Source organism: Hirundo rustica, chromosome Z (assembly GCF_015227805.2).
Source record: "Hirundo rustica isolate bHirRus1 chromosome Z, bHirRus1.pri.v3, whole genome shotgun sequence".
Lineage (NCBI taxonomy): Eukaryota > Metazoa > Chordata > Aves > Passeriformes > Hirundinidae > Hirundo > Hirundo rustica.
The window spans coordinates 14735109-14879287 of NC_053488.1; the positions used below are offsets into that span (position 1 = coordinate 14735109).

The following is a 144179-nucleotide window of genomic DNA, read 5'->3' on the forward strand; positions in this document are numbered from 1 at the left end:
CAGTCCTTATGTAGACAGACAAGTTTCAGGAAATCTCTTTGTTTCAAGAAGCTGACCTGTGTCCCAGTATGAAAGACAACAATTAGAGTAGTGCTTCTCTAATTTTCTAGAGGTCGACCAAATGAGGGTGCAAGTCAATAGAACTAATAGCAAAATGGGGATATGCAAGCAGAATTTGCTTTACAAGACTGGATATGAACGCAGAAAAACTAAAACTACAGCAAGTAAGTGTGAAATGCTAAAATACATCCCCAGGCATATGCTCCTAGGCCAAATACGACTATTTTATCTGTAGGGCACTTCAACTGCAGCAAGTAATACAGGAGTGTAGCATGAAAGAGAAAGAAGGAATCACCCACTACAGCATATCTAATTCAGTTCTGTTTAAAAGAAACAAACACACCTGTGCTCTGTTGTGCTGTTAATTGGTGCTTTAGTATCTTTATTATGAAAGTAACATAAGAGAAGTTTCAGTCTGTTTTTGCTTTCTGAGGTGGCTTGTAGTAGTTGCTCAGATGGGTAAGTTGAACTGCTCTCCACATTCAAGGGTGTGATTGATGCTTCAGGATAGCCACCATGAGGGCTGCCAAGGGCATTCACCAGGGCACAGGGTATGCTTTTTGTCTTGGAGACTGGACCCTTCTCTATCTGTGTTGCCATCCTACTCACTTGGAAAAAACAGTTGTTAATTTAAAAGAGAGATATTTAAATTGATTTCTTATGGCGTAGAAATTAATTAATGAAACTATTTTACCAAGACAAAATCAGTAGAGTTTTGCATTTGTATATATTTTCTGATGCACCAACAATTAACTCAACCATGTAAAAGCCTTAACTCAGCACAAACTTTAAAATATGTGGATAAATTTCATCACAGAGCAGTTTCACTGAAGATTACTGCAGTTAAGATGCAAACATTAAAAAACTTTGTTGATCTAATGAAATTGTAAAATCTAGTATATAAAAACGAAAATTCTAAAAAGGAAATTAACAGCTTTAGGTTTTCCAGGTGTTCCTAGGCTTGTTTAATAAAAAAAAATGCAATTGAGCTGCTTAATGGGTAGGACAGTGTTCCAGAGAAGATAAAGAAAGCTGAACATATAACATCACATTCATTTTGCTTTGTTTCACTCAGTAAATAAAAAAATGCATTGTTGTTTTCACCTTCGAGTCTAAATGCTAACTGCATTTGTGTAAAATAAAGAGAATCAAAGATAGCTGCAGGTAACCAATCTCTTCAATTTTACATGTTCCATACAACCTTTTATTGTGTTTTAATACGAGAATATTTTACTTATTGCAAAGTATCCTGCATAATACAGGTGCTCCGCTATAAAATCTTCTCTTACTTGTAATTCAGTCATTCTAAATTTAAAATACCAGTATACAGTACTAAAACTTCCAATTGAAGTTTAGTATAAAAATATCAGCACAAAAGTCCTTTTTAATGTCTGTTTATTGTGAGCAACTCAAATGCCTGTTTAATTATTAATTGTTTTAGTATAATAATAGACTTTGCACCCCTACAGTTGCTAATTGATACCATCTCAGGTATTTTGATGAGATACGAAATACTAAGTAAGAAAACAGTAAGTATTCAAATGGTTAATTTGCTTAGTGTAGTAATAATAAATTAGTTTTTTGCATCTTCTTCAGTTCAAAATCCAGCTTTGAGACTGAGGAAGGCTTCACATCAATTAAATAAGAGTGGTCCTTTTAACCAGTAGCAGTTTGATTGCCAATGACTCGAAGAATCTCTTTATGAATGTTTGGTTCCTGTGTATTTATACTTGTATCACCCACTTGACCATCTTCATAACTAAAAAAAAAAAAAAAAAAAAAAAAGGTACAGTAAATAATAACATATTAGTGTTTTATTAATCTATGTAAAAACATCAAAACCTCTTGTTCTTTAAGTGCTTATTCCATAAGTTAACATGTTTCTACTGAAGTGCTCTGCTGTGCTTCATCTTTATGTACAGATCCTGAACTCTGGAGCGGGAGGTGGTAAGGTTGCTGTTGTCACTGAAACCCTGAGGCTGAATAAGGCACTAGGACCCAAAGGGGACAAGTGTTTGGTGAAAGGGGGAAATGCTCACAGCACAGACAGGGAGCCTTTAATGAATTCCTCAGCCTAAATACACACAGTCAAATAGAAATTATGTTTCACAATACAGGGACAGACTTACTATAACACGAAGTAATGCCATTGAATAGGAAAAATCATGAACTCTCTGTTAATTTGTAATAAAACAAGACATCTACTAAACCTTTGACACTAGCTTATCCATACATTTCTAGCACAATTTAGTACAGCGAAAGATAAAAAATGAAGGAATACTGAAGAGAATTAGGAAGAAATGTCTTTTATCTACTTACGCAACTATTGGAGGGAACATAAGAAAAAGGTCTAGTACGAAGTTGAATGTGAAGAGAAGCTTTGTACTCACACAAAGAAAAATCTTGTACACACGTGATCCGTGTTGGGAACTACCCATATCTCCCCATGTTTGTGCAGATCAGGTGAGGTTATCACTATCAGAGAAAGAATAAATTTCATAGTGATGAAAACATGCCTGGAAAACACTGCTCTGAAAGATTTTGGGTTTTACACATTTTAAATACTCTTTTGGAAATGTGCAGCTTTACTCTACATGTCTGTGCTGCAGTGCAGATTTTGAGTTGGCTGCTAGCACAAAAAGGGAGATGAACTTGATTCTTGTTTCCAAAATACACTTTTCTAAAAACACAGATGCTTGATGTATGGGAGCAAGTTGTTAAATGGAATGAAAGCTTAAAAAATGCATTTATTAAAAACGGAATTTAAAAAGCCATAGGGCTGTTAAGGAGGGTCTGAGACATCAAATCAGCATTTGGAACAGATATTTGTGTTTGGTGATGGCTGATCCAAAACCAAGATGATTATGACAAAGCCTGAAACTGCTATATGGTGAATTTGGGATGTGTAATACAACCAAGTATCTAAAACAAGTAGCAATTATGACTCAATACATTCAAAAAGCTTGCCAAAACTTGCTCTGTGTATTTGATGACAGGCTGTTTACCAGCAGAATGAGAACAATACAGGAAAGAAAGCTTTTTATTGCTAACTAGAAGCTATACCATCAATCTGCATTTGAAGATGTCTAAATGCATTTGAAGAACATCCTTCTGGACAAGCTTCTGAGCTGTGGGATGAGCAGGGTCATGGTGTGGCGGGTGAAGAACTGCCTGAGGGACTGAACCCAAAGGATTGTGGTGAATGGAGCAACACCTGGTTGGTGACTGGTCACACCAGTGGTGTTCCTCGGGGCTCCATTCCAGGGCCAGTTCTGTTCTGGGGATTTATCCACCATCGGGATGCAGCAGGTGAATGCACCAGTAGAAAGTCTGCTGGTCCAGACTGGGAGGTGCTATGGATTCTTTTGAAGGACAGGAGGCCTTTGCAGAGGGATCTTATATGGGGGGGATTTTACAAGTCCAAATGCTAAGTCCTCACCTTGGGATGGAGTAACACCGGGCACAGGGATAAAATGGGAGAGGAGCGGCTGGACAGGTGCAGAGGGAGATGGGGCTGGCCGGTGCTGGGCTCAGTGTGGGTCAGCAGGGCCCGGGCAGCCCCGAGGACAAAGCCCATCCCAGAGCTCCGAGCACGGCACCGCCGGCCCGCACAGGGCACGGCACCGCCGGGCTCAGCCTGCAGCGGCCTCGACCTGGGCCCTGCCGGGCCCGCGGGTGAGGGGCGGGAAGGTCCTTCAGTGCATCCTGAGGAGGGAAACGGAGCTGGTGGGAGGGCTGGAAAACGTGTCCTGGAGACTAATGGAGGGATTTGGCTTGTCTAGTTTTGCGAGAAGGAGGCTGACCTCACCCCGCTCTGCAGCTTCCTGAGGAGAGGAAGGACACAGGGAGGTGCCGAGCACCTCTCCCCGGCATGCAGTGACAGGATGTGAGGGAATGATTCAAAGCTGTGCGGGAAGAGGACATTTAGACTGGACATTTTGAAGCATTTTTTTTACTGAGAGGGTGGTATGCTGGGTTAGACTGGGGTAGAGTTAATTTTCTCCTCAGTGGTTGGCATGGGGCAGTTTTTGGACTGTGCTGAGCACAAGGTTGATAGCATAGAGATGTTTTTGTTATTGCTGAGCAGGACTCACAGAGCCAGCCAAGGCCTTTTCTGGTTCTTGTACTGCCACACTCCAAGAAAGCTGGGGATTCACGGGAGGCTGGGAGGAGACACAAGCAGGACAGGTGACCCCAACTGACCAAAGGGATATTCCAGACCATGTGACATCATGGGCAGTATATAAAGAGGGGGAAAGAAGGAGGGAAGGGAGGTACATTTGGAGTCATGGTGTTGGACTTCCCAAGTGACTCTGCATGTGATGGGGCTGGGCTCTCCTGGAGATGGCTGAAGAGCTGCCTGCCCGTTGGAAGCAGTGAATTAATTTCTTGTTTTGCTTTGCTTGCGCACAGGGCTCTTGCTTTTGCTATTAAGCTGTCTTTATCTCAACTCATGAACTTTCTGGCTTCTACCTTTTGGACTCTCTCCCCAGCCCTGCTGGGGGAAAGTGAGTGAGTGGCTGTGTGTGTCTTGGCTGCTGGCTGGGGTTGAACCATAACAGCTGGTTAAACCCTGGAACAAGCTTCCTACAGAGGGGTTGCTGTGCCCAACCTCTCAGTGTTTAAGATACGTTTAAACGATGCTCTTACTGACATACCTTAATGTTTGGGCAGCCCTGAATCGGTCAGGATTAGACTTGGGTGACAGTTGTAGGTCCCTTACAACTGAAACAGCCTGGTTTATTTTATTCTAACACTAATGTAACTGCATGCATATTCAATCTTGATACTATTTCTTTCATGAATTGCAATTTTTAACAAAAGTTTCTTGTAATTAATTTTACATAAAATCTTTATTAAACATCTCCCCTAAACCACCTTCTCTAGACAGAGAAATGAAGTGAATATGAAAGCTGCAAAATGTATTTTACCAAATATTTAAAATTCACTCTTACAAAATTGGTAATCCGTTAATAAATGCAAGGAAAGAACAATGGATGAAAAAGTCCTTGTGAAAGATGTAATTTACATTTAAAAATTCAGGCATTAAAGGCCAAGTAATTAATTTTGTTCCTTATGGAAGTTTTAGAACTAAATTTCTGTATTTTTCTGTACAGTTCAAATTGCATTTTTCATGTTGACTGACAGATCCTTATGTACAGCTGAAAGCGTCTATTTTGAAATAGCACATTTTCCACCTTCTGTCTTAATTTTCACTTTTTAAAACAAAGAAATGCTCCAAATTGTAGGCAAATTGGGAGCTAATGACTAGTGCCTAACTACAGGTGCACTTTTTATTCAAATGTCACAATCTGTTCTCAAAACCCACAGAAGTTTCACTAGATGTTAAAAGAATAAATAGCCAATTCTTTCGAGAATGATTGTACTCAAGCATTAGATTTTAATTTCCCCAAATTTCTGAAGCAAACAAAGAGAACATACTAGTTGCCAGATGACCAGTATGCTTGTTTGAACAGTGGAAAATTATTTGAGAATTATATATGAAATGTGTTTTTTTCCTGACTTTTGTGTGTTTAAAGCATTAGTCAAGAGCTTGCCAGAAGTCAGTGCTTCAAATGAAGGACATGACTTTGTTTTCTTGATGGCTTAGGAAGAGAATCACGTTTGAAAAACAGACCAGACGATCAGTCACTTATGTGTATATGATACTCCATGACAATTCAGCATTTGCTACAGGTTCTGTTCAAAGAGGGGAAATGTTCTTACTGAAGCATAAAGGTTAGCTGTGGAGCAGGTACTCCTACACCTATCAGTAGTTTCTTACCTAAACAACCAACTAAAGCTGCCACTGATCTGCACCCTGTGCACTGTGCATCCCGTGGCCACGACTGAAACAGCTTCACAAGGGCTTTCAGCTTACCTTCACATAAGGCTATGCATTTTAAGTTACGGCTTTGCAAAAATTGTGACTGCTGTCCTTTCTTCTGTGACTGAGACGTAAAAAGGTGAGAAAATAGAATTAGTGCAGTAAAACAAACAGAGTCAAAAAGCAACAAAGGAGACAGCTGCTATTTTCAGTGGTCTATTAATGAACAAAGGTAGAGGCAGTATTTCTATAAGGTATCTATTTTATTTCTAAACGTAATAAAATTTACAAAAAGACCCCTACTATTTATTTGCGTTATTGTAGGAGAGATTTGAACTCCTTTATCTGGAAAAATAATATCCAAAAGTCCCTAATTATTTGCAAAACTAAAAATATTATCAGAAATATCAGTGTTACTGACAAACAAACTGATATCAGAAAAAAAAATGGAAAAGAAAGGTGAACTTAGTCCCTAATTTTTTAGTCACTCCCCTGATATTTTATTTGCCTTCCTACTTCTGAGAGCTTCTACTGGGACATGCCAGTAGAATCTTCAAAAAGATTATCGTCAAAGCCAGATTATTCTGTAATTTCTACGTACAAATCATGGAAACAGATACAAGGTTTCTTTCTTGAAATTTAGCCCTGTGCAGAGATGTTGTGAGTTTGCTTTAGATACAGCAGAATTGTAATGGTTCAACATGTAAAATTTGTGAAAAGGAAAAAAATTATTTGCTATAAATTAAATGCTGCTCATTTCCCAGTAATAACCATTCTCAATTTCTTTTGCATCATTGTTCTGGAAGTCTAAAACTCAGAAGGTAAGGGGTTGCTAGGGGTCATAATGCAACCTGTATTTCATCTTCATTCTCTCCCTAATTCTTCTGCTTGGAAAAGAATGACACAAGATCTGCAATAGGCTCCGTAAATTTTTACTAGAGCAGTTGGGCTGTATTTGATATTTGTAGTCTCTGAAGCTGTTGATTTCATTCAATGCAGTAACACTGGTAACTTGCACAAAGGAAATATTACCTCTCTTTCAGCTACTGAGTTCCCAATAATAAACCTCACAAATCTTCCAGAGACCATTGATGTGCCATACCTGTGATGTATTACTGCCCTTACTGCTTGAAGCTGGTTCATCTTTAGCTGACACCTTCTGCTGCTTCTTGTTCATCCCTAGGAATATTAAAATCATGTAAGATACCCTGGCCTATAAATACCATAAAAAGCAGCGTTAAGTATGAGAATGGAAGAGGTAGCACAGTGGGAATCACTGTCTTTTGCATGGCACTCAAAAAGCTAGTTTAACTCCATCACAGAATATCGCAATGCAAATCCTGTAAATTACAGGTACCTCTGCATGTATTGCAAAGACTTTAGTGAAATCAAGTTAGCATAAAGTAGTTGCAAAAGCAGATAAACCTGAGCTTAAATACCACCGAATTTAGATCAGGAATATTCTTATGTGGCAGCTTAACAGGGTTGTAGGCCAGGATGTCTTCAGGCTACTTGACCCTATTCACACTGAAATAAAAGTCTGATTTACTATGGATGGGAAAGCAAAAATCACGAGAGAGAGAAGTTTAGATATTCATCTTTAGCACTTTATGGAATTTATTAAAAGTCTAATTAATTTGAATGAGTAGTCAACTTAAGTTTTGAAATCTACCTCGGCTTGATCCCTTTATCTACGCATAAAATATTGAATTGTCAGTCACATTTCATCCAATACCATCTCAGAAACTGAAACATTTGTGCCTTAGATCTCATCCATATACCTCGTGTTGGTTTATACAAAATTCCTGTTTTGCATGATGCTATAGGCTTCCTTGAGTTTCCAGCATCCTGCATTTCACAGAATCACGGAATGGTTTGGGTTGGAAGGGACTTTAAAGATCATCTTGTCCCAACCCTACTGCCATGGGTGGTGACATGACACCTTCCACTAGACCTGGTTGCTCTGAGCCCCATCTAACCTGAACTTGAACACTTCCATCATTTTCACTTTGCAAATCCAACAGAATTATGGGGAAGTCTAACTCCTTGAAGGAACAGAATGTGTAAGACTCCTTCATGTTTTTTATTGGCATCAAGGATTACGCACTTCAGTGGAACACTGGAGAAGACAGGATGGAAAGGACCAAGACAGGCAGGGAAGCAGTAACACATTGAAGTTGACAAAGCAGTATTCTCCAAAAAGACAGACATTTTGTTATATAATGATACTTCTATGAGCACATTTAGTGAGACTTAAAAAGCCCTCATACTCATGTAATCTCTGAAAAGTTAAAAGTGCATCTAGAGATAACTGATGTTGAAGTTCCTCAGATAACAGGTCAAAAAGTTAAGCTCCTAAAAATGACCTAGAAATGCTGAGGATCAGAAAGCAAACTAAAACTCTCAGAATCATCTACATGCACACAAACACACATTAAACTATACACCCCCACTTTCATATCTTAGGAAACGGTAAATACCACATACCTAAAGAAGAAAGTCACCCTATTTTAAAATCCCTTTGATTTCTCAATGTACACATCCATGTGTCTTGTTTTTAATGTGCTTTTGTCTATTATTTAATTCTTACATGGAAAACTCTGCACAACCCACTTTAGGATTCACTAGTGGGACAGATTACGTTCCTTCTTCTCAGGCTAAAATAAACACGCTAAACTGTGCTTTCTATGTAATCCTGACATGGTGATACTTGGGAATACTCTTAAATATATAGGGTTGAACAACAATCTATTGATCAATACTTGTTCTGTCAGATCAAGTCATAAAAGACCATGAATTCATAGGTGAAGTTAGATGGACTTAGGCAGGTATTGACAAAAATCACAAAGCTGGATTTCAGCTGAGTCATCAAGATGTGCTCTACTACACAGAGCATTCAGTATTAGCTAATATTTACTTCAAGCACAGTTTAAGGATTCTAAGCACCTTGAAAATAAGGACAGTGTTTAACATGGGAATTTTCTAATCTCTTATTATTTACATAAAAGAAGAATCCTATTTTTTTGATAAATTAAATCACAGTTAAAAAATTAAATTGAATACAATGTTTTAAACAGTGAAGCTATAAGAAAAGCAGTAGAATAAGATACACCCCTATACTTCTCCAACTTTAGAGTGATTTATAAATATCACCTGAGTAACCAAATGATATGCTTGACAATGGACTAAGGTAGATTCCACTTCCAAACATTGCACCATGGAGCTGAAAAAGAACAGAGTGATTACTCAGCATTAATTTGGTTACCTGGACAAAATAATAATAATTACAGGAACAGGTCATAACACATTTGCCCACCCTACTAATTTGTTGCTCCGTAAATAACAGTGTTGAAAGAAATCTTTAAAAAAATCATGCCCTGAGTAAAAAACTAATATGTATATCTCTAGATATGTCTAGACTTATATAGATATATCCTGGAAACCATGGCCAAATGAAATTTGACATAAGATTTACGTAAAAAATTGTGGTTTCTGTTTTTAAATCTAATATTAGTAGGGAGTATGCCTACAAAGAGTATTTCTATATATGACCAAATATGCCCTGGATCATGGACACAGCTCTGGGGAGAGCTGCCAAAACCACAACGCTAAAATATTCTGCATTAGAGATCCTCAGTCCCTCCGTAGTGCCTGCTTTGCTCTGGAAAAGTGATCTCCTGATGATTTAGTCTGAGAACTTTGCACTAGATCCCTTCTGGCCAGCACACTCCATGCTTCCATTCCCAAAGAAATCAGAGAGGCAGAGAAAGTGCTGCAAGCCCAGTGTCCGTAACTCTATCACGTTTCAGGATCCTATAGCACGGAGACAGTTTAGGCAGCTCTTTCACTTGCGGATGCTTTTAAGCAGTACTGAGCGAAGCCTCCTGGAGGTGCTGCTCTGCAACAGAAAACTGAAACACTCACTCCCACAAAGGGATTTTCTAGGCGTTTTAGCAGAGACATTACTTCATCTTGATTGCATCAGAAAAGCACTTTCCCCAGGAAAGAAGAATTTGAGATCATCCCTTTTTCCAGCTATATGGCTACCAAAATAAAACTCCCTGAAAACTCAACAAAGCTAGTATGTAACCAAACATGCACAAGTTGGCTAAAATCTCTTTTGTCTATTTACCTGCAGCCTCGTATTGGAAGCAACAACTAAGCCGTTCCTCAGGATGGAATGCCAATTTTCAATGTGTGAACCACTGAATAAAATGAAAAAGAAAGCGGTAAAATTCACAGTGTGAAACGCAAAATGACATCAGAAATCCTTTAAAACAGTAGATTCACAGCTGCAAACCTCAAATGCCAGAAGCAAAAAATAGCATGGCATTTCAATAACCCTTGGTTATTACGAATATATGTACTCACTGAAATGCAAAGGTACTTCCGTAGAGATTTTTAGCAGCTCGGAAATTGGATTCTTTGGCTGGTGGACTGCTGAGAAGAAGGAACTGGTGGGGAGTGTGCATAAACTTTAGTTGCTGTAAAATGTAAGAGTGAACATGTGAAGATAAGTTGATTAATATAAAAGTACTGTAATTCTCTGGTAGCAATCCTTAAGATATCATGCTTTTCCACACAATACATGACTGCATCTAAATAACTACATGAACTAAGTTGAAAGTGTTCTCACTTCCAGTTTCAAGCCAAAATCAAATAATAAAAATTACTTTCAGTTTATGAAACATATGGAAACATTTGAAACTTGATATAAATTTAGAATAGCTCTAGAAATTAAACTGAACAATTTCATCATAGTATCCTGATCAGAGCTGACTTTGAATTAAGGTTATTTGGAAGGCTGCATATTATTGCACCCTTAATAAGAGGCTGCTTATATGTACATCTCCTGGTACATCACGATTGTGTGCACTGCTTTCTGAACAATTCTGCATCTATTTGATATGGTAACAAAACAAAAACTGATGTTTTTCTTACCAAATCTCAGATGATTACAAGGCAGACACCTGAATTCGAGCTACTGACCTCAAACAGGTTTTTTTATTATCAATATTCCCTTGACCTATTTCACATACTCAAGTTTCTAAAAATCATGACCTCAAGCCACCTTGTCTACTGAAGGAGTCCATGCAATTAGTTTGAATGCAGACACCTATGTTTTGCTGGTAAACTCCTACCTAAAATGCTAATACAAGCCATAAAAAATCAGAAAATAATAAGAAAACCCTCAGACACTTACCCTATTCACCGGTAGCTTCACAATATGTGATCTATTACTAGAAATAACCCTAAAAAAAAGAAACAGATGTATTAGATGCGGTAACCAAACCTAACTTCTTAAAAATGTATTATGGATGTCCATCACAAAGCACCCAGCTGCAGGCCTCTAAACCTATCAGATGGAAGTAGGCCAAACCTTAGCCAGAAAATGAGATCAGAGGACCCAGAGGAGGTTCAGAAACAGTTGCTGCAGTTGAAAATATCAGTGTTAATTATTAGGCTGACCTTATATCACATTGCACTGGTCAAGTGATTATTCATTACAATGATACTTCAATAATTATTATTATTATCTCATTTGAATCAACTTCATACCATTGTAGAAGAGGATGTGCAAGCGGGTCTTGTTTGTCCATCTGCTTCTTTATTTCCAAGTAAGGTGCCTAGAAAAGAGTTAATTATGTTATTTCTAGGTTGAATTTTATATGTCACATTGCCCATGATTTCATCTATTGAAATGAATACATGGGACTCATTATTAGGTATAAATCACAGCTTCACTGATATACAGCACAGTCGAGCTTTAAATGTGTTTTGACAACAAGAATTAATATAGCAATTATTTTCCCCGGAGTAAGACAATATGCATATAATTAGCATCAAAATGACTATATTATGGCAAACATTAGTGATCTCGGGGAGAACAGCAGAAAACATCTATTTTTGTGCAGCTCTTGATTAAGAAATTGGACTGGAATTTCACAAAAGTCTCTCAAAGAAACCCGTAATAATCTGCTTCAATATTTTTCACTGTATCAAGGTACAAAAACCATGTCATATTATATTTTCTTTGAAAACCATTCTTGATTTCTTTGAAAATCACAATGCAAAAAATCCCTTTAAATTCTGTTCATTAGAACAGAATTGTTTAAACATTTAAAAAACCCAGAATGGTAATTATTTTTTATTTTTAAAAGACATCATAAGAAATCACAGAAACACCTGATTTTTAAAATTTTTACACAATGTTACACGAATTAACAAATAAATGTGAATTTTAATTTTCAATTTATTTTATTCCTCTATATACATTCTTCACTCAAGAATCCCAAAGTATTTTGTGAATGAATAGCCAGAGCAAGATTGAAAACCGTTGTGAGGATACATTTATACAGCAGTTAGAAAAGCAAGATATATGGAAGAGATTTAAACAACAAATTATAATCAGCTGGGTTGTTTCGGAAAGGAGCATAAAAATAAATAGAAATATGACCATCATATATGCCATGTGAAATAATATTAAAGCAAACCCAAGAGACACAACCTTCCAAGTCCCCAGATATACTTAGTTGATCGAGAATTTTGCTATAATGGAAATAAATATCCTGTCATTCGGAATACCCTTCAGAACACTGACACAAGATCAATTTCTTGTGCTTTGGAAGTAAAGGTCTCTGGCTTTGATATTTCCAGAAATGCAGCAGTTGGTGATCACCTCATTACAATGTCTCATTCTGCTGTTATTATCTCATATTTAAACTTCAAAAGACCTGAGTTCTACTTCATTACTTTTATTTAACTGGCCTCAGGGACAGGTTTTTTATTTTGAATAAACATTTCAGTATCATTACAGTTGTATAGGAGAGAGTTGATACTATTGACTTCCCCACCCATCATAGGCAGGCAATAAAAACATCTTTTGAGTTCTAGAAACAGTGATAAAGTTAAGTAGATATTTTTAAATTTACCTGTGTCATCTCTCTGATGGAAGTGATACTATCCAATGCTTTCATGACTCGGTCATAGTTCTTCTTCTGATGTGGCATAAAATACACAAATAAATTCAAAGAACATTAGACTTTGGCTCTAAAAAACCTGAATTCCTTGAGTGTTATAAAACCAAAGCTAGGAGAAAGGTTGGGCAAATCAGTTCTTTCAAACATTTCTAACCATTAGCTTTCTTCTACCTCGTACACAGACTCTCATTCATCATCCAGAAAGATTCCTTAAAAAAATATTAAGCTCTTTCCTCTTTGAACTTCACTGGGATCTCCAAAACACTCCAAAAATCAGCACATTTAAAACCAAATGTTTGTAACTAAACACAGCTATTTGGATGACATGCTCATGAATGACCCAAACAGATTTTAAATAAAATGCCTATAGACAGATGTGCTTCCTTTGCTAGCAGGTCTATAAAACTTCATATATTCTTCAGTGGTCCCTCTGCCTCACCCTGATCTTTGCCGACCTACTGCTTGTGAGCCACTACCAGACAGCTCCACCTGTACTGAATGAATAGGCTTAACAGTCCATGCTTCACCTCCACATAACATGTCACCCTCAGCAGCAGCACTGTACCCTATCTTTGGGTCTTGCCAACATAGTACAGAACAATTCAGCCTCTCCTGAGAAAAAAACCCTGCTAGGTAGCCTTTGTTCAGAAAGAGAGAAATGCATCCCAGTGCAGGACATGCCAAGCTCTCGTCTATGCCTTTGGGGAGATGGCTTTAGGAAGATGCAATACTCACAGCTTGAGGGCTTTCCTGAAAGGCAGCGTTTGGAGCCCAAGGAGCAGGTAATGCAAGCACAATTCTTTACTTCAAAATTGATGCTTGTACAAAACTCAGCTATCAACATCTCATAAAATTACATACAAGGAAATAACTACTTGCAGTGAAAAAATGATATGACAGCAATGACGCTTCTAAGAATGAAAAGATGGACTGGAAATCCCCTGGCTTACATGACCTATATCTCTCAAAGGCCATCTTTCTTTTTGTGTCCAATGTGCACACTGAGTGAGAGACACTTAGAATATAAAATTTTCCATCTAGAATTTGTCCCTTAGAAGAGTTTCCTGGCTTTAACATAACCTACAGTTTTGTCATGGTTTAGGGATGGTATTCTCCAATTTAGTGTTCCTACTGAAACCAAGCATTGCTCACTGTTCCCTTCCCCCTCCTCCTTCCACTTTCCCCCTGCTGTGGGATAGAGAAGAGAATTGGGAGGCATAAAGATAAAGATCATGGGGGCAAGGTAAGAACAATCAGCTGGAAACAGCAATGAGATAAGAAAACCAGCAACAAACAATATCCAGCTGCTCCCTCTTTTTCATGGAAGAGACTCCCTTCCCCCTGTTTCCACCAATAAAGTGAGGTAGTATAGAATAACCTCTGGGAATTAGCCATGCCCCATTCTGGCTACAACAAAAATTAACCTTGTCCTGGCCAGAATCAGTCTGACCAAGTCTATATTCAAGTACTTTTTCAGAGACAATAAATAAAAGTTGCAAAGCTTTGAAAACACACTTGTGCTATATTCTGGAGCTGTATCACATAATAACAGAGACTCCTCCATGAGGAGTCTTTGCTTTGAAATCTCATGTGTGATTAAAACCAAACAATGACATAATTAAAGGTAACTACTCACCCTGGGGTTAAAGGCCAGCATCTGAGGATCATTAGGATCAACCACAGAAGGATATGGCTCAAAAATGACAACTTTCCTAGGTGATTCTAATGCAGACCGACACATAGATACTAACAGATCAACCACCTGGGAATAAAGAAAGACATATTTATTCTATGTTTATTCAAAATATGTAATTTTATATTTAATCTTAGAATCTTCCCCTTTTTACGCATTATAGATATATTTCATTGTTACTTATATTGACCAAATCGTGTTATCCACAGGAGATAATTTAGGACTCAGTTTTTTCCACCGACCTCAACAGAGTTTGGGTTCAACCATGGAAAATTATTCCATGTGCATATATGTGGGACCATTATCTGGTCCTAAAAGTATTATAATATCAAATATATTACTTGAAGTATTGCTTTATCTTGTGCACACATGTAACTTCCTGTATCAAAGTTATTCACGAAGGAAATTAAATCCTTGATGCTTGATCTGTGTATCTCTATATAGACATTCCAGTAAAAATGTTGCTGAAGGACAAGGAGTAGTCTGTCAAATTTGTACCATTTTCTGCTCTCTTCTGAAGATTGTAATCACAGAAACACTTGAAAACATTGCTTCTGCTAAAGCCAGAATACTGCAATGATTTAACAGTCATCTGCACAGCTCACACTGGGGCAACCTCTTCTTTCCATCCTGTTGCACAAAATTACAACACTTCTTTGAATATCTATGATTTTCACCATTGCTCCACAGGATTGTGCATGTAATGTGCACACAGACATGTGTGCACATAAGCACATACACCGGTTAGACACAGCTATTCCCATGTAATTATTGCACAATACGTAATTCAGAGGTTAAAAATAGAATACAGCAATAACAAACATGAGAGAATGCAGCTTTCTGGCAGCTGTGAAATATAAATCCAGCTCATAATGAAATACAAAATGGCTACATTAAAAAGAAGCTGCAGATTTACTCATTTCCCTGTGTTTTTCTGTGCCTTCTGAAAACACTCCTGTGTCAAAACAGACTTTTCCACAAAAGAAAGGAAAAGCTCAGACAAGCTGGAGTTTGTAGATAACCCTGGTTCTCCCCACAACTCCACATGGATCAGATCTCATCTCACAGCTCAAGCTCATCTAGAAGATTTTCTACATCTGTAATTGTATCTGATAATTTGGATAGAAAAAATTACGGTCCTTTAGAGAACCAGAATGAAAATAAGAATAATGATGAAAAGGAAAAAGAACTGTGCTGTGGTGAGTCATATAGCTGCCATTCTCCTCTTCTGTTCCTTCAGCATGAATGGACAATTTTCTCTGTCGGTTTTAATATATTCTGTTAGTTCCAGTTACTAAGTAACTCATATATATTGAAAAATGAAATTACTTAAATAATGATCCCTTCCCCAATGGTTCTGATTACTTTCCAGTTTATACTATCTGTATGTGTGATGAATGTTTCAAAATAGGGCTTATGCACTAGCATTTACAAAGGAAATCAGCTGCCAGATCAGGCAGGAGACCTGCCCCTGTGTAAATGTATTGCTGTGAAATTGAGCATGAGTTCACCCTGCTTCTGAAAAGCACTTCTCAGTCTGCTGCTGCAAAACACTACTAGGAAAGAGCTGTTAAGAGTCCCCAGATCTTTTAATGCAGAGACTCAAAGCTGTCTTGCTTTATAATTTGCATGACGGGGCACTGTCTTAAAACTGGCACAGTTATACTCAGACACCATCCCTTAGCCCTACTTTAAACAAACTGTTCACTCCTAGATTGTTTCCAGCTCTGTGGGTTTTTTACACCTGATCTCCCCTGAGGTCACTGTTTTGAGCTGATGCAATGCAAAACAAATTAAACCAGGAGGTGAATCTAATAGAAGCCTTATAATATACATCCTTGCATATACATTCCTTGGGAATAGAAAGTGCTGTGGATCTAGCAGATGTCCTTAAAACTGGGCGTGAACTCCTCCTCAGTTGGAGGTACTGAAGTAAGAAAGTAAGGATTAAAATAGCTGCATGAAGGACAAGACTTGCTGATGACAATTCCTCTTATGACATCAATCCCTCAGACAGCACCTCTCACTCTCAAAAGACACTTTACAGGGAGTAGGAATTATCAAGAAATCAGTCATCTAATTTTCAAGCATTTTGCCTACATGACTAATACAAGGTGAACTGAGTTCAGGCTGGAAAGTTTTAGAAAGTACCATCACTTATTTTTAAGGAGAAGCCATCAGATTATTTGGAGTGACAAAGTAGGGCTGTGCACCTTAGGAAACTAGCTGAAAGCACAAAACAGGATGTGATTCCTAATGACGGGAACCTGTATTTAGGCTTCTTCACTAGACAAAATGATTTGGAGGAAAATTAATCAGACAAAATGTGAACACCTACCTTCTACTAGTCAGCCTAAGCTTACTAGGCTATTGGAGAAATAGCCACTGTGGTGACAGTCTGTGATTCACACTGTCCTAAACTAATGACAAAAAGAGCTCAGATGGATCAAACTCTAGAACTGATAAATTCTTTCTGCAAACAGGAATGGGGGCTTAGTCAGATCCAATATAGTGAGCTGGCTGCAATGCTAGCACTGAAGTGAAACTTAGTAGAATTTAGCCACCTAGGTCCAATGGGACAACAGACAAAAACCCTTAACTCTTTTAAGCACTCTTAAGGTTGTAATCACTTCAGAACTTTACAGTAAAGCTCTGTAAATGTAGTGGTACTCCAGAGATCTAGAGCAAGCTCTGCATATGTCTTCAACACTGATACTTACATAAAACACTGAGTGAGAGCTAACCAGGGCCACCTCTACTCTACTTAGTTAGCTCGACTTTAAAAAGCTTATACCTAATTCTTTACTAATTTTAGGAAAGCAACCTTCCAGCTGTTCAAAGAGTTATTCAATATGACCCCTGGAAAACTGCTTTCAGGGATGAGGGAGCAAATCAGAGTTGGCAGATTTTTAAGAATGCCTTCCATAGAGTGCAAGAGCTCTCAATGGCTATGTATAGGAAATCAGGAAAGGAAGACAAGATGTTGGCATGGATGACTCCAGACCTGCTGGTAAGACTAAAGGAAAGAAGGAAATGCACAGGCAGTAGATGCAGGGATAGATATTCTAGGAAGAATACAGGGACAGAGCCCGCTTGTGTCAGGATGGGGTGAGGGAGGCCAAGGTGCAACTGTAGATGAACTTGACAAGAGTAGCAAAGAATAATGAAGAGACTTCTGAAGGCACACGAGCCAGAAAAGGACGGTAGAAGAAAGTGCACCCCTCTCTGGACACAACTGGCGAAATGGTAATGGCAGACAATGAGAAGGCCTAGGAACCTGAGAGCTCTTTGCCTGTCTTCACTGGCAGTCTCCCCTTCACACACCTTCACAGAGTGGATGAAGCTCAAGACAGAAAGTAGGGAAGCAAAGTGCTTCCCACTGTCAGTGAAGATTAGATTTGAGAGCCCCTGAGGAATGTGAACATAGAGAGGTCTATGGGAACCCAATAAGATGCACCCCAGAATCCTGAGGGAACTGGCTGATGGAGTTGCCAAGCTACCTCTCCATGCTAACTCAAAAGGCATGGCAGTCAGGTGAAGTAACAGATGACAGGAAAAAGGGAAATATTGCACTCATTTCTAAAAAGGGTAGAAAGGAGGGCCCTGAAAACTGCCAATCTGTCAGCTTCCCACACCTCTGTGTGTGGGAAGATCATAGAACAGCTCCTCCTGGAAGCTGTGCTAAGGGCCATGGAGGACAGGAAGGAGATTCAGGACAGCCAGCACAGCTTCACTGAGGGCAAGTCTTGCCTGACCAACCCAGTGGCCTTCTGTGATGGAGTGACCACATCAGTGGGCAAGGGAAGGGTTACAGATGTAATTTTTATTCTGTAAAGTCTTTAAAACAGTTCCCCCAACATCCTTCTCTCTAAATTGGAGAGAGACCAATTAGATGGATGGACAGTTCTGTGGATAAGGAATTGGTTGGATGTCTGCATCTAGATGGTATAGGTCAATGTCTCAGTGTCCTGAGGGCCAGTGGCGTTCCTTAGGGGGCAATACTGCAACCAGTTCTATTTAATGACATAGAGAGTTCCAGTGCTTTCTCAGCAAATTTGCAATTACACAAACTGAGTGGTGCAGCTGATGTGCCTTAAGGATGGGAAACCATCCAGAGGGCCCTGTACAAGCTGGAGAACTGAGCCGATGGGAATCTCGTGAAGTTCAACAAAGCCAGGGGCAAGGTGCTTCACATGAGTCATGGTAACCCCTGGTGTCAGCCCAGGCTGGGCATGAACAGACCCAGAGCAGCCCTGCCCAGAAGGACCTGGGGTGCTGCTGGGTGAGAGGCTGGACATGACCCAGCCATGGCACTCACAGCCCAGAGAGCCAAACGTGTCCTGGGCTGAACCCAGAGCCCCATGGGCACCAGGGGAGGGAGGGGATTCTGCCCCTCTGCCCTCATGAGAGTCCACCTGAGCACTGTGTCTAGCTCTGGGGTCCCTAACATCAGAAAGATGTGTTGAGGCAAGTTCAGAGAAGGGCCACAAAAATGATCAGAAGGCTGGAATGTCCTCCTGATGAAGACAGGCTGGGGTTGTTCGGCCTGTAGACGAGAAGGCTTTTGGGAGACCTTACTGCAGCCTTTTAGTACTTAAAGAGGGATGGTAAGATGAGGAAAATCTTTTTAGAAGAACCTACTGTGACAGGACCAGGGGGAAAGACTTTATATTAAAGGAGGCAGATACAGACTAGATATAAAGAAGATTTTTACAGTGAGGTCGTTGAAACACTAACACATGGTAGATGCCCCATCCTTGGAAACATTCAAGGTCAGGTTGGACTTGGCTCTGAGCAACCTGGTTTAGTTGAAGTAGTCTTGGCTCATGGCAGGGCATAGGACTACAGGACCTTCACAGGTCCCTTCCAGCTCCATCTATTCTATGATTCTATGATTCTAAATGTACATGCAACACGTACCTGAATTAAAAAAATTAAATTCTCACAGCACTTCAGACTGAGGAAGAGGTGTGGCTTCATCTGCACATGTCCTTCCATTTCTTACAAGCCTAAACTGTTATCCCAATAATTGGTATCTAGATGCTACAAATATAGCCGTCCAATGGTCTTTGGACATCAGATGAAGAGCTGCTGTTCTGATTCCACAGTAATATTCTCAAGTGAGGAAGCTGATCTACACTTTGAAAGCTGCAACTTTCTTCCTTTGAGGATATGCTTATGGCTGTATTCAGGCCATAATGAATAGTTTATTTCCACTGTTTTATACTCACTAGTGCTAGTTAAATAAACTGAAGGTTTGCCCTTCCAAAAAACCCATGTTGCTTACTATGTAGAAACACAGTAACCAGAAAATTGGACACAAGTGCACTTTTCCTCAAGATGTGCAAACTTTTACCATAATATCTTAAAGGGACCTTAAATGTAAGAACTTTTAACTTTCATTTTTAATGAAATATTAGGTTAGTGATTTGGAAGTGTAATTTAAAATACTTTAAGAAAACAATGATAGGGTTATAACTACATCAATAACTGAATTTAGAGTCAGGATGTAGGCTTATATTAAATTCATGATCCTTGAAAAGAAAGAACCCTATGTAGCAATATCAGTAAGAACTTTTCCACTGCTATGTAATGATCAAACAACTGATGCTCAGTGGATCCCTGCATCCTAAGACCAAGAACAGGAAGTAACTTATTGAGAGTAGTAATGGCTCATTAGGTGAAAAGAAATGTGAATTTTCACCAGATTACAATGGCTGCCTTTATTAACAACCCAGGTGACCTAATTGAATACAACAGGGCATGAAAACACAGTTACTCTAATTACATGGAAGCAAAACAATGGGAACGCCTCATTAGTACTGTTTGAATACCACACACATAAACCAGTGCACTCACAGCTATAACAGTGGACAAATAAATAATACTTTAAATAATACCAAACAGTACTCCTATGGTGCATACAAGTCAAAACGCATAGTGGAAGAAGAGACTGAGAGGACGGAGTAAACTACAGAAAACGTTAGCTAATCCTACCTGTGCCCCAGTTGCAATTTCATCAGCAGCTTCGTTCATCACTCCTAATGTTTGGAAAGCAAATACACAGAGCTCCCGTTCACAAACAGTGGGCTATACAAAGAAAGAAAGTTAATTTTATTTTAGTTCTAATTTGAGTTCTTGCTTTTAGCATGTCAGACCTAGGAAAAAACTCAAATACAATTAATGCTAATTCTTCATATTTTAACTGAAATATTAATTTTAAATAATTAATATGCATCAATTATTGAGGAAGATACATTAGAGAAACATTTTAATAACCTGAAGACAAGAGTGAAGAACTCTAAAACTCTTAAGTACTCAGAGAGGTTAATTTAAAAAAAATCCCAGCACAGTTACAAAACCAAAATTACAATAGTACTCAAATGTTCTTAAGACTATCTATCTGAAAACTTCCTACATAATTAAACTTAATGGAGAAGAAATCCTGAAGCTAATGGAAGCAGGTTTATTCTTCATAGCTTCTTACACTGCTGTTCAGAACACACATAAAAATCTGGAAGACAAATCTCTTGAAGAGGCTATTTTTAATTTTTGACAATTTAACAACTTATTGATAGACTATAAGAAAATACATTACATTTTTACAGGATAAACACTGTATTTTGAAGCCTACTTACTTTAAGGAAAAAAAGGTACTTCAAGTCTTTTTTCAGGTATTAAACAAAAATAAAAACCCCTTGTTGAAACAGCTTTTGCCTATTGAAAAATAATTCATGATGTCATCACAAATAAAAAAACATTATTTAAACTGCATATTGAGTGAGAACTGAACATTTTGCCTTCATAAAGCAAACAAAGCAGAAACAAAAAGGAACACAGCTTTAGGTAATGAAAATAGGCATGTCTTCATAGGCTTCTTAACTGTTTACAACCCTTACCGCAACTCCATCTTATTTACTGAAAGATAATTAGCAGACCAACTTTTTAAAGGCTCAAGTAATATCACACAGTAAATTGTTACAAGTATTCAAAAATGAACAAATAGTTGAAAGAAATATGAATTAAAACCTTCCTTAAAACTACCCAATAAACACAACCTTTTATGATAATGTGGAAAACAATCAAAAATACTTCCTGGATACTATTTATTTGAATGCCTAGTATTAAATCCTAGCTCACTGAAACTTAAATTTATCTTTGTAACTAAGAGTATTGAGTCTAGTGATCGTAATTCTAGTGAGTACGAAAGCATTTGTAGTAGTATGCTTTGAAGTTCAAGCCACTGCCTCTACAGAGCATTAGCAGAAATGAAAAAAATAATTAAATGCATAAAGAAAACCTCAAATTTTGCTGAATTCTGTTTTAGGCAACAGCTTTGGCAGTAATGAGCATACTGCTGTACTTGCAGTTACTTGCTTTGCAGCGCTTAAAACATTAATTTGCTGAGTTTCAAAGATTCAAGACCTCAATAACATCTGAAATCTTATGGATTGATACAGTCTCACTTAATTTGCTTTACAAGAGCTATCATCTTTCAAGCATGATAGTGTCACCTACTTGATCTAGTTTGTCTGCTATATTACATTGCATTAAGCAGCAGATGAAGCCAAACATGATCAAATTCATTGTGCCATGGCAAGCTTGACAAGAAGTATCTATTATTGTCATTATCCTTGGGTTTTCCACATTTAGAAAATGGCTAAATGTTTTGTTTAGTTGGGGTAACTATCATAATCAACAGTATACACAGACTTCCTTTATTTCAGAGCAAGGAATAGCTCTGAAAAAACAGAGCAATCTAAGTTTGGCCATGCTCGTCATGAAGAAAATTTGTAAGAAAATACTTATTTTTTATATTTTATTTGCAGTCTCAGCAAAGTAAGTTATCCTGAGACTTAATGATGACAAAGAGAACACACAATTTGTCACCATTTCTCTTTTTCCTGTCCCCTGTTATCATGCCAGAAGTGTCTGAGCACCTGGAGAGGGGAGTCAGGAAAAGAGTCACTGCACCTATGCTTGACTTTTCAAAGTTTTTTGTGGTGTGGGGTTTTTTGTGTGTTTTGTTTGTTTGTTTGTTTTTGCGGGGGGGGGGTTGTTTTTTTTTTTGGCCTCAGGCTTGCACTGGAGAGCTCTAGGTATAAGGACAAGCAAGACAGCAGAATTTCAGCCCTTAAGTGGAAGAAATTAGGGTCTGTTAGGGTCTATACAATTCTTGTCATTTTGTGTAGTTGATGAACCTTTTTGTCCACTACATATTTTGTCAATACAATACAATGGGGAAAATAATCCCAACCCTGCAGCTGAAAAGACATTTCAACAGTCTGTCTTCATGTATCTAGCTTGGATGTCTTTTAGCCCACACTACAGTCATTTTAATAATACTTTTGAATTCTGTTTCTGGAATTTATCTCAATTTAACAAAGTAAGATGTTTTTAACTTAAATTTCCCACATGTGTTAGCAATTTATCCCAAGAGATATTGGTATGGGCATTTCTGTATCCTCTACTCCAGCCATTAGTTAAGCTTAACCATTTATATAGTTTAAATTCCTACCAAATGAAAATACTAGTAATTCTAGTATTACTAGCAATACTAGTAATACTAGTAATACTTGTAATTAGGAAGCAAATGTTTGAGGGAGTCTTCGTTTGTCACACTCTGTGACTTACCTTTTTCCTTACTCATGTTTTTCTTGCAATTTTGCACACTAGGACCAATCAAAACATACGAAAACTAAGTTAAGAAATCAATTACAGTTGGCAGAGTTTAAAGAAAACCACAAGCTTTACAGGGAAACTGGGATTCAAGACTGCTCCTACTTTGCTGCTAATGTTTTGCATGTTGATAGTGTGTTTCCCTTTATGGTGTCCAATCTTCTCTTGTCATAGGATGTGAGCCCTTGGGACAGAACAGTATTGTTCTAACTTCAGATCATAATACGAGAAGTGTTCCTAGCCACACTAAACAAACAAGAACATCACCGACAGTTATAAAAAATGTCATTTTTGGATGCTTTTACTTTGGCTCATTTATATGTAATTTTCAACAAGCTAAATTTTCTAAGAATTTTTGCATCTGTACATAAAATATAGATACGTTCTTACTGATGTGGAACTCACAGGCACAAATTCACAGATTAATCACCTTTTCTTGGATTACGATCTTTCATTGTTTTCAAGGGGAAAATACATGAAAAAAATAGGGCTAGACCCTTAAATATTTATTTGTAAAGATAAAATTCATCCTAGGTGCACACAGCTCCTCAGATTACAGTCACCACCTTGAGGATATGAGCTGACTAGACAGGGAACTTTGTTGCTCACTGCCTGAAGAAGGCAACTCTAATTCCTCTCAGTAATAGCAGTTACCACGGTCTCACAGGGACTTTATTTTTTTCCCTTGAAAATAGAAACTTAACATAAACCCATTGGTCTTCACAGACATACTAGCTAAGTGAAGATCACTGGTGCTGAAACACTGTTAGGAGGATCATTATTCCAGTGGGGTAAAACCAGGGAAAAAAGGCATGGGCAATTAACCTGAGACTGCAAATGCCTGGAGGCAGAAGGCAATGACAAAACCAGAGAGCATCTTCTGAATGTTTGAAGTTTCCAGACTTTTCCTTTAGCCACCCCCATTCTTTGCATGATCAGTAGCTCCCACCCAACTGATGCTGTGGTGAAAAAAGCACAGAGTCCCCGTGTGTTACAAAGCAAATGTCATTTCTTTCTGCAGTGACTGAGACTGGCAGACACACAAACCACCCACACACTATGACATATCCTGATTCCTGGACTAATACACTATCTAAACTATTTTCTAGACATTCTTTCAATTTGAGAAAGCTGAACCTTTCATAGTCTATATCGATCTAGCAACCTTCTAATGTGGGCTGCTGCTGTGCTCAGAGCAACACGTCACGCTTTCAGGTACTCTGTGGGGTATCACAGACACTAGTGAGGCTGTAAGGTGACTGACACACCTAAAAACTATTGATCTAACAGGGCATGCTTCAGAGAAGGCTCACTGCCTGACATACAGCAAATTGTAATAAAGGTGAAACCGTTAGTGACCATCCCACTTTTCATCTTGGTGACAGCAAAAGACAAGGAGACGAAATGGAACTTCAACTCTCTGTTTCCTACTTTCCACCATGCCAACTCTTAGTTTTACTGTAAGGTAAACTTTCTGAACTCCCAATATTCATGTGTTACATGGAACATGCTGCTCAAAGGCATGAGAGATATCACAGTGGTGATCAGACAGAACCTGAAGAAAGATGACAGTAGACTGTGGGTGAGTAAGAAATGTCACATGCTCTGTTTGGCTTTGTTTTGCCTGATTCGAGTTTTATTTTCTGTGGTTTTGGGGATTTTTTTCTGCATCTTACACACTTTAAAAAACCATATTTTTACTTCACAGATATAGAAAAAAAAAAAAAGGTGAACAAACAACCTTTACAGGATGCTAGATGGGCACGGTACACTTGGTAACTTGTTGGCAACAGGAAAAAACTATACTGCAGCCATTTTACTCTATCAGTAAAATATAAATTATTTGAAATCTATTATTTTAAAATACAGGTTGTAGCTGGAAAGGCTTTTTTCATAAGAAGAGATAAAACCAGCCTATATTGTTCCATAAGGATTAGAGAGACCACAGTGTTATTCCACAAAAATCTTGTAATTCCATCAACTTGGCTTAACTCCAGTCTGACTAAATGTATTTTTACATCTACACTTTTCTCCACAGTTGAGTGATGTTTATTCTGTTCAAGAAATTTCCCAGGACTGAGCAACATACTCAATGCTTCTGTGTTTTCAGTGGTTTCTTAAGATTCTTGTATTCAAAGCACAGAGAAATCCAAGACCTCTTCAAGTCAACAAGAACCCACTGAGGGCAAGATTTCACCCACAGTATGTATATGAAACACAACTGAGAGCATTTTGGGATGAAAAACATTTTAAAAAATGCAAGCTTACTAATGTAAGAAATATATCAGAATTATAAGACTGTGCTTATTTTTACAGCTAAATAATAAGAACAGGTATTTCAAATATTACTTTATGGTATTTTACTGTTCATATTTTATGGGAAAAACATTAAACAGCAGAAATGTATGGACCAGAGTACAAATTTCAAAGAAACCAGCTGTAATATTTAATTTTGCTGATTTTTTTACTAATTCCTTTTTTGTTCTAAAGAAGTCTCAGTCTGAGGTTTCAACACAAGATGGCACTCTACGGAGACTTCTTTACTAAAAAAACAAAAACAAACTGATACACAGATGGTCTTTTAATTACCTTATTGAACATATTCTGAGATTATTTTGTCCTGTATAATTGCCTCATAGGTCTTTAAAACCCATTCAGTCATGCTGTTCTGTCAGTGGCCTTAGTATTTGCAAATGAGGAATTTGGGAAGGCACAGAACAGCAAGATAGGCATTAGCTTTACAAATTACACTATGTAAAAGCTGAATAAGATCAAAGAATTGCAGAAAGATTGAGGGTGGCAGGGATCTCCACAGGTCATCTAGTCCAACATCCCTGCTCAAGCATGGTCACCTGGTGCCAGCTGCCTGAACAGACAGTTTTTGAATTTCTCCATGGATATGAACCATGTGAACAACCTCTCTTGACAACTTATTCCCATGCTCAGTCACCTTCAGAAAACATAAAAAAGGTAAAAAGTGTTTCCTGTTCTTCCACTGAAATCTCCTGTGTTTCAGATTGTACCCTCTGCCTCTTGTCATGTCACTGAACATCACTGTAAGGGGCCCAGCCCCGTTCTTTTTACACCTTTTCTTCAAATCTTTATAGACACTAGTAGGATCCCACCTGTGCCTTCTTTTTTCCAGGCTCTCAACCCTTCCTTCTGTGTGATGAGCTCTAGCCCCTTTAATCATCTTAGTGACCCTTCACTGGACTTTCTCCAGTAGTGCCATGCCTTTCTTCTGTTGAGGAGCTCAGAACAGCCACAGTGGGGCCTCAGCAGGGCTGTGTGCAGGGGCAGGATCACATTTCTCCACACACAGAGACAATTCTACTGTTCAGAGTAGCCCAGAACACCATTAGCCTTTCACACAAGTGCACATTGCTTTCTTGTGTCCAAGCTGGCCTCCTTTTCTGCCCAAGTCAAGCCGCTTTCCAGCTGGGTGGCCCCCAGCGCACACTGGTGCCTGGGTTTGTTCCTCCCCAGCTGCAGGACTTTGCACTTCTCCTTGCTGAAACGCAGGATGTTCCTGGCACTGTTCCACTGTTCCAGCCTGTTGAGGTGCCTCTGAACAGTGCCCATCACTCCGGAGTACCGCACACTTCTCCCATTTTTTCATCATCTGCAAACTCTCTGAGGATACACTCTGCACCACCATCTAGGTGATTAACGAAGGTACTAAGGAGGAGTGGACCCACTCCTGACCCCTGGGGTAACACCCTGAGTTGCGGACCTCCGAGTAGACTTTACCCAACTGAACATCACACTCTAGGCCAGACATCCAGCCAGTGTTCAGACTACCTGCCCATCTCCCCAAGTCAGCCCAGGCACCAACAGCTGGTCTAGAAGGATCCTATGGCAGACACTGTCAAAAGCTTTACTCACGTCCAAGCAGACAATATCCACTACTCTTCCCTCATCTACCAGACCAGTCACTTCCCCAAATACGTTTTAGCAAGTCAGTCAAGTATGAATTCCCACTGGTGAAACCATGCTGACTTGTCATGACAGTTTTCTTGTCCTTAATGTGTCTGGAGATGGTTTTGAGGTTTAGCTGCTTCATCACCTTCCTGCAGAACAAGGTGAGTGTGATCAGGATGGAGTTCTCTGGATTCTCTCCTTCTTGCCTTTCTTTAAGAGAGGACTGACATTTTCTTTACTCCAGTCTTCATATATGATATCACATTTTTATTACACTTCTTTTAATCAGATCCCTAAATATAATAACCTCTTTTGAAAATGACTCATGATCTCATTACATTAAATGTTTGTAATGAAAGTACATGCTGAATTCCTAAAACAACTTATTTCTCTACTGTTACAGCGGCAAAACTGTTGCATGATTAAAATCCAACTTAGTCCTTCCCTAGAATATTCTAGTAATAAGAAAAGGAAGACTTTCAAACAGCATTTAAAAAAGTTAAAAGCCTTCTAACACTGAACCAAATAACGCTTTGTCTTCTTTGTTATATTCTTAGATCTGCTTTGGAAAATATTTTTTTTAGCTAGATGAATCAAAATAGATGGTTGAAAAGGACCTTTAGAGGTCAGTCAGTACTTTTATTCTCTCATACAGGACTAACTTTATCTAAACTTTATCCAAAATTTTAGATAAAGCTAAAATAAGTTTTTCCTAAAGCTTTCTCAAGCATTGTAACAGGTTGCTCAGACAGGCTGTGCAGTCTCCATCCTTGGAGATCTCCACAAGCCAGTGTAAGGCCGTGGATGAAACAAATCCATCCACTTTCAGGAATTTTTCAGTAGAGACACATGCCCCATGCAAGAATATGTCAGTACTTCAGAATGGGTTTTGTGGAAGTCATTCAACTCCCCTAAGTTAATTTCTAGTATTTAATCTAATATTGTAGTTTGACAGAAATCAGCATAATCTATGTATGTAACCATTTCAACAACACAGATGTGAATGAAATGCCAGCTGCTTGAACATGTTACAGGGGAAAAAAAAACCATTTCACAGTATGTTATTGAAACAATCCAAATCTAGCCAATTAATTACAAACAAATACTAGTACATTCTCGCTCATCTAAACAACTTCTCTGTTGAAAATGAATTCAAAGACAGGAACATGAGGCTAATAATTCAAATGACCAGATCCTTATTTTTTTCAGTAGATTTACCATGTCTGCCTTCTGTGTGTCTCCTTCATAAAACCTGTGTTTGCCCTTTCACTTCCCCCTTTTTCAGAACAGAGCGAGGAGCTACTTCAGAAGGTGGCAGAGCTCCTGAGAGCTGTGTAGCATAGGTTGCCTTGCAGGAGGATGCACTGTGATTCTTTTTATGGGTTAAGGGAGCTGTTTGGATGTACAGGCTGCAGTCCCAACACTTGCTCATGATTTCAAAGCTGTTTCTAAATCTTTCTGTGAAAAGCGAAATATGCAGGATTACCAGCATCATTAGAAATGATTCGTCCCTGTTACGTAAGATCTTGAACAATATTTTTTATTCTTAGGACCCATGTACTCATAGCACTTTTCCTCTGCTTTGCAGAACAACTGCAAATCATTCCACGCAATGATTTCAAGTAATTTTCTGATTTTGGTAGTACTCTATATAAAGTGTGTATATCTCTAAACATCCAATTTGGCTTTTATAACTGCTGGTGCACTGTAAACAATCCCTAGATCTCACAGTGCTTTTGAAATAAATACAAAAAGAAACTTGCTATGATAAGAAATTTCATTAATCCCCATCTTATCTCGGAAAGGTGTGAATACTTACAGGAAAACATTGCCTACTTTACTACTGTGGGGGTTTTTTTAAAGGGGATGGAATGAAGCAGTGGACCACGGGCCTTTATAAAGAAGAGTGTTACAACTTCATGATGTGCTATAGTACTTTTCCAAGACTCCTTCCTCCATTCCAGAGAACCTTTGTTCTTCCCCTTCACAGTAATACAGGTGCAGTTTCTCGTGAGGGCATTAGGTTTGGGCATGTTCTAAAGTCACCCCATCTACCAAATCTGTTTTGTTTTCTACACACAAACTTGTGGAGTACACAAAGGAACTGAGTATTTGACTCTGGTCTTCTGTATTTCAGGGAATTTTGGAGCACAAAAGAAAACCAGTTATTCTCAAAGATACTCACTTTGCTTGGTAAAGAAATTCCTAAGAGAAATATAAGAATTTCTTATTCATCTTCAGTAAGCCAATAAAGCAGCCCTTTTATTTATGCTCAATAAAGGACCAAGAAGGCCTAGCAATACCCAAAGATTTCAACGTACTGAGGGATCCCTGAACCAGCAGGGAACACTTGCATGATTAGATAATTATTGAGGGCCCTGGAGCAAAACAGATGTCCACTGTAAAATCATCAAGTCAAACACAGGCAATCATGTCATGCAGCTGTTCTGCAACAGAATCTTCCATGCAGTGACACGTCTGCCATGAGGATCTAATGCCTAAATAAAGCCACACAAAATGAGACATCTTGTTGTCATCAAGTGGTTGTTATCTAACAGGAAAAAAGATGTCAGAATTTTTAAGAAGTAACTTAAATGAAAATAGATATTAAAGCCAGACTACTCCCCCAGAAAAAAATTATTCAGGAAAATGAAACATAATACTGAGAACAAACCTTGCTGAGATTGATTTAAAGATACTTTGTAACTAAGATAAAATGATAGCCTGTGGAAAGAAAAAGCTTTATCTCTCAGTTTCAGATGGTTTCTTCAGCTGTTGTGAGGGGTATCTGAATTTCATAAGTCAATAATAACTAGCATGAAAAACCATGTACGGCATAAGAGTTTGTAAGTAGGTACTGCACTTCACAGTATTAAAAGACTGCAATTGTTGTGTGATGGCAATTGTTGAATTTTTAAACTGCATTTAAGACAATTAATATACTATGCTATAGTTCAGGAAGGAAGGATTAGAGAATCACATTTCTCTGTGGCCTTTTTATAACTGCATAAAATTCCATAAAAGATCAGAAAAATCAAGCCTATACAGATATTAAAGTAACTTTTCAAGCAATAACTTTATTATGCTTTTATAAATTCATACGTCTTCTTTGCTGTTGAAAAAAAGGGTCCAAAATGTAGAAAGGAAACTCACCATTAAGAGTACCCACACGTAGACATGAACCTGTGTGCATCTGTGTGAAGGAAGTAAAGTTTTAAAGGGAGAAACTGGTGAATGACCAGTGTGTGGCACCTCCTGTGACACAACCTGCTACAGAGAGAGCCTATGCACGTAACGCCTTTGGGATGCAGGCATCTCTAGAAAACGAGATCTGGACACTCCTGCTAAGCACACCATGGCAAGGCACTCATCATCATGAAACCTGGTGAGGTTACCGTGGTATTCAAAGAGAGAACTCTTTACAAAGGCCAGGGATCCTCAATAAGGCTACACGGCATGTAGCCCTGCCTTAAATGAAAGCTTGCTGCATTCTTGTAACAAAATTACTCAGTTTCTGAGATCGGCTCCTGCAGCAGTGCTGAAGAGAAAAATGCTCCTTCTCTTCACATACATTATGTATACACACATATATATGTATGCATGAATGTGTATGTGTGTGTGTGCAGTTGAAGCATGAAAATGAACCCCACAAACTGACTACTTTAGGCTGCCCCCGGCCAGAGCTCTCAGTAGAGTGAAGCATAAATTTCCTAAATACACTCTAGGGCAAGCTAATGCTCAATTCAAACTGAGATCCTTTCTCACCTTCTACAGAACTGCAAACCCATTAATGTCTCTATATTGCTTATTGAGTCATTCAAGCATACACAGGGCATGCTGGATTTCTTCCTGGTATCTAATTCTTCCTAGGTTATATAATGACACTCTTTCACTTTTGCCAAGCTTGTCAGGTTATGCTTCTTCAAAGGCACTGATGAATACACGTTCAGGGGCAAATACGGTTGCAGCATCTTATGTTGTGAAATGCTGACAAACTCTTAATCAAACAGCTATAAAATGACCCTTCTTTGAGCTGAAGATACAAAGGAGTTAATTCTGAGAGATTTTAGTCTTTATGGTGGGAAAGAAGGAATTAGGTTTGGTTTTTTTTTTTTTTTTTTCATTTAGAGCACATAACTTTCCATTCTGGTGGGGTTTTTTGTTTGTTTTGTTTGTTTGTTTGTTTGTTTGTTTTTAATATAATAAATCCCACTGTTTGCTTTGACCTATGGGCAACAGATAAACTCCAATAACTTAAATAATTATGCTTTTCAAACTTTAACCACTCTTCAAACATTACTGATTCAGTCTTATCTCTGTCACAGGTAGTATACATAGCAGCGCATTCAAAGACAAACAGCAAGGAACTGATGCCTTTTTTACAGGCTTCTAATCAGTTTTGGCTACTGATTAATCTGTCAGAACACATTGTTTTTAAAAGACAGATACGAACTTGAATAGGCAAAAATAACACTGATTGGATATCCAAAGCTACAGGGGTTTAACCATGACTTAAACCTGTGTTCATTTAACTGCATAGTGTTATATGCTTTTTCAAATCCTACCAGCAGCCCATTTGCACACCCTGCAGGCAGATGGAACGCCTGACCCTGGTGCCAGTCGGTGTCATGGGGAATGACACTGAGGTGACTGCTGCTACCAGGTAGAGGCAATAATCTTCCTGAATTTAGTTCCGTGGAACTGTCATCGACAAATCTGTTACAGCTTATGTGTAGCTGCTGGCCACACTGTGGAAAAATTGCCTGGTATCAGACCATTCACTCACTGGAGTTAGTTTTCCATGGCTTTAATATTTCAAGGTTACTCATGTTTTGTTATTGGATGAAGGGCAGGTGAAACAAGAGGATTCTAAACTGCAAGACCAGTCCTAAAGCAAAGAATTGTATTCTGTTAATATACTCTTTCACAAGGCTGCACTGATCCATCCAGCAGCTCCAGGCACTGTGTCTCTCATGACCAATCTTACTCTTTTCCACTGTACGCATTCACCTACAGCATGAGAGAGGCTACAGTGATCAGCAGGCAAAATTCTGTCCCCAGTCATACAGGAACGAAAGGAAGAGCTGCCTAACTGGACAGACTTTGGGAATACTGAGCCACAGCAGTGCCCCTAGACTGGGTCACTGCTAGATCAGGCACTTTACAGAACATCTCCTTCTACCGCCTTTTCTATCACATTTGAGGATGGCTCATTCCAGCAGCCTGTGAGCAAAACAAGGTCAGAAGAATTTTGCAAAGTGCTGGCATTAAGACCAGTGTATGTAAATACCGTGGTCATGGCTCGATAAAAGCTCAGGGATGAAGTGCCCTGAGCTTTCAGAAGACTGGGAAAGCACTCTAATGCACTTCTTTCTCTGTGTTATCTGGTGGTGACTACTGCAGCACAATCGTGTTCAGTGAAACACATGCCCCTTTACATTTCTGTGCTAGGATACAACCTTAATTTCTCACTCCCTTCCTTGTAAGACTTTTTTTCCCCCCAAATTTACTGCAAAATCTAGTTAATATGCTTCATATTTTTGCATCTCAATAGAGTATAAGGATGAAACCCATCTGAAATAATTCAACAGTTTTCCAACAGGTTTGTATGGTCCACAGCTATTCAAGGCACTATAAAATGCACTGTTTACCAGCACACCACTTACCCTCAGCATAGGGCCATTCTGGAACACATGAGGCTCATCACAAACTACACAGTATTCATTCAATACTGGTATCCGCTGCTCAGCAAATTCAATAGTCTGAGAACAATGAAAATGAGAATGACAACATCTGCTTAAAAATAATTAACAGTCAGCTCATGCTCCACAGTGTTTCATAAATGAATAGGATATGACATCCTACCTGCACAAGAAAGCCACGATCTCGCACCGGAATGCATTTTGCACCATAATTTTGCTGCAAGGGAAAAGTTGAGTCAGCTTCAGTGTTGGCAAGACGAATTACAAGGAAATGGTAAAGCATTTGTAAGTTTTTGCATGTAAATATATAAACAATTTGCATCTTAAGAGATCTCTCATTTGCATCATGCAGGTATTACTAATAACCAATCCTTTTACTGTTTACTGAGTATGGAGTAGGTTTTTAGTATTTCTTTCTAGTCCTTAAATCTGATGAAAGCTTGTATCTCACCATCCAAGAAATTTTAATCTCAAATGAAAACACCACTGCTTTCAGTTCATCCTAATAAACTGAAGTTTGGTAACTTCCATTATGTTTTCACTGCATATTGCCTGTCCAAATATGGGCTGTACGTTGAGGCCTGAAAGACTACTGTAACTCTCAGTAAGGCTGAAAACCCTTTTTATTTTATATGAACTAAGGTCTCACTTCTGCAAATACCACACTAACAGATCTTTATGCTCAGATGCCACATAAATTCTTTTTCTTTCCGCACACAACAACATAAATTAGAAGTAATTTCTGTTACAAGAGTCAGTAAGGTTCAGACTTCCCTCCAGATTGACATCTATTTCAATTGAACCTTGTTTTGAATGGAGTTAGATTAGCTCCATTTACAGTGTTTTGGCAGGTTTTTTTAATAGGGTTATTTCCTTTCATTTCTCTACTGTTTAATTGCTTAACTGCTTCTCCATTTCTCATCTGGGCAACAATCCTACTTCTATTCATATATGAGACTCTAATATTTTAGCTGAGAATTGAAGAGAACTCAGTATTTTGATTCATCACTTCTTCATTCCACTGACTTCAAATTGCAGTTAGGCACCCACATATATCTGGTGCCTGCATCTAAAATGTGAAATAGACTCTTGGTGCCCTTCCACTAACATCAGTCAAACTACATCTGACCATGTATGTGATGATCTTCCCTCAAAGTAAGTGCATTGAAGCAATAAATTATGGGTAGTTTTTACAGGCTGCCAAACAGGGCTTGCATCTTCTCCCTATCAGCTGATAACATCAGTAATGAAACCTAGTCAGCCCTTCATTATATTATAAAAACCAGAGGGACTTTTCCTATTAATGTCAGGAGAGAAAAGTCTTGCTATGTTAATACATCCTCTGCTGAATCAGAAAAAAATGCATCTCTAAACTCCAACAAGTTAGAAAGTCTGATGGTTCATCTTAAATTAATTTTGCTGTGCACATCACATAAATCAACCACACAGCATACATATAAATGATCTTACGATAGTGGATCCCTGCCTTTAGATCTGAAGAGTATCGCTTAAAGCTTATTAAACCAAATTACCATGAAACATAGAGCACTCAATGTAATTTCATTATTTAGAATGCACTACTTTAAACATATATATGGCATCTGAAGGAAGAATCAGCTTCCAAGATACCACCAGGCAAAGGGAGTGAACTATTTTCTAAGCATTTCTGCCCAGATCAAACACAAAAAACCAGGCTGTTGCCTTGAAAGACTGCAAACAAACCCACGCTTCTGTCTAAAGCAAAAAACCCATTTTTTAAGAGGCATAGGCAGAAGAATTGATTTTGAGAGGTCTTTCTTAAATGCAAGAGTACATGCTACCCTTTGTTTTCCCAATTGATCAGGTCTCTGAGGAAAGAAGAGGGCCAGTGTGGGCCCAGTTCCCTGTGTGGCCTCTGATGTCCCCCAGCACATTTGAAGGTTTAACCCTTCACGGACACAAATGCGCAAGAGGTGAGAGGAACGTGACTGAGTTCATTCCAGTATGATGACGATGATGATGATGGCAGATGCAAAGACCCGAAGGAGAGGTGACGTGGCACTCAAACCATCTAATGGACAGTTGTTTCCCCCATGAAGCAAGCAGGGAAATGAGAAAAGTCCTCTGCAACCAGCCTAATTTTGCAGCATAGAAGTGCACACTCTCCTTTTTTCCTGCAGGAAGTATGCAGGGAAGAAGTGGGTGACTGAATTTTTCCCATGGCCAGCAGCTGTGCATGGAGACTGCATTTCAACGTGACATATAAAATCTCTGTCCTGACCCCAGCAAATTATGATTTTATGACTTAAGTATATGTGTATGCACAGCTGTTTGAATCCTCCTTAAAAGCAGATTTCATTGCTCGTCTAACAGTATATCCAATATAGTCACTAACATATAACCTAAGTATTCACGCCTTCACGCAAAAAGCATAATAGCACATTTGGAAAATAACAGGAGGAAAATGAGCAGAATTAAAAAAAAAAAAAAATATTACGCACAGCAGCTTGTGAAGGTGATGATGAGGATGGTGTTAAGATACCAATAAGCCCTGAGGTAAGAGAGAGCCTCCTGCTCTCTGCCATGGTGGACTCCTTGAAAGGCTCCATTTTGGATGATTTAGGGGCATTGGAGTAAGTCTTGCTGAGCAACTTGTGATTCTTCAATCCATCCAATTCTTCCATTCTAAGGTTACTGGAGTAGGATCTGCTTAAAAGTTTGTGGGGCTTCAAGGTGCTGTTGTGCTCACATCGAGGATCCCCAGAGCACGACCTATTTAACACCTTATGGGGCTTTAAAGTGATGCACTCCTCCTGCTTGACAGCTGCAGAGCAAGCACGACTCAGCAGTTTGTGCGATCTAAGAGCCACTGTCTGTTCAGCCCTCGGGTCACTCGATAACGAGCGGCCAAAGGTTCTGTGAGATTTTGTGGCACACGCATCCTCTGCCTTCACTGTGCTAGAGCAAGTCCTCCTCAGTAGTTTGTGAGTCTTGGAGATGCCATCCTGTTCTGACTTCAGTTTCGATTTATTTTTACCACAGCCAGGTGGAGGATAACTTGGCGACCTTAGAATAAAGAAGATGGCAAAGTTGGAGAATAATAAAACTCCTGGGCAAATAGAGCAAGATCACACAGATGTAAACACTTTTAAGTGTCCCCTGTCTTTCTTGCTTTTCACTAGTGATAAATGTAACCCAAACTTTTAGAACAACTGTATATAATTCCAATACCAAAGCAAACAACTTACTCCTATTTACACTCAAGCTTATCAATCAAAAAGACAGTTAACTACTTAAGTAGAAGTTAGAGCTGTGACCTTTAGAGCTTTTTTAAAGGCCTCTATGTCTCAAAACAAACCAATTACTCAGGAAATCATCTTTGAAATTAAATCCACCCTTTATAACACATTTTCCTTATCAAAATTTATCTTTTCAATGCAATGATCATGGCATGATCCCATTACAGTTATTGTATTCTGGACACAGGATAACAAATTCTATGTTCTGATCCAACGGAAGATACCATGAGCAGTGAAACTTTGAGACATTAAATCAAACCTAATTCAGATGAAAAGGACATTATTTTAAAAATATCGTAATAACTTAAAGCACTTTGTGAAAGACAAATTTATACCCTTCTTTCTGGTTACAGACAAATTCTGACTCTGTAACACCAGAAAAGAGAATGTGAGAAACCTATATTCTGACTGCAGAAAGCAAAGAATAAAAGGTTTTTATGAAGCAACATTCACACAAACTGCACATTTCTGTAAGGTTCACATTCACCTGTCCGTGCAATGAACATGTTAACAGGTATGCTGAATCATTTTCCTATGTTTTATAAGCAACACCAATCTTTGGAGTTGTTTTTTGTTGTTTTGGGGTTTTTTGCATCAAATATAGAAGTAAAAACCCAAGGGCAGTGGCTGGCAGGTTTCCTCACCCTGTTAGCAAGTGTTGACAGTGGAGGATTCACGTAGGGGCTGCTGATTCACGGTAAGCAGCTGACCCACTACCACCCTCCTGCAGATGGGAGGTAGGAATGGTGGTGCCCTGGGGACAGAGAGGGGCCCTGTATTTGGGTGGAGCCGTCTCTGGACTTGAGCTCCCAAACCAAGAGGAAAAAGAATGGGCTGGTTTTGTATGCCCTTTCTGAATAAAAGCAAACCCCAAGCTACAGCCTGTGCTTGGCAGCGGCACGTTGTGTGGTAGGGAATGCATAAGACTTCTACTTAAAACACCGTCTTTTCTCCTCTGCCTTTGAATAGACGATTTTTTGTCATCTTTGACATTCCCTCCTTTTTCAATCTGCATGATTTTTGTATTCTACCTCTTTTCCATACCCTGAATGTCAAATTTTGTCAAAAATTCGTCAAAAAGAAGGAATATTCAAAGAAGCATTCAATTCAAATTCAGTAGGTGAATCGAAGGGGTGATCTGTCAACCCTCAGTAATCAGGAAACACACTAGAATAAATAGTTACATCCCTGAAAGAGGTAAAATCAGAGCCTGATTCTACATATACTTACGAGTATGAGCAACTGGCAGAAATCGTATTAAATTCAAATTCATTCAAACTATTCATAAACTCTTTCTTACGCTTTCTAATGTCTTTTCTCTTTGAAATTCTGTGCCTGCATTTCAGAAGTGGAAAACATTAATGTAGTCAAATACTGGAGAGGGGAGGGTGCTCAGCATCTTCAAAAATCAGTCTTTCATTAATGACCATTCCAGTTTTAGAAAACTATATATACAAACTGCTGTATAAAGAAGAGCTGGACAAACACAGGTTTTTAAAATATACATAACATACTATACATATGTATTACTTGTATATGTATTACTTGTATTTTCATTCTTGCTATTCAAGTAAAGATAAAATAAAACCACAAACATAAGTTAAAATAAAATTAATTATTTCCAGTTCTAGATGGAACGTGGCTGTTTCAGAGAGCAGGGCACTGAAATGCTCTGGCTTCTGATAATCTTAGAAGCTGCAGCAGTACCTAGTTCACTCCTGATGTCATGCAATGCAAGGACTGAAAGCCCATGAGGTAAGATATAAATAGAGAACTTCTCTTTGGAGAAAAGTCCAGATTTCACCTTGTGAAGTGAAATTTTGAACAGTTTATGGTCATAACTGCTTATTTCCCTTGCTCTTACCTGCGCAATGTAGAAAAGATGTGCAGAGGGGATTTCACCTTTTTGTCAGACACCTTTTTATTGTGCGTACAGTTAGATTTTTCTTTACTGTTCTTCCACTGTTGTGTAACAAATGTCTGCATGATTCTGCAAATTAAGATAGAAAAGAAAGGTTTTCTTATCCCAGTCAGGACATACTCATTTTAATACTACGGTCTCAGTGGTCACCATGCAGGTGACAATGCAAAGTTCTCACTCTACAGCTGGTTTTCTGTCACTTTGTGTGGATTAATGATTGGGTGCTCCAGGCCCTCAAAAACACTTTTTTCCCCCCACACAGAACTAATTTACCTTGGGACTTTTAATGAGAATACAGTCTGTGTAAAGAACCACTGCAACTGCAAAACTTATGCAGACTATACATTTCATGGAGCTCTAGAGACAAACTGAGTCAAGGGTATCAAATCCAGCTACAGGGGTCTGCCTCCCACATGACCACACCACCTGCATGGCTAAGCAGAACCTTGTTCTCTGACTCTAATCTGGCAGTGGGGGTCTTAATAGTGACAAAAGTGAGAGCTGAAGCTGGTGTGAAGAAGAAATATCCCATTGCCACAGCCATGAGGGACCACTGGGCTCCAGGGGTATTTTTATTCCGGCTCAGTTGTGAACTGTGCAGCTAAGTTCTTGAAAATGTCACCTTTAGTAATGGCCTGGTGCAAAAATCACAGACAAGATAAATGGCAAAACATTTTAAGAGACTATTCATTTTGGGGGAGCTTTTTTTTTTTTTTTTTTTTTTTTTTTTTTTTTTTTTTTTTCTTCTAGGTCATATACCATAGAGATTTTAATAACTTGCTTCAGTTGTAAGATTATGAAAATGTTGCACTGAATTTCTTAAAAACACTAAACAGGATGGGTTTTTTTCCCTCAGGGGTTTCCTAATGTTGTAATGGTGAGACACTAAAGCCTGTACACTTAAAAATTTACTATATATACAAAAACACATGCAAATAGATGACTGAGCAAAATTGTATTAAAATGAGTTGTAATATGACCACATGAAACCGTCAATTTTTTTGACTATTCTTCCATCTTGTCCTCAAAACATGGATGGCCTAATTCCTGTGGTATATCCTAGAGGCAACCATGAAAGCATTGCACCCTCAGGGTATGTATGAAGTTCAAAAAGACTCCTAGTTCAGAGGCTCCACCATCTAAGCAGCAACATGAAATTGAACATTCCTAGATATGGTCTTTAACACTTTTACAGCTTACCTCCTAAAAGGCAACAAAGTGACAGAAAACCCTGGCGAGCAACACAAACCAAGTTTCCATCAACAGCTGTCAAACCCAAACTTAAAATGGCAAACACTGACTTTTATTTAAAGAAAAACTTTGATCCAACAACCAACCTGCCAACATGAATTTTATTCCACTTGACATGGTTGGGAAACTAAAGAGAGTACTGTTTGCCTAAGAACATGAGTTTGTACTTTTCCAGACTTACTTTTTCAGCTGATGTCCCAGACCAAATCTTTCCTTAGTAGAGATCTGAAATACATCCACAGTTGGCACTAGGGAAAAAAGATATTTTGTTGACATAAGAACTTACAGCAGTAATGACAAACTCATGACCACATAAGTTTTATTTAAGGACCCTCTTCTATGTGGAGCTTGACTACAGACAATTACATTGAAGCAATGGCAAGAGTGGACACGTCATCTAAGCATATTAAGAAAGGGATGGTCTCTTTTGGAATATCAGCCAATAAAACTTACAATTTTACAAATGGAATTCTCCCAAATGTATCTCTTCCCACCCATTTTATTTACAAAAACGTATCTTTTTTTTACATATACACTATGCAAGTAGCAAGCAACATCAGATGGACTGGCAGTTCATCTCACCTAATACTTTGAAGTTTTTTCCCAAGTAAATAGTCTATACACGTGTGGCTACAAAGAAAGCCCAGACTGAAACTGAATTCATCAGTATCTTGATTTTGTTTCTGAGGGTGTTTTGATACGAGATCCAAACCCACCATCTAAGTGCCTGATATATGAATTCCAGTGGCCATGGCTCACCCTGAAATTTCCTCAAGGCCCATCCTAACACTGGTATACCCATATTCATGTCAGAAATTGCAAATGTACAGGGTGAAGAATGGAAATTAGCTAGTGGCTTTACTAAAATCCTTCAGTAACATTTGCTAGATAGAAGTGGCAGGTGGAACCCAGTGCTTGTTGAAAGAGCCGCAGGTCCTCAAGGCAGGACTAGAGCCAAAGCATACTACAAGCACGAACAGACTGCATACTTTGTATTGCATATGGTGATAATGACTAAAGTAAAATCAAAAAGAAATGAAAACAAAAAATTGTTCAACTTTTATTACATATGGTAAATCAGCATCTTGATGTTATTCTGATCACTAAGACAGATTTTATTCAGAATATCAAAGTTTGTACTTTAATTTTGCTTTAATAGATTAAATTTGATAACAAAATAAAGTATATCTAACCTGGCCATGCAATCTAATTTAGTTCAAAGGTCAATAGTTGTCTTTTCTCTAATGTTATTATCGAAGTAACATCAAACATAAACTCATCTTTTAAACACAAACTGATGATTTTTTTTCAAAAGGGATGAATTATTTCACGCTTGTCCAAATATCAGGCACCCTGCAGGGGGCTGGTGGGATGGGCAATATTTTGAATACCATCATACCTACAACCAGCAATCTTAAAACCTGACATTTAGACCTAAATTTTTGTCTAGATTCTACATTCAGAGGAGACATGCCAATACTGCCACTGGCTGATTCATCCTCTCTGTGACAGGTTTTTAATGCACAAGGGACAGACTACCCACACAGACACTGCTGAGACAAGCTCTTAACTGGAAGAACTATCTAAAATCAGTATATTACACAGTTACAGGGTGGTACTCATATCCCCCACTGTGCTTTGGAATGTACAGTATTCCTGTTTCTCAATCAACGGAATGTAGTATAGAAGAAAAAGATACAGCATAAAATTCTGGCCAGGTGTTCTCAAGAAAACAGAAGAGGAATTCACAGAATTAACACAAAAGATGGTGGATCTCACTGTGCTTTGCTAGTAAGTAAAGAGACACAGCTGCAATAGCAGCTGAGCTCATAAAACCAACGTCAGCAAAGCTCTTGCCCGTGGCCCTGCTCCTGCCTTTCTCAGAACTCGGCACTCCCACCAGCAGTCAGCTGCAGCACTGGGAACTGTTTCCCGCCTTAACCTTGTCAGCCATGCAGAATATGTATTCTTGCTACTTCTCATTTTTCACTGCACGCTGCTCTACACACTTCACTGTATGTGCTGCACTTCCTTATTTTTTAAAATACATTTCAATAGAAATGTTCTGAATACCAACACTGCTTCCTGCTATTGCAAATGCGTATTTTAAGATTTGTACATTAACAAAAATGATTGAAGTAATAAACCACAGACAAAAAGACCAAAGTCAAGGGGAAAAAAGGATTGGTATAATGAAATGCTTATTTGAATGAACAGAACATAGCTTAGAGTTAGAATTGTCAGACAACATATCCAATAGAAATAGCTCGTTGGGACAGATTTTGCTAAACAGGGCTGGAAATATCTATTCATCTTCCAGAGGCAGAATTCTCCCACAGATAAAAGCCTGAAATGACAGCCTGTACTGCAAGTCTCCAAGGCTGGGAAAATTATTATCCAAACCGAGTCTGACTTGCACTGTAAAAATATATCTGAAGTTGACTCTCACATATGAACGCTTCCAAACCTTCAAAACCGGTTGATTCATGAGCTTGACCATTTTTCTCTCATGAGGAAAGTTTACTCACTTAAAAATTCTTTCAGATCTAAAGATTTCCAAATTCACATACTCCTACAGAAACCAGAAGCTGAAAGAGCAATTATCATGGCTTTGACTCTTTAAGGTTGAATAAAGAAGGGCATGTTAATGTGCTGCACAGGTCTGCGTACGTCTTCACTATCCGTCATATCCCATCTATGCAGACGGTGCTTGATTTCAAAAATGAAATCACGTATTAGAAACTCCTGATCTTTACACCTTACCCTGGTTCCTAGGGGAAGCACTTGCATCTCAAAGGATATCAGGAAAACAAGTTCCCAAAATCAACCCGTGAAAGTTTAAATTCGAGGCCTGTGTCACTAGGAAGGGCCTGGCCATGCAAATACACGTAAGCCTAATTTCAAATCAGGACTCCTCTCAGCAGCAGAACTGAGCACATGCAGGGTCAAAGATTTGGTAGTGAAGTGTCTACCCCACGGCTCAGTCTGGACACCACACAAGGCACAAGAAGAATACACGACTGACCAACCTGGACCATTTAGGTACTGTGTAAGTGAACAGTGCAGTCGCACTATTATAGGCTCTGTGCGAATTACATCCCAAGCCACAGCAATCTCCTCCTAGTTTAAGACAAAAAGAAAACAACAGACATCATAAGCCATCGTAAGCAACTACTACTTTTTTTTCAGTCTACCTTAGGGCTGCTAAAAACACCATCCATCCATTTACCCAGTTGTTTAGTATCACCTCCAACATTACACTTTAGACTCAGGACAAATTATGGCATGTCAACGCCTCCTGAAGAGCAGTGTCAGACTGCCTCCAGTTCTTGAGTGAGCTCATTTAAACCAAGCAAAGGTTTATACGCAACACTGCATGTACAGTACAGGCAGACTCATTCCCATCTACCAACAGGTACTGCTTCAAAGCTGAGAAGCAAAGGAACAAAAAAGACAGAATGGAAATTATCCCCATAACTAAGGGCTAAGGAAACTTCTGCTCCTTAAAACCGGTCTAAATAATTCACGCTATGATCAGATTTTCTTAAAATTTTAGTAAGGCTCAATAACTGCCTTATGTGCTGTGTGGACCTGAAAATACAACATATCTCTGCAGAAGCTAATCGTGCCCTTGAGAGTTCTCATTTTTTTCTTTATATATTGAGGCCAGGAAGTTGCTGCACAGATGAGGTTGGGAAGACTGAAGCTGAATGACAGCACAACAGCTAGAGAAGCCATGGTGCCAAGTCAACCAACAGCACCCCCGTCCCTTTGCCATCAAGCCTTTCTCTATTCAGTGTACAGGAGCACTCCTGACAAAGTCCTCTTCCCTTCAGGACTACAAGAAGTGCTCTCACCTGACTCATATCTAGGTTAACATAAAAATAATGGTGTTTCATTTATATGTATTAAAACATTTACCACTCATAAAAAATGTTTGGAAGGAAAGACACCTGCAGCAAATAAAAGCCTAACATAGCATTTTAACAATGCGGTCACAGAAGCAAAGAAAACCTTTCCACCGTGTATCAATCAATAATGTGACACCCACTTGTGAAGATCAAGTCTCCAAAAAGGGAAAGTATCAATGGTTGTCCAGAGAGTCTGATGTGTAGCAAAATTAAATGGGTATTAATGTTCATTATGTAATTCTGTGATTAGATTACTTACATCAAGAAAGCTAACATCAATATGTAGATCAATATCTACATCATCAATGGCTCCATATTCCCTGAAAGGAAATAATTACATTACATTAGAGCTCTTTAAGATACTCCTCAATCCAGGAGTATATACAACATGGAAGATTTTATAAAGGGTTATCTTATCTGCAAAATCAGAATAGTTATAAAATACACATTTACATAGATTGGATCAATATTCCCAGTGGGTGACCATCTCCTGCACTTAAAAGCTTTTTTTCAGAGGATCTTGCTGAAACAGCCTAAATATTTTCCACTAATTCCCCCAAAATCTCTCCATTGCTGCTGTGTATTTCTCTCTCACGTACTGCACAAATGAACAAAGAAAAATTAATAGTCACATGCTGCTCCCGTTTATGACTCAAGAAAACCCTTGTTAATTTTCAAAAGTATTTCTGGTTAACAGCCAGAAATAGACTTTAGATAAACCACTGAAGACAAATACAACATAGCCTAGAGGACAGCATGTTATACCTGGAGGATTGCTTCATACATTCAAGCATTTGTTTGTCAAAAATAAAGACTGCCCTGTAATGTGCTCAAGGCAATACTTATCTTTTTTATCTGTTATGTGTAGTACTGCAAGATTCAGATTTAACATTGCCATCTGAAATCTTACATTTAAACTATGACTTTTCTGCCTCTTATTTTCTGACTCACTCTGATTGCCCTCCCCCAACGTACTTGAAAGCTTTGGAAAAAGAGAGCTAAAAAATACTTACTCACACACCTAAACAGAAAACATTTACATTACTTAAGTGGACAACACTGTAAAGGTACTGTCTCTCAAATTTTCACAGATTAGCTTTCCAGTCACAAGGGTGTTTTTAACTTTAAAAATGCATTTCTATGCTTGTTCTCACAGCGACTTCCATGCTGTTCAATTAAAATTGACTAAGTGCAGAGCAGCAGTGGTGCACAAATCAGTCAATAAGGCAGTTTTGAAATACTAAAATGTAACTCTTTCCTACCAAAGGGGCCTCTCAGGTGTGATAGGGCTGAGTTTGCACTGGAGATTGCTTGAGCTCTTGCGAAGTGTGGTGAAGGGAGCCCCTTCCATCAAAACTCAGCAACCCAGTGGTTCTCTCTGGTCAGGGAAAACCCAAGTTCTCTCTCTAGATCAGGTGTGTCTGCACATGACACACACAGGGCAAGGGAATGGCAGGACAGGGCCGAATTACAGGAGACTTCCCAGCCACCCTTAGAGCTGCTCTACTGTCACCTCACCCAGAGCTGTACAGGCACTCGCTGACCTCCTACAGCTCACTGAAAACCTGGCTTTGAAGCTCTCCACCTACTGAATGGCTTAGCCACTACCCTACACAACAGTGGCATCAGGTGTTTTTGTTCTCCTTCCAGAAGATACAAACATTGTTATGCTATCTTAAGTCATTTTTATCAATGCAGGCTGGTGTTACAGCTGAGATTCAAAACTGAGATTCAAAAGGCTGTAAACAAGAATAATTTTATAAATTAAACAGAGGAATAGTTAAACTAATGGAATAGAAATATTAGTGAAGAATGAATAAGATAAAAATTAATGACTTCCATAATCACTGAAATCCCTTTGCCCCCGCCCCACTACTGTCCTAGAAGATGATGCTAACTCTAGTTTTAATTTCCCACGCTGACATGAGTAGGAAATCATGCTTTATTTCAACACCTGTATCTTATGATCTGCTGTCTACAATGGTTTCATCAGCACATCTTGATTTTGAAGCTTCCAGAGGTCCTCTGCCCATAAATGAATAAGCAATGTAAAGAGATAGGGAAGAGTTTGGATCAGCTGGATGGATCACTTTCTCAGGGCTTTTGTGGCCAGGTTTCTAAGGGCAGTGGTGAAAAGCATGCAGGTACAGAAACTTCACAGCCTCTCCATGGATACCCCTGTCAGACAAACTTCTCTCTTCTTAGAGAAGTGGAGCTGCCCAAGAAGGATGAAAATTAATGTTTAAAGCTGTGGGGTGTATTTCCAAGAATTTGCAACTATTTTCAGCTGCAATAGTGTGGCTAAAGCATTGAAGTTTCACACATGCCAAAAACAGCCACAGGTGCCAGTTTCTACTATAGTGAGCTCAAGGGGATCACAGTGTTTCCAGTGAAACAGTTGATTCAATAAACTACATGCACTTAAGTTTTTGAAAGATTACATATAATGTCTCCCTTTTAGGAGCTTGAAGGAATTTCATAGTTATCAGTTTACCAAAAAAAATATTTATTCATTTCCTAAACCTATATAAAACTATTTAGATTTCAATTCCCCGGATTCTTGAAGTATAATAAATTTCCATTTAATTTGAAAAGGAATATTACACCAGAGCTGTAGGTAGGCTCTCTTCTTCTTACTTGGTTTGTATGACAACTTTGATATTTTCCTTGCAATATATCTGACAGGTCTGTTACATCTTACCTACCTGTTATTTTTACGGAATTATTAAGATTGATGGAAAATTGATGTTATAAAATTGATGGAAAATAAAGTTATAAAGTACCTGAGGCATATTAAAATATATAGACTACACCGATACACACTATGGCAGAATCACGGATATCCATATACGCCCAACAAAATTTGTGTGTAATTACTCTCAGTAACTCATGTCTGACCATGGTTCCACTACTTCCCTGTATAGGGTACTTTAGATTCCCACAATTCGAAAACTTCTCTAATCTCTGATCAAAGCCTAGCTTCTTATTCTGGTTGTCATGACAGTAGAGAGTATTTGATCACTCGTTTTACCTACAAACAGCTTTATTGAAGAAGAAAAGCTATTGTGTCTTCTTCCTCTTTTTCTCCTAGACTAGACAAATCCAATTCCTTCAGTTGCTCCCTAGGGAAAGTATTTATTAAATCTCTTATCATTCCACTCGTTCACCTCCAGGGCAAAATACAGAATATGACAGAAGAAGAGTTTAACAGGGGTTTAAAGAAATGTTGCATAGTAATTTACAAGAAAACACAACTGCCTGACTAGAACTGCAAAAGACAATCATGTTTCAGAACAGGGCCGTTCTTGGCACAGCTACCTGTAAGCATGCTGAACCACAGAAGAACCCCTGAAACCCCATCATTGACGCTGGTTTGCAGCGCTCCCTCCTTTTGTCACACATCATGCAGAAATCACCAGAAAAGACTTGTGATTTGGCAGCCAGGGAAGGTCCATACAGAATTCAAAGTCCATAACATTAAAGGTTCCACAATACAGGAAGGCGAATGCCATACCTGAGAGATACTGCATTAGGTCCATAGATCTCTCTCACTGCTGTTAAATCGGCCTCCAGCTGTGGGTGCTTGTGAAGTTCTCCATCATAGCTAACCTGTTAGGGAAAGAAAAATATCTTGAGAGCTCTGTATTTCATTTCTGGCGCCTGATTTAGACTCTTGAAAGTCCTCTCAGTAAAATACATTGCATTAAGATTCCTTAATGCCACACTCAGAAGGGACAAGTTGAAGCCCTGAGGCTACTACATCTGCTAAAGTAGTAGGATTTTCAAAGCAGGCACCTCTGCCTTGAAGGGTTTTGAGGGCTCCCTTCCTGTTTGTGGGAAGAGAAGTTGCAAAGTACTCATCCATCTGTCCTATTTTGTCCCAGGGTCTTTTCTGGGACACTTGCGTACTTTAAAAATCTTAAGTAGGAGAAGAACCAGATGTTCCCAGTCCTGTTGTCCTAGTCCAACCACTACAGCACAAAGGTTTGCTCGCTCTTGTTTGTTGTCACACTCTCATATATACTAGACACAGAATGGCTCAGGCACAAGAGAAGCATGAAACTATTCTCTATACTCAATATCTAAATTACATTTTCAGCTTACTCACTGGCTGCATTCTGCCCACCAGTGCAATAATATGAGATGACATGAAAAAAAAAAAAAAAATTAAAGTAACACTTCCCCATGTTAAGTGTTACACCGGGGAAGGTATAGAGAAGTACACATCTAGACACCAATCCTCTTGTTCTTTTCAAACTCCACAAGAAAAATGGAAAAAAAATTATGTCTGTGCTTCCACTAAAAAGCAAAACTTGTGAGCTGGTTTGGTTGGACTGTATAAAGTCAAAATAATTAATATCCTCTTATCTTCTACAAGGTCCAAAATACCTCTTTGGGTGTTCATCTTCTGTCTATTACTACCTTTTTCTCAAGCAAAATGATCCTGATTGTGTGAACCTCAACCTATATTTTTACAACAATTAGAATGACAGTAATTCCACAGAAGTCAATGAACTCCCTAGATCTGAACAGATTCAGAAAGGAGTGTAGCATCTGGTCTGTAGCTTTGACAAGAGATCAAAGCAGCAGCACAATATAATTTACCCCTTTAGACCCACACATCTTATGCAGGAATCCTGAAGAGAATTATTGTTATTGCACAGCCACATCCAGCGCAATACTGTTTATTCCATTTGTACACCCAAACCTGTAGGAAACCAGGGCTAATACATTTTCAGCTCTGATACTTAGGAGGCGTGCTTTTCAATTTAATTAAATTTCAGTAGTATTAAAATAATAATCAGATGATCACCTTTTTATATTTGAAAATCAGCAGAATAATTTGATTAGACTTAGATCTAGAATTCTTTAAGTATAAGGCACAGAATTCATCAGCATGGCATGGACATGTATTTTTCAGAGATATCAATATTATTCATGGCCAAAAGGTTATTAAAAAGTATCCCTCCTTTGTTCGGGCAGGCATATCAGAACAATTTTCCAAGTAGAAGAGCACGGGAAGAAAATTGTTATTGTAATTTTTTTTCACTTTAGGAAGGGGGAAACCAATCCTTTTTACATGCTCATTACTCAAAGAAGAATTCTTTAAAGATGCATGAATAATTGCTGTCCTGCTTCCAAAGAAGGCACAGCGATCATTTCACAAATTGTAGCTGTGGTGCACTTGCCACATTTGTTGGTCCTAAACCAGATTTTTAGATTAGTCTTATGTTTCAATAATAGCAAAATACAAAAGGAACATTATGCAGAACACTACACTGCTCAACATAATGTTGATTCCAATATATTTTCTCATGGTAAGAGGCTATGAACTCAAAATGGAAATAAAGCAGTGCTCTGGCAAATTATAAGACCACAGTATGGTACTTTCCACCCCTGAATTAGTGCCACAGACATATTGATGTACGCAGAGGAGGCTGTCAGTTTTGTATTTCTGCATTTCCAAGTATGTCTTGTAGCTGAAGCACAAGAGATGCAGAGAGAGAGCAAAAGGCAGCAGCTTTTCTGTTTTCATCTCCTGTCCTTATTTGCAAATGTAGAAGATAGAGATTCAAAGCAAGAATTAACAGAGTTGCAGAAAAAGCGAATATAAAAGCTAAGAAATCTGGTAACTTTGCTGTGATGAAAGGTCTGTGTTTGGAAAGTCTCTGTTTTTAATCTGAGACCTTATTCAGATTGACAAAAGGTTGCTTTTTAAAAGGAGATTAAGCGATTTACAAACCTAAATCCCATTGAAAATCAATAGGTCTTAAACTATTGAACTACTTAGCTACTTTAAAGTATTTATCCATTAAATCCTTTGGGAGGATTACAAGCAGGTGCCTAGGGAGTGAATAAAAACATTTAATTTACAAAAGGTTGCATCTTCTTTACACTGCCCATCAAATCCCCCATCTTCCATGGGCCTTGTTTCATCAGCAGCAGCTCTCTTGTCTTTCCAGCTGTAGCCACTTAGAAATACCAAGAATTACCCTTGACCTCCATCTTTCCTAACCGTATTGCACTCAATTACACTGGCATCTCTTCCCTCTGTTTTAAAGTCAGTATTTCTGCCCCCTCTCTCTGTGGGCACGGCAGACACTTGTCTCAAATGAAGGAGCCCGCCTTGCTTGTTCCACACATACATGGTCAAATCTTTTGTCCCCACAACACACCTGGTGCTCTCTTGACAACTCCTACAAACACTTTGCTTGAAAAAGGATTGTTCTTTTTTGTCTTTCAAGGCACTTTGCTCATTACCTGATTTCCAATTTATTTGCTGATTTCTCAGTATTATTTTTTAACTCTAAATGTCTTTGTTAGACTTTTGTCTTTTTTAAAATTTTAAATTGGACATGTTCTGGTTTCCTCTTTTTAAATACACTTTCTGTGATGACTTTTTTTTTTTTTTTTTTTTGAGGGCTACTATTCCTTCAGATAAAAGTATTACCTCACAGAGAAGACAATGCAATATAATATAGTTTCCATTTTGATATAAGGCACTTAACCAGTCTTGTCTATTACACAGCCCTTTTACGCCTTACAACCTTGTGTTGGTTTCTCACGGGCAGTGTTAATATTTATTAATTCATTTGGGTACTGCCAGGCATCCTTTACCAAATGTATCTGCCGTGGTTCAAGAAATAAACACTCCCAGCTGTTTTCTGCCTTTTCAGTCACCTTGAGGTTACTGTCCTTTCTTCAGAGTTGAAAAATGAAGCAAGTACACGCGACTCATCACTACAGGACAAGATCAGAAGCTTTCTCCTCTCAGGCAGATTAAAATAAAACACTGCTCTGTGCAGTGAATTATGAGTATGGTCCTCCCCAGCACTCCCCAGCATGGGGCTGTAGGAGTGGGCAGCTGAAAGGAGGTAATGCCTGCAGATATTTCTACAGCAAACATGAGTCAATCCCCCATGTCAGCTATTTCAGACAATAAAAAGACATTATTTTAGTTCCAGTTTCAATATAACTTCTAATACCTTTTCAGGGGCATGGGGTTGTTTGTTTGTTTGTGGGGTTTTGTTGGTTTTGTGGTTTTCTTACTGTAGAGCACCTCAAGATGAATTTTGTGTGTTAACCCCACCGCACTGATGGCTCTGCAAGAGAGGAGGCTCAGCGTTGTCCTGCTCATCAGCATCCCACGCTCTCTGCACCGACCCACCCTGCTGGCAGCGCTGGCGTGCTCCTGCAGCCTTGGCTCTGCACCCAGGGCACGGATGGCTTCAGCCTCAAGGCTGAGGCAAGGGACAACCTTCTTAAACAGCAACCACAATTTGCTAAAATGTTCATCGAAATAAACAGCTCTAATAACATAAGTGAGGAATGATTCCTTGGGGCAACACTGAGGCTAAAAAATAAGAGAAATCTGAATAAACAGACTAGCAGTGTGAAGAACACTGCAAAAGAGAAAGGCATGAAAAGATTTTATTTCCCAATACACAAGAGAATGTAAGAATTAATTCTGCTGAGGGAACAAGAAGTAAAGACACAGAGCAGTACAATCATCTAAAATATGCAGCAATTTTCAAGGTGAATTTTACTCTAGAGCTCAGAAAAAGAATTGGTCTATTGCCTAGACCAAAATTGTTTTGTAATAACCATTTTCACTATAAAAATGCAGCGCTCTTTACTTTATAAAATGGCAGTGCTCCAGAAGGAAACATATTTGGATCCAGCCTGACTTCCCATTTGTATTAATAATGGCGTAAACTTTACAGAGTCAGTTATCTGTTTCCTGGAAGTAAGCAAGTAGCTTCTATTTTCAAGCTTTCTGAAGGGTTATTTGCTTCTTCCATTTTTATAGCTTTGCAAAAGTAAGCAAAGTAACCTTATTTTTAATATGTTATAACTTTGAACACATTTAATAGTTATGCCATAAAATGCTACATGTGTGTGTGTGTGTGTGTGTGTGTGTGTGTGTATAATATATATACATGCCACTCTATTCAACACTGAAAAAAACATAAGAAATTAAACATTATTATAAATTTGTAATGGAATGAACATAAACATAAGAACTTTCAAATATTAATTTCTTGGAACTTGTGCAAAAAAATTTCCTGCATTACCTGTCCTCCATAATAAAATTCCTCAGAGTCATTATCTCCTTCAGAGTCTTCTTCAACTGTGCTGCTATGCCGTGACTCCTTAATGGAAAAGGAAAGTGAACAATGATGCATGTATAGCTCTAAATATAACTACAGGAATCATGCTTTTACAAATAAGCTCATAGCATCCTTTCTTAAGAGATCTTTTAGTATAATTTTTCCAGAGGACCCATTTTAAGGATGATAAAATATCACATGAAAAAAAGCACCTAATACAGGGTACATAAAAACACTTTGAACATACGTTGGAGAAATAATACTTGTGTGGTTACAAACACAGCATGGTATTTTAAAGAACTGGATAATTCAGCAGACTTTGTGGGGATACTTCTCTCTGTGTTTTTGCTAAACAAAGCGTAACTTTCCCATCAAGACTAGCTCTGGACAGTGTCAGCAACATACAACAATGCTATTTTACTTTAGTCTCATAATTAAACCCTAGTAGTTCCAGGAAATAATCCAAGTCCACGCATGGAATATCTTCTGTTTCCTTCGGTGAAAACCTGACACTTTGCTGCCGAATTATTATTTTTAATAGAAGTTCCATCCTGATGCCAGGAAAGTTTCAGACCTAATTTTCTGAGTAGCTCTGCTCTGAGACAGTGAAAAGTAAGGATTAGAAAGTCCTATGCTTACCTAAGTAAAACCTGCTCCAAACAGCCTGCTTTGTCAATAATATCATCAAGTAAACTGAACTGATCCTGGTATTGACTGCAACTCAGCATGAGATAAAATGTTATATTCTGTTTCCCACCAGTGGAACCTTTACTTTATACCTATATAATTGCTTGAGAGAATAATTCTTGTTTTCCACAACACATGTGTTATTTCTATGTCCTATGCTGACTAGTAGCCCCTAAATGGTAAAATCGTAATTCTTCACTTCAACTTGAACATAATGGATTAACTTCTTTTTTCTTATTCGTGTCCTACACAGACATGTCATAATGGAATAGAAATCAGAAACATGAATGAAAAAAAGTAGCAGTTACCCTTAAATTCCACAGCCATAAATGTCAGTATACTTATCACCAATTCCTACGGTCAGAAATTGCAATCACATTTTTCTGCCTCTGCCTCTGTATGCATACATGCAGCACAAAAGCGTATTTATCCAATCTCATGGTAATTTCTGGCAAGGCATAAAAATAATTTCTGCTTCTACTCCACTGAAAATAAATAAAGTTACTTCAGTCTTCCTTGTTTTATAATAAAATTACTTCAGAGGGAAGTCTGTTTCAAAATAGAAATCAACTGAACGAAAATTCCACACAACTCTCACATTAGAATCATATCCTAAGCGAGCCTTGAACTGTCAAGCCAACAGTTTTGGTTGTTGGTGTTAAGAGACTTTTTATAAAGGGCTTTTTTTTCCAGTACTTTCACATTTAAGTACACAATTCATCTAGAAACAAAATACAAACTCAAACTCAGACCCACAGAAGCCAACTATATTTTAAGCTTTTAAGAAAATGGGTAAATTCTTCCCACACTTGTTTTCCTTTTGTTCACAGAGCATTGAATACAATGATGAGGCAGCAGAAGGAAAGTATTTTCAGTGCAATTTTTCACAGCAAATGACATCTCATTTACTGAAAAAAAAAAAGACACGCATAGTGTCTAGGCCCACTTACCTGCACTTTCCAGGATAAGAAACTTGGCACCCACCCTCAGCAAAGGAAGACTTTAAGTCAAGCACCTGACAATGCTCAATGTCTTGCTTGAGGCAGGAGTCAATGTGGTACCTTCTCGGAGGCCATGACACTGTCACGCCCCAAGTGTAGATTTCACCTTAGTGCCACTTCCCTCTTAAAGTCTCAGCACGACCGGTCAGAGACCTGTGCCAGAGGCACCGTGCCTGGTCAGGACCCCACTTACAGTGAGAAGATTCCTGCAGAGGTCTAGAGTCTGCAGTGGGGTTGCTGCAGGCTGTATGAAGAAGCAGCGAGTAGGAAGTAACTGAGATGAGCTCTTACGTGCCAGAGTAGGTGGAATGGTAATGGAATCTCTATCTACTTTTCCAGGAGAGATGTACATTTAGGGCCAACAGGGCCAACAGGCCAACAGGGTCTATAACACTGCTGAACAAAAAATGAAACACCAGAAACATATTTCCTAGGACAGGAGGAGAAACTCTATCCCAGCTGAGTGAATCACTGGTTAATCCATTTATGAAACCCAGAGAAATATGGTCACCTTTAAAACATGTACAACATGAATACTTTGAATAAGCACACTTTGATAGGAAGCCTGTGGTAAACATTCATATTCTATTATTTACTTTTGCTTCTTAAAATAATTTCTGCTAAAATAAGTACACAAGAAATAACATACCTCTCCATTCTCCCGCTGTAATTTCGACTTTATGGATAAGCAATAGTTGACATCACTGGTTTTTCTTAATTCTTAAAAAAAAAAAAAAAAAAAAAAAAAAAGGAAAACAAGGAAATTAGGTGTGGAAAAAAAAGTGAAATAGTTTGGCATAGGCAGAGTTGGAATTCTCAGTTGTAGTAGCAGAACAAGTAAGGAACAAAAAGTTACAGATATGAAATGCATCAAAGAGTTTACAATGCAACAAGTCTAAAATTAGGAAGCCCCTACTTCCCAGAATACATTTTTTTAGTATGAATTGAAACTCAGCTGATCCATCTAGGACATTTGTTTTTCCCAATTTGTGATTTACAATTTAGTGTCGTTCATTAATTCCATATAATTTATAAAAGAATGAAAAATCAAACCCCCTCAGGAAAATAAAACATTCTATATAAGAGATTGGTTTTTACTCCATTGTAAATTACAGCCTTGATTTCTTTTCAAAGTTAAGAAATATTTGTGTGCAAAATTTATCACAAATTTCTGATGATAACAGCAAGATTTTGTTTGTGTGTCGCTGCATTAACTTCAGTAACATTCCTCTTGATTTACATCTGTATAAATGAGATAGAGAGTGAAGATCATACTGGTCACCCAGTGGAATTCCAAATAATTCTATGTTGTGCAAAAAATGCCCTAAAGAATTATAATAATAATAATAAAAAAATTGCCAAGTCAAGTGTTCCTATCTGAAGAACTGCCAGAATTAAGAGTGCTCTGTGCAGCTTCTTCCGCAGCCTGAAATAATCAGAGAAGTTTTCTGCTAGAATCTAAAATGTCTCCATGGAGTGTGAGCAAACCTTTATTAAATACTGTATAAATGTGCCTGTATGTCTGACAAGCATACCCTTTCATGTATCAAGTACTTTTTCAAAATAAGGAAATAATTTATAATTAGAGGGCTCCAAAATCACTGGGAAAAAAAAAAAAAAAAATTCTAGAGTTGAATTTAGTGAAACAGCTGAACCACTTCCACCAGAGGCAGTGGTAGTTATAGACTGTTTCATCTGCAGTGGTGAAGATTAAGTGAAGTTTTGAGCAAGTGATCATCAAAACTCATAAATGGAAAGTATTAAGCACCTCCAGCTGTATTCAAAGGGAATTGCTTTAGCACAGGCTGCAAGACATTAAAAGCAAAATATACATTCTGCACACAATTGCGGTGAACCCCAAAAGAAATATTTTAATTTCTTCTATTCTGAAATGTAGGGACAGGGACCCTGAAATGTAGACCAGGCACCAACAAGACCAGAGAAAACAGCAAACTGTACAGCTGAGCACTTTAACATCATATCTCCCTCTAAGTCCAGACAACATCTTATCTTTCCTCCAAAATTACGAACTTGATAGAACTCTCCAGACATAGGGATTACCTGTAGCAATTTGGTGGAAAATTACTGGAATTGGCTCTGTTGTAACTAACACATCTTCATCGTTATCAGAACTGGAAACGTAAGTGTTATCTACGAAAGAAAAACACTTTGCATGGTGAAATTCCATTGTGCTTTGCCAGCCCCTTCCAGTGTTTCCTATCCCAGACTTGTACCAAAAGGAATCTCTCCCCAGATGCTTAGGGAAGTTGAGCAGTATCATCCTCCTTGTGTGTTTGGCTATTTTCTCTTGAAACTCTTAACTAAAGAAAAATATGGCAAGTATGGGAGACTCAGACCCAATCTTTATAAAGCAAAACCATGGACTTTGATGTCATGGCTTTTGTGACACACCGAGCACCTCTCTGAACCAACCCGCAAGGCTTAGAGTGGCCAACCTTTTCCAAAATTAATACTTGTTCTATGTTTTTTGCTATGTCTGACACCAAAAGTCAAGCTAGATCTGATATGCAGAGTGAAAGCTGCACTGAGAGCTGGGTGTTAACAGCCAATAATGCAAAATACCTGTGCCTCATTTTGCCTAGTCACATAAAGGTTATTTGCAGTGTTTTCTAATCAGTGGGTAGCCTTTCTTCTGCCTGTTTCAGGGAGAAAAGAAATCCCTCCCACTTAACAAAAACAATGGTATGTATGAGTGTTATAACTCTATTTTACCGAATTGTCTTTTAAAATGTAGGGATTAAACTGGGAAGTGTGTTTGTTGGAGTGTTTTTTTGTTTTGTTTTTTTTTCTGTCCAACTAAATGTTTACTAATAAAAACCAAGAAGCAGCAGAGTTTTCTGTACTATCTGCAGTAGCTAATTTTGCATGTATTGCTGAACTGCTTATGAAAGTAATGATACTTGGTTTTCTAATGATCTGGGCTGAATTGAAACCTATGCTCTAGAGCAGAAAGGCTGACAGAAATCACAGATAAAGTGATAAGTAAGAGAACTGAAAGAAGGACTTACGTATTATAGTTTCGAACACTTTGAACCCACATCAGCAGCGTGCATGAAATCACATGCAATTTTAAGCATACTGCTGCAGCTTCAAAGCTTTTGAGTGCTCCCAGTGAAATGTTACAGGTATTAAGATTAACCTGGAGGAATGTTCAGTAATACCATCCTTTGTATCACAGCAGTTTCAGCTACCTTTATCAAGAGGGAGCATGGGGCTGTGGCCGTTCCTTGCACGGTGTGCCAGGCTGGGCAGGGCAGCAGCTACACTGCACACACAGACAGGTTTTCCTGGCTGCCACCTGAGAGACGGCCTTTCTGCCATGCTCACACACATCTGCCGGGTCTGACTGTGTCCCACACCTTCACCTGCTCCCACTCCTGCGCTGTCCTGCGAGGCAATCTGAGGGATCTGTGGCTGGCTCCACACGTGCAGGCTGTCTGCGGGCAATGCTGCAGGAGGCCGGCACACTGATGCCCAAGCCCTGCGCTTCTGTGGGCACAGCAAAACATCGGTCTGTGGCTGCTCAGCTACACACTGGGCACAGGGCCATGTTTTACAGCCCTGGCATCATGTGAACTAAGCGGGGTCCCTTCTGTCAGCATTCATTCTTTCTCCCACTTTTGTCTGTTGTCTGTGAGCTATTGCCACAGGACAGCTGCATCTCGCCCCCTGCAAGAAGCCCTGCCTTGCCTTGCCTCTGTTTATGTTCTCCACCTTGTTGTCACCATCATTTCTGTGCCCACCTTGCACATACAGCACAAGCATATCTGTTTCCCAGCTTTGGGAGTGTAAGTTACTGCTACAGTCTAATGAGCTGAGATAACTGAGGCCATCATTTGGCCTAAATATACCTGACACCGCATACATGGAAGGAAGAGAGGAAATCCTTGTGCTATAGCTTATTGCTGCACAGAAAACTAGGAACAGAGCATGTTCTGTACAGAAGAGACATACATATATGGAAAAAGGACTGCTCAGCTACAGGTTTTATAGATTTTAATTGTATTTTTATGTCCATTGTCATTCTTTCTTGGCAGCTGGATAATATGACTTTCACTGCCAAACTGGTTTTGTTTTTTTTTTTTCCTTTGCTATTTGGCAGCTATTAGGGTTTTTTTTTCCTTCCATCTACATGATGAGACTTGAAATTAAGATATTGGCTTTGATCTGTTTTCTTCAACAACCCATTTCTAACATTTGACACCTAGGAACACCTATCATCTTCACTGGAGGACAATCTGCCTGGACATAGCAGAGGGATGCAGCAAACCACTTGTTGCCAAACTGGTTCTCTCCATGTGTGCTGCAATCTGTTGAGGTCTAAGAAACGTGTGTAACCTACAAATCACTGGGATAAAAGACTACAGCAGTAGTCTGTAAGTTTCTGTCAGCCAACACAAATCATTCTGAATTCATTAGCAAAATGCTTGCTGCACTGCTGGTTCCCGCAGGAGTCATGATACACTCATATTAGTGGGACTTCAGTCTACTCATTGATGTTATATTCTATAAATGCTCCTTGGAAGGATTATTTTCCCCAGTTGTGTCAATGTTATAAGAAAATTGTTACAGCAATACTTTGCTGAACCTGTTGTTACCTGACTCTAAACTTTCCAGTTTTGTTTCCACAGCTCCAGCAATGGATATGTAACTTTGAGACATTACTGTCTCAACACTATTCCTGATAAGTCTTCGGTGTGCCTTTGTGAATACATTTTTAGCTTTCACTCTCAAATATGAAACCTTCAAACATCTTTCATTATTGAAAGTTGTCATGTCACATTACAGTTTCCATAGGTATGGTTTAAAACTCAGCTGCTTGTATTGGATGCTCTAAGAATTAATTCAGCAACAGCTACACACTGTTGTCAGTACCAAAAGGGTAATGCTTAATACATTACAGCAAAGCAAGCTGTGGGAGTATGTATACTACCCAAGGCTCTTCTTTCAGTATCCAAAATTTAATTTTGTTGCTATCATTTTAGCTGAATTACATCACCTGTATATTGGCCTAATCTCTCCTCTTTTCATGTATTTGTTGCATGCATCAGCAACTTACCTGATGATCAACTCTGACAGCCTTGCCTTGGATTTACAAATCTGATCCACTCTGTATTACAGCCTTAATTTACCCAGGATAAAAATTTGCTGTAGCTATGCACTAATGGACTTTAACCTTAATCTGCAAAGGTTTATACTGTGAGAAATTCAATTTGAGAGTACGTGCTGCTCTGAACTCTATCAACTTGCAGCACTACTTGAAGAACACCTTCCAGCTGAGGACATCAGCACTGAGCTTCCCACACTTGACACCATCATAGCCTGACATGTCCCTGACATCTTCCTTAAGATACTTGTCAGAGAAGGAAGACACAGTCAGCAGTAATGTTAGGTTAGAAATTTAGGACAAAAACAGGCAACAAAGAATCAGGCTCACCGAGTCAAAATGACTGTTTTACGATCAAAGGTGCAAATGGCAAAAGGTCCTTATCATTCCCAATGCACTAAACATCTCTTCATCATAAAGCACACCTATATCCCACAAAAACTTGAGATGTGAATGAAATCAGCTCTTCTAAAGCCCTGAACGGCTGGACTTTAATCAGTAAACATGCACTGGTTTACTCTCTGCCTCAAGCTAACTACAGTGTGAAATGTTCAAATGCTATCTGCCTTTAAAATATAGGGTGTGATGGCACAGAATATTCATCAGGCTTTAGGGACTTTAAAGTCACTCAGGCTTGTAGGCTATCAGGACATGCTGCAAATAACACCCACCAGGAAATTCTGAGGTCTATCAGACAGAAGAGTTTGCCAGGAAATGAGCCCTCATGTGCTGTGTGAGTAACTGATGCTGGTTCAGCGCTTCAGATTACCATTTACTAAGGCTGCATTATATTCCCTTTAGAGGTTCCCAGAGGTCAAATTTGTGATATTTAATGGAAGAAACTGTTAATAACACATAGTGAAGATTTTTTTCAACTACTTCCCTCCGTTCATTGTCAGCTCAATGCAGTATTCATAATCAGTAAATCCATTTGTCACTGGTATGACTGTGCCTTTTATGAACCTCAGTTTCTCCCATTTGTAAGTGTTGAATAGACTAGTATCATTCTTCTCCACAGTTTTTACAGGTTAAAAAAAAAAAAAGTCAAATAAAGGTTGTTAGCGTTCTTTCACAGAATCCATTGTTTTTAGCACCACTCTTGATTTTCTTCTCTATCTGCTTCAAATACTGGTGTTTTGATCAGAATCTGCTGTTTATCAGTGAAGATCAAAGTCAGACTTCTTTGCAGTTTCTAAAGGAAACAGTATTTCTTTGAGAAACATTTCAGAAAAGCTACAGATAAAGGACAGAGGGCTTCCTATCCCGCACGGTACTTACACTGTTAAATACTCACAGGTGCACAATGTGGTGCAGTCCAACAGTGCAGTCCTACCATAAACATTTATTTGCACAGTACCTGTCATCCCTGATTCCCTCTTCTGCTTCTGATAGCCTGCGCCACCTGTGCAGTGCCTATGCGAAGGAAATTGGGGAACAGGCTCCCTGAAAACTTGCTTTTGTTCTTACCTGCTTCTGTTTCCTATGAGTAACACCCCCTGTCAAGACTGGCCACGTGGTAATGCAAATACCTTTGCCAAGCCAGCTCCAAGTGTGACAGGGGGGCTGGACTGAGAGGTGGGACCAGCTCTGCGAGCCAACACCTCCAAAGGGCCGCACGCCAGCGCTTGGCTCCGACTGACCCGAGAGGCACCAGAGCACAATCTGCAGGCTTAACCTGGACAACACCAGCAGCCTCATTAAGGTCCCAAGCACAAGAGCTCTGCTGGCCCTGCGCCAGCCTGCTCAGCCTCTTGAGAGATCAAGCTTCGTCTACCGTGCCAAAGAGAAGCTGAACGCTTTCTCACTCCTATCCCTGCTGGCTCCAGCACCCCAAGCTACAGTCTATCTAAACTCGTGAACCTGCGTTCTCACCCTGACCCAGCTGATAAATGATGCCTGAAAAGAAGAAGTGACGGTGAAAATAATCTTAACTAACAGAAAATGATTAGTACAAGATGCACCTGGAAGACATCAACACTTTCAGATATTCTCATTTGAAGGTAGCAAATTGTGGTAACATGTATATGTGTGTCATGGGCAAGAATATTGCACTGTACCTGGGTAATCCTCAGAGACATGCACTGAATAGGACACACTGTAAAAAAGAAAGAAAGAAAAAAAAAAACAACACAAAATTAGAAACAACAACATTAACTGCTGGCACAACATTTTTTCCTGCTCCTTTATTATTTTATGCTTATTTATAGCTTCCTGACAGTTTCCAGAACAGAAGGTAACATCTATTTTGATGGCTTTTGAAGTGCTCAGCTGAAAATAAAAAGCATCATACTCATTTTGAAAGCTTACTTTGCTAAATTGGCACATCCTGATTTCAGTGCTCTTAAAAGGAGTATCAAGGCTGCATTATATTCCCTTTAGAGTAACATTTCACAATATGTGTATGTCTGATTAAAAAAAAAGGTCACTCTTTGAACACCAGAACTAGAGAACTAATAAAGCCCAGCTTTTCCTCTATCTGGTTTTTGTACTTGACTCAAGACTCAGCAAAAGGTTTTTCTCATCACTATACATTTGTTAGTTTCAGCAAAGGTTCTGTGTGTCTTGGACTCCTCCCTTCCACAAAGCTCTGTATTTTACGTAGTATCTGTACTTTTTTTGTCAAGCTGTGTTCAAATTAAAATTTGAGAGAGCCACAGTCACACTGAGGAGCAGCTTCACTATGTGGATTCCCTGAATCTGTTTCATGAGAAAATGCTCACTCAAAAGCACGAACTGATACTGCAGCTCAGTTTGTATCTGCTTTCCCTACTTTCCAGTGAGATCTTCACTAAACTCGTGCTGAGAGCAGGACAAATGGACGTGATGGTTTGCTCAGTTATCTACCTACCAAATCCTTCTGGTTTTAAGTTTAGTATACATCTTAATCCTGCAGTAAAAACATTCAACCATGAAGCACACTGAAAGACCTCTGTAGTGTAATTTATATTCTTTCCAATTCTAAACGCTATATATTGTGTCAACTTACACATTTAAATAATACATGGTGTGGGTTCATGTCTGTAGTGAGTTAAGCCAAAGCAGGCTAACACAGTCCTCTGAAGAAACTTTGGTATTTATTGCACTTGCTGAAAAATTGACAACTGGTTCAGATGATCTTTCTAAATGACATGAATACAGCTTCCATGTAGACAAGAAACTGAAGCCAGGTATGATTTTTAATGTTTCTGTTAAACTGAGTTCCACTTTCACAATCCAGTGACTGTAAGAGGCAATCAGTATGAAAAAGTATCTCTTTCACACCTTCTTCCACAAGTCGGTCTATTAACACGTAGCTCTGTCACCTATTTTTGCACACCACCTTTCTAGAATATTTTATGTATTGTTTGAGTAAGGCACAAAGATGCCTGTTGCTTCAACAGCTGCAGATGCTCTCATAAATTCAAGCAGAAGGAGCATTTATTACAGCTGACCATGGAGTTTGCCACACAACTGCTGATTAAAATCCCATCACTGTAGAAATTCAACATTTTATTACTTTTCTGTTTTAATTAAATCTTAGGCATTTTGAATAGGCAGCATCTGTATCCCCTCAGAGTATTTTCCCTAGGGACTGGGTTATTTAAATCGAATTAAGCTGTCGTCATGTAAAATATAACTATTTTAAATAAGGAAATATTCCAAAATAAGGAAATTTTATATCTCAGTGCAGTCATGTAAAGAGAATTTTGCTCTGTGATGTAGGGAAAAAAAAAAAAAAAGAAAAAAAAAAAAAGAAAAAAAAAGAATACCCCAAGAAATTCCTGAGGACTTAACTGTTTGGCTATTTTCACCAAACTCCATCTTCTAGAAATGTAACCATGACTTCTTCCTTCTACTACTTAAAGAGGTACTTCCGCCTTACTCTTTTAGACTGGCTGCTTGCACACATCTTTGCTGCCCCTAGAATTTCTGTACATGGGTTTGTTCTAATATTGAGAACAGGAGCAGGGGCTGAAGGGCTGAACAACTTCCCTGGGTGCAGATACTCAAAACTCAGCTGGGTAAGGACCTCAGCAACCTAACATAACTTTGAAGTTGGATTTGAATTCAAAGTTAACTTCTCCTTAGTCGATGTGTACGTCTGTAGAAACCCAACAGAACTGAGTTTTCTCTTCCTTTTTCTTCATCATGTGGTTATCCCTGCCAGCAGCAGCTGCCAAACAGAAACTAGTAACGAAACAACATGCTGTTTGTCTTGTGAGGTGGAATAAATTAAAAGGTTAATGAAACTGCAAGTTAGAAACAGTCTTAAACCTGACTGCTCAAACTCAGGATCTGATCCAGGGCCCAGTGAATCCAGCAATAGGGAGAATAAATCCCCCCCACCTCCCTCAGAGAGGGGTGGTAGTGCTTTGCTTCAGCTTGTCATCTTATGTGGACCATGGAAGCAAAACCAAAACTACTGAAGAAAACAAAAGCTGGATTTTTATCTCAGCTCGCCTCTGTGATTGTCACACATGGTCACCCTTTGGCACATTTCTCTGCTCTCAGGATAAACTGCTTCCTGCTGCCTGCACACCTGATTTGTCAGAGAACAAGATATACCAGGCAAACAAGGGTCTCCAAGGGCTCCTTGTCCTCCAGCCACCCAAGCATTTTCCCACTGACTTTAACAAGATTTAGAGCCAAGCCACAAACACGAGACTGTGATGACTTACAGCACCTTAAACAGCACAGACTTCAGTGAAGATGCAGATATTCAACACCTCTCAGTGTCAACTCCTCCCAAAGCAGAAGAAAGCCTTTATTGAAGCAGCTTTCTCATTTAAGAACTCAGAAATGCAACTGGAATTAATTTAGGCCTGGCCCTCACACAGAAGTACAACATGATTATTCCAGCGAGGGAAGTGATTTTTCCTTCTGGCAATGCAGTTTCTCTGTACAACCTTACTGCAGTTCCTAAATAGAGCTTACAGCAGTATAATTGATTCCCGTTCCCATAAGCACATTCACCATTGCTCGTTCAGTTATATTGCTTTATCTACAGGAATGGTTAAACTCTTGGGTGTAAACAAAGCCTCCATGATGGTGCTATTTCTGTTTCACTCAGCTCAGACCCTCTGCAGAAGACATCCTGCAGTACATATGTTTCTCAACTCTCAAGCTTAGAACAAGCTTCATGCTCAAAATGGGCTAGTAAATTTTTTGTTATTTAATAAATAGTAAAGTACTACATGAGAAATTAGTGGGAACTGTCATGTTTTTAATGTAAAATTCTTATTGCTTGAAATAATATTAACATCAACAGCCTTGGCTTAGTAACAATTTTACTCAAAGGGATCTCATTCCAAGACTTTTCCAATGTGTTTTAACCATATCTATTCCTTCTACAAAAAAAGTATTCTGCATGAGTTCATCTCCATTGGAGAACTAATTCATCACCTAGATGGGTATGCACCATGTAATTGCTATTTTTCAAATTAATCTTTCCCAAATGAATACAAAATAAGCAGATTCATCTGCATTTGATATTACTACAATTTCTCAAAGATAGTTAAAAAGGAGTGGAAAGTCTTAACTGATTATACTACCAGGCAAAATGTTATCCCAAAACCGCATCTCCAGGGCAATAAAAATACTCACGAAAACTGAAAAAGAGAGCCAAACAAAAGTTATTGCAGCAAGGCACATTTCATAAAAAGCAAACCAACCAGCTTCACATCCTTATATCCATTTGTAAGATTGCCTCCCGAGCCTTGAACTGCAGTTTTACCTATCATGATACAAACCCCAGGATCAAATACACATCCTCCTAAAGACACAACAGTGATGCTGTATCTGGGATTTAGCTTCCCATCAATTTCGGGTTATCTCAGCTCTATGCCCACTCATTGTTTCTCTCTAAGAAAGAAATCCTTTAAGATGAACTTCCAGCTGTTTTGCACAGCAGGAACAGTGTGAAGCATCTGGTACAAGTCTAAGATTTATGCCTATGGAATAGTTATGACAATTCATCCAGCTCTGTGCCATGGTAACAACTGCCTTATTAAGTGTGGAAATTGTGGTCTAGTTTCTATTCCAGTTTTAGCCATCTCTATTAGAGCCAGAGCTTTATGTCCTAATGTTGTCACTTGCAAACTTGCTGAAGAAACAAAACAAGATTTTCTGTCATGTGGAATCTGATGGCCAATCTATAAAATACAAAAAAAGAGTAAATAGGACTTAATCATAATACATCTGAAGCTACAGAATTCACAAGAAATTTTTTTTACAATATGCCAAAATCTCAGATCTAGCTCATCAATTATGTAATGCAATCAGCACGAACTTTTATACCTCAACAAGAATATTAAAACTCGCAAAGCAAGTGACGGATAAACTTGAAATATGAAACACTGCTGTGGTATTGATTATATCTCTGGGTCAGCTTTTGAACAAGTTAGTGAGATGAAAAAACTATTACTGAAACTTTGATACAAAAAAAAAAAAAAAAAAAGTATGCTGGTGACATCTTTGGGCCAAAGAACCTTTTTAGTGATCTACATAATATTTCTGAAAGTACAACATGATATAAACATGATGCTTTTATTCTCTTCTAGGTGAAACAGTAGAAAGGGGTAAGATCCAGCTGAAAAGATGCAGCTGGGATTGTATTCTTTCACCATTTACTAGCTACAAACCCACAACATTCATACATTTTCAGTATCTGCACACAACATGCCACAGCAGATAATGACTATTCTATAATTATACAGTAAATACTTCCATCTTCAAGTTTTTGTTTTCTTATCTTTGAAAAGGCTTACAAATTCTTCAGTGTATTCCTATTACTGACATAGCCTTTAGTCTCCTTTTCTACTTCAATATGACCACCATTTGGTCCTAAAACCAGATGATTCATATTGCTTTACTTCTGACCAGCCCACTTCCTCGAACAAACAGAATTGGTTCCAAAAAGCCTTTCATCATGAACACAAGCCACACTCAACACTCTGTGTTCTGAGCTTTGAAACCTTATAACCTGACAATAAATCATATCACAAATACAAGGTAGAAACTATGTTTTTCAGAAGACATACTGTGGGATTGCACCCAAACAAAACTTTCAAATTGCTTTTCTGGAATAGAAGACTCTTGAAAAAGTGCCTTGGGAACTGGTAGAAGATGCAGGCATCTAGGTATTGACCAGATGAAAAACTAGGTATGCTATTTGCACAAAAAAAATTGGATTCATTAACAGGAATTTTTTTTGTTTGTTTGTTTTGGTTTGTTGTTTTTTTGGGGTTTTTTTTTGGTAGGTGACCTCATGTGAATTAGACTATGTGAAGAGAAGTACAGTTCAAAACCAATATTTAAACGTCCTGCAAAAGGCTCCAATGTCAAGCCTTTCTTCCAATTTGCACGTAAATTACATGCATGCAAATAACAGCATAAGACTTAGAAGCCAGAAGCGGCAATTTTCTATGGCAAAAAGGTATCTCCTGTTTAATTAACACCACCAAAAGACAAGTCTTATGAAGTCACAGCCTGGAGACAACCATTTCATTTTATGCTGAAAACAGAACATATAAAATACCTTGAACAACAACTGAAAAATAAGCAAAAAACACTACTGTGTTGTGTACAGCTATGACAAAGAAGCTTAATAAAAACTCTCCATTTGGTGTTCAACTGGCACAAGTATGAGTGAATGATAAATGCTAGGTTTGTAAACAGATTATGGACAAGTAAATTAGCAAGATACTCCGTCACTCGGTACGTATGAGTACTGTGCTGAGAAACACTTCATTACATTTCAGTGGAGCTCTTAAAGAAAACAACAGAAGTAGAGAAAAATCATCTTGATTTCTGGTCTGGAGCTTTTGCAAGATTGTATCCCACTTAGCACACATCAGCTGAGGAACTGGTCCACTGAAGCTCATATTCAGAAACACACAGAACTGTGGCAGCATTCTGCATTTCCTTACCTGGCAGATTTTGTAAACAACTATTGCTGGCATTCACTTTTGTCTTTGGCAAAAAAATATGGAGACTTTTAGAACGCATTTACAAATGTACATTTACAATTATATAACATAAATTTTATTCTGTTTCTTCACAAAAAAAGGTGATTAGGCATTGAACAGACTTCCCAGGCAAGTGGTGGAATCACCATCCTTAAAGTATTCAAAAGAAAGGTGGCACTTGGGAATACGTTTTAGTGCTAAATGTGGTAGTGATGCGTTACGAGTTGAGCTTGATGATCTTAGAGGCCTTTTCAAACCTGAGCTGTGCTATGATTCCACTTACCTATCACAGAATCACAGAGTGGGTCAGACTAGAGGGGACCACAGTGGGTCATCTGGTCCAACCTCCCTGACCAAGCAGGACCACCCCAAAGTACATGGCACAGGATTGTGTCCAAACAGCTCTTGAATATCTCCTTATTAGGAGACTACACAGCCTCTCTGGGCAATCTGTTCCAATCTGGTCACCTGCACAGTAAGGAATTTCTTCCCCATGTTCAGGTGGAACGTCCTGTGCATCACTCACTGCCCCACTGTCTCTTGTCCTGTTGCTTGGCACCATCGAGCAGAAGCCTGGTCCCTCCTCTGACCCCTCCCTGCAGACACTGACAGACATTGATGAGGTGTCCTCTCAGTGTCTCTTCCCCAGGCTGAACAGGCCCAGCTCCCGCAGCCTGTCCTCATACTGGGGATGCTCCAGTCCCTTGTCATCTTTGTCACCTTCCACTGCACCTGCCCCAGGAGCTCCATGTCTCTCTTGTCCTGAGGAGCCCAGAACTCAGCACAGCACTCTGATGTGCCTCACCAGGGCTGAGTAGAGGGGCAGGATTGCCTCCTTCTCCCTGTTGGAAATGCTCTCCCTGATGCTCCCCAGGTTACCATTGTCCTTCTTGGCTACAAGGACACACTGCTGGCTCATGGACACCAGGACCCAGGCCCTTCTCTGCACAGCTGCTTCCCAGGAGGTCAGCCCTGAGCCTGTGCTGATGCCTGGAGTTATTCCTCCCCCAGGTGCAGGACCCAGCATTTGTCTCAGCTGAATTTCAGATGTTCTTCTCCGTCCATCTCTCCAGCCTGCCAAGGTCCCTCTGAAGGGCTGCACAGCTCTCTGGGGTATCAGCCACTCCTCCCAGCTTTGTGTCATCAGTGAACGTGCTGGGGAGGCATCTGCCCTTCCTCCAAGCCATTGATGAACAAGTTAATCAATACTGGGCCCAGTACTGACCCCAGGGGGGCACCACTAGTGACAAGACCCTGTGCTGTTGGTTACAACCCCCTGGGACCAGCCATTTGGCCAGCTCTCAATCAACCTCGCTGGTCTCGCATCCATTCCATACTTCCTGAGCTTGCCACGAGGGCCTTGTGAGAGACAGTGACCACAGCCTTGCTAAAGCTGAGGGAAACAATACAAAAAGTCGACAAAACTTAATGAACCCTTGAATACTATTAGCCAATACAAATCAGTGTGTGCTGCACTCCATTCACTCACGATACAATACAGTCTCAGTAATGTGACATAACCATAAACAGAACTAAGTAAATGTTTCAGTCGCATAAAACACTAACCACAAAGTGATGTGTATCTCCAAACACAATGACAGACAAACAGTGTTAGAAATCATAACAGTTAGGAATATAGAAGAGAGCCTATCTCATAATGTGCTTCTGGAATTTGCATGATTTTTTTTTTTTTAAATACAAATAATTACACAGGCTTTTGCTCTTTCACATGGGGAAATACCTACTGAAGCACAGGACTTCCACCTTTTTTAAAAGCAGTGGTTTTAAAACTGTTGCCATTAAACAGAATAATGATTAGTGAAAAAACTTCATCTTCTGGGAGAAAGCATCAGAAGCCACAAATGAGACAAAAATTACAAGGAGGTGGACTTGGGTTTTCACACATATATTTATGCAGCTATGGAAAAAGTGACTGTGAGTCAAGTGCAGCAAGAATAAACTCACAGTATTAAAGACTGATTTATTTTCTTTTACATCATTTAAAACTTCAACTAAATCCCACTGAAGCCTAAGGGAGACTTTAGTACTTGTCAGAGAAGATTGCAGGCAAGTTGAACAGAAAATAAAAGACTTCTGGCCCCCTACCACACTTCTGTTATTTTCTAGAAACAAGTACTTCATTGCTTTCAGTATGAAAAAAATTCAAATTTTCAGTATGTTCTCCAAAGGGTGCAAATCTTTTTGAGCCTTTTTTTTTTTTTTTTTTTTTTTTTTTTTTTTTTTTTTTTTTTTTTTTTTTTTTTTTTTTAAGATTTGCATCTTGCTTCACAACTGGACTGCCAAACTTTTCACATCCATGCCATTTTCTAGGTTCTTTATTAAAACGATCTTAATGGATTTCTAAACATCTTTTGAAGTACCCTTTAAAATGTTTTGAATGTACATGTCTGCATCTCAGCCAACTTTTTTACAGATATTCAGGCCACTTTAGATCTCCTGAAACACTTTAGTTTCTGTACTCCTTGTGATCTGACAACTGATGACCCAGCATTAGTCACAGCTATTTTCTGCTGCTAGATATAGACAGATGCCTGTAAAGAACTGAAATTTGTGCACAAGCCCATCGTAACTTCCCATGGTGCACCAGCAATTATACAGAAAAGAATAACAAGTGATTCTGAGTAATCTTTTGCTCTGGATGATGGAGAATGTGCGTGTGTGATGACATATGAAAAGTCCCAGGCACATCCATTGATGACAGATCAGAACTACTCCAAAGAGAGATGAGGAGTGTCACTGCGTCCAAAATGGCACTGCTTTCATTTCTTGACATTACCTGGGGGTACAGAGGCACTGAGTCGAAATTATTATAGCTTGCATTTGTCACTAAGAATAATTGAGCTACTGGTCCTCTCATGAAACTGAAGTGTGCCTGAAACAAATGGGGAACATTACTCATAAAGCCCTGGTTGATTTAGCATGCCATTCAAACAAAGGGGACAGGGAAAACTGCAGCCCAAACATTTCATTTTAGCAAAACTTCCAATGAAAAAGGCACAAGAACTTCTAGTAAATACATCAAAGTCTACAGGATTGATCATTACGCAAGCAAATGTGAAGGCATTTCTAAAAGTAAAATTAGCAAATCAGGAACACTTTCAGGGGGGGGGCGGTGGGGCATGGGTGGAAATGCACATATGGTGTGTTGCTCTGGAAAGAGTTACATCCAAGTATTTCTACATGTGCAAAACCAGGTTCCCCACAACCAGAGTGTACCAGAATCTGACCATTTCACTGAGAACTACTAAAGCCTCCTGTTTGTCAAGTTGACCTGTTTGACCAGGTGCAGCTCCCTCCTGTCAACACACATATATTTTATACTTCTCATCTGTATTCTTCTTTATCTCCACTGATCCTGTCAGGTTTGAATTCTCCCTTGTATTCCCCATTACCTCGTCATCCAATTTCCATCTTCCCCAGGAAACAGAGGACTAAAAAATCCTCAGGATGGTAACCTCTTGGCCCAACTCAGCAGCAGCCAGAGCAGCAGGCAGGATCATGTGTCTTTGGCCACCTTATTTACATGATGGGTTCCATTTTCTTCCACCATGTGCTTTCTGGAGGTTGATTTTGTTTTAGCTTGGGTTTTGGGGGAGTTTCAGGGGGTTTTTTTTGGTGCCGTTCATGGTTTTGTGGGTGGTTTTTTTGGAAGTAGGTTTAGAGAACTTAGTGGGTTTTTTTCTCTCTTCAGCTTCCATCTTTCAATTTTGGAGCACTGCTGTTAGAAGATACTGTGATATGCTCTTTTTGAAGCCAGTTAAGAGTTATCTTAAAGCCACAAGAGCCTGATCCACATTGTTCCTACTAGAAGGTTGTTTTGAGGCTCCTGTGGTTCTAATTCAAGTAATTGGATCTGCAATTCAGATTGAATGAAGAGTAATGCCTTGTCCAGCCCCTGTGAAAAGCCTTCGTGTTGTTATTTTTCAAAACTAAAATAAAGGGACACAAAAAGAAACAACCACAAACCCAAAGCAGAGACACAAGGTAAACTACAAACTGAACAGTAACAGATATCCAAGAGGAGAGAAGCTTGACATAAAAAACTTTACCTGATAATTTTATAATTTCAGCATCTTAGCAGTTATGAAAACCAAAAATTAAGCCCATATAAATCCCTGGAGATACTCACTGTTTAACTGCATTATACCCGTAACAAGAAAAAGGGCTCCTTTCCTTTGCACGCAGTGCTCAGAAAAGGAGGAAAGTCTTAGGCATTGTTCTTTGATCACTCTATGCGTTCATTAATTAGGTGGCATTTTGCTAGTTTATCTAATGGCCTGTCCAAAAGGTGCTGCTGTGCAGGGAAAAACAAAAAAATTTAAATACTCTTTCTCATCCATCCTTTGATGTAGCTCAAAAACAGAACTCAGATTTTTCCCCTTCCCCCTACTGTCAGCCCTGAATACTTCTCGGTACAGCCAAAATACTGTATTTATGATCTAAAATTATTCTTTCCTCTATTTTCCACACTCGCAGCTTTCATTATCGTTAGTACAAATTTAATATATAACTTCCAAATATATTATCTGAATGCCAAACTATTGCTTTTAAAACTATTCTAAACCAAAATGTGACAATGTAAAAGCAATGTAAACCAATTCAATGTGTTAAAATCCCACAGAGCAAGATTTTTAATATGTTAACCTGTGAAACTGCCCATAGCAGTTTGTTTATGCCAATAAAATCCATTCACGTAATTCAGGACCACTGGCATACCTACAGCCAGTCATTTATCTCTTGCTTACAGGTACACAGATTCCCATCTTCAAATCATTAAGCACCTCTGAAAATGATTAGACTGTACAGCACTGACCCATATCCTGCACACATTTAAATCCAAGGCAACAGCTGCTGTTCCTGCACACAGATGCAAGGCCTCCTTGCAGAGATGAAGGCTTGGCTCTTCCTCCTGTCCCATTACACTAACATGGTCAAAACTGTTCTGTTTTCTGTGGTTATAGACACAAAAGGACATGCTACACGGCTGGGGTTTGTCTCCTCTGCCCAAAAGACCCCAGAACGACAGCAATGAAAGGTGCAACATGAAAAGCAGAGCAGGTCATTCCTCACCAGAGTAGGTCACCCTCACTGAAATACCCATCTCTGCCACTACACCATGGTCTTGGAAGAGCATGCACTCACAAAGAGCAAATGAAATGGAAAATTCAGTATGACAAGAAAACTTTCTTTTATTCCTGCTTTTTCAGGTATGAGAGTCAGTCTGAGGGCACAGGCACACTTCTAACACAATATTCAGTCCTGGTGTTCATAAAATTAGGAAGATGTGAGAAAATTGAGGGCAATACAGCAATTATCAAGAAACAATCACAAATGTGGAAGAACAGCCAGTGATCAAAAATATTTATGTGGGCCCAGACAGGCAGGTACACAGAGCATGGCAAATCAATGAGCAAGCATGGTAGGAAATGTGATGACAGCTGCAACACAGCTTTTGCAGAGTGCCAGCATGAAGATGAGTGCAATTTTTACATAATGGCCCATGGGAAAATGGCAAGCCATGTCCATGTGAAATTAGAGGAGAAGCTATAACTTGACTATCAGAAATGGAGAACCCCATTAAACTTGGCGTTAGTCTTCCAGGGAATGGGTAGAGGGCTAATCACATAATCATTTAAAGCCAGGATGGAGAAGGAGTTTAAGTAAAATTCATGGAAGATTTTTGCATTGTCAAGGTTATTAACAACTGTGTTTCCTATTGCTAATTCCCATAAGTAAAATGTTAATGAGCAAAATGTTACCTCCCTTCCTCACTAGTAGCTCAGAGAGCAAAGTTGTAGGTTAAATATGACATTGACAGCTCTCAGTGTGACTCAGGGAAAAAATTCAAAGCATAACCCAGGACTGTATTCCAACAGGGTGCAGAAAAACAGCAGCAGGGAATTTCAGTTCAAGAGCTTTTTATACATTCGAAGTGGCAGCATTGGCGAGGATCTGAAACAGTTCTTCCACCTTCTCATGAATTTTAGCTAACCCTGAATATCACACAACCTGTTTCTTCTTCATGACAGAAAGCAATAGGAAGCATATGGAACTTTTTTTTTTTTTTTTTTTTTTTTTTTTTTTTTTTTTTTTTTAAATTTAGGTCTATTTAGTAGCAGCTCATTTAATAAAGAACAATTTAAATTATATGGGCTGTTCTTGAGCCAAAGATCGCTTCAAGATGCATGACTATTCATAGAATATTAATTTTATACTATACCCAAACACACCATATTTGAATACATGCTGGCAGACGTTTCTACAGAAAATGCCAAGCAAACTATAGAACAAAAAACAACAGATGATGTTAGTACCCTACCCCGGCCTGTAGCTAAGAATTTAAATACCATTTTAATTTTTAAATATAAAATTAAAAAAATGTTCTACCAATCTTAATTAGATCCCTGTCTTCTCAAAAAACTAATTACATGTCAGATGAAGCACTGGTTTGGGAAGCCCCTGTATTCTTGCAAAGGTAGAAGAGATAGTTCTATTCCCAGCTGTGTCTTGTTATATGCCTGCCAGCAAGAAAAAATGCACACTTTCTCAAAAAGCAATCCGCAACTACAAAGCTTTATAGTCACTGATTTACCTTTCCTGTGTGTTAAACCACTACAACACCAAGAAAAATCAGCAGGAACCATTGAAAAAAAGGGCTTACATTCAAGATTTTAAAAATAATTAGCCAATAATAATTGGGCAGAAATGGCAGTTAGAAAACTAAACTCTTTATATTCCCTTGAAAATACCATCAGTACATATCCTCCATTTTAGATAATGCAATGTACTCACTAAAGTATAAAAACTTCCATTCTGTTGCAGATTTCAGTAGGTATTCAAATATCTTAAAAGGGATCTGGCTACCTAAGCACCGTTTATGAGGCCAGCATTTAAATACTTTGGAGTAAATGGCAAAACAGGACTCATGCTAAGGTACTCAAAATCGGTACATGGTTTTCAAAACACACAATGAAATCCTGGTCCCAGGAAACTTCATATGCAAAACCCCCAGGAAAAAAAAGTGAAGGTTTATCCTTCTGTCAGCTTCTTCATGAGCAAATTTGCAATTAAAAATTGTCAACACGATGTACTCCCCTCACCTCTTCCTTACTCTGCTCTGACTGCACTATTTATGCACATGTTCACCCACCAAAATTATCATCGAAATTTGGAAGGCATCCAGAAGATGAGCAACAACCTGTAAAGCATAAGTTTTATAATCAGGCATTCTATTATTAAGCACTTCTAGTAAGTTTAGAGAATGAAGGCTAACACAGCCAGAAAACTTCAGTCTTCCACTAATGTGAGGTTAAGACCAGTAAGGCTTTCACTAACACAGAGCCCTTAATCTGAAGATCTCCTCAGAGCCTTTAATAAGGACAGAGCTATGAAGACTTAATGTAGAGAAAAATTAGATGGCCTGAAGAGAACAAAACCAATTAACCTACAGAATGAAAGAAGAAAGGATCAAGCACCAAAGAGTAACTCCTCCTTCTGGATGTCTCACTGATACAACATACACTTGCAGTGACTTGAAGGACTGCTCAGCTAGCAGCGGTCCAGACTGCACAGAAAGCATCAGTGGAAACAGTAATGCAGCTGCAAGTGCTTGTCATCCTGTTTACTGAGGCCATTGTACAGAGGAACCTAAATATAGAGATTAAAAAAACCTCTATATTTAGACATCTACATTTTAAAATATGGGTCAGTTTTTACCAAGATACAGGGTATCATCTTAGGCATATCAGAACACACAAAACACACAAACACCAAACTGCAAGCAGTCAGAAGTAGGAAGAGCCCAAATAACGTAAGTATCAGCATGTGTGAAGATTGTTTTTAAGATCTGAGGCCTGGGGTCTTGAGGGAAGAGAATTCACACAGAAAAAACTTTTGGGTAATACTTGCACAAGTGGGTGGGTACACCACATTTTCATCTCAAAAGAATTCCCCTGGAAAACTTACAGGCAGACATGTGGGGGTCAAACTGCTCACCCGCTCACAGGACTGCTTCTTACAGAGGCCCTGGTGATGTAAGTAATGCGAGCACCTGACCAGGAAACACCCCCGTCTCTCTCACAGCCCCCTCGGGTGCTAGCAGGTTACTGTGGAGGCTGCTCCTTCCAGACCTGAAAACCAGGAACTCAACTGCAGAGTGATTATAGTTCACTCCGTTTTGAAAGGTCACTCACTTTCCATCATCTGATAGCATCAAGCCCAAAAGAAGTGGTATAACCATTTGAAATTACTGCCTGTGGTGAAATGGAACAGGAAAGCAGTACCATTTTATTTTCACTGGCAAAATTAAAAGGAAAAATAGCAGCCTTCCTTCACAACAGGACACGAGTAACAGAGAGCCTGAAAAATATAGGGAGATTTTACTGTTTAACAAAACACTTACAGTGATTTTTTTAAGCCACAGGAACAATTATTGTAGGAGAGGCCATGATATATTAATCAAAACACACTTGAAAACCTTCATCCTATTTTTAAAATATGCTAGACTGCGTGTGACCTGGCCTCATGAAGATCCAGCCACCTTCTGGGGCAGTGCAGTGTTCTCAGCTCCTACTGAGAAGGCTGTGGGAGCATAAGATAATTATTTAGCACTTTGCAGGGTAAGATCCTCAGTGCTCAAAGGAAATTTTAAACAAAATTTATCCTAAATTACTCAATCAGGTAAAAAAACTTCAAATAACAACATTTTGATAACAACGGAGTTAGTAGTAAAAGCAAATAAATTTCAAGGTTTAGAAAAAAAACCCACAAAACCCAAACTACAACCACCACCACACAAATCCACTGACTATTTCACCCCGAGTTACTCAGATTCAAAACTCTGAGTCAAAGGCAACAGAAATGAACGTTTCCTTCCCTCATCCCAACTTTTGTAGCCAGTGGACCACCACAGGACACACCTCCTGCTCTTGTCCTCAGCTGCATTCTCTCTGGACCTCTGCACTTGCGGAAACACTGTCAAAAGGTGCCGGGACAATGCCTTGGTGGGAGAACCATGGCTGCCCTGTGGAGTGGTGGGGCTGCCATCTCTGGGGGGAGCGGAGGGTGCACACGGATGTGGCACATGGGAATATGGTCTGGTTGCAAGCTTCGCAGGGCTGTGCTCTTGGTGGGGCTTGATATTGGAGGTATTTTCCTGGATGGTTCTGTTTCATGAGTGGGAAACAAATATTCAGCAATGACCTTCAATCGTGTAAGCTCCACAGACAGTCTGTGGTAAATAACAAAAGATCTTTTCTATCACAGGTACAAGACAGAAACCATCCTTCCTCACAGGACATTCCTCAGTGACAGCAAAGCTATTGTTATCCACAGGTTATCAGTCTTTCACATTGATTGTCTCCTGCCAAATATAGATACTTTCAATACCAATAGGTTAAGATTTACTACCTATTGGGAAATAGGTAGGGCAAAATATTACACCTACCGTGTGCCTACTTTAGCTAGGTATATTCAACCGTGAGTACGTTACACGACAAAAACCCACGTAATACAGACAACACAGCTTTGCTCCTCTGCACACTGCAAAACCCTGACACTTCCATTTATCAAAAGAGTAAAAAGGCTCTCACAAAAGTGACTGCATTTTCAGTAAAATAAAGACTTTGAGCTTTACCTCTGGAACACTCCCTACACATTTTTACCAAAGTTCCACTAAACATCAGGTCACGGCAGCTGGTCACGGAACTGCCGCTGCTTCTCAGAGCAAAGGGATTTTCCTGTCCTCACATTTGCTAAACTGTCTGCAAAGAGAACCAGGTGTGTAGTAACCAGTTTGATTTTTAAAAAACTTTAAATTTTACTAGTGGTATGTCTGTAAATAGCCTAAGAGACAACAGGAAGTCATTCCTTTGGGAGAAGAGGTAAAGCTATACCTCTTATAATTGGGACAATGCAATCATACAAGACTTTACTGAACCTGAGCGCACTTCCACAGCCACCATCCCATCATTGCCAAAAGCTCTACAGCAGCAGCAAAACCAATGAAGAGACCACAGATGTAGCAATGCTACAGAAAACTGGTAAGCAAAATTGAAAGGAAAAGATCATACAGAGCTATCTATGTGACTTTAATCCATAGACAAACAAATCCTTCGCTTTATAGAATTTCTTCAATTTCTTCTGAAAACATTCTTTGCAACACAGATCACACTGAAATGTGAGAAAGAAATTGCTCTTGTTTGATATACTTCACTAATGAACCCAGGCTTTAATGAGAAATTACGGTAATTCAAATTCAATCTCTCAAACAATTTGTTGTCCCTCCCCTTCTGTGAATTCACCATGTCATTCTAATCTAATGAACATCAGCATAATGCATACTACATCTTCCTAATATCAAAACCACTTGCCTCTGAAAATTATAATTAGAAAGAAATGAAATTACTGGGAAATAACTATGTTTCATTTGTTTGATTTGTTTTAAAAATAAAAAGCAGATCCTGCAAGACACTACATCCACTACTGAGCAAGTACAAAATGAAGCTGATTTAATCTGATGTACTATTTTTACAATATTAGATCAGAAGGGAAACAAAAATGCAGCATACTGTAAATGTGTCTAAGAAAGTAAGCAAACATGGGCAACAACTACTCTCACAATGCATTTCCACTGAGCTGTATTTGTGCAAGCAGAAACTACAGTCTAAACCTAAATTTGAATATGAAAAAAATGGCACAGCTGATTCAGGCATACCTGAAGGTCCAGGCACATAAAGTACTTAGACTCCATTCTCCTCTTCAGGGTCATGCAATCACTTCAGTGACCTCAGTGGATCTTATGCCCATAAAAAAGAATCCTAAGGCAAAAGTTGTTTTGTCTCCCTATTTACACCTCTTCTTTCAAACCCATAGACACAAATGAACGTCCTTTCTTAAAGAAAGAGCTGAGAACAACATGTCAGTTCTCTTCTGCAACAGAGGGGCAAGGAGAGGGTATGCTTTAACCCAAAGAATATGTGGGATTGAAAAGGCATGGAGAGTAAGATGAACTGGGAATGCCTAGCAATTACATTTCTAAATAGAGCTCTTCCTAATCCCAGTGGGAGCCCTGACATCCATTTCCACAGGAAAAAACTGCTTCCATGTGGTAACGGAGCTTCACAGAGGATAAGGCAAGGGGATGTTTCAGTAAGTGAAAATCCAGCACGAGAAATGCAAGTGAGCTGTCTGCTCTACGATCCATTAAGAGACCTAGCCAAAGAAATAGGGGAAAAAAAAAAAAAAAAAAGGAAAAAAAAATCTAATTTTACAAATCACTTTGCGCTCAAATCTTATTTAATTTAAATAAACTGATATAAGGCTTCCAGAAGTTCAGTTCTGCCTAGGAAAAAAATGAAAGTAAAAGTTATTAACAGACTGATAAAAACATATGGCAGCAACCTCATGAGTCAGTACAACTCAGCAGCTGAGGGAGATCTCCACAGCCTTCACACACCATGGGCGCCTATGACAAGACCTAGAGCTGAGGCCACTGGTGGCAACATGCAGCTCCCTGGGGCTGAGGAAGCTCTGAAAAGATTTTCTGGAAATGGGGACTCTCGGCACTACGCTCGGGCTGCTGGTGAGTCGGGTGCTCACCTCCATTCACAGTGACACCAGTCAGCGAAGGCAGGGCAACAGCCTGGTCTGACCAAGGGAGTGCCATGGGAGCCACAGCTAAGCCAGGGAGTTCCTGGCTCCACGGCTGGGGGCTGACACCAAACACAGCTGGGGGCTCAGTGGGAGATGTTTCCTGCAGTATCTTCCAAACTTCAAGGTTACCGCCAGGGTAGGGGACACTTTACAAGGCTCCTGGGAAATGCACTTGGGAAATCCTGAAGTCTTGAAATGGTAAGGACCAAAGATGGGCAACAAAAGAGAGGGACAAGGAATAGCAACAAGCATGGGAAAACAGAGGGACAAGGGAATAAAAAGGCTGGTCCGTGTCACCAGAACTGTTGTTTTCTTGCCCTGCACTGGGTAAGCATGAGCAGCGAGCCTCTCATGAGCAGCAAGCTGGCCTAGCTGGCGAGCAGGATGGGGGGACGGTCATACAGAGACGTAGGTGATTATTGTGTCTCTCGGGAATACATGCCCGACCTCACTGCCAGGTGGATTTAGTGACAGCCTCACCTTTGGCAGGCAACCACAACTGACAACTACTGGCAGAGTCTTTGTGCTGGATTTACACAAGCGTCCGCTCCTTATGTGATGCCCAAAAGGGATAAACCATGTAGCCACCAAAGCATGGTTAAGGGTATCCTAACTGTAATCCTCACAGCTCACAAACTTCCAAAGATCAGTTATCATGGTGAGTTAGCCCCGGCTGGATGCCAGGTGCCCACTAATGCCTCCCCACCACAGGTGCAGAGGGGAGAGAAAATGTAGCAAAAAGGTCGTGAGATAAGTACAGGGAGAGAGATCACTCACCAAATACTGTCATGGGCAAAACAGATTCGCACTGGGGAAATTATCTGAATGCTATTACTAATCAAAATAATAGCAGGGTAATTAAAATAAAATTAACAACACCTTCCCTCCACCTCTCCTTCTTCCTGGGGTCTATCTCCTCCCCCACAGTGGTGCAGGGACACTGGAAATGGGGATTACAGTCAGTTCATCACACTTTGCTCCTGCCACTGCTCACTGGGAGAGGGAGAGGAGTCCTTCCCCTGGTCCAGCATAGGACCCTCCCATGGGAGGTAATTTTCCATTAACTTTAACATGGGACCATCCCATGGGCAACAATTCTCCACAAACTGCTGCAACATGAATCACTCTTCCATGGGGTGCAGTCCTTCAAGGACGGGCTGCTCCAGTGTGGGTCCAGCAGAGGGTCTCACGTTCTGCCGTGAAGGAAATCTGCTCCAGCATGGGCTCCTCTCTCCATGGGTTTGCATGTCCCTGCAAGGACCCTGCTCCTGCAGAGTGAAAACCCCCCTGGGGTCACAGCCTCCACCCAGGCACCCACTTGCTTCACTGCAGGTCTTTATCATAGGCTGCAGGTGGATTCTGAATCCCCGCAGTCCTTCACGGGTTGCAGGGACACAGGTCAGCTGCCTCACCATGGTCTGTACCACAGCACATCCATCTTGCAGCCACTTGGCAGTGGCTGCGTTGCACATGGATGAAGCTGCTGCCAGCTTCTCACAGAAGTCACCCCTATTAGTCCACCTGCTACCAAAACCTGGCCGTGCAAACCCTATACAGAACAACACAGAAAGCTCCCCAGATGTGTGCAAAGTTGGTATCTGAGAGTAAATACCAACAAAAGTACAAGGTAATAAAAGGGGAAAACCTTAATTCAACAGTCACATTGGCTTGCCACAAAAACATGTGTTGGGTGATAAATACTAGTTTGGGGGTGAGAAATATTAGTTTGTGGTTGCAGGTTTGTTGCTTTACATTCCTCTGAGCCATCACCTTTGAAGTGCTTAGGGGAATACAAGTGTGTTCTAGTGAGAAACAGTGAGGACAAGGTCTGCTCTTTGCCGATCGATTTGATTAACTCCTTTACATGACTTCGAGCCTCAGGTTTCCTCTTCCCCTTCTGCAAAACGCTTTGACAATGACAGATAAAATCCCTAGGTCTGTTACGCATTATATTGTAGCCTTACACTCCAAAGTAAGATACAAACTAAAAGTAGGTTAGTGCTCAAATTCTCAGACGGCAAATGGCAGACATCCCAGCTGATTATATTCTCTAACCAAGCAGTCACCTCATGGCTTCGTTGATGCGAAATTTTCACTTGTCACAGGAGACTTCTAAAATTCTTCTTGAAAGCTGCAATATGTCAGTCTACATCTCCAAAACTAACAGTTGTCCTTGGCCATACCCCGCAGAGCCGAGGCCGGGCTGGCAAGCAGGACCTGTCCCGGCAGAGCCTCCACGCCACTGCCAACGGGCCGGGGCAGCGCTTGCAGAGGGGCCTGGGACCATCGGTCTCTGCTGAGGATCCACCCCGGGTTCATCAAAGCAGACTCATACCCCTGCGACGTGGCGCAGTCCTCCGGTCAGCCACGCCATACAGCTGCCACAGTGCGAGCCACACCTGAGCTGATTGTGAATTCTGGGCATTTGTGTGGGTTGCTTCTTGCAGTGACTTCACAGTGGTTCCAAAGGAAATAAAATCTGTGCAAGCAGGATCAGACCTCTTGCCTAGTAGATCAATTGACACGTAGTTTGCCTGAAGATCAATATTTCTCTAATGTCTGTTGCAAAGTAAAAATACTTCTTCTTGATGACTCACTTTCCACACTGAGAAACATCCGTGGGTGGGAGAAAAGAAATGAAGCAATTCTATTTTTCTCCTTCTGTCACTATTGTAGCAGCTCTCAACTCGAGCATGAAATATAATTGAAGCACTTGCAAGCTGTTTTCAGCAAGTGAAGTGCACTGTTTTGTTACCTCTTTGTCATCATTTTTATCCAGAATCATAGTATATTAAAACCACTTCAGCACTGTTGTGCTCATCCTCAGAATATGAACTTCTAAGCAGAGGCAGAAGTGGGGTTTTATTCCTGCATAACCTACACAAATGTATGGTATGTTATTTGCAAAAACCTCCTTGCCGTTAGTGTTGTGAGTCCAGTCACGCCTTAGTTAAGTTAGAATGTGAGTCCCTGAGAATTTAATGGGAATATATTTATCCCACAGGATTAAATATCAGCTTCTCAGAGTAAAGAGTGACTCAGAAAACCTCTCTAACATTGCTGGACTCTGAAATTCTACAGAGCTCAGCAGGAGCTTTCTCTGGTCCTTGTCCCCCCACAACACTATGCTTTGCTCCACACTATCGAGCGGAGATAAAAGATTATCCCTTTTGTTCTAGATGGGAAAAGATGTGGGATACTGTCACCTCATATCAGGACAAGTAGGTGATCCCTCTTGGGAAGGAACAATTTTCACACACTGAGAGCCAGGCAGAAAACAGCCTACAGCTTCTGAACCAGTGTGCCCAAAACAGAAACAGCAGGAAGTGTGGGAAGATTAATCAAAAAAGGAGATTTCCTCGCCTCCTCCTCCTTCCCTTGAGCACGCTGACTCATGGTTTCTCAGCAGCACAGGCACAGAGTCTTTCCCAGCAATGGCAAAGCATTCATCCTGCAGTGACTGTAATGAAATTCTAGTGAGTTGTAAGGGATGACAGAAAAACAGAGGTTTTTTGAAAGGTTGGGGTCTAGAAGAAGCTCGTCTCAAGGCGGATCGATAAACTCTCATGGATGGTAGGTGGGACTGGGCGCTGCTCCCTCTCCAGTACCCCCTGTTATTACACCCCTCCGGTATGCAGTATCCCTGCAGCAGAACCTGGGGAGCCATGCTGCATCCCGCACTCTGAGCATCCATTCTGCCCTCACCCGGGGTGCCCCCCTGCTGCCACACACGAGGGGCAGGCCAGTACACTTTGTTCTTTGCCACCATGGAAGGAGCAAGCATAAAAAAGAAATACTTCTGGGTGTGGCAAGAGGCAAAGTTACTCTCTCCACAGAGCAGGCTATCCAAATTCAGACTACCCCAAGAGGTCCTAAGCTTTGTAAGTAAACATAAATCAAGATCTGACTTATTCTTAGCTTAAGAGGAAAGCCATATAAGCTCATTTTCAATGAAACACAAATATACATTATTTAACTGAAATGCCTCCTGTTACTTTGAGACAATTTTCCATAGTGCTTTGTTATGTTGCAAAGTCACTACTTTATAAAGCTGTCTGTGGCAAATGTCTCAGGAATACCTTCCCACGTTGTCTCTTTACTTACTAGACAAACTTACTTATTTATTCAAGTTTAAACATTACACAGCACCATGTCCATTCTCTGTTAGAACCCCTGAAAACACAAGCATCCAGCTAAACCTGTTCAATAGCAAATATTTGACATGGTTCATAGCTCTCTATCTGAGATAGTACAGTCCTTCAGCCTGTGATTTTACACTTACAAGGCGAAAAAGATCAAAGTCTGATCATACAAAAAGAGAGAGGACAGGTGCTTTCAGGCAGAGACAAAAATGTTCAGAAGAAACCACAGGTACACTCAAAAGAGCAGTGCTTTCAGAGAGCTCTTGAGTGAGCAGCCCTAAAGATGTACACAGAATAATCAGTCTCCTGTGTGCATAAGCTCCTCAGCCCAGTGACTGCTGATCTGAGCACAGATCTGACGGCGTCTTTTCATACTCTTCATCTCTCAAGTCACTACCTAATGCACATCCATAGATTACTTCCCAACATGAGAATAACCTAGAGACTTCTTACTCTATGCAGTCCTAAAAGTGGGTAACACCAAACAGACTGACTAATGTCCATGTGTGCTATGATGAAGGAACTAAACAAAACAAAACAAAACGAAACAAAAAAACAAAAAACCAAGCAACAAAAACCAAAGCAACAACAACAACAAACCCCCAAAAACAAACAAACAAACAAACAAAAAAACCACCAAAACCAACCCCCCAAAAACAGCAACAGAGGCACAAGAGAGGTTCCAAACTGCAAAACAGTGCATCAAAAGTACTAAGATCTTCTGTTTACTGCATTTCCAACACAACCATGGTGTTCTTGAAACTCCTGACACAGACAAAACACTGACAGCTGTCATATATATGGAGGCTTACTGTCCTGGTGAACCTTTTCATTTCTGAAATCTTGACAAACGCAGGTCCTGAACCAAGAAAATCTAGTATGAGCTACTATTCTACATTGACCTTAGAGAAGAAATTACCCTTCATCTATCTCCCAGGATGGGGAATAAAGCCACCATAAATAGAACACATCCACCATGTAAATCTGTGGTTATAAACACAGACCGTACACTCTCCATATCTGTTTGAGTTTGTAGTACAGAAATAATAATTAAACACTTTTCCTCTGCTAAACAAGAGACAACTATTTTCTGAAGATCGGTAGAACTTGGTGTCACTGGACCACTGTTCAACTATGTGTTCATTTGGGATTCAGATTTTGTATTAGTCATGAGTAGTCATAACTCATCTGAAATACTTGCAGGCATAACAAATCTCTCCTTAGTTGAGAACTTCCAAAACAATATATCATTGAAGAACACTATTTGTCTGCGCAGGGTTTAAAGATTTATCATTCTTTCAAGGTACTGTACTTTATTTCTTTTAAGAGCAGGTCGGAACAGAACCCTCCTGCTGAATATGAAAGATCTGCACGTCCTTGTCTCAGAGGGTTTTTTATTCATTCACTCATGCCCTATGCCCTAACACAAACGGAAAAAGGCTTATTTCTCATCTCTTCAATTTCAAAGTTATCAGGAAGACAATCCCGTACTTTCAGTGATAGCTTGTTACCTCCTTTGCAGAGAGATAAACTTTTCACCCTGGACACCCCATTCTGATATGATGAGGTTCAGAAGTCTGGCAGAAACATCTTTGCTGATGTGTATTTCACAATGATTAATAGGAGAAAAAGGTGTGCGTGGGGGGAAAGTCACTGGAAAGAAAGCCAGAAGAACCCAATGGCAAACATGGCACAATATCCTGTCAGGGTGTTGGAGATTATTTTTAAGATTAAAACAAAAAATCCTTGTTTCCCCCCACCCCCATCCTCCCAGTTAAAGCAGGATGTTTAGATGAAATGCAACACTTGGTTTGATGAGAAGAATTCCAGTTGAGCTCTGCCTGGGCAACCTCACAACTCTGTCACCCTCAGCCAGCAAACAGAAGAACACTTGTTCTTCACATCCCCTACCAATTTAATTCTCAGGACTAAGCAGCCTGAAAATATACTCTTCATATTCCATGCCAATTTGCTTCTCTATCTTGTAAAAAAACCTCCATGAAGTGGCAATAAATTCGGGACTACTTTTTACCTAAAAATGTGTAAGTTACTGTATTTTCAGCATAGAAGTAAAATCTGGTGGCATTAATTTGACTGTTTCTAAAGTCTGAATTTCAAATACAAAATAACATTAGGAAACCATTGCTGGCCATCCAAATAGAAGTCTGCAGGTTTTGTAGAAAGAAAAGATTTCCAAAGCATTTTTTAAAAGTTCACATTTATGATTTTAAAGTATACATTTATTTATTAAATTATTAAAATTAGTTTTGCTAAGGATCCCTGCACTTAAAATTGTATTGCTTTAATATTACTTTAGGGTTTTTTTTTCTCTTTGCTATGTTATTTTAATCATTTATATGCAGACAAACTTAATTTCATTCTACTATAGTAAGACTGTCAAATTTTCATTTCCCTCACTCCCCTGTGAAGTCTTTCCTCCTGATTTGTGTATCAGATTCTTTCCTTCTTTCCAATTTTCTTCTGCATTTTCCCACCTTCTCTTTACATCCATTTCTTCTCTCGTGATCTGCACAGAGCTGTCAAAGGGCTGTAGTTTATTACGCAAAATGGAATGGATTTTAAAACTCCCCATCATTTATTTAACCACAGAAAAATCATGTCTCCAGAAGAACAAAAAATTCCATGAGAAACATACCCTTTATGCGGATGCCTTGCAGCTGAAATGTATTTATACGGCCTTAGTGAATCCTGGAAACGGGAGCTGAGAAACCTGATGTCCTTTGCGGCCTGAACAAAGTAAGCTTCCCATATTTAACACACTGTCAGACTCTGTTTCACATGATCCATCACCCCAGGAAACCAACCAACAAAGCAACCAACCAACCAACCAACCAACCAACTCCGCCATTTCATTGTAAAGAGATAACCAAAGGAACTCTAGAGGGGCAAAAGGTGCAGAAGCCTCACAGGAGACAAAGCGCAAAATGTCTTGGGCGGAAATAAGAAATTTAAACTTCACTGCCTTCAGCTGCAAGGTAGACCAAGAACAAAGGGTGCAGCAGTAAAAGTCCAGGGGTCACCAGAACAGTGACGTTTGTTTGCTTCATCATTTCCTTGCCAACAACACAGTTAGGAAAAGAAGACATAATATTAGGCTAGTATCTGAACGGTTTACAAACATTTATAATTAGACAATTTATTATTAAAAATCACTTCAGGTGAATTTTATTATGTAGAGTCTAAATTAGACACTTCTGTAATAACATTAACCCAGGCAAAAATAGGGCTCCCTGTGTCTTGCACAGATGTATATTTCGAGACCACTTATCCAAGCAAAGCTACAACCTCATTCAATCAAGGTCTCTTACTACATGAACACACAAATACACAGCAAAACTGGACTAAAATTTGTGGATTTAGATGTGAGTTATACTGAAGGTAAACAGGAAGAGAACAACCATACCAGGACTTGGCAAATACACAAGGCATATGACATGCCTTTTCTGACTTTAATGTAGGTTCACCTATATACATTGGACAGATAACTTATTTAGACCTTTCAATTATTTTCCATCCTGCTAGGATACATGACCTAGAGATGACAGCCATAAAATTCAGCAGTCATATTCTATGCCCTGGTAGGAGGTACAAAGACGATCTTTTCAAACTCCTGCAGGTAACCACTGATAAAACTTCACTACAGTTTCTAATACTATTGGAGACGAAACAGTGAAAAGAAGTGTAACGGCTTTGCATGACTATTTCTGTACAATAGAAACTGCCAGGCAAGTAGGACCAGTCTTCCATGCATTTTCAGTCAACGTGAATGACTGAAAAACAAAACAAGGTATTTAGCAAAGCAGGACTGACCTAAGTTGTGAGGGAGGCCTAGTACTGCTCCATCCCCTCAGTTTAGTCAGTCCATCTAAGATTTACCTCAGCACCACTATAACAGGGGACTTTTTGTCTCTTCATGGGAGAAAAAACCAAAATTTGGCTAAAAACTGCGCTTGACAATTAAAATCCTCCCTGGACTATACTTCCAAGTATTCAAGAGTCTTTACACACAAGCACTAACAGGGATGAGATGCATGAGCCTGATTAGAGAACACACAGACTTCTGCATCAAATTAATATTCTCCCTCTTTTCCTAATTCATATTAGCACAGAGAATTAACAATTCCCATTTAAGTGCCAGTGGTTAATAATAATAATAATAATAATAATAATAATAATGATAATAATAATAATAATAATCACACACAGAATCACTGGGTTGGAAGAGACCTCCAAGATCGAGTCCAACCCACCCCTAAGACGCCAACTAAACCATGGTACCGAGTTTCACATCCAGTCTTTTCTTAAACACATCCAGGGATGGTGACCCCACCACCTCCTCAGGGAGACCATTCCAGTACTTTATTATTCTTTCTATGAAAAACATTTTCCTGCTATCCAGCCTATACTTCCCTTGGTGCACCTTGAGACTGTGTCCTCTTGTTCTGTCAGTTGCTGCCTGGAGAGAGACCAACCCCCACTTGACTACATATATTGATGAGATGATGATGATGATGATGATGATGATGATGATGATGATAATAATAATAATAATAATAATAGTAATATAATGATGATGCTAGTGCAAGCAGAGGAAACTCACCACAACCTGAGCATACAGAAGATATATTCCCTAAGACTTTCCACATAGGCTGTATTGGTCAAGTAAAGAAATCAAGCACAAAACTCAAATCCCACTGTTTCCATAAAAACTGAATTATATTAGTGCAAAACTATTAAAGCTATTTATTATGATCATCCCAGAGTTCCAAGCAACTTCAACATTTTGTCTACTAACAGATACATTAAAATGGATCCTAGATGAATAATTGGTTTTGTTACTTTGGAGTCTGTTCATTAGCAGAAACCCTACCTTCTCCATGCATTATTAAAATTCCTTTCTTAATGAATCTTTCTACACATGGAAATATATTTTTGACAAAACTCCAACAGAAATATACACTGTGTCTACAATGCTAAATTATCTTTATTACAGCAATGCAGAACTGAAAGAAAAACTACAGCACTGCACCATATGATACAGTATGACAGTCTAAATAGTCCTACGTGAACAAAAAGTCTAGAAATCATGCACCCCAAAGGCAAGAGCACCTATTGATTTAATGCAGGAATGAATGACACAAAAGGAGATTTGCAACTCTTTGCTTTCTCCAAAATACAGAGAGATGGAAAACTATGGTACTTCCCCATGAGTGAAACAGAACAGTTGAGAAGAGGATGCATGGAGAAAAACAGCTTATTTTAAACATTCACTGTTCACATAATCAAACAACACAGCATCAAATATGAGACAGAAAATACAGGAAAGAATAAAATGCTATAATAATTCAAGAAATCCAGAGAGTTGTATTAAATAATACACCTTTCAATCAATTCCAGTCATTGGAGCATCTGTATAAGCAAGTATCTGAAGTCAGAAAGAAAACATCTGTGTCACATAGAAACCCTAATCTGAAGACATGCATTGAGAAATGAAGGCACTCCCTTGCAGAAAGACATACACACATGTGAAATTAGTCTTGGCTGAGGGCCCAGTCTGCAGCTGGGTACATTGCACTCTTTAATATGCAAAGCAGAAGCTGGTAACCTGTAAATATAAATTCAAGTACAAGCCTATCAGGCATAGTGTATCAGAGGCAAGTACAAAATACACACCAATGAAAATAAAAAAAAAGATGCCAGTGCAGCTTTTTTTTTTTTTTTTTTTTTTTTTTTTTTTTTTTTTTTTTTTTTTTTGTCGTCTTGTGAGAAAAGGAAGGACTTCCACAGCCATTTTGGAGCTGTGTTTACACTCCATGTATTGAGATTCTCCCCCAATGTCAGAAAACAAACTATGGAGATTATCAAGTATTCTTACATACTTACACTTGTTTTAATTTTATCCTAACATTTCCATTTTTTATATAATCGGACAGCCATGCCCTTAATCACCACAATAGATTTTTTATCCATTTTTTTAGCAGAACCCTGTGCTTTCTACTTTTCATACTTTCTTTAAAGTACTCAGAAACTTCTCTCATAGGCTGTTGCTTCCACCTCTACCGTATGTGAATCTACAATATATTAAACGGCATTATAAATCAGCCCTTACAATGGAACAACCAGGTCCAACAAACAAGACTTGTTATACAAGGTTAGGGAACACTGGGTTCTTACATTTACACTATCTGCTTATATTAAGAATGGATGGTTCAACAAAAATGCAAACGCTAAGATGCCACATTAATGGCTGCCATTTTAAACTGCTGAATTACTTCAAACTGAGCGAAATAAATTAAATGCAGCCATGAACCAAGAAGCTCTGTCTTTCAAGTACAACCCTCTCCTTTAGAAGTCTCTTTCTTTTAATCATATACACTCACCAAAGGTGCAATTAACAAACACCTACTACTGATTTAACAGGCCCTAAGACAATAATCCAAAGCAAAAAACCACACTAATCCAAAGTACAAAGAACAAAGTAAAAAGACAAAGAACAGAGTTTATTTTTCAGCCTGAAATAAAGATCTCAAAACCCAGGCTTTTCGCAGTCATTTCCAAACTGAACAATGAGGTAGAAGGATCTAACCAGGGAGGCCAAGGAAAAATAAGGCAGTGATAACTGTAGCTTGTGTCTGACAAAATTGCAAAAGGAAGAGTGACTGTTTAACGTAAAGGAATATGTTTCTGCAAGAACAAGTGTAGAGATGCTAGTTCACTACATATGGTGTGGTCAGACATTGGAAAAACATCTAAAATTAAAAGGAAGGTGCCTAAAACTATCTCCCTATGTCATCAATTTCTCTCTGGAGATTTATTTAATCCATTTACCAAGTGGATTACCACAAAAGAGTTGCTCAGAAATAGGTCTGATTCAGTTGGTTACAGAATCTATTCAATCTTACAATCGAAGCTCCAGCCAGATCTCTCACTAGTATACATTATCTACAGGAAGCCCATCTCATTCTCAGCAGTATTATAGGTAGGCAAATTCAAAGCACATCAATAACATGTCTTCCTTCTCCTTTCCCAGTTCTCTCTTCACGTGCCTGTCTAGTTATCACAATTATTTGCTTTACAAACACAAATAGCTGGAAGTCATAATGCCAGCACTGCTGCCCTACAGTGATTAAAATTAAGGCTACGAATATCTTCTGACAGCTAATTCTCACCCTAAGATCTATAACCAGAGCCTAGTGGGAGAACTGCTCCTGAATCCTTAACTGGTCTATGTGCAGCAAGGACGCGCCTGGTCCTGCTGCTGCAGCATGACAGCGAGGGATTGTTTGAACGTGCTCTCTGCATAAGGACACGAGTCTGAAGGAGCAGATGTTACAGCAGGAATCACATCTCAGCCATCAGAGGAACCAGAAGGTGTATGCCTAACGAAATCCAAACCAGACCAAAGGGGAGCAAGGCAAGATGCTTATGGCTTTCTCCATCAGAATGTGTACGGCATACAGCTATGTCTGCAATGCAAATATATAGATACAACGGATGAGGCAAAGCAAGCTAAAACTAAAGGAGAATGGAATGTTCTGACTGACAGGGGAGATTGGCAAGCAAGGGCAGTGAGTTACAGCACTACTAAAGGATCTCATAGATGACTAAATATTAGACACCCAAGTGAGCAGTTTTGTACTGTGGTTAATTTGACCTGAACACTGGGCTGCCACCAACAAGAGACTCCCCCTTCTCTCTCCTCATCATTCTCACTGTTCTCAAGGACCAGCAACTTATTTAATCTCTCCCTTGTTCTACATTGAACAGTTGTGTAGCCATAATCACCATTTCTCTAACAAATCGAGGCCCTGGTGGAAGTGAAAGTGCATTAATATAGCCGTATACCCCTCCTTACCGGAGGTAATGAAAAAGCTGCCTTTGGGCAGCAGTCGGGGGCTAGGCTGGTTTACGCACAATGAGAAACCACTCTCTGGAACCGCACAGCCCCTGCACCCCCATTTCCCGAAATACTTCATTTGTTTCGACCTTGCATTTGTATTATCTGCCTTAAATTTTCCAATGTGGGGAGCTGTACACATGAGAAACAATCCTGGTTATGAAGATATTTTCCCCATCTGGTATCAAAACTGCAACAAAAAGCTTTCAGACGTATCGAGGTATGCCAGAGCCCCTGAGAAAATAACTTGTATGGCCACAAGCATGAACTGTGAAATTTTCTTCTTATAAGTCATCAAAAAGCTAAACCATGAAATGTCAGGTCCTAAGGCATACATCCACAGAGATTTCAAGTACCAACTGCATATGTAGTTCTCAGATATTCCCAAAGTAAAAAAGAAACGCAAATGTTGCTCAAGGAAAGACAAAAAAAAAAAAAAAAAAGAAGCAATGATGTTTGCTAGACAGATAAATGGACTGCCTTACAATTGTCACAACAGACACAGCAAGCGAATACAGAGTTCAGGTGGAGAAGCAGAGATCATCTGTTGCTGAAACTGCAACTGCTTGTGCTGCCTGAACCTCAGATATCATAACAATGACAAGGTTTGACAGTCATGGTTTTATATTAACAAGGCAGATAAATTAATTAATCTCAGAATACTACTGTGAAGTAAAATCAAATTATACCCTTGCAATACTGGCGAAATTGAGGCACTAACTGATAGTTAAACCACTGTCCTCTGGCCATCAGGTATATATTCTAGTCTTGCTTTTGTGAGAACAAATATTTGCTGCAACAAACTGAACTCACCAGACTGATCATTTGCTCTGTGACCACACAAAGATTAAGGATATGACAGCTGACAGGCACAAAAAAATTAGAAATAATATTTTGCCAATACAGCTGAATATCATATACTACAAAACAGGAACTGTGCTGCTTAGAACATACTAATCTTTCCACCAAATCTCAGTTGTGAAGTCACCATGTAAACAACTACACATCTTCTGTGCTCATCACATTAATTCTGGACACACACTACGAGGTCTTACCCATACATGCCTTTGAAACTGATAGTTTCCTTCCTGAAAACTGCTACACAGAGGTATAATCTTCCCCAACAAGTGTTTCAGCCTCCGTTTCAGCCCACAGACACAGGACCTTTGTGATTCTGTGTGGGATGGCAGTTACTGCAAGTAGAGGAAATGAGCACTGCACACACAGTATTAGGAGTATGCCCTCTCCACATTTGCAGTCTCCACACAGGCACATAGAATCCAAAGAAGGACAACACAGCAGAGGCCAATATCCAAGAGAGATAGCAGGAGGAAACAAGGGTATCTGCACTGGATATCTTAAGCCTGTAATTTTACAGATTAAAAAAAAAAAAAAAGCACAAAAAACTGAAGCATGGCAAAAATTTTAAGGAAAGAAGGAGATGGCAGAAGTGAAAACTGAAAATGCTGTCAGCAGTGCTGTGTGCATAAAACATTAAGAATTCTGTTCTAGCTTTATGAATTGCCCCCATTTTTATGTCTAACAGCTGCTTTTCACTCTTGCAACATACTGAACTGTTCCACTAAAAGAAGAAAAACAACTACTAATTTGTCAGGAGGAAAAAACTAGCCAATGCAGTAAGTAGCAAGTAATAAGCTAGTAAGTAATAAGCTAGTAAGTAATAAGCATGATTACTTCAACACAAAATGGCTTTTCTGATTTCTCTGGAAAAGGTGTTAAGTCTGGAAATAAATAATTTGCAAATGGCATAAAGACTCCAAGCTCCAGTGTTGTAATTCTGCAGTCTCTGGGGGACTGACGGGAAGGACACATGGGCAGAAGCTGCAAGCCAAAGATAGACTGAATTAGGGCTTTTCCAACAGGCCAGCAATCCCCAAGTTTCATGATGAGCCTGGACTCTGGGAAGGTGGTTTATACATCAGCAAAGAAGCTGACCCTGATTTGAGGCCACAGGACGTTCACAACAGCAGAGAAAACAAGCCAGTCAGCCCCTGTACATAATATGGGCTAAATTAAGCAAAACTGAGACAAGAAACCCATGCTGAGCCTACCTTCTATTTGCTTTCTTTACCTCTCACTTGACAGCTACTTATTAAAGAGTAAGAATTCCCTAGTGATGGAGATCTGGAAACAAACGTTAATCAGCAGTGCAGAGTCTGAGGCATCAGCAGGTGCTCCTTGACCTGCAGGCTACCTGGTTCCAAAGGCTGAAGGGTAACAATAGTATGGCCATTCCCAAGGAACACAGGAAATAAAAAAAAAAAGACTGGCAGCCTCTACAAAACCCAAAGAAAGGCAGAGGCTACTATTATATGACCCAAACACCATCTCCTACTGTCTGTACAGTACCAAGCAGAGGTAACAGCAGCTCTGTAGCTTTCCTTGTTGTGTTCTGGAATACAACTCACTGTCCCAGTTTACCATTTTCTCACTGCCACCCCCACCACTTTGCTTTTGGAAGAGCACTCACACCAGCCAAGAGCTGAAGATGGTACTACATCTGAACTGTTTCAAAAAGGCCTCTTCTAAATTAAAGCATACGGCCGAGAAACTGTTTCTCTGAAAGATCCTGATCTAGCTAGGGAGACTTGTCAGACAGCACTCAGTCAAAGGTGAGACAAGGGTGCATTTCAAAACCACCATGGGTAACCAGGTAGACTTCTTTATGAAAGACAAGGACAAAATAACAACTTGGGAACATATAATTTCTTTAAGGTAGATCAGCTGAATCCACATTCTGAGCATCTCTAGGATATACAGCAATCCATTCCCTGTCAAAGTATTTCTAACACAATTTTCTATTTCTATCCAAAACAACATTTACAACACGAAGGGCCTTCTACACAGAAAATGTGGCAGTAGAAACAGTTTTCATGAAAGGAGAAGTATTCAGTATTGAGAACTACTTTGTAAAGAAGAGCCTCAGCTTCTGTCGGAAGACTAGCCAAATATTTACAAATATTTTACAAACCCAAGACTTGGTAACACATATCTATCTACAGATAGAGAGAGGCCACGTTCGCAGCAGATTTTGGGCACTTACGGTTAAGTGAGAGCAAAGTTAGGAGTCTAATATTTGGTAGAGAAAACATACATCTGGGATTCCTATGCAAGCAAAGAGCAGACTAAGAGCATGGCACCCTCCCTACCCTCCAGATACAGCATTCTGTACAGCTGGAAAACAGAGCTGCTGCTCTGCCTGCAAATGTGACTACCTACAGACCTCAATGTTCATGCCGTTTCAAGCAGCAGATTTTTAACAGTTTGGAAGGAATGCTGCTAAGACACAGCACTGGCAGCAGCCATTTACATACATCTTATTTCTCTTGCAGAAAACAGGAAATTCTTCAGAGAATAAGAGCCAGGGGGTTGATATTCCCAATGCTACCTTCAGAGAGCACACAGATACTGTCTCTAACCTACATCCTGTGAATGCTTTACAGATGCCTATCAAACACTGTTCTTTTTCTTAGGAAACATAAACAAAGATAATGGGAACATATATTTTAATTCTGAAGTGTCTCAGCACTGATGGATTAAATACATGACATAAAAATGTCAATCATCCTTCTCTCAGGTGTACTATGTATCTCTGGGTTGCCATTGCTACCAGAAGTCTTGAAGAAAGAAGAGCCAAATTAAATAATATTCTCCGTCAAACATATTCTTTCCTATGTCTGTTGAACCGAAGTTATCTAACACTTAATTTTAAATGAATCAGTAAAGGAAAATAGCTCTTGGTCACGTGAACAAATCCTCTGAGGAATAAAAAGCCCAATGCTGTCCTGACCTGACTCGATTTCCCTGAACCCAGAAAAGTGCACCTGGTGTCTCATTCAACCAGAGTTTAATTTCACGCAAATTTAGTGGCTAGACCTATATGAAACATGAGGGATAGGAGTTAAGGCAATCATAGGAAGAGATTCAAGTATTTGTTTAATGTGCTTCAATTGCACTTTAAGACATTTTTAGGATTTTATGCAAAAATAGATACGCAGCAATGGTTCCAATTGAGGATCACTGATGTGCAGTCTTAAGATGTGGGAAAGAAAGCACAGAAGATGAATGAAGTTTCTTCTTTTTGCTTTGTTTTAATTCCTTCAAACTCATTGATTTCATAGGAAACTGTTCAAAATTCACGTGTTGTTTATGAGGGCAGAAAGGGACTTGCTGAGCTGTGAATAATTACCGACTCATTTCCTTCTTCCTGGAGGGAGAAAAAACTACCAGAAATGCCAGTGTCAGGGCAGACTGACACAGATCCTATTAGTTTAGGTACTGCCTATTCCATGAATTGTATGTATGAAAGTATGGTACTGTACAGATATTGGCTGGGCTCAAGTTAATTTTGTTCACAATAGCTTGCACAATGCTGTGTTTGGGGTATGGGACTAGAGGACGAGAGTCAAACTCTTTCACACAGGGTTGAAAGAGACTGCAACAAGGAGATGGCAAAATATCAAAAGGGAATTCATGCTCCTCGGAAAGATGTTGAAGAACCGTTTGCACAAGAAAGATGTGGACCTGTTGGAGTGGGTCCAGAGAAGGCCACAAAAATCGTCACAGGGCTAGGAGCACCTCTCATATGAGTGCAGGCTGAGGAAGTTGAGAGGTCAGCCTGGAGAAGAGAAGGCTCTGGGAGACCCCAGTGTAGCCTTCCAGTCGGAAGTAGGAAGGGAGCCTGTAAAAAGACAGAAAGTTATTTTTCACATGGGCAGATAGAGATAATACAAGGGACAACGGCTTCAAATTAAAAAAAATGTTTAGATGAGGGATTGGGAAGGAATTCTTCACTATGAGGGTGATAAGGCACTGGCACAGGTTGCCTAAAGGGGTGGTGGATGCCCCATCCCTGGTGGTGTTCAACACCAGGATGGGTGTGGCTTTGAGCAACCTGGCGTAGAGGAAAGTATCCCTGCTCATCTTGAACAAGATGGTCTTTACTGCTCATTCCAACCCAAACCACTCCACGAGACTCTGATAACCAGTGCTGGTAACACAGGGCTCTAAACAAGATGGTCTTTAATGTCCATTCCAACCCAAACCACTCCATGAGACTCTGATAACCAGTGCTGGTAACACAGGGCTCTGAACAAGGTGGTCTTTAAAGTCCATTCCAACCCAAACCACTCCATGAGACTCTGATAACCAGTGCTGGTAACACAGGGCTCTGAACAAGGTGGTCTTTAAAGTCCATTCCAACCCAAACCACTCCATGAGACTCTGATAACCAGTGCTGGTAACACACGGCTCTTCTAGGTATTGCTGTGCAAAGCATCAAGTAAGTGAGGGTGGGCAAGAGTCTAGGAGAGGGCAGAGCTGCCCCATGGGATTCACAGGGGCAGCAAAAGGAGTATGTTCCTAACAGTACGTGCATAACAATCCAAGTGAACTTGGATTTCATATAGCGGCACTTCATATACCAGCACTTCAAGTATCTATGTAAAACCTCAAATACATCCAGATGTGTTTTTCTTATCTCTCTTCTCCATTTTAACACATGCAGGTCCCAGAACGACCATGCGCCTCCAGCTTTGAAGGAACCTTGAAAACCATTAAGGATAACATATTTTCAATGACAACCAGCCTTGTTTCAGGTGTTGCTTCTGGAATGCTGTGACAGCTGCTCTTAAAATACATGTGACAAGACCAGCAAGAGATCCACACCCTACTGTGGCTCACCACAGGCCCCATGGACTACTGCTGCCTTTTCAGGACTACCTAAAAACAGAGGCCAGACAAAATTAGGAGAATAAAAAGCAGTTATATTTATTGAAGGACCTTCAGGTCCATTTAGGGCAGACAGAGCCCACTCAGGGGCTACACCCCAAAATGGACAATGGGTCACAGGTTTTCACACTTTTGTAGGTTTGGTCCATTTGCATATTGGAGGTCAATCTTCCAATTACAGCTTCACGAAATGAAGTCATTCACCCAAGTTTGCTCCCTGCAACTCACTTTTGTTTACATTTCTCAGGGCCTGAGACACTAAGGTGTCTGTGATTCCCAGGCCTAGAGCGGAATTGCTTTGTCTGACCAAAATGGGAAAGCTGTAGCTAACACCCTATATAGATTTTAGAGTTATACACTGAAGAATTGGAGTATTACAAATATATAAAAAATGTAAAAGCTAAAATTCTGAAATATACTAAAATATACTGGGGGAAAAAAAAAAAAAGAAAGCTAAGACATCACTGGAGGCCTCGTTATCTGATCATTCCCTGCAGTAACCTGTTATATGAGCAAATTTATGTGAATCTGGATTACAATCCTTATTTAAAATTCCACTGACAGATGTTACAAACATTACAAAAGCTTCAACTTTATGCATGCAAATATGCAAGTATTTTGTTTTCAGACTGAAGATAAGAAAGAAAAGTATTTTAGTAAGAAACCTACACTATATACACCCAAATGGTTTTATATAATTAACTGAATTTTAATTTGTTTGCCTGAAACAAAAATGTTAGTTCAGCCAGGAGTTAGATCTAGTGATTATACTACAGTTTGCAATCACACTTACAAGCTATAGGGAAACAGTTTAATTTAAATCCGATTTTGAACACCACTGAATGGAGAAGAACCATTGGAACAAAACATTTAGTCATAATTTGAAACAAAAAGGACCTGCATAGACACCTAAATTCCCTGGAAGTTCAAGTCTTGACCCAAGCCTGGCGGCTTTTCCTAGAAGACAACTCAAGACACTGTCTTTGCACAGCCTCTCCTCAGCACCCTGGCAGTCCCACCCACAGCTGGGTCCCCACACTGTCAGCTCCAGCGCACAGGAAACCAGAGGAAGGCCAATGCACCTTATGAGATAGGTGCTCTAAGACCTGAGTAAGTTCCACAGTTATTCTGCAAATTATTCAAAAGACCAACAACTGTAAGCTTCTCTGACCCAAATGTCCCTCCGCCTTCTTACTAGTACTCTGGCACTTGCTTAGCGTGTTCGTCCATCTCCACTGTCTGTGGAAAATAAAGTTCTAGGTTTTATTTTAAAAGGTGAATGTTTCTACCATGCTGTTTTCTAAGACCTCTGCAGGTTCATCTGCCACTTTACTGAATGTAACTGTGAAGCAACTGGTTATGAAATAATGCAAACTGAATTTCTCAGAATGCTATAGATGACACTGACCATGTGACAAGGTCAGTCTTAATGAAAATTACATTATGGAAACAGAGAGTACCTTGAGCCTCTGTAAATAAATATACATTACTATTAATTATTAATAGCAATATATTTAAATATTAACAGTTATATACATTATTATAGTAATAATTATATTCTATTATACATATTAATATTGGTTATTGTATATATAAAGATATAAAGATATAAAGATATAAAGATATAAAGATATAAATGTAGACTTAAACATAAGAGGGAGGGGGTTAGCTAGATAGATGGCCAAGTAGATACACTGGTTAGGTTTTAGGAGTGTAAATAAAGACAGCATCATCAGTTCAACTTCATGCAGATGATTGCAGCTACAGAAATAATCAAACCAATTTGAATGATAAATGGGATTATTTCAAAATTAAATTTAGCCAAAGGTTAAATATTTACCTCGATTACTCCAATAAACTTTAACTGAAAAAGAAATAGAATAGTAAAGGTAAAAAATTACCATATGAAAGAAAACTAAACTGTGCTTTCTCATTAGCTAGGCTTATGTCATCCCATCAGTTTACACAGTCCAGTGGTGGAGAGGATCAGACTAAATGAAGAAACCTTTTATACATTCTGTTTCAGTCAACATACTGATCAGCAGCAAAATGAAAATGTTTCTGTGATAATCTCCTGGAAGTACAATAATAAAAAACCTTAGCAGTTCTGACCAATTGACTTCAAAATTGAAACAACCTATGCAGGAAAGTCCCAACCTCACCCCAGCTGACTCCACCTCACCAACCAAGCATTTCTTCAGTACAGTACATTATGTAGTTAATCATGAGCACATTGCAATCATTAGACATTGAAATCATTGAAGTTTGAGAGCTGTAAAGGATTCTCACTCAGTCAGTAGCAGCTAATGTCCCAATCACCGGCATAATGTGCCACTGCAGAGCCATGGGCAGCACCCAACAAGGAACTTAAGGACATTAGAGGTAGAACAGCTCAACCGTTTTATCTACCTGAGCCTTGAATACACTTCAGTCAGATGCATAAATTATTATTTTTTGAATTTTGGTTAGAAAACTTGAATAAAGTGTGGTATTAGCCATACTCAGCCCTTCAAATAAAAATAAGACAAAACCTGGCATTGTATCTCTTAAGAAAATAACACTACTAGAGCACGTAACACATCTGTCTTCAAACTCTTACCAGAACTATTTACTGCCACCAAAAATTAATTACAAACAACTCTAAGAAAATAAGAGGTAAAGAGATAATGAGAAAACAGACATTTTCATTGTCCTTATTTTCTTTTAATGTATATTAATTGTAAAGGGAAGTACATCTTACTCTGCTGTGCAACAAAATCTCTTTAATAAAGATGCCTTCCCACACACAGGCAGGCTTGCACCTTAAACTGATATAACAGAGCTGAATATTGACCTGTGGTCTTCCTTTGCTCTACTTCCTCCCGATTTCACTTCTGTAGTCCTTCATGCAACAGCAGCAGCAACAAAAAGGAAACAGTGAACCTCTTCCTGTGACAAGGATCTTCCAACTACAGTCACACATTAGCAAAAGCCTAAGCAATGTTGCAGAACCTCCGCTAGCCTCAGGGCCACTGTGACGACTGAACAGGGAAATGAAGGGCAAAGCTCATTTGCATGCGTATTTAAAAAAAAAAAAAATCACAGATGTGAACCAGAAAAAAATGAAAGGGAAAAACCCCCAACTTATTATGAAGAGCTCAGATGTATTCAGATCTATAAATCCTCCGAGAAAGGACAGAATGCTAACAAGAAAGGTGACACCACTTGCCAAAAATCAATGTCTGTGTGCACACTGGCTGTGGTCTGGAGTGACTGCATATGCAGCAGGTTGGTTCATGCTAGATTATTGCATAAAATTAGCAACGCCGAAGATATACATTCTGCGTAGTTCCTCTTCAGTAGCAAATATTTTATGCTTAACTTGAAGGACTCCAAGACCTTTGGGAAGCAGAGCCAATAAAAAAGGTCTATGATTCCTCTTCAACTCCTTTCTTCCCAGATTTCACTGATACTGAACTTACAGAATTCCTTCTATTTGCCTGGCAAGCTTTTTGCTGGCAACAGGAGGTTTGCCCCAGCCTCCACATAATTTCTCAGAAGTTAGCTGTTTATTTTACTTGACCTGACTTCCACCGAACCGCCCCGCAGGGCTTTGCTATCTGCCAGCCTGCCACTCCTCCCCAGGTCCCACCTGCCCTTAGAGTGGAGGAGAGCAGCCTCCTGGAAGCACAGGCTCCCGTGGCAGACTGTCAGAGCCCACCTGAAAGCTCTGAAAGCTGTGCAGGGCACAGTCCATGGCTCACCCCTCCAGCTGTACTTACTGGTACAGCCGCCAGCAAATTTCCAGGGCAACACAGGACCTGTGTGTGGAGGGCACACCTCACGCACCCTCTGCCTTTGCGGCCCCTGATCTGCACAACAGGAACACCTCGTTTACAAGCCTGACCCTTAAAAAAAATCACAGACACACCCAAAGTGCCCAGTCCATCAGGACTCCACTAACAGGACAAGTAATTCATCTGTGACTTATACTATTATAAATCAAAGCTAAATCCAATCAAGGAAAAGCTCAAACGTTACAGAGAGCAAAAGGTCACTATCAAGCAGTCCTATTACTGACCAAATACACGAAAAGAACATTGTCATGATCACCAAAGTGAATCCTGAACACCCTCAGTGTTCAAAGATAAAATTAAGAGCACCATGTACCTAATGAACCATGCATTGTTACTGATAGAAATATCAGATTTCCTCTATTTAGAGGAACAGAATTAAAAAATAGTTACTGGAGAGAGCCTCACAAAGGTCCACAAGAGGTTGTTTGGAAAGAGTAAGCCTGTAATATGAAGAACCGGAAACCGTGTAGGCAACAAAGGGTTTATTTGCTTTGCAAATTTAAAATATTGTTTTATTCTATTTTACGCTTCCTGTAACGCTAAGAGCATACAACTTCTACTGGTTTAAGCCAAAATTCACTCTTACACCTGTGCAGCATCTAGAGTTAAAGATCTGAAATACATACCATTTCTGAACATCTCTGTTTAGACTTGCTTAGGTACAACAGAAATCACAAAAACACCCCAGCTTAAAAGGACTTTTAAACCTAAACCAGCAAACAACTCAGGCAGCAGCTGCAATTACTTCAGCACTGATTTTGGGAGATTTTTTTTCCTAGACACACAGCAGTGACTATGTGCATCAATTATTCCGGTGAAACTTCTAAAGAACTGAAACAAGTGTTTCAGAATCTGTATCTAAAGTAAAAAGAACTGGAGATGCAGTGGTCTACAGCTGCTCCATGCTGTTAACCTTCATGGCACACTTGTGTAACACCAACTGTTTCCTATCTGTCTACCTCAACAATATGAACACAACAACTAGTAGCTTTTGTCAGAATAAATCAGTATGCACAGCACCTCTGGAAAACAAAAGGCTGTAAGAAAGAAGGTGGAAAATGACAAGCTGGGAAGAAATAGGAAGACAATTACAAGGAGACTATGCTCCCCAGTGGCACAGATGAAATTAAAATAGGCAGAGTTGGTGTCAAACTTAGTCTCTAACTTCTGCAGACTGAAGTCATCATTATTGCCCGAGGGGGAGCACAGAGGTGCTACTTTCTGCGGGATAAGGTCTTCCTTGTGCCAGAGGTATCCTGTGGGACCACCACCGTACCAAACAAACTAGACAGCCCTTTGCCAAGTTCAGCTTAGCACTGAAAACAAAAAAAAGAGACCACTGCGGTGTCTTGGCCTTTGCCTGTGAGTTGCACCGCACGCAAACCTACGTCTCAAATGAGACACTGCTGAGAACACCTATTTACTATGTGGGGAAACATCTCGAGGCCCTACCACTTCAGGCATCTCTGCACCATTTTGGTCCTCCCCACTTTTACAAGCCATTCCTTAAAACCATACGTTGTATCTCACTTTACCAGCCTCGATGAAACTTGCCCTTTCTTGTCACCTAGCATGCAAACAAAAATAATGTGTAATTTCACTTCGGTATGTAACTAATCATGCATATAACTAAACTTTTTCTATTAGAACTCAAAGAAGATAGCATTTATATTTAGCTTTGCTCTATTTAAACTTCCTTAACAAGATGAATATAATTATAGACAGGTCCGCAATGCTGTAAGCTGGCATGACTTTACCAAATTCTATGGCAGTTTGTCAATTTAAATTAGCTGAGAAGATGGTAATAAAGTTACATCACAAAAAGTACAACAGAGGAGTTAACTTGGAAAAAAAATAAAGACAGGAATATGCTGTAAGCAGCCACAAGAAGGACAAAATGCTCATTAATACCAGCAATTTATGATGATCTGCTCAGTACTTAGTCAAAAGCTCTGCAACGTACATACACTGAGATATGCTGGAAAAGTGCTTTAGAAAATGCCATGCCACACAAGACAGGCCAACTTTCACAGTGGTCTTCCAGTCAAAGACTTGACTCACCATCCTGCTGGCTGATTATGCCTTTTTAATAAGTGAAATAAGTAAAGACTGTAGCCAGCTTTTCTTGACCCCAAACGGTGATCGATTTATGTCCTCCATAAAACCAACAGCTTTTGTAAATTTGATCCTGACTCATTTAACTACAACTCCTGTTCTCTTCACGGACAGCAAAGGCCTAATCCTTAGGAGCCCACTGGGAGGCCAGCATCTTCTACACATCCATGTCTGCCTTGAAGCCAGACAGTGCTAGATATAGAATGTATTTACGCGACGTATCTCTCTGTGTTTGTTGCCCTTGGCAAAGGTCAGTTTTCTGCTGAACTGCAGGATGAATGTGTTTCTTCATGCCTTAAACAAGGACATACATTTTAGTGAAGTAATATTTTTTGATATCTAATAATCGATGTTTAAACATAGAAACAACATAATAAGCAATTATTCATCAGAACAGGGACAATCCATAACAAGTAAATGCTTATGAATAAGACATAAATTCAGGCACAAAAAGAGCCTGGAGTCTCCCTGTACTTGCTTCCTCCCCAGCTGTGAATCACAGGGAGAATGTGATCCTTCTAATTCACTGTATCTAAGTAAAACCAAAGAAGTATTAGAATCACTCACAACTCATAATTTAAAAATAGAATACCAAAATAAACAAATAAAATGCAACAGCTAAAAATTGGAACTGTAAATGTCCTTAGATTACACAGCAAAATAGTTTAACAAAAACTGAACTGGTAGGTGCTAACCCCATGTAATTTTACTTAATGCTTTAATCAACATTGAAGTTATCTGTAAAAATTCTGTTAACAGCTAAGGCTGGCACGTAGAAAGCAGGACTGTATACTAAAGTAAAAGTTCTCCTGTTCTATGTTCTCCTGTTGCCACTTAAACATATCCAATTTCACTGTCCTTGTCACCCACTAATAAAACAGTAGCGCTTCTTCAGCATGAGCCTACAAAATCCTAGTACTGAAATTTTATGCCAAGTCTAACAAACTTTGTTCTACAGAATGGTTAAAAGTCTTCACATCAAAATACTTCTTTAACATTGTACTTTCTTAAAAGAACAGCATTAGTATGTTCAGTTTTTAGCTGTAAATCTACTGTAGCTACAACCATGTACGAAAGATTTCATGTAATATTCAAAGAACTGCATGAAAACAGTAACTACTTTATAAAATATCCTGTCTGTAACGGAAGGCTATTCACAGTGCTCGTAACTGCTGCACTAAGGCATAAACCAAGTATGCTTTCCAGAAGTTTTTAATACCTGAAGGTCACTATTTTTTTTTGGTCTGAAATACTGTGAAACCTTTTTTTCCTGTGTTTCCACTGTTTTTCAAAAATACATATTGAAATTACCAGATTTCACACAGTTTAAATATAGGCAAAATCAGTAGGATCCTTTTAGCTTTTTCCCTGTATAGTCCTTGAGAAGAAATCATCCTTTCTCTTTCAAGTAATGGGCTATATCTACAAAAAGATCTTGAACCATTTTCAGACTCATCTTAAGAACTGACACTGAATCTGACTGAATGACAAGTAAAGGGGTTTTTCATGTGACCCAGTAGATTACATTCTTAAAAGATGACTCTGTGACAACCAGGTTTTCAAATGTTAAGGCTAAAAAGACAGAGGAGGAGCACGAGTATGACAACTGGCCATCTCTCTGTGCCCTCAGCAACATCAGCACCCTGGTAAGCATGCATGAAACAGAAGTTTTTGTCAATGGATAGATTGCAGCTCTCCAACCATCCACAGAAGTACTCAAAAATGAGAAAATCTGCAAAGATGACCAAAAATGGAACTCTGCTCTTCAGAATTTCCCCCACTCAGATGAAAAAAAATCACTCAAATCACTCACTGCCGTTCACTATGAGCTGTCAGCATGAAATCTAGCATTCAGTAGTATCACTGTGCACACAAGTGGGCCTCATCTCATCAGCAGAGATACTCTAGACTCAGAGCTGTAAATTAGATCAAGAAGTTGACTATCAACAGGTACTTCTACTACAATGAGATGCTTCCTGGTTTCAACACCCTTATCAACTCCACACTGACAGAAGAACATCCCAATTATTTCAATATTTTTTCTGTATGTGTGAGTATTCTGGGATGAGAACTCCCTATCCAGGATGACTTTTTCAGCATTAAGGAAGAAAAATAAGCAAGAATGAGTGATCACACACACACACACACACACACACACACACACACAGACACACACAATGTAATTTGCCAAAAAGCTAATGACCTGAAATACTGTGTGCAATCCACAGCCTATTTTTTCTACTTGAGAGCAACCATTGTCTGTCACAAACACCTTACATCTTTTTGGGTAGAAACACGACAGCTTAATGGTGCAAAGTAATCCCCTCCTCTAGCTTGGCTCTCATTGTGAAGAATTCTTCTCTAAAAACTTAAAATGGAACACTGATTTAAAGCAACAAGATTTGAAGATAGCAACGTGCACAAGATTAAGTGCAGAATGCTACACGATCTGAAAAGAACTTATCCTTTAATTACATACTACTTTCTCCAAATAGTATGTGACCATTTTTTGTACTCTGTTTAGGCAAACAGTACATTTCATTATCCAGGTGACACACTGTTGCCCTTTTTTATTTCTGATCAATGCCTTGAGGCTGGAAGGAAACATCTGAAGGGTTAGATAGTTTCTCTGAGCTTCTTCCCCTTTGCCTTTTATTCCTAGCTTCAGACAGGCTCCCACTGAGCATTATAGACCTCCCCCTTGGAACAATTCAGTCTCATCCTAATTGCCAGGATATGCCACCATTTTCTGTGATAGACTGGAGAAGACAAGGAAGGCTCACACAGATCCTCTGGCTTCAAGCAAGCTACAGAAAAGAGCTCACCCCACCAGCACAGGCCAAGGCTGTTTTCTGCCTGCTGCCTTGCGCAAGAACATGCAATACCATGGCTTACCTGGATGCCCTAGATGTCTGAGAATACAATTTCCGATGTGAAACTCCCAGGAGAACTCTGCCTTGTAAAAGAAACAACTGCACCCGTTCCTCACTCAAATCTCTTTCTTGCTCTTCCCGACATAGAAGTAGGATGATTATCTTATGTGACCATGCAGAAGGCTCTCAGGGAAAGATGTTAATTCTGTACTTGTTCAGGCTCTCTTCCTGCAGTAAGGTTTTCTAGCTACTGCTACACAGGACAGTAGGTTTACCCTTCTAAGTCGTTTTTGGTTGTTAAAAAAGAGCTCCTTTTCCTCAGATGAGGTATATTCCATGAAATAACTGTAAAAACCTCCACCCTCCTGTAGCAAGGAGGACATAAATTGTCCTCTTCAACAGGATTTAGTTAATACCGAAGCAGAATTATACATTGGACCTTTTTTTTTAGATTTACTCATATTTCATCCCTTTGTTAGTTTTAATTTTAAGCAAGCTCTCCCAGCAAGTTTAAATTTACTTTCACTCTAGGGGCTGAAACTGTTTTGACTCAGGAGTGGTTAGACTCCAATTCGAGTGAGAATTCACATTCTACACAGTAAGTAATCCACGGGAAAAGAATGCCAATAGGTATCTTCAGCTCTTTATTTATAAGCAATGAAATATATGGGAAAATAGTAGAGACTAACAGGAAAAGACAGAAATGGCATTAGTCCCAATGTAGAGAAAAATCATCTAAATTAATTTTGGCAGAGTGAACTCTGCTTTCATATTTATTTGTCTTACCACATTAACACTTTAAAAGTGACAGCCTACGGGCTTATTTTTAGGTACTAATATGTTAAAATATGTGATGAAAGTAGAGAAAGAAGTTACTGAACCTGTTTTCTGTAAAGACATTCAAGCACTCTCCCCAACTCTGTGTTGGAAAACCATTCAAAAAACAGTGCATACATCTGTATGGCAGAAACACCTGCAATAAAAACTGTCATGCTTTTAAAAAGTGCTAAACAACCCATGTTGATACCAAGACTGCTATGTGGTGTGGCAGCTTGACACTTCTGAAAACTAGACCATTAATTTAAATGCCTAAAGCCACATTTTTCTCACTGAAAGGAAGAGGTTCACAATTTAAAGCAGTTGTTTTTAGTATGAGTAAAGCAGGCAGCTGAAAGAGGACAGCAACTTGTTTCACCAGACCTGTACAGGATCTCCACAAGACCATCCTCTCTCTGAAGGACATGTTTTTTACATGATGCAGTGATGGTGACAGAGTTAATTTCAGACAGACTTTTTAAAAGCAAGGCAAGAAGGAGCTGTGAGACACAAAGCCAGCAAAATAAGGCAAGCTCAGTAACAACATGAGTAGAACGGTGGTAGTGATTTTGCTTTTCACAATCCTTTAACACTGCACTAAATTATGCACTTTTACTATTGTTTTCTACTAGATCTCTTTCTGGGTGAGTAATTTGTTAAATCACACCTACTGAATTTCTTGCAGTATTTACCAAAAAACTGTCTATAGGAATGTATGGATAGATTTCATGTACTCACTGCACGCAGACAATATTAGAAGTAGCCTAAAGTTAGACTGAAGATATATTAACAGAAGCTCAAAGAATGGAAAATGCTTGTCTTAGAGAGATTTTAGAACTGATTTTTTAAATAAAACTGCTTTTGTTCAAGTACCCAAGACCTGTATTCAACATTACCTTATCTACAGAATTTTCAGTGAAAAAATTAGAATCACAATTCTTATCATGTTGTAGCTAAGCTAGATTCCTATCTCATACCACAGACATTTCTCTCTCATGGGAACAACATAGGAAATGGCATAGTAACAGCAAAAAGTGTTAAGTCATATTTGGTAAGAAATTTAAAACTGAAAGATGTAGAAGTTTCCAGGTATTTTGAAACAGCAATAAACAGATGACTAGGTAAGAGCTGTGTATCTAGTTTTCACCCCTCTCTTACTGTAAGAGTAGATTTTCGGAATTACCTATTTAATAACCTGAACACCAAGTTACACACAGCCATCAGCACCAGGAGATGAACTGTGCTTGCAGCAGCCCTTCCTAGGCTCTGCATAAAACTGATTACATCTAAACTAAAACCATTCAGGGCAATGAATTCCATTAAAATCAAGTTGTCACCTTCATAAGTCATACTTTCATCTTATGTAAGTTACCACTGTTCCCAAAAGGAACAGTCCAACCTTCCCCTTTCAGTCCTTGCACAGCCAGCAAGCACACTGCCATGGAACGAAACTGACAGAGGAGCTGAGTCCAATCCAAAAGATGCTGGCCTTAAACGACATGATTTTGGAAATAAATAAAACCAACCAAATAACTGTGTTTCATTTCGGTATTCTCCAATGGACACAATTATATGTTTCAGCTTAAAAACGGTTTTTCTGTTTTCCCTTTTTTCCTATATTTTACATAAATTGCACATCAATATTAAAACACATATCATTTATCCCAAACACATTTTTCTTTGCAACTTTGTGTACCAAAGACTTCAGTGTTATGAGAGTTACACCAGAATTTCAAAATTCTTCACCAAATGGAATCTCTCATGTAGGCAGTTTTATAAATCCACAGAAGCAGCAATAGAGCACACAATAAAAAGGGAGAAAAAGGTTATCTGTACCTATTTATTGTCAAGTGGTTTGCATACCTAGAGGACATAATGTGCTAGAATTTCAGATAGTGGTTTCATCTCTAGCTACGAAGTTGCAAGCAATTTAGTCACCCTTTCAGTGGCACAGTTCCCTATCTGTGAAATGCTTCACTACTACAGAGAAGTGGAAATTAACTCATCATTTTACACAAGAGCTTCTGATACTACAATAACCTCCTGAATAAAACAAAAAGAGCCAAATATTAAAAATTAAAACCACATAACATAACAAACTGTCATTATTTTAAGAAAAAAAAAAACCAAATACTTCAGATGAAAATTTCCTTGCTCTTTCAGAACTGCCACTGTTACAATCATGGTGCTGCTGTACAGAAGGCAGAACATAAGTCCACCGTATGAAGAGGAGATGAGAACTTTGCTGGCAAAATTAATCTGTATGTTCAGGTGTTATCTAGTTTATTTGCAATATGCTGCAGTATTAGATCTCATTATATAGTTCCCATTGTCCTTAACTGCCAATGAGAGTTAAGAATGTATTTGAATGAAGAATTTTTTCAGGACTGATATGATGTCCTTGTTTAGCCTCAGGGGGTAAAAAAAAAAAGCAGTGTGAGAAAAATACTAAAGAGAAAATATCTTTTTTCAGGACAACCAAGCACTCCTTCTATGTAAAGCATGTCAAATGACATACAAAGTGCAAACAACTTCAGGGCACCATGCATTTTTATCTGAAAGATGACAGATCAGCAGATCTGTTCAGTCTGCATGGTTTCTGGAGGAAAAGTGTTTCATACAGAGACAGAAAAAGGAAACTAGAGATTCTTTTAAAATGGTGAACGTCACATGTTCACAGTTTAATGCCTGGTTTAAATCCTGCAGGGAAAACAAACAAACAAACAAACAAACCAACATTAAAAATACAGTAATTTTAAAATTTTCTCCTAGATGTAGTTAAAGGAGAGTAAATCTTTCACAGTCACAGCATCTGACTGAATAATTCTTTTTATAAGAAATCAGCCTACTTATTGCTTTCTGACAACGAAATCAAAATATTATACTGATGAACAATCTTCCTTCTATTTAGTGCCCATATTCTGCACACAGACATGTTTTTACTAATAAACTGCTAATTACAACCTTCCCAAAAGAGGTCACATCTCTGCAGTGACAAAGATCTAATAATTTGGAAGCCTGAACACAATGCATTAAGGAATACAGTCTAAAAGGACTGTCTGAACTACTACTACCTTATTATGGGATTACACGTTAGCTCCACATAAGCAATAATAAATGTCCTCTGTATCAGGCTTACCTACTTGGATGGATCTGCAGCACACTTATGTACTGCCTTAATAATTCAAAAGCGCAGGAAGAGGCTGTGTAATCAATCCAAGCAACAAGGGAAAAATCAGGTAAGTCTGAGAAGCTGGTCCCAAGGAAAAAAAATCTCACACAGATAAACTTTACAGCTTGAAAGAAAAAAGAGCACAAATAAACCTTTGGTCCTCATAGTAACTGAAATAACACTGCTACAATGACTTCCACGGACTTACCCCAATGTACTGTGAACCTAGCTCAGGGAAATTAACACCACGGATAAACTGGCATAATGGGCACTAGAGGCAACTACAGTATGTTAAGGAAAACCCAGAGAGATATTTAACTAGCTAGTATTGTCATTTGCCAAAGAATCCTGCTTATCAACCAGATTGCCTTCTTTCAAGGGCTTCTGCTCTTCCATTTAACCACTATGGCTTAAACCAAGGCCCTATTACACACTGACCTAAAAAAAGGTATTTAAAGGAAACAAAGCATGAAAAACCCTTAGTTCCAGGCATGCCTAACAATGAGTGCTAAAGTACTGTAATCTTCCTTTCACACCACTTCTACTCTTATCTATTCAAACCTTTTCTTGCTTTGAACACCCATTCAGTGAACATCCACTCCTTTGCCCATTACTTTGTTTGTGCTCCTGTGGACTGGAAAAACAGAAGTCATCGGGCTGAGTACCTGAACAAGGCCTGTTGTCTGATCAGTCCATGACCGTGACCTAAAAGAGGCTGTATCATTTTGGGCCAGCTCCTGAGTGCAATAATCAAAAATTGGTGCTACCACTCAGGAAGTGCACAGCTGCAGCAGCGTCAGCAAGAAAACACTCATACCCAAAGGCCAAAAAGAAGGTCCTGTGCTCTCCTCAACTGTTACCATGTCTAAGTCACTGCTGTTGCCCCTGTACTGGAGATGTACCCGAATGCTACATACGTCGCAGTATAGCTGCTGCTCCACAAGAACCTCCTCTAAGAAGGAACCACTCACACATCTTTGATGTAACAAGGTGAAGTTTTGTTCTGAATAGCTTTCATTTTACACACTTTATGTGTTTGAGAGCTTACTGCTGTAAGCCTGCCACTCAGTACACCACTGTACACCAAGAATACAACAAAACAACTTCCTAAATCACAATACGAACAAGGAGGGAACACAGAGAACGCAAATGTCCTTAAAATGTGAAAAGGAAAGTGGAATTTGAATGCACTCTAAGTAACAACCCACTTCCACTAATTCCTGTAAGCATTAAAATTGTTTCTCAATTGTGTTTGAATCATTAAGGTCCTGAAACTGGTTTTCAGTCATCAATTTCCGAAGCAAATGCTGACCCCTGTCAAAATTCAAGGTTGGGGAATGTAAGGCCCTCTTCCGTTTCTCATTGAGCAAGTGCCAACACTTTGTTTCAACATTGATAAACCAGTTTGTTTGCCATCAGTTATGCCCTTAGGCTTTTTACTTTATTCATCTCAGAAAATGGAAACAATAGACAGGTTTAACTTCCTGTTTCCTTGCTGTGATGTTTGGTTTAAAGAACAGTTCAAAATAACTTTCAAATTCAACCATTTTAGTTAAATGATAGTGTCTCTGTTAAATAGTTTTTAGTGTATTGATTCAAAGGAATCTACTACATAGCAGTTACTGTAAAGAAAAGCAAACATTTATTGAAGCCAAGAGAACATGCAGGGGTTAGTACTTCTATATGCATGTCTGACTGCAGTTCATTTTACACAGGCTTTTATACTTTCACAGTTCTGGCATCCGCCCTTGTTTGTTTGCCTGTCCAAAAGGTACAATTTTAAGGGCTGAGATCTTACGTAACTTGTGGTTTCATTATCTTAGGGTTACAAACATGGTGCATAGTTCCTATCATATTCATCACATTTATCAAACTGATACCATGCTTTGCTATAACTGTGCTTTATTGATTACGTTCTTCAATTTTCTGTCTATTAAAACAAAACTTGTGACTGCATTTTTCTAGCCTTTCAAGACTATTAACATGCCTCTCCCTTCTTATCACCTTAATCTACCAGGCCTAGGCCCTACTTCCAAAAGTGATTACAGTTAAACACAGCAGTCACACCTTTAAGGTTTTGTGAATTCATACCTATACTAAGGTGCTTATGTCAAGTGAGGCCTGTGTTTCAGTATCAGTCCTTTCAAAACTGTCTTAAAACCACAACAAAACAAAACATATATTAAAATACTGAAAACAAAAGTATACCATGAGCAACCTAAAATATATATTGATTCTCAGCTACTGGGTGAAATATACTACTTCACTGAAAATTAGTGAAGTTGTCCTTTCCTTTAGAAGGAAGCGGTAGGGTAGTGAGGTGGCAAAACATTTTTCTGAGCAATCCTGAAGCCTGAGGACCATCTAGGAGTCTGGTCCTACAGACAGATCCCAAAGTATGCACAGAGGGAGCATCGATGGCTGGTAGGAGTGCTGCCTCCACTGACAGGTTCACTTCCAAAGAACACGAAAGAATGCAGTACTTTAATGTGATGTAGCCTGCCAAAGAAAAATAACTGACAAAGATACCAGAGAAACTGAATTGTTAAAAAAAAGGAACCAAAAAAATAAACGCAAAAATTCTCACTATATCAAATTTTAAAAATCTACCTAAAAGGGACCAACTTATCATTTACTTTTAGCACCTTATTAAGTAAATGATAACTAACAATCACGACTAACAATCACGGAAAGCAAAACAATGCGTTCAAGTTTCTACATATATTTCCTTTTGAAAACTGACAAGCACAACAAATGCTGAAATATATTCTGGAAATGTGTTCAGGCACAATCCAATTCATAACCACAAGCTTGGATCCACTTAAAAATAAAATTTAAACATTCAATACAACATCTTTTTAGCCTTCTAAGTTATACTGACATTTCATCGTCTCAGGAATTTAATTTGGTCAACTGCAGACAGCCTTGCATCTGCCATGGGACCAAATATGGCTCTCATGCATTGAAGTAAGCTGCTGATGTGAAATTTGGCCTATTTGTTACTACAACATTAACTTTTCCTAATTTTTTAGCATGAATTAACTTTACACCATACACTGATGTCTTGCAATGCTTCTGTTAGATTTACATATGGCAGGAATTCTACGTCTCTACATAAACTGAGAAAAAAAAAAAAAGAAAAACAAAGACAAAGAGCTTCACAGAGCAGGACTCTGAGGAAGGAGCCTCTGACGATTAGGATCACCTTTCTCATCACCTCTCTCCACACCTCTTCCTCAGTTTACATTTGCAGGAAGGCCAATTTTTTAATCATCCTTCTTGCAAAGGTAAGGAAGCAAAAAAAAACCAAAAAAACCCCCAAAAAACCCCAAACCCGATCCCCCAAAAAACAACAACCCGCCTCCCCTCCCCCCAAAAAAACCCAACCCCATTATTGAACCACTGCATTTTAATGCCACCAGGAAATTGAGTTATTACTGTAAAAAAGAGTACCTTTTGGAGCCTCCAATATAGGTGAAGGTAAAGGTGGAGTCTGAGTACCTGAAATCTGAAAGACAAAGAGCTGCTTTATTACAACTCGTCTTTATTTCGGCTGAAATAGCCGAGGTTTTACGGAACAGCATTCAGCTCCCGACACGGGGGCGGCGGAGGGGGACGCGGGGTGAGCCAGAGGAAATGCAGCATCTCCCCCCAGCCCCTCGCAACAAGTGCCGGCGCTATGGCAACAGCAGGGAATTCCATTGTCACACACGGCAACAGGCAGCCGACAGCCGGGCTCCTGCGAGGGCTCATCGCGACCGGCACCGCCGGGGCGCCGCGAATCCCCAGGGGCGGGCAGGGGCTGCAGGTACGGGCAGGGCCCCGTTTGCGGCTGGATGTGCCACCGGCCTGGGGCCGGGCGTCGGGCAGGCGCCGAGGGCGGCGGAGCGCGGGCGCCCGGAGCAGCCGCGCCGCGAAACCCCCGAGCTGCGCTGGGCCGCGGGCCGCGCCGGGCAGGGCTCGGGCTCGCACCCAGCGCTCCCGGTGCTGCGTGCGGCCGCCGCTACGCTCCCCGGCTCAGCATGCCGCCCCCCACCCCGCCCGCCCCTTTCCCGGCCGGCGCCCGGTCTCCTCTGCCCTCACATGCCCTCGTAAGGAGAGGAGGAAGACGGGGTCCGAGAGCGGCCCCGCGGCCGGGAACGGCGGCGAAGGGCACGGGCACGGCGGGAGCGCGGCGGCGGCGACGGCAACGGGAGCCTCCGCACCGCCAACCTGGCGCCCGGGGACAAACTCACCTGCAAACAGGCAGTCCTTCTCCGCCTTGCACTTTTGGATCACAACGTCAATATCCTTCTGAATCCTCTCTTGTCTTGAACACATCCCCATGAAATAAATCCCAGGGGAAAAAAATAGCAGCCTTTATTTCCACCCCACCCCACCCCCCGCGCTGCCAGGTTTTTTTTGGTTGTTTTTTTTTTTTTTTTAAGGATTCAGCCCGAAAGAAGGAGCCCGGGGCTGACGAGCAGGAGCCTCCCCGGCGCCCGGTGAGATCCGTTCGGCCGGTTGGAGGACGTTGGAGGCAGGCGGCGGGAGCCGATGTTATTTGCCCAGATGCGCCCGCCCAGATGTGCCGCCGCTGCCGGCGAATAGCAATTTCCTCACAATGGATCCAGAGGAGGGTGGCGGCGGCGACACGGGATCCCCCACCCCCCCCCTCCCCCCCACGCCCTCTGGGTTTTTTGGGTTTGGTTGGCTGGTTTGGTCTTTTTTTGGAGGCGAGGAAAAGAAAAGGGGAAAAAAAAAAAAATAAAAGGAGGAAGAAGAAGGGGGGGGGGGCGGGGGGAGAGAAATAAAAAAAAAAAAAGAAAAAAAGGGCGGGGGGGCCAAGCCGACCCGGCCGCTGCCGCTCACATCCCTGCCCCTCCCGCCAGCAGCGGCGATCGCCGCGCAGCAGCAGCACAGCGCGGAGAGCCGGCGGCGGCACCCGCACCCGGTCCCTGGCGGCGCGGCGGGGCCGGCGCTTGCTGCAGCGACGCCGAGCCGCAGACCCTCCCCTCGCTCCCGGCCCGGCACGTACGGCCCCCGCCGGCTCCCCCGGCGGAGGCGGCGCGGGGGGAGGAAGAGGCGGATGCACGGAGCCGTGCGGACGGCCCGGGAGGCGGCGGCGCCGGGCGCGATGGTCCCGGCCCCGCCGCCGGCGCTCTCTTCCTCCCGCCCCGGCCCCGGCCCCGGGCTGCCGCCGCCTCCCGAGCAGCGGAGAAATGCCAGAAGCGAGTTCTGCGGGCGGCGGGGCGGCTCCCCGGCCGCACCGGGGAGGAAGCGGGCAGCGCCGTGTTGCGCAAGGCCGGCGGCGGCGGCGGCGGCGGCGGCGGCGGCGGGGCGGAGGAGAAGGGTGGGCGCGGGGCCCCCTCCCCTCCGCGCCTCCGGCGGGAATGCCGACCCGCGCCGCCCTTCCCGGGAGCGGCGGGGCTGCGCTGCCGGGGCTGCGGCCCTCCCGCCGCCGGCCCTCGCCCCGCTTCCGCGGCGGCTGCGCTCCTGGCCGGCAGCGCGGGCAGGGCTGAGCCCGGCCCTTCCCGGGCAGGACAGCCCGGCAGCCCACCCTCGGCCGAGTGCCGTCCCCTGTCGGCGGGTGTACGTGCCCATGGAAACGGTAAAGGGAGGATTTAGAACCTCTCTGTGACCACCGTGGCGTTAATTGCGCTTGCCGCCCCTCATTCGCCAGCAGAACTCTCGCAGTCCTAAGGGCTTCGGGAGAGCGCTCGGGCAGTCCAGTGCCTAGCAGTGGGCGCTCATCCAAATTACAGGCTTGGGACTCTAGTCCAGAACAAGTAATGACCATAATATAACTTGGAAGGAATCATAAAGTCCGCAAAAACAGGTATTCTTTCATCCAAGTGCAATGCTTACAGTTAATAAAATCAGGTCCGAAAGTAGGATAAACAGATTTGGTTACAACAGTGAAAAAATATTCACAAAATTCAGTTTTTATGTATTCGCCCTGCTTTAAACAGCTCCTATAGATTATTCATTCTTGAGTTCAGTTATTCTAGTGGGTGGTTTTCATTTAGGTTTTCTTTTTCATTTAGGAAGTCTGTATTAATCATGTATTACTGATTTCAAATGCAGAAGACAAACAGTATTTTTATGAAAAATTAACTACATATTTTTTCCTATCTGTAGGTGGGAATAGAAGGGAACTTTAAATCCATCACATGATATGACTTTCTGCCTCTTAAGAAAATAATTTATCTTGAAGGGAGACTTACAAATGAGTTTTCAGTGTAGAAACTGTACAAGATTGCTTTTCATGCGAGTCTGTCCTTGGATAAAGCTCAGATACAGTTAGGAATAAATTTTTTTACCGTAAAAGCTTATACTTTTTTTTCCCTTCTGCTTTGGTAACAGGGAGCACCAGGCTAATGCTTTTCAGCAGGAGATTTATATGAGGAAGTTGTGTTGGAACCCATGGTGGGAGGTTTAGGACTCCATGATCTTCCAGGTCCCTTCTAAGCCAAACCGTTCTGTGGTTCTATGATTTTACTCAGCAAGACTTTTTCAAGGCATACAGAAATGGTCACCACTGTAGTCTGAAAAACAGTATAATATGTTAAAACATTGTCATTATGTCAATGAATATCATTGACATTGTCATTGTGTCAAGTGATGAAAGTGCTACTTCTTGAGGTGTCTTTCTATCTTTTCCAACTAGAATATCAGCAGCTATGTTTGCTGCCTTCCACTTCATCACAGTTTAAAGATTTAATCACAACTTGATTTATTCTGGTGGGGTTTTGGTCCTGAACCTTGTAGTGAAAGGTCTCTATTATCCCTCCCAGGTGGATGAGGGAAGGGGGAGGTTTTTAGCCAGTTGCAGGATATTTATGCTGACTATTCTGCTTATAGCTTATTCTAACCACAGGGTTATTCTCAGTGTCATGTCAATTAGCACAATTCTTGACTGCCTTTTTAAGCCTCTGACTGTTTTCATAGGCTTGGTAACAGTGAATTGAAAAGTCATCCACAAAGAAAAAATACCATATTCAAGAAAGTTAGTATATTTGGCTTCACAGTATCAACTGAATTGAACAAGAAGCCTGCAAATACAGTTATTTATTCTATTAATTATAATTTATTGTAAGTGGCTCTTAAATTCCTATTTTCTTAAGTCTGGCCATTGATTTACCTGATGACTTCAGTACAGTTATGGCAGGAATTGCTGATTTCAGTAAGGAAAAGCTTGAACACAGCTTTGGGATCATTCTCTTTATTAAAATACTGAAAGTAAGGTGTTGGAAAGTCAAAGTGAATCCATAGAATTGATCCCTAAATTTGTAAAGATGGACAAGATGTTGGCATCCAGGTACCCTAAGTGTTATTGCAAAGGTATCTGTATGCATGCTGTAATCCCTCTACAGGGGACGTGTCCCTTGTGGTGGTTTTGGCTGGGGCAGAGATACATAGCCATGAAGAAACTTCCTGGAGAGCTTTACAAGTAATTTCATGAACAATAGGACAGTTGGCCTTGAAAGTAACTGTCATAGCTCAAGTGAATTCAGGATATGTCTTTCCAGTTGTTTTTCAGTCTTGAAAAGTGGTTCATGTAATTTCTAGTTTTGTCACAAGTTCAGCTCAGCTCAGTTGCACTGTACTGAACTAATTAAGTAAAAAAAAAAAATTATGTTTGTGCTCCTGGAAACCTGAAAATATTTACAAAAGTGTGAATGAGGTGAAAAGAAATTAAATTAATAGAGGTACACGATTAGAAAATTTATGTGAGAAGACTGACCCAAAATGTAACAGGGGAAAATAAGAGAAACAACACGGTGAATGTGTTTTAGTAATGTGTGAACAATGACTGAGAGAAAATCCATAGGTCAGACAATTTTTGTTCATAAATGGGTTTTGCCTTTTTTAGACTAAGCAGATTGCTTTAATTTTATGCCAGAAATAACCCCCTTCCCACCTATTAGTAAAGCTGTAGAAATATTTCAGTAAGCATCAGCACAGCCTGTTCTCTCTCCAGCTCTCGTCTTTATATACTTTTCTAAACATGTTCCTGTGACATATAAACACACACTAGAAGTCTTAAGAAAAAACTTGACTATCTGCCAGCCACCAGTAGAGTGAAACTCAGAGGTGTCTGTAGACTGACCTCTGAGGGTAGAACATTTAAAGGGTCAATACCATTCCACTCTCAAGACATAAAATACAATGATACCCTTCAGTAAGAGTCTTTAAAATGACACAGTAATTTTAAAGCCGTCCATGAGCCAGCAGTGTGCCCTTGTGGCCAAAAAGGCCAGTGATATCCTAGGCTGCATTAGAACAATGCCAGCAGGTCGAAGGAGGCAATCCTGCCCCTCTACTCAGCCCTGGTGAGGCACATCAGAGAGCTGTGCTGAGTTCTGGGCTCCTCAGGACAAGAGAGACATGGAGCTCCTGGGGCAGGTGCAGTGGAAGGTGACAAAGATGACAAGGGACTGGAGCATCCCCAGTATGAGGACAGGCTGCAGGAGCTGGGCCTGTTCAGCCTGGGGAAGAGACACTGAGAGGGGACCCCATCAATGTCTGTCAGTGTCTGCAGGGAGGGGTCAGAGGAGGGACCAGGCTCTACTCGATGGTGCCGAGCAACAGGACAAGAGACAACGGGGCAGTGAGTGATGCACAGGACGTTCCACCTGAACGTGGGGAAGAAATTCTTTCTGATGCCCAGAGAGATTGTGGAGTCTCCCTCACCAGAGATATTAAAAAACCATCTGGATGCAATCCTGTACCACGTTGTCTAGGACAGCCCTGCTTGGGCAGGGAGGACCAGATGACCTGCTATGGGCCCTTCCAGCCTGCCCCATTCTCTGATTCCGTGCTTAGCTTGAAAACATAGCACTAAGGTGTGAGAGACGTAGGAGAAATACTTACCTGTTCATGTTAACAGAGAAGTGACTCATGGCATAAAAACATCGTTGGTATAATTTTCACTAGGCATCCATTATTAGCAGCTGCATTCTAATATTCTGATGTAAGAGTCAAGTAAAAATACTCAAGAGTTTATGTAATTTCCTTTAAGCCTGTATGAGTTTTAAGAGAGAGACAAAGTCAGCTGTGCTCTATACCGTGACCACTGTGCATCCAAGTAGTCAATGGCACTCTATACAATCCTTAATAATGTTTTCCTGGTGCAGCTATAAATATATTGACTTCTTCAGGTCATCACTGCAAGTTTGTGATTACTTGACTTAAAACACACTAATATGGTGAACTTAATATGATTTCTGAGTGAATTTCACTGTAAGTAAAGCATCTTTACTGATTTTTGGAGTGAGCTAGCACTGGTCCATTGATAAAAGTCCTTTGCTTTCAAAAATAGTTAAAATGGAATTAATAACATGACCTAAAATACTGCTTAATTCTTAACGAAAACATCAAATATTTCTGATTTTAAAAAGTAATGTCTTCAATTACAATATGAAATAATAGCTTAAAATATCAGCTGTCCAACTCTCAGTAAGTTTTTAAATATTATTTTAAGCTGTCTCATAGCTTAGGGAGTGTAAAAACTCTCACATTACTTTTTTTTTTTTTTTTTTTTTTTTTTTTTTTTTTTTTTTAATTTTAATAGTAATAGAGGGGAGAAAAGCATTGACGTGATGGAGGACCAAGCCTTATTTTTTTCAGTTCATTGCTGAAATTTCCAAAGCAACTGTATTTTTTGAAATTAAAAAAAGTAATTATTAATTTTAAAAGTAATTAATTAAAAATTAATTTTTGCTATTAAACAGCAGCAATAGTCACCTCAAACAAAACATAAACAAGTACAGGTGCTACACACAGATGTAGTGTGGATTGCTATAAATTGCTATGACAATGATCTTTAACTTTCCATTAAAAGCTGACTGAGTGCTCATCCTTCCAGATGGCACTGAGGCCCACAGTAACTAAACCTATGGCTGCTGGCCTGATAAATGCTCCTAGCAATGTTCAGTAAAGCATGCAATTAGAGTCCCAAATGACACCACAGTTCATTGTAACTCAGTATTATACTTTGTAATGATGGTTTTAACTTGTTCTTTGTTTTCCTCCTTTACTAGAATCAGCTCAGCTTTCCGTCTTTGCTTGTTTGCTTCACTTCCCCTGTTTATTTTTCCTTTCCTCATTAACTCTTAGACAATTAGGACCTTTTTTTTTTTTTTTTTTTTTTTTTTTTTCCCTAGTGCATCTGATTATTCCCTCCTTTCTCCTCTGAACTTCTGTGTATCCCATCCAACCAGTACCCCTCTCACAGGTCACTCTTGGTGTCTCACTACTTAAGCAGCTCAAGTTAGGGAGGCTGAAGTGGAACTTTCTTTACGGAAACTGGAGTTTTAAAAGAAAGGCAAGCAGGAATATTTCTAAATGTTATATACACAAGTTTGTGATGTCAGTCACAAGCAAATTCAGAGGGAAACCCTAAAGTGCCTGCCAGTTCCTACACAGAGTTGTCTCTTTCCAGTAACCTCGCTATTTCCACAAGTTGTGGCCATTCCTGGCTGCACAATTGAAATGCTCTCTGATGGAAGTGATGGAGCCTCAGTTCTCAATTACTCTGCAACAGAGTAGGTAACATTTCTCCAGAGTTTGAGAGTCCTGAGAGCATAATAGGCTGACAATAAGTTCAGCTTACCCTGCCTCTTATCAGTCCCAGCCTAAGGCTAAGCAGCGATCGGTGCTGAAGGACCAGCCTCCTGCCTGAGCATAACAAAGCCTTCCCACCAGTCTGAGGCACCTGTTTCCAGCAATGCAGATAAGCACCTAAACCCAGGACAGGCAGAATTTCAGCTGCCTTCCTTACTTGGCCATAGGCTGTGCCTCTTTACAACTCTTCTAAATAACCTTCCCAAGAGCTTTACTGCTCCCTGTCACTTCACAGGGAACCTGGATGTCTTTGCTATGCACACAGAACAGCTGAATTTATGACCCTGAGACATGTAATCACCGCTCCCAGTTCACTAGTGGTCCCAGAAGTTTAGTGAATGGCTCAAGGGTACACAATTCCTGAAATTTGTACTATTACTGGTGTCATTAGGCACAGCTGAACTTACTACATGGTAAATTTCTCAATTTCTGAGTAAACATATGGTTGAAAAGCCTTAAAACAAAACTACTCTGTTCTCTTATCCAGATTGCAATTTCTTAATAGCAAATAGTCATGACAGAAAGTAATCAAACTACAAAATACTTATCTTGCTAAAATAATCTGTTTAGTCCATTTTCTGCAATTGTAAATATCATTCACCAACTCACCATCTGTTACCAGGTATGGATGCTTTCCTGCTGTAATAACCTCCATTGCAGCCAACTCGTGCCTAACCTTAACTAAGAATCTGTAACCCCAAATTAAAAGGGATTGTCAAGTATTCCTCTTTAGATGGAATTGATAAGGTGGGAAGCATTCAGCACTTTGCAAGATTAACCCTTAAAAACTGAGGACTAATTCCATCAGTAGACCGTTCTCATTTACACTGCAGGCTGTGGTGATCTCTGACCAAATTCTAAATGAGAGGCTGAAGAAGAGGGAAGATGAGCCGCTGTGCTGCTGCAGCTATACTCTTTCCTGTACCCAAGCAAAGTCATATAGTGTTTGCTCAACCGCTGCTGCACAACTGTGCTTAACTTGACAGACATAATTAGATTTGGGTGCCTGCATTTGTTCCCTTCATAAGACGGGAACCGGGAGTTAATGCAATGTTCAGTCAGTCTTCTAAAACCAAGGCTCTCTTTAATCTTAAGGAACTAAACATAAAAGAAGGTGACATTTACAATAATTAATGAGCGTATGCAACTGTCTCATCTAACTCTTACCAAAAGCATCCCAAGCTCATATACAACAGCCAGATTTTCAGACTCCATGAGGGTATCTTCCTTGGTCACTTTCCCACAGTCTCCCATCCAGTGCCCCAACAGCTACAGGTTTTATCTTTTTAATTGTTTATAGGCCACTTTTTATGGTTGTTTCTCATCCGGTAGAACAATTGTGTCATGTGGCAAGAGCTAAAGCAGCTTTTTCTCCTCTATAAATAATTGCTCAGACATTGTATTTAACATTAAAATAATGCAAGAGAGTGCATTGTGTGGGGTTTTGCTTATTTCTGTAGCTGTCAGGAAACACAGCCAAACACGTATTCATCACATTGACCATGTGTTTTGGTAGTTATGCAGACAATATGCTTGAAAGCCATGCTCCTGATTGCCACAACTATATCAAATGCAAAAGAAAGTGTGCCATATTTAAAATTAAAAGATCTGTCCCAAGAAAATGTACAATGTGGCAGGGGAAAGAGAAGAAGGGGAGGTAAAAACCAAAATAAATAAAATTTAAGAAATAACTGGAAGAAAATGAGTGAGATGGCTTTTACTTTGAAGAGAAGAAATATTTAGGTACTCCAGGTTTTTTAAAGGATATAATATCTGTATTTTGTCTTCTCACTAGATAAAATAATGTTCATGGGTATTAACTATTAATGAAGTCTGTGCTTTTGCAAAACATACCTAAGCTTTCAGTATGAGTTGTCCGACTGATGCAAGCAAGACAAGTTATGAATTAAAATCAAATTATTAATTGGGTTTTTAACAAGTCTTTGTTGTGCCATATCCATACTTTGTTGTTTTGGTTTTGGTGTTTTTTTTTAAAGCATATAGAAAAAAGTTGGCATTTTCTGTAAATCTAGCGATGCTTTGTCTATTCCAGTAATATTATATAAAGATCTATCTATCTATCTATCTAATTAAAATTAATACTAAAAGCAACCCTTCATAAGTAAAACATCCTTTGAAAAGGATTCCAAAATTATTCACTGTGTTTATTGTAAAGATTCATCAATATCTTTGGAAAGGAAGTTGGCATATGAAGGACTTGGGGGTGCTGCTGGGTGAGAGGCTGGACATGACCCAGCCATGGCACTCACAGCCCAGAGAGCCGAACGTGTCCTGGGCTGCATCCAGAGCAGTGTGGGCAGCAGGGGAGGGAGGGGATTCTGCCCCTCTGCTCTGCTCTGGTGAGACACACCTGGACCTCTGCATCCTGTCCCAGCACAGGAAGGACAGGGAGGAACAAGAAGAACAAGCAAGTCCAGAGGAGGAACACAAATAAGGTTGAAGAGATGGAGCTCCTTTACTATGAGGAAGAGCTGACAGGACTAAGAACATTCATCGAGAAGGTGACTTAATTGTGTCCCTCCAGTACCTGAAGGGAGCCTACAAGAAAGATGAAGAGGGGCTACTTACAAGAGCATGTAGTAACAGGAAAAAGAGAGGAGGTTTATGTTAGATTTTAGGAAGAAATTCTTTACTGTAAGGGTGGTGAGGCACTGGCACAGGCTGACAAGAGAAGCTGTGGATGCCCCCATCCTTTAAAGTGTTTAAGGCCAGGCTGGTTGGGGATCTGAGCTACCTGGTCTAGTGGAAGATGTCCCATGGCAGGCAGGTTGGATCTAGATGAACTTTAAAGTCTCTTCCAACCCAAACCATTCCATGATTCTATGATTCTATGGTATGATCCCTAATGAAGCAAAGCCTACAGCAGTGTATGGCTGTAGCAGTCACAGTACTATCTACCTTCTCAGTTACTTCCCTGATCTACAAAAACATGCATTAAATTAAGACCAAGGTTATATCCTCAAAGTAAAGATAAATTCTTGTAGGCAGTTTCTCTACCTTAGCTCAGAGAGAGGGGTGTCATATTAATTCAAAACCACAACAGTATTGAGGAAAAACATGCAAAAAAGGGTTTTAGATTGTGTTTTTCAGATCTTATATGTGACCTTTTCAGTTTCCCTTTTCTTTCTCAGTTCTGCTTTGATTCTTTCTCTGAAATGAGATCTAGGCTGCCAGCAGTGAAGTAACCCATTTTACTATTCCTGTTGTAGCTCCATCTGTTTTGGTTCAACTTTGTCTTTACTTTGTCCCATCTAAAACCCATAAGCACTAATTCAATATATTATAAAATGTAGATGAGCTGTCTTGTGACTGGTAAGGTTGTTTTACAAAGCTTAGAGTGTGTTTATACTAAACCTTGTGTAGAATAAGATCAATTTCTTTTAACATTCACAACATAAAGTATATACTTGTCTAAACAGACTAACTCAATTATACTATTCTTGCTATGTGGAAGTAGTATGGAAAAGCAGCCATAATTGATACTAGGTCATTATTAATGATTTCTAGGTATAAACTTCAGGTGTTTTATATTTTTATACAGCATTTTATGTTTGATGTTTTCTTTTCCTTTCAGAACTTGAAACATAGATATTTAAAAAATATTTCGGGGGGGTAATAATCAGTTGATCATGTGTCAGCAAATTTCCTTTACGCATTTGTATCCACCAGAGTTAATATACTCATCATTGTCTTTATTTTGGTTCTTTATATATCCTGTATGAGGTCCGGTGTACAAAATAGTGATAAAATGCTATAAAAGGAAATCTACCTTAGTTTTCTTGTCTTTGTGATTTTTTTTTTTTTTTTAATGTCACTATGGACATTTCTATACTATCAGCTCTAATTTTTTTTTATTAGTTTTTCATCTTCCTATATAATTATCTGAATTCTGTAAACTACAGAGATATAGCTCTTGATGCAGTATTGAAAGAGAATGCTAAAAGAGAAATACAGATGGATGGACTTCTAAAATACTCAGGTCTGATTTATGCATGTCATTAAGCATGGTCACAAGAGCAGAGCTGAGTAAATGGAGACATTTACAAATTCCTCCGGGTGCAGTGCTGGAGAATCCTCAGCTAGCCCCTTCTCAGACCGTGCCAAGAGTGGCCACCCCCTTGACCACAAGCGGTCTGAGTGGCGGTAGAGCAGGGCTGCTGAATGCCGCAGCAGCAAAGCTGCTCTCAACAACGCCGAGTGTGTCAGCGTTGAGGATCAGAGCAAAGAACAGGGAGGGATCCTTCCTATGGTTCTCACAGTAGGGTTTTTTTCCCCAGAAATGGTCAGGGCAGGGACAAAGAACAAAGAACAATTTTACACTGACTTTTAAAAGGGGGGGGGGAACAAGGGGTGGGTACAATCTCCCAATCAATCAGGGATACATCAAGGAGGAGATTAAGGAGGGGCTCACAATATAAGACTGACAGGGAACTTTCTAGAGCAAAGGGCAGGGATCAGGGAGGATTAATGTTCAGGTAGGTGGGACAAAGGCAGTCTAGGGAGTGATAGGCAATTGGGAGAGAGAGGAGCAACTTGGAATGAACGAACAGGCAGGGGAAAACTGGAGAAAACCCTTTAAAAGGTTTCAGTAAAGAAAACCACACCACCACATCCTCCTTTGACTATAATCCTACCCCTTATATTTGTTTATCTTAGAAAATATTCAGCAGGATTGTTGTACTGGAAGATAGCAGTAGGCAGATATAATTCTGGTACCAGTAATAGCATTTACATTGAGGGAGAAAATTACTATTTTTTATTTACATGGTCTAGAAAGACACATTATTATGTAACACAATCACAAAATATACCATAAATAAATTATTTAAAATATTAGCATGAAGTATTTTCTAGCAATATAGTACTCAACAGAAAGGTGGTTAAATAAAGAAGTGATATATTCATCAAAATGGCAGGGCAATGGTTTTTGGTATTCTGAGGTGGTTTCATCTGAGACTTTTACTGTTGAATCAACAAAAAAAGAAAAATCATATTTGGTTTTTATTGAGCTAAACTTATTTTTTGTCAACTCTTCTTGAGATTGAGGACATAGAGAAGTTCTGGTTCATTTAACAAAACATTGATCTTTTAAGCCTGAAACAGAAAGTTTTTATTTGGGACACTCATTTGAGGAAAAACAATCTCATAAAACTGGCTAATGAAGAAACATCCTTTTATTTAGGATTACAAGGCCTGAGGAGACCTCATGTCAATGCCTCACATTTATGGAGTACCTCTTGACGTGTATGTAAATACTTTACAGGAGGCAAAATACCTTCAACAAAGGACGCCCACTCTAGAAAACTCCATCACCCCCTAGCTAGAATACTTGGTAGAAGCCAGGTTTGGTTTTCTTTCTGCCTTGATTGGAACAGAGAGGCAATGAAACTTCAGCTTCACTGAAATCCCTCAGGAGGACCCCAGGCCCTTGCTCAATGTTTTGGTTTAGACAAAGAGAGTCAACTTCACAAGCACAGAGCAAAAGCACTCATCTGAGAGCTGTGTATTTATGGTGTTCTGTTCAGGACCATAAGATCTGTCTCCTGAAGAGAAAGGAACTCAGTTCAGCTTTCCCATATCTGGAGTGAATGCACAAGACACATTATTCAGTGAAGGAGAAGTTCGTGTTCTGCTGGGGAAAAAATAACCTATTCATGCATTTAACCAGAATAAAAAAAATCAAAATCTCCCTTAGAAGGCATTTCTTCTACTTGATAAAAAGATCAATTGTTCATATACTCTGATACTCTACTAAGAAGGAATAAGAAGAATGTCCAGGAAAATGAGGCATAATTCAAGCACCTTTGGAGTTTGGAAATCCTTAATTTTCAGAAACTTTTTAATTAACATATGTCATGAGTCATGAGTCATTAATGTTCTCAAGACCACATTCCTTGAACTAGAACATTGAGCAGGTTGAAATATGATCAATCAAAATCTCTGTAAAATACAAAATTTTTAAGCATACATTCAAGCCGAACAAACACACACGCACAAAAAAAAAAAAAAGAGATAAAAGAAAAAAAAAATCCAGGCTAAAGGCTGAGCGTGAATTTTTATGTGAATGTCAACAACTGTCACAACAACACAATATAGAAGGCAGTTTCTTGCTTCTCCTCCCCATTTCCTCCCCTGAAATGATGATGAAATTTCACAGGTTTAATTCAAGCTCCACAGTCCGCTTATCTTCTGCTTTTGCCTATGTACACCATTTGAGCTTGTGCAAACAAGCTAACGCATGGAATGAAACCAAAAAACTTAAAAAGCGATTTTCAGCAAGACCAGCTCTTGAAATAGCTTTTTGCAAAACTGTACACCCAGTAACGTGCTGATTCAAGAGAGGCGACAGGACCAGAGCAAACTGCACCAGTCTATTGTAGCTGCCTGGGAAGTTTCCTCTACTGGTTTGGCACAGCCTGGTTTTCAGTAGCAGACGGGCTACAGAGGTGGCTCCTGTGAGGAACTGCTGGAAGCTTCCACCACATCCAGCAGAGCCAAACCCTGATGGCCCTGAAGATGGACATGCTGGGCCAAAGCTGGGCCAATGAGAGGAGCTGGTAATGCCTCTGTGATGAGATATTTAAGAAGAAAATCAAAACAAAGTAACAGTTTTGTGCTTCTTGTCAAAGAGGAGGTGAGAACATGTGAGGGTAAACAACATGGTGACACCAAGGTCAGTAGAGAAGGAGGGGGAGGAGCTGCTCCAGGCGCTGAAGCCGAGACTCCTCCGCAGGCCATGGTGAGACCAGGGTGAAGCAGCTGTGCCCCTGCAGCCTGTGGGGATCCATGGGGATGCAGAGATCCCCCTGCAGCCTGTGGGGATCCATGGGGATGCAGAGATCCACCTGCAGCCTGTGGGGATCCATGGGCGATGCAGAGATCCACCTGCAGCCTGTGGGGATCCACGGGGGATGCAGAGATCCACCTGCAGCCTGTGGGGATCCATGGGGGATGCAGAGATCCACCTGCAGCCTGTGGGGATCCACGGGGGATGCAGAGATCCCCCTGCAGCCTGTGGGGATCCATAGGGGATGCAGAGATCCACCTGCAGCCTGTGGGGATCCATGGGGGATGCAGAGATCCATCTGCAGCCTGTGGGGATCCATAGGGGATGCAGAGATCCACCTGCAGCCTGTGGGGATCCATGGGGATGCAGAGATCCACCTGCAGCCTGTGGGGATCCATAGGGGATGCAGAGATCCACCTGCAGCCTGTGGGGATCCACGGGGGATGCAGAGATCCACCTGCAGCCTGTGGGGATCCACGGGGGATGCAGAGATCCACCTGCAGCCTGTGGGGATCCACGGGGGATGCAGAGATCCCCCTGCAGCCTGTGGGGATCCACAGGGGTGCAGAGATCCACCTGCAACCTGTGGGGATCCACGGGGGATGCAGAGATCCACCTGCAGCCTGTGGGGATCCATGGGGGATGCAGAGATCCACCTGCAGCCTGTGGGGATCCACGGGGGATGCAGAGATCCCCCTGCAGCCTGTGGGGATCCATAGGGGATGCAGAGATCCACCTGCAGCCTGTGGGGATCCATGGGGGATGCAGAGATCCATCTGCAGCCTGTGGGGATCCATAGGGGATGCAGAGATCCACCTGCAGCCTGTGGGGATCCATGGGGATGCAGAGATCCACCTGCAGCCTGTGGGGATCCATAGGGGATGCAGAGATCCACCTGCAGCCTGTGGGGATCCACGGGGGATGCAGACATCCACCTGCAGCCTGTGGGGATCCATGGGGGATGCAGAGATCCACCTGCAGCCTGTGGGGATCCATGGGGGATGCAGACATCCACCTGCAGCCTGTGGGGATCCATAGGGGATGCAGAGATCCATCTGCAGCCTGTGGGGATCCATGGGGGATGCAGAGATCCACCTGCAGCCTGTGGGGATCCATAGGGGATGCAGAGATCCCCCTGCAGCCTGTGGGGATCCATGGGGGATGCAGAGATCCACCTGCAGCCTGTGGGTATCCATAGGGGATGCAGAGATCCACCTGCAGCCTGTGGGGATCCACAGGGGATGCAGAGATCCACCTGCAGCCTGTGGGGATCCATGGGGGATGCAGAGATCCACCTGCAGCCTGTGGGGATCCACGGGGGATGCAGAGATCCACCTGCAGCCTGTGGGGATCCACGGGGGATGCAGAGATCCCCCTGCAGCCTGTGGGGATCCACGGGGATGCAGAGATCCACCTGCAGCCTGTGGGGATCCACGGGGATGCAGAGATCCACCTGCAGCCTGTGGGGATCCACAGGGGATGCAGAGATCCATGCACAGCCCGTGGGAGAGGTGCCCATGCTGGAGCTGGTGCATGCCTGGAGGAGGCTGTGATCCCGTGGGAGACCCGGTGGAGAGGGGGGGCCCTGCTTCCAGGCTGGAGCAGCCTGTCCCTGGAGGACTACACCCCGTGGGAAGAGAGCCACGTAGAAGCAGTTTTGGGAGGGCTGTGTGGCTGTGGGAGGGACTCACGTTTGCAGCAGGTGCAGTTTGGCTGCTGCTCATGAGAGTGGACCCAGGCTGGATAAGTTCACAGAGAGCTGTTTCCTGCGGGAGGGACCCCATGGCCTCACCGGGGAAGGACTCCTCTCCCAGAGCAGCGGAAGAAAATCTCAGTGGTGAACTGACCAAACCCCCCATGACCTGTACCCCTGCACCGTCAGTGGGAAGGAGAGAGGGGCTGGGGGGAAAAGGTGTTTTAAGGGTGTATTTTACTTCTCATTATCCTCCTCTGATTCTGTTAGTAATAAATTTCACTTTGCAACTAAAGTTGAGACTGTTTTGCCCTTGAAATATTTCTCCCAGTCCTCGTCTCAGTCATGAAGCCTTCATTAATTTTTTTGCTTTCTCCCTCCTCTGCCCAGCTGTAGAGGGGAGGGTGAATGAGTAACTCCCATGGGTGCCTGGGGTCGGGCCAGTGTCAAACTACATTTCCCAAGTCCAAATGTCATTGTGCATACACTGATTATAGCCAAGCAGTCTACTTACCCTTTGCACAAGAACATAAACATTATGATCTAAAATACAAACCTACTACTGAAGTACAGAGTATGTCACTTCAATCAGGAGTCTTGTAAAATGCTAGCTGAGCTGTACTGCTGAAACATTTGATGTGATGACAAAGTAACTCATCACTAAGTGAGGCTTTAGAAAACAGGCCGCCATATAACACGATGCAATTGTCTCAGTTATTTCCTTAACACACAGGTGATCAGAGCAGCTGGAATCTGGAGATGGGTAGGCTGCCAAGTGGGAAGGGACACACACTACCCAGGAAGGAATGGTCCTCATAATGTAAATATCAGTCTCTATTTTTCAGATAATCTGGGAACAGATCTGTGTGTTCCAGTTCATGACAGCATAGAGCCTTAAGTCAAGCCTCCTTGCAGCCTGGAATAACAAATGTCACTGTCTCGCCTAAATAGGCACCAGCAGCTGTGATTATGTTAGCTTCCCACTGGATGATCTATAGAAGCAAACATTGTTAAGGCCATCCCTCACTTGTCTTCCTACCTACAGAGTAGCAACACTATCCAATAAGTTGTTCTAAACACCATTTGTGAAGAACATATTTTGGAAGAAATATTGCAGGAGAAAAGTGGCATAGTTACGTGCCATACAAACATTTGATCACATATTCAGAAATTAAATTTCTTTAGTAGTGTATGCCCCATTAAATTCTTCACATCTTAAAATTACATATTGTCCTATGGCCATAAGGCATTTTAAGTAATGTAGCATTCCTAATTCTTCAGGAATAAATGAGTGTGGAGACCTGTACACTTGTATTCATTCTTTGGCTGCTGTGGTATTCACCTGTAGAATTTATTCAATTTATCTACATTATCCTGAAATATTTTTTTAACAGGTAAGACAGTGTATTGGCATCAAGCTTCACACTCTGAGTACAAACAATAAAGTTTTAGGTGGCTATTTGCAGCTTTCTCTAATTATTCCCTCTGTTTGCTTTCTCATTTACATCCGGATGTAACTGGTAGAAAAGTTTGTGTTTCATAACTTAATCTCATTACTAAAACGTAAAAAGATTTGCTAAATCCCATCTTGATATCTGTCTCTGAGAGCATAGCAAAGAATAGACATTTGAGTAAGAACCTCTTTAATTGTATGTAATCAGAACTATTCAGTCAGATATCTGAGACCTTTTATATTCATTATTTTTGAAAGCTAAAAATTGCTTTTGGACTGTACTATTTCAGTTCATTTCATATTATTTCATTTTGAGGACTGTGTATCAGGTTGATTGGTACAATTTTGTTTTTCTTGGAGTCTTCTAAGACTTGGGGGGACTTGAGGGCTTTATGAAATATGTGTGTGGGGTTCAACACAACAAGTGAACTAGAAAGGAAATGTGGTAGGTACGTAAGCCAAGTGGACAGCAGAAGCAGATAATTTAGTTTTAATTTCAAAGTTGCCTCATATTTTTTTTTCCCCTAAGTAACTGTGCTTTTATAGCAGAAGCTTGAGTTCTAGATAATTTCTGACAAGAAGCACACCCCTCTTCTCTTCAACAGTATGCTGATCACTTCTATAGGTAATACCACATGACAAAAACAGTTGCAACACTCAGAGTTGGGGGGTAAGCAACTGTAGAGATAAGGCTCCCACAGACTCCCACAGATACTGTCTCTGTATCTGGGGGCAAGCTGCCGGTCCTACTGAAGTGCATGTCTGTGTTCTGAAACCCATTCCCCCTTTCTGAGGAGCTGCAAATGTCATGAGGTACCCAGAGCTTCCTTCACTGCTGCGGGCTGGAGATGTCCCCAGACTACCTGTTTGTTTTTGCCTGCCACACTTTTAGTTCCATGCATTCTTCTGTTGCTGCTGTCTCCCAGGCTGTGAGCTCTGCATCAGTCATACAGAAGACTTGAACTCCATTGTGCAGATTTCCTTCAACGGTGGGAGTAGAGATCGGGGCGGGGGGAACTAAAAAGCAATGACAGATTTGCTTTGAAAGGCATGAAGTTCATAGAGCTGAAGTAAACAGTAACACAAGGGCCTGGACGATGTGATTACACAATGTCCAGGCTGGTAGAAAATACATTGGATGAATTGTTGCAGAAAGAACCTACAAATATCCTGTATGGCTGCAGCCAAAATCTGTGCTTTGAGATTACGGAAGCAAAGCCTCCTACACAGGCTGGAGGATCACATGGAGTCTGACTGTCCTTTGTTGGTGTCATAGTTTAATGTTGATATTCTAGTTCAACAGCATTTCCTCGGGAAAAATGTATTATCTTGCAAAAAACAGTATGATTACATTCCTCAGTTTAAGGAAGCACCTATGATAACACCCCTCTTCCCCCATATTGGTTCCAGATCATACACATATCTTCCAAATACGACTTTCCTATCTCATATGCACAAGAGATTTTCTCTTTCTGAATTAGATCGTTACTACTCAGTGTTATTTTCTGTATTGAGGAAAAGAAAAGCCACTCCAGAGTACTTGAAAAAACATAAACATGACCACTTGTAGTTTAAGCAAAACCAAGTAGGAGGATTTGTTGTAAACTATTATTTTGTGGTTAATAAAGAGCCATCTGTATATACAGACAGTAGACTACTGGGTCATAATAAGAGTTCCACTAATATTGATGAAGGACAGCATAATCAGATATGAACTTGTACATGCAAGACTTATGGCTGGCAACTCTTTCTGTATTTTATATAAGGCTCATTGTACATGTGGCATAAAATTCAGTAACACACTCTCATAGAATGAATAAAAAAATTACTAGGTTTTAAATATATATCATGGCAATAAGTTATAATCCAAGAATATGTTGACAGAAAAAAAATGGGAAAGACTGCAAGAGATAAGACAGTCCAGAGACTAGGAAAAACATAAACCAAACAAACAAGGGTTATCTTACATGCTTATTGTTTTTACACCAAAGACACTAATTTTGCCTCTGTAGTTTAATTAATATTCTGTAGTTTAATTAATGTTCTCTGATGCATGTTCAGAAGTTCCCAGATCTAATATCCTCTTTTTAATATCTAAAATTACAGCCAATTACGGTAAGTAATGAGTTTACCACCATTGTTTAGTCTGTCACAGTAACACTTATTTTATTTCTTCTCCAAAGAGAACTATAAACAGTTTTCTCTGTTCAAATAGAACAGTCTTGAGATTATTAGAGGCAGAATGCTAGAAATTGTTAAAAGCATGTTCAAACTACCTTTTGATCTGAAAAGGTATTTACATTTTTGCATTGATAAAGCTTATTTCACCTTCAATGGAGAAATGTCTTCTCAAATGACCATGATATATTTGTCAAGTCTGATTTAAGCCTGCTAGTGACAGCTCCCAAAGGAAGTGACTGGGGATGAGTCCATTCAATGCTTTTCTTAATCTTGATGTTTCAGTACTCGGAATTACTTACAGTTTCTGACTTAGATGAGAATTTTAAACATGGTCATCAGAAAGGACTAGACATCTTCAAAAGCATCAGCCAGCCAAACTTCTTGCATTAGCTTATTTGTCAACCCCCCAAGTCTTCCCAGCTTGCAATAATTCTATTTATTTGCATGTTATTTACTGACACTTTCTTAAATTAAGTGAAAATCCTTCCTCCTGGAAATGTCTGGTTGATTTTCATCATAGTTCAAGAAATGTACTTGGTTATGGGACAATTAATTTCATGTGCAAGTTCATTATATTTTATAAAACCAAAATGCCATCTGCTTCAGTATATAGTACTTCTACCACTATGCTTTCTTCTTTCTTTTACCAGGGAGCCTCAGAAAGAAGAAGTAATTTTTTAACACTACAACTAGAAGAGACTTTTTAAGAAATCGCTGCCAAGCCTTAAAGAGGCATAAACTATTGACAAATTGCATGCATAAAAATATAGGAAAAATGCTGACTATTGTACAACGTGAGCAGTTCTTACTGAAGAACTGAAAAGTAGTGGGTGAGCAAAATCATATGCAGAGGTGTATTTTTACTCCAAGAATCGCTAAAACAGTAAAATCAAAGATAAAATTATTTTAATTCGATTATATGTTGTTAGCCAGATTTCACTGCTCTATGTCAGAAAATACCACCATAATTAACACCATATTTCTCCTTGGAATTTTTTTTTTTTTTTTTTTTTTTTTTTTTTTTTTAGCTGAAATGAAAAACTAAAATCCCTGACTGTTATCACAACCAGACTTTCTCAAATGAGAATAAAAGAGGATATTTAAAGACCGAACTACTTAAAAGCACTTCAGTTTTGAGGAGATTCACAGTGACAATAATAAAAGAGTTTGCCTGTTATAGAGGCAATGGAAGATTACTTTTTCTGAATAAATTAGTGTGTGACTCCTTTAGAGAAAATGTAACCCTTAGGGAGGTATGTAGCAATCAAACTACATCTGGTACAAACATGGGCCAGATCCAGGGAAGGGAGAGGTCTTTCATGTAGGTATTCAGAGAGGAATTATCTACTCAGCCTGAAAACACCATTTAGCAGGTGCCTTGCTTTGCAGTCAGTCCGATGCCACAAAGTGCCATGGGCTGTGCGTTAGATAGGCGCGACTCAAAAGAGCTCTGCGCATCACACGCTCATTTTGATGGCCCTGAGGGGCTCAGCGTCCCAAGTCAGACCATGCCATAATCCTCCTGCACATGCCTCTGTGTTCCAGGGTGGGTTTTTAGCGCTGATAAGAACCAGCTCCCTTCCCGAGGGCAGCCAGCCTGCTAACGCTTGCTCCGTGCAGGACAGCTGGGGTACTGCGTCCGGTTGTGTCCCCGCTCCGGGTGGGAGCTGACCCCCAGCTAGCTCGGGTCAACACAGACACAAAGTTTCCAGTTCGTTTTGGCTTCTCGGCTTGGCAGCTGGACCCAAAGGTGACAGTCAACAGCAGCAGAAGAGAAAAGGCTGGCTCTCAGCTTAGCAGGTTAAAGGATGTTTATTAGCAGAGATCTCCAAGCTCTGAGGCGAGCGGCTGAGAACCCAGCGGCTGAGAGAGCTTGCTCCTCCCTCCCACCCCCTATAAGCGGGGGAGGGTCCCAGGGAGGTTACAACAAGACAACAAATCAGGGAATTCAGGGGGTAACAAGATGTGCCCACCCCCAAGCTTCAGACCACTAAAATCCAGAGCCAAAGGAATTCCCCCCAGGCTACCTATCACCTGAAGCCCTTTCCCGGAGGTTTCACAATCCGGGAGGGACCCCGGGAGTGATAGACAAACTGCCCCAGAGAGGGGGGTTGGGGCAGAGGGGATGTTACATGTCATGTGAGGTATGGGATGATTGACACAGAACACCTTATTATACAGACAACACAAAAGGGATACAGAATTGGGGATACAGTGAAACGAACCATAACATAAACTTCTTACAAAAATCTAATAAAACAGTTCTGCACCACCACAGGGTACAGCCCTGCAGTGAGTCCCAGGAGCCAGAGTTAAGGATCAGCAGGTAGGAGGCCCCCTGTGAGGCACAGGCACTGCTCCAGGTTCTTCTCCCCCAGTGAAGGTCCCGAGCCCATGCCTCACCTGGCAGCTGAGGACTCCCCACCACTGCCAAGACCCTGTTCAACAGCCAAGATTCAGGGGCTGGCAGGAACATAAAAGGGATTTAATGTCGCAAGGCCCTTCTTCTGGTCTGTGTTTCAATGTCTGTAATTAGTCAAACTGTCACTAGATGAAATGCTTATGTAATGCCTGGAGTTCTCAGAGGTGCTGGAGTTACACAGAGTGCCTTGAACATCTTGTGGCATGGGCTCAGCATCTTCCCCTGCTAATGGGGCTTCTTCTGCTTCCCATGAAGGGACTGAAAAATGTTCCCACCACAGGAAACATGTGAGTTGAGAGCTACTGATAACACTTTTGCTCTAAAAGTAAAACTTGAAAAACAAAATTAAATAAAAAAAAATGATACCTGATGCTGTTTCAAGAACTGTTTCTGAACAAAGTACATAGATGGGATTTAGAGTATTTCCAGTGACTCCCCAGTGACCACATGGCCACAGATTCATGCCCTTTTTCAGTCTGCCTCTATCATCCAATTAATCTTTAATTATGCTGTAACAAATGTGAAAGCTGCTTCAGAGGGAGTGGAGAGATAGGGATGGGGTTGGAGCCTGATGTGGTGCAAGAAACAGTACCATTTCAGTGCCATCCAGCTTTGGGATTTTATCCCACTTTGGCCATTGAGATTCAAAAGTTTCTCACTCATCAACCAACTCAGGTCAGAGCCAATCCCTAGGACACATCTCTGTATCTGCTCTAATTATAAATGTAGAAAGTGCAATTTAGTTGTGATGTTGGTACCAACAACTCTTACCACGAGTGTATAATATCTGATTATGTATTTTAAGTAGCATATTGGAGAGACATAGCCAGGTTTGCTTTAGCTTTTTCCTTAAGAAAACCAATATATACTAAAATGTCTGTACAAGCATAACTACTAAAACAATGAAAAAAATTCACAAAACCAGATAGGTAAAAAAATAAAAGCATTCTTGAATGTAGGTCAGAAAGAACTCTGTTAAAAGAACAACGCTCTGAAGAGTGTCATGACAAACTTGAGGAATAGGGAAGAATAAAGACAATCCCTTACTGAGAGAGGGAATGTGAAACCTGAGAAGATAAAAATTATGAGAGACTACAAGCATAAAAACATATGCAAACTGCTGACTGTAGTACTGAATTCAGCATAATGATAGATGAGCAGATGTTTATGTGTGGGAGTACATAAACTCCTTGCTTCTATGAAATAAACAATTGAGGCAAAATCTAGAACAACTGGATTGTAAACAGAGAGAGAACATAGTCAAAGCAAAAACAGGAGAAAAGGACATGTATCCTTACCCTAAGGAACAATTTTCTCAAGTCTCAACTTTTCTTACCATGAAGAAAACATTTAATTCAGGGTGCTTTGGGCAGACACAACAAGACGGGGCTTGGGGGGGTGGAGAGAGAAATAATTAGGCACACCAAGAAATATCAAGATACACAGCTATTTTTCCCCCTAAAATGGTTTCCCTACCTCTCCCACTATATCCTTTTTGTTAGATGCTGTATACAAGCAAGATGATGTATGAAGCATCCAGAAGTTCAACATGCTGTGCCAAGCAAACTTTAAACATCTTTTAACAGACTTTTGCATTTTTTTCCTCCTCAAAAGAAATGAAAGCTCTCAAAAGCTCCTTCACTACAATTTTTCACAATGTATTTATCGCTATCACTAGAACTCTAGAATTATCAACTACAATTAGATAACTAAGGCTTTGCTTTTCTAATTACCAGATTACAGAAACGTCCTATAATCTGGTAATTAGTAGTAGCATTTAAGTAGATATGCTAGGATTAACTGTAGCATTCAAGTATTTGAAATAATGCACTTTAATCTTTACAAGGAAGAATCAAGGTATTGTTTCTAAGGCCATTTCTTTTTGTATTGACTACAACAGTAAGAACTCTTTGCTACATTCAGTATTCAGCATTCTCTGAGATTTCTAAGTATTTTAAATTCACCTAACACAGTCACCATCTAGCCTGCCATTGTAATAAGCATGAGAGATGAATAATGGTTTCAAACGTTGAGTTGAGGTAACCATAATCAGAAATATCAGCTAAAAACCACATAGATCATGTTAAAACATTCACAGTTCTTGAGCTGGTCATACGACTGTTGTTCATCATCTTGCATCTTGCTGTGAAGAGGAAATGTGCATTCATAGCCCAGAAACCAACCTGGGCTGCATCAAAAGCAGTGTGGCCAGTAGGCTGAGAGGCGATTCTGCCCCTCTGTTCTGCCTTTGCAAGTGCCCACCCAGAGCACTGCATCCACTCTGGGGTCCACAGCCACAAAGGATGCAGACCTGCTGGACTGAGAGCAGGGGAGAGCCACCAAGGTTATCAGTGCGCTGGAGCCCCTCTTCTATGAAGACAGGCCAAGAGTTGGGGTTGTTCAGCCTGAAGAAGGGAAAGTTCTGGGGAAACCTTACTGTGGTCTTTCAGTACCTGACGAGGGCATCCGAGAGAGCTGGTGTGAGGGACTTTTGACAAAGGTGTGCAGTGATGGAACAAGGATGAATGGCTTCAAACCGAAACAGAGCAGGTTCAGATTGGACATTAGTGAGAATTTTTTTACTGTGAGGGTGAAAATGTACTGGAACAGATTGGAACAGAGAAGTTCTGTGAAAATGTACTGGAACAGAGAAGTTGTGGACTCCCTGTCTCTGGAATTGTTCAAGGCCAAGTTGGATCGGGCTTTGGCCTCGAGCAAGTGGTCCCAACCCATGGCAGGTTACAAACTAGGTAAACTTAGGGAAGGTTCCTTCCAACCCAAACCATTCTATGATTCAATATTGTCAGTAAAGTTCAGTTACTAGGAACACTGTTGTATTATGACTATGGCATTTTACTAAATTTATCTCAACCAGCGGTAAATCTTCCACTCAAAAAACCTGAACCTTAACCCCAAGCATATACTATCTTCCAGCAAGGATCAAGAACACATTTTTACATTTGAAGCTACACAGTTCTTTAGGTGTCACCAGAGAATCAGGGCCTCTCCTTTCATCTTACAGGTCAACAGTCAAAATAAGCTTGTCTAAGCAATGAGTGAATGTTATTACCTTCCGGAAAGTATTCAGTACTTTATACAGTGCACTATAAATTCTTGTTGCATTCTGAGCTTCTTTTTTTGCCAAAACTTTATTGCAGTATATGGAGTGCAAGCATATTGCAGTTTATAGGGATAATTTTAGCACTTTGAAAAACAATTAGAATTTTTACTTTTAGTCACATCCCACCTAAAAGAAGAAATAGATCAGAAAAAATAAAGCTAGCATGGGCTGCTGATCTGCTTTTGAAGAAGAATGCCTTTAAAATCTGTTTCTGGAGGAAGATAGCTTTTAGAATGAAAGGATGCACTGCATAAATATACGAGTGTCCAATGTAATAACAAAACACACTAGGATTCTAAACCTGGTTGAAAACTACACACAAAAAGTACACTATTTATTGTAATGCTATCAGATTCTCATCTGTTGAGACACTACCATACATTGTAGAACCAGGAACTTCTCTTCAGTTTCAAAGACAAACACAAACAAGGGAACTACAGTTTAAAAGTGTGTTCCCAGTGCCTACGAACCATGGACCAACCAGCTACAAGTGCCTTTGATCCTAACCTGCTGGTATGTCATGTCCAAACACAGCCTGGGTGTAGGGATCAGGTCTGCAATCAGGCACTGTGCTGTTGTTCAGAGCTGGAATTCAGGAGAGACACAATTCAGGAGTATCAGGGTGACCTCAAGTTATCCCAAGTGGGCTGACTCTTTTCCAATATGGATGTGTGTCATAAATCGAGGAAACAAGATGGTGTGCCAGTTTTGGACATCAAAAGGAAGTGAGACATGGAGAGTGTTGTTAAACATTGCAATGGACTGCTCAGGGAGGTGGTGGAGTGATCATCCCAACAAACGACTGGAAGTCGCACTTAGTGCCATAGCCTAGTTGACAATGCGACAATCAGTCAAGGATTGGACACAATGATCTCAGTGGTCTTTTCCAACTTAAAGGATTCTGTTATTCTAGGAGTAGGATATTCTGCTAGCTCATTAGACAGAACTAAGGTTCAGAAATGCATTTGCTTAGCCAGAAAGCATAACTGCTCTACATAAAGTGAAGCACAAAGTGGAAAAATGGTCAAAACTATATGGTCAATGGTCAATAAAATTCTAATTTTATTTTCCAATTTATTTTTTTCTAATAAAAAATATTTGTAACAAGATTTGGTGGGAACTCAGAGAAGGGCAGATTCGGTACGATTTTAAGATCTATGTTATTCCTGATTGTCTTTGAAAGAGAAAGCTTTTTCTTAATATGTATCAGTGATTTCTGTTATACACAAATTTAACCCATCACTGATTCACTGCAGATATGTAAACTTGTCAGCTTAACAGAGCTTACTGAATTCAAAAACAGAGACTGATTTAAAAATATATTTACTGGAAGACTGTGATAAAAGTCAGTTTATCTTCCAGGTGAGCTGAGATCACCTTCCTTCCAAAATTAAAAACAGCTGCCACCAACCATCTACTCTCTCTTGTCACTGAATCCTGCATGCTTGCATGTCAGTATATTCTATCAGCAGTGAAGTTATCTAGAGATAATGAGGGAGAACCTGAAAAAAGGTTTTCTCTCCTGCAGAGTTGTGCCCCAGGGCAGTTAGTGGTATCTGTGAAAGAAAATGAATGATTTGTCATTATCACTCAAAACTCTTGCATTGGATAAAGGACTTTTGTTTCAATTTAAGCCTGATTTGCATATTTGTTGTGTCAGTATCTGGAAAACAGTGCGGACATACCTAAACGTGACTAGTTTAGATATGTCCACACTGTTTTCCAGATACAGACCCAAAACTTAACACAAGTCAAAGTTCGTCCATGCCAGAAGTACATGGACTGTGGGCAAGACTCAACCACTGCTAATAGGACAGCAAATCATACACCACTGTTCAGTATGACTCCAAGCACATTCCTACCTGCTCTCTTATCAGTGCCTACTGACAGTAAAACTGCTACCTTAAACTGTAAAATCCAGTTCATTTACAAAAAGACAGGTTTTTGTGCCTGTAGTTCACTTTCTAAATGTATTCTACAGACAGCATTTTCCCTCTAGGTCTATAAAGAAAGAAGACTGATTTAAAACAAAGCAACAAACAAACAAACAAGTATAAACTTAGCATTAGGGATGATATTGACATTCCCTATCTCAGCTCTTTTGTACTTTGCTACCTTTTTTAAATGCCCAGAATTTTAATTTTTTTGAACAACAGAGGATTTCTGTTCAGGACTAAATGTGGACAGTCATACTGTGAATCAGATAAGCTGCATACTTGGCAGACAAAGAATTGGAAAGTGTGATGCTACTGGCTTCAGTTGACTTCAGGTTGCCATTACAAGATCCTGTCTCTTTTGAAAAGTTTCTCTTCTGAAAATCTCCAAGTGTGGAATTTTTGAGTGTTCACAGCATTACACAGTATGTGTTTTAGGAAAATGTAAATAGTAAAAACCTGCTCCTTCAGTTGGTACCAACTTAGCATATTGTAATAAAAAGTACTTGAAGAGAGATTAATTAAAAAAAAAAAAAAAAAAAAAAAAAAAAGGGTAGCTGAAAGGTCATGTTATGGATTAACCCCAGCTGGCAACTCCGCCCCAGAGATGCTCGCTTACTCCTCCCCATCCTCCCCAGACAGCGGAATGGGGGAGGGAATCAGAGGAACACAATTGAGAAAACTCGTTGCTCAAGATGAAAGAAGTTTAATAGGGAAAGCAAAATCCATGCACGCAAGCACAACAAAACAAGGATTTATTCACCAGTTTCCATTGGCAGGCAGATGTTCAGCCATCCCTAGGATGCCTGGTGGGATGGGGTGACGCGCAGAAAAGGCTTTGATACTGTGTAAGCACTGCTCAACAGTAAGTAAAACATCTGTGTATTATCCGTACTGCTTTCAGCAAATCTGAAACGCAGTCCCATACCAGCTACTGTGAAAAGTTTAACTTTATCACAGTCAAAAACCAGCACATTAATCACTCATTCAGCCGATGGGATAAAACTAAGTGTCTTATGACCACATTATATTCCTTGTTATAATCCTGTATAGAGATTCCTTTTCCTTGCAAGGTTCTCTGTTTCTCCAGCAGTAACACCTGTACTGCTTCTACCTCAGACATCACACAACATGCTTAGAGGGTATGTTAAGCAGTGCAAAGGTTTTCATGGGCAATGGATGTGCCATTTTTTTCCCCTAGTTGGAAGGAAATACATGATTCATAGAGTTTCAGTGGGCAGAGCAACTTCTGCAGTACACAACACCTGGAAAAATTAGTGCACTGTCATGAGAACTGTTTTCTCTTTCACTGTCCAAGGATGAGGCTGAAGAGAAGCTGAAGAAAAAGTGATGAATTTTACTGCACTGATAAAACTGATATGTATTAGATGATGCAGGCAGCTTGTCCAAGCCTATATAGAATCATCAAAGAATGGGCTGGGTTGGAAGAGAACTTTAAAAGGACATATAGTCCAACCTCCCTTATCAAGATTAAATTAAACAGTGACTAAGAAAGGTGTATGAAAAGAGTATAATTTATTTTCCAACCACTCTAGTCACAGATTTCTGGCAGTGCCTTTTGCAGTCAAATTTATTCCCTTATTTTTCTGCTCCTAAATTCAATTAATTTACTGCATGGAGTTCATGGTCTCTGTGTAAAGTAGAAATGATTTAATTATTACTTTAAAAAATGTAATTAACACCTACATTGCCCCTGGCTTGATGCATTCTACTAGTAAAGCTCCACCATCCTCAAGAGTGTGTAATAGAGAAGAAAAAGACTCAATGTAATTTAGAATTAATAAGCTTTGTCTTTACAACTTTATATGAGGCTTGAAACAATGTTCTGAAACTTTCAAGCATGTTTAAAAGAAGTGTGTATCAATATGAAACTATAACTGAAATTTTATTTCTGGTTTGAAAATCCCAACACAGTTCAAATGTGGAAATGAGCACATTTTTACAGTAAAGTTGGAAAGTATTTTTTGAAAATCTAGGAAAGACACCTCTGTAAGAAGCTTGGCCTTAAAAGGAAAGCAGTTTTTGTAGTTGATACACTAGCAACAAATCAAGAAGCTCTGTAACCATGAAGCTCCTACAGATCTACTATCAAATCCTCTGCAGAAGTCCTAGAGGATAAAAAAACTTGAACAGAGGTTTCTGGGTCACTCACACTTGGAATCTCATTTCCTACAATGCCAACATATAAAAGTGCTCAAACATTTGTTTTTATCAGAATGACTGTTCACAGAGCTGTCTGCTGCCTCAGATGGTCACCTGCAATCTGTGCTGTGTGCTAGAGGGTGCAACTCTCATTCTTCCCAAGCCAAGTCCAGACATACTGTCTGTATGAAGGGCATGGTTTGCTCTCTCCTAAAAGAAAGAAGAGTAATAAAGTTCAGCAGGGAATGCCTCTGTTTTTCAGCGCACCTTAAATAGCCTTTTCTATCTACTCAGCTTTATCCTTGGAATCAAAAAAGAACCTGTCACAGGGCAGAAAAAACTAGAAAAGAATAGTTAAACGTAATCCTTTTCCTGGGTTATCTCAGGTGAACCACTTCGTGTTTCACTGGACTTAACACGACCCACGAGGTTGATGTAAGGACAAACAAGTTAAATGGTATCAAGCATGGGAACAGGGTCCACATGGAGAGATCACATTTCCCTCTGACAGACTTGTTTCAAACCTTGTGAGTCAAATTGAGGAATACAAGTAAACTTAAACTTAATAGTCAGAATGATCCAATATCCTCAAAGTAGAATGTTTAACATTTTTATCTGAAACACAATTTTCCAGTAAATAACTAAGCAACCCTTAGCAGTATGTTTTCTAAAGCCTTACCACTGTCAGATACAATTTATTGCTCCTCTTGTATGAGTTATTTAAAAACAAACAAAAAACCTTTTTCTTATAAAAGACTCTCTTAGTGGTACTAACTTTAATTTGTGGCTAAATCAATCAAAATTCAATAATTACAGTAAATTAATTTTTACACTAGAAATTGAAGTGCACCAATACACTTAGGTATTGGGTCCAGTGACTCTCACAAACAAAAGAAGGTAAAACACACTACAGAGGAAGCTGGAACAATGAAAAAATGAAAATATGCCTCTCTTTTTTTTTTTTTTTTTTCTTTTTTCTTTTTTTTTTTTTCTTTTTCCCCTTGGCATTTTTGAGGTTTACAAAACCAGAAATAAAATTCATAGATTAGCAAGGAAAAGTTATCAGTTACTGTTGGGAAAAATTTATATTAGCTCTGTAGATTTTTCACTACTGATATGCTGTGCACACTCTTCTCTTCATTAATAATTTTTAATTAATTTTTATATTGAAAGGTAAAATTCAATTAAAATAAGTAATCTTTGTATAATCCTCCCACAGCTTACCAAGACCAGAAGTATTTGGAAATAGATTTACAATTGCTGAATCACACCTAAAATTAAAAACTACTTACGATTATTCTTTTTCACTTTGAAATTCACATTCTATATACCAATATATTTTAGGATACTTTCACTTCTAAATGTGTTTTGCCTCTGGAAATATTATCCAAGTTGTAATATAACCCTGATGAATCTTTTGTAGAAACGCCTTGCAGAACAAATCTGCTGTTAAAAAGTCACACTCAGAAGTTCATCTTTGAACTCTTCTGGTGTGACATAATCTCAGCTGAAAAAGCCATTTTAACTCTATTATTACCTGTGTCAAAAAAAAAAATTATATACTTACAGGACTAAAAACATACATGAGATGACTCAGCACAGGAGCCCCTCTCATTGAACCCATTGGATACTTCAAATGAAGTGGTTTACACCTCTGGAAGAAAATTACTCCCATGCAGAAGTACAGAGTACATATCACTTTAGGCACCAGAAAACCAGTAGGATTATGATGCATATTCAGGCTGAAAAAGCAAACAAGGGAAAAAGAAGTATTCTACAGATTCTTGGCATGCATAACCTGAGTGCTGATAATCGATCTTATGGCAGAAGGCAAGTAATCTCTTTAATATTAAGGCTCAGATGGCTTTCCTTCCTTTGTCTCAACTCTGCTGGCTGATGTTTTTCCACTTCTGTAAACAAAATATTTGCAGATTGGAAAACAGCCCTTCCATATGCAAAGAAGCAGAAATGTTTGCAGACTGTTCCATGTTAAAATAGTGCTTTCTTTCACACATGAAGACAATTATCTAAGACCACCTCTCTCTGAACCAACATACTTCTTTTTAATTAAAGTACTAAGTTATTCAGTTCTAAGTATGCACAATTTCAATGAGTATTTAAATAATTCTGTATCTGCTACATAAATGTTGAATTTGGGTCAATTAAAAACTAGCTGAACTATCATTCTAATTAAGCCTCTAAAATGAATTTTCTCTTTAACAGGAAGGATATGATACAACAAGCATGCATATATTCCTGTAACGTGGAAATTCCAGGGTACATTTCCTTGTGCTGTCTTAGATGGTGTTATTTTACCAACATGTATGTGTATTCTTAAAATTTAGGAGAGTGAATATGCACATACATTCAGACTCTCTATTGTTAGGGTCCAGTGCACACATACTGAGGGCTGTGCCTCTGTGCTGATGAGGACAGGGGCATATCCTACCTGCCTTCTGCAAAGTTTTAACATGATGAAATGATGGCATAGTTCCTTCCACTTCAATTCTTTGGTTATGATGGCTCTATAGTCAGTAAAAGTGCTGAAGATTGTGTTATGGCTTTTGCAAGCTTTTTCATCTCTCCTATTTCTGCTCCCACACTGGGAGTAGGAGTCCTGTCATTAGGAAAAAACTAAAGCCTTTAGCTTTCATTTAAGAGACAAAAGAATTAAATGCCAAAAGACTAATAAAAGCTGTTTAAAGTCTTGGGGTTTTGGTATTACAAATAACACTTTTAGTTACATAGCTTTCTCCACTTTTTTTTTCACTGACACTATCTTTTCCCCTTCTAAAGTAACACATAAAGACAAAAGGAAAAAAAAAATTGCTCAAAGTAAAAGGATGCTGTCAGACTTTTTAAAGTTTATTAAAGTTTGCTTATAAAAAAATGGAGTGGCATTTAACTTAATTACTTCCCTCCACCAGGGAAGGCTTATGCCACTTAACTTGTTATTTATTTTATGCTGCCTTATCTTCAGGTTTTATCTTCAAAACTACAAACCAATTTCCAAATTAAAAAAAAAAAAATAAAAAAAAAAATTAAAAATTGAGGAAACTAAGTTTCTGTCAACCCCCTGAAAAAAACCCCAAACAAACTACAAAACCCCGCACACCAGGAAAATCATAAACCACATAATTTGGATGAGAAAAAGTCCACACTCTGTCACCATACCCACAAGAAACAGAAAGCATTCACACATTGATTCATTCACACATACCCCAGAGCAGAAGGCCAAGTAGCCCAAATTCAATTACATAAGTAAGGCCTGGTTCTTCAGACAATTTAGTGTTCCTGCTTATTGGTGATAATTGAGCAAGTACTGCAGCAGAATGGAGGATAACTTTATATTATACATTAAATTCACATGATTTTTTATTGTTGCCACAAAAGAGAGGCTGTTT

At 39.9% G+C, this 144179-nt stretch overlaps 1 protein-coding gene across 2 annotated transcripts; it reads right to left on the minus strand.

Moving 5' to 3' along the window:
* Positions 1-312: 312 nt before the first annotated feature.
* On the minus strand, positions 313-112761 carry PARP8 (poly(ADP-ribose) polymerase family member 8). Of its 2 annotated transcripts, XM_040090682.2 has the most exons (27): positions 112628-112761; positions 111846-111900; positions 60208-60245; positions 55084-55173; positions 53672-53742; positions 51299-51376; positions 46738-46832; positions 43483-43543; positions 42342-42432; positions 39494-39560; positions 38005-38130; positions 37371-37475; positions 35343-35907; positions 33026-33079; positions 32827-32922; positions 20558-20650; positions 14504-14629; positions 12820-12885; positions 11447-11514; positions 11091-11139; positions 10259-10371; positions 10020-10092; positions 9041-9110; positions 6990-7066; positions 5942-6011; positions 2451-2535; positions 313-1819 (listed from the first exon to the last, which is right to left on the minus strand). In XM_040090682.2, exons 1-27 carry the CDS (start codon positions 112716-112718, stop codon positions 1717-1719), a joined length of 2676 nt encoding a protein of 891 aa, XP_039946616.1. In that variant the 5' UTR covers positions 112719-112761; the 3' UTR covers positions 313-1716. The 2 variants fall into 2 exon arrangements, with proteins under 2 accessions (XP_039946616.1, XP_039946617.1); XM_040090683.2 differs by lacking the exon at positions 37371-37475 and having other exon boundaries at positions 314-1819; positions 112628-112737.
* Between the last annotated feature and the right edge of the window lie 31418 nt (positions 112762-144179).

Bases quoted from the DNA above. Each gene is read 5' to 3' on its own strand.
- PARP8 (XM_040090682.2), bottom strand. From the start codon at position 112,718: ATGGGGATGTGTTCAAGACAAGAGAGGATTCAGAAGGATATTGACGTT. The intron at 39,561-42,341 runs GTTGGTCAGTCG...TTTTTTCCCTAG, and splicing joins ACAGTACCTAAATGGTCCAG to TGCCAACTGTGGATGTATTT. The intron at 11,140-11,446 runs GTATGAAGTTGA...TCTTTTTTTTAG, and splicing joins GCACATCCTCTTCTACAATG to GGTTATTTCTAGTAATAGAT.